The sequence below is a fragment of the Psittacula echo genome (assembly GCF_963264785.1).
Source record: "Psittacula echo genome assembly, chromosome: 7".
Lineage (NCBI taxonomy): Eukaryota > Metazoa > Chordata > Aves > Psittaciformes > Psittacidae > Psittacula > Psittacula echo.
Window position 1 is genome coordinate 51761859 of NC_137740.1, and position 117532 is coordinate 51879390.

General features: G+C 43.4%; 4 protein-coding genes across 4 annotated transcripts; all 4 read right to left on the minus strand.

Moving 5' to 3' along the window:
* Positions 1-2696: 2696 nt before the first annotated feature.
* SYDE2 (synapse defective Rho GTPase homolog 2) lies at positions 2697-28611 on the minus strand (the record flags this gene model as incomplete). Its single annotated transcript, XM_080624304.1, has 7 exons — positions 2697-3199; positions 5751-5982; positions 6868-7049; positions 10450-10576; positions 13212-14305; positions 24182-24910; positions 28506-28611. The coding sequence occupies 7 exons, from the start codon at positions 28609-28611 to the stop codon at positions 2697-2699; spliced, it is 2973 nt and encodes a 990-aa protein (XP_080480430.1).
* An 18871-nt stretch (positions 28612-47482) lies between these two features.
* Positions 47483-50575, minus strand: LOC308223693 (UPF0690 protein C1orf52 homolog). Its single transcript, XM_080623065.1, has 3 exons — positions 50251-50575; positions 49957-50164; positions 47483-48047 (listed from the first exon to the last, which is right to left on the minus strand). The coding sequence occupies exons 1-3, from the start codon at positions 50509-50511 to the stop codon at positions 47962-47964; spliced, it is 555 nt and encodes a 184-aa protein (XP_080479191.1). The 5' UTR covers positions 50512-50575; the 3' UTR covers positions 47483-47961.
* Positions 50576-51709: 1134 nt separating this feature from the next.
* Positions 51710-58740, minus strand: BCL10 (BCL10 immune signaling adaptor). Its single transcript, XM_080623206.1, has 3 exons — positions 58622-58740; positions 55171-55459; positions 51710-54083 (listed from the first exon to the last, which is right to left on the minus strand). Exons 1-3 carry the CDS (start codon positions 58697-58699, stop codon positions 53716-53718), a joined length of 735 nt encoding a protein of 244 aa, XP_080479332.1. The 5' UTR covers positions 58700-58740; the 3' UTR covers positions 51710-53715.
* A 7145-nt stretch (positions 58741-65885) lies between these two features.
* On the minus strand, positions 65886-117086 carry DDAH1 (dimethylarginine dimethylaminohydrolase 1; the record flags this gene model as incomplete). Its single annotated transcript, XM_080623615.1, has 6 exons — positions 65886-66002; positions 66423-66566; positions 78934-79053; positions 79626-79699; positions 80875-80974; positions 116781-117086. 6 exons carry the CDS (start codon positions 117084-117086, stop codon positions 65886-65888), a joined length of 861 nt encoding a protein of 286 aa, XP_080479741.1.
* Between the last annotated feature and the right edge of the window lie 446 nt (positions 117087-117532).

Below are 117532 nucleotides of genomic sequence, written 5' to 3' on the forward strand. Positions count from 1 at the left end.
TGCAAACCACATACAGCTCTTCTGTATACAAAAAGTGTTTATTACTGCTTTGCTAGAAGCAGGTTGTTTCCCTCTCCCAGTTTGGTGTTTTCTGGATTAGGGCAATTCCCATACTAATCCTGTTCCTTAGGCATCTGTAACAATTATAATAATATCTGTGAGAATATATGTAAGGGACAACATAAACCAAAAACACCACTTGGGAAATGTCTCATTAAAACAGGATTTCTAAGATACAAAACATGATCAACAAGTTGTTATAACTAGATTAACAACAAATGTTTCATTTGAATACTGTATTTTAATTAACTAGATTAACATTAATACAGTTTATCAAGTCATTCATTTCCCCGTTACAAAGTTAAAACATGAAAGACGACAGAGCAGGGCACTGCTGCACTGAGTTACAGAACCCTCCTGAAGAAAAGGCTTACACGTATTCAAAAGGTACTCACAACATCTGGATTATCACGACGACAACTTGATATATCCTTTACCAAACAACTTTTAATGCAAACATCTTTCAACCTGTGCTCATACATGTACATGCCCAGTGCAGAAGCCACGCTATGCTCAAAAGCATCAGCATCCTGAACAGAAGAAGAAATGCTACTGCAACACTGGTTTGGCAGGTTCCTTAAGAGTATTATTCCTTTTGGATTTAAATTGAGTAGTAGCTTGGTTTTCCCTTCAATTATGTAACTGCAATGTTGAGTCAATCTAGAAATGACAACAGAACAAAACATCTTTTGAAAAGCCAAATGTCTTCATGGAACTAATTCACATGTGCAGCCAGTGCAAATGGACAGCATCAGCTTCAGCAGGTTTGAATAATCACTAACTAGGCTTAGTCAGATTTTGTTCTTAATTCAAATTTTATTTAGAATTTAAATTTATAATTCAAAAAGTATACACATTCTGTAGGTATAAAAGTTTAAAAAAATACATCGATTTATTGATAAATGCTTCAGGTTAAATTTACATTTTCATACATTATTATTATATTGCAATAATTGTCTCGCATCTTTTAACACTTATAAAAAATAAATTAATGGGATTGGATAAATCATTTGAAATCATGCTAAAATAATTCCTTAGAAAATAGGGGTGAAGTTTGCCATAGTAATTCTGAATTCCTTGCTACTGTAAATAAATAACTCTTCCATTACGCAATACAAGGTTAGCAGAACAGCACTTACCCACGGGGTGAACAGGAAGCCATGGTGGGATGCCAACATCGTACCAAGAACATGAAGGGAATTAACTTCTACCCTGACCTCCCAAAACACAAAACCCTCTTACCCTCACCAACCCAATTCCCCCCTTCCTCACGGGGGGTGATGTGTAAAGGACAAGGAATGACTCTGCATCTCCTTTTGGTTACAGGGACCATCAAAACATCTGTATGTGATCTGGTAACTATTTTTAATTAAACCAAGAATGCGTTTCCTTAACATGAAATGTGTAATTGCTCGCCATAAATAACTAAAGATAAAAAAAAACAGATCTGAGGAGAAGATGGCAACAGCTCAATCTAATCAGGTCACAGTGAACTGCAATCCCACCCGAACTCCCCAGGAGTAACATCACTCAACCCATTCTACCTCACGTAACAACTCAGGTTTCCATTTTGGGGAGAGTCATTAAAATAAAGACTCAGAAAAGAAGTAATTGCCTTTGAACTTGAGTCTTGCATCTCCAGAGCCTTCTCTGAGGGCTCAAACACGTCTAACTACAGCAGCCAAACAAAGGTACCGCAACAGAAACATGTGAAAATCCGGAATAATGTAACAGGTTACAAGGACAAACCAGAAGTGTTTTTTGACAGGTAAATACCTTCCAGACATTCCTTATATATGGAGGGAAATTAAAAAAAAGGTAGGGAAAAAACCTGAACAAAAAAATAAGGAAAAAAAAAAACCAACAGAGAAAGCAGGTGGTGTGTGAGAGAGAACACAAGGTCATTAACGTTAATCATTCCCTTGCCTTCTCCCTGGCCAGATCTCTGTGCATAAAACAAATGCTGTGTTACCCGAGGTGTAACCTCCTCCCGGCATCACTGAATGTGTCCTCCTCAACATGGGGATGCTGCATCATTTTGGGACCTCTCCTCTCCAAACGTGGCTACAGACACATGCACATTTATACACAGATATATACAAACAAGGTTAGAAAAATATTTAATTTTTGCTTGTTTAAATAATTACTGGAAAGTGTTAATACAGGAATACGTTAATATTTGTACAATTAAAACTTTATATATAAATATTATATATATAAAAAGCATTTTTCATAGCAGCCATTGCATATATAGTAGAACAAGTCTGTGAAGTCTATGCTGCAAAATGAGGCCGAGCAGCATCCATCCTCTTCCAAGAGGAACATCTGTACCAGAGCCAGCATTTCATGATTGAGGAGTTCTGCTCCTCCACTAGAGCTGCTGCTTTATCTTGTACCAGGTATTGCCCACACCACCTAAGTGCATAGTGTTTTTAGGGAGAAATGCCACTATGTGGAATCACCTCACGGTCCTTAAGCTTGTCTCCAACAGCTGAATCAGGCCAACACCTTCTAACAAAAAGGCAGAAACATAACGGAATGGCTTAAAGCGTGTTAACGCCAGGCAGCCATGGTGTTGCCACGAGGTGTGAGGGGGCAAGTGAGGAGCAAGGAGGAGGCGTCGTGCAGGGCAGGGTTTAGTAACTCATATTTAGTTTGTTTTTGTTGAGTTCCCTTTCCAGGTTTCCTATCAGAGTATCGATGCTTTCCTGCAGGTCTTTGAGGTTTGCTTTGTGATCCACCGCGGAGTCTATTGCTTGCATTGTCAAATAGCTCTGAAACGTGTGCTCCCTAGGGATGGACTGTGGGTGTCCTGCTGGGGCATCCGGCTCCTCGGTTTTGCTGCTGTCATCCCCACTCTCTGAGTCCTCCGAAGGGACGTCATCGTAGTCTGCTTCAGTCAGGCAGTCTTTTGGGTTTAAGAAGTAGTTCTCCCCACAGCTACTCCAGTCTCCAGCGTAGCGGTTGCTCGATGGGCTGTTTAGACCTGCTGGCCTTGGTCTGAGCACCCCAGACATCTCAGTACTGCTCAGATTCAGCATCTGAGGCCTCTGCCTCTTGGGTCTCAGGTAATTCAGGGAGGATGGGTGCTCAGGAAAGGCATTCAGATGTGTTGGCTCTTTGGCAGGTGAGTGGTGTACTAGAAGAGAGAAGTTACACCAGTTAGGAGTGAAACCATGCTGAAACAAGAAAAGTGGACAATAGATGCCAACTGTCCTCCCTTGATGTCACACGCTAAGAGCATGCATGAATACATGCAAGCTTACAGCCAACACATTCCACTATTACATTTTCCACCACTGAGTGATATGAAATAATTAGAAAAACTACTGTCAAAGCTCAGTTTTGAAGATTCATGCCAGATTCAAATTGCAACAGAGAAAAAAGCCTATCTAAAAAGTAGAAACTCCCAGAGCACCAATTAAATTCATAGCGTGAGTTAATCACTATCGGGCTCTGGGTCAAAGAAAAGCAAACAGCTCAGCTCACACGCTTGGCCCAGGCTACAGGAATAACAGAAAGCAGGCACAGCAAAAGAGGTTAAAATGCAACAAAAACCCCACTGCTGAGGAACACCTAGAGAAGCTGAACAGCCGAACTCTTGTGCTTCTCTTCTCCCTAATGTTCTGCGCTATTAAAGCAGCTCATTTGCATTAATTTGTCTAAGCAGCCACAACCCCATGTCAGATGTACACTCAAACAGATTTGACAGCGGTGTTACCTGAGCTCACGATTCTACACCGTAAGTTACTAACAGTCTCCTCCACTGTTACCGGCTTCCTACGGTAAACAGCACAAATATTTTTACTGACCTATTAAGCCCATTAAGCATCTGAGCTGCAAAACTTCTGCTTTTACACAGACCACCTCTTGGAATTAGCAGCAGAGACTTTCTATTCCCACAGAATAGAAAATGTGGTGCACATAAACCCTTGTGGTTCACAATCTCACCCAATCTTCATTGGACTCTTTGCATACAAGCTCAAAGGCTCAGTCCTGAGATGTGCCCATTGCTTCTCTTTCTAGGTCTGCATTACAGGTCTCTCCAGGGGATTTTAGTCTTACTTTGTGTCCTGAACAGTAACATGCAATAACTATTACTGCTTCCCCCCCCCCCTTACTATAACAAAAGCTCTTCTGTTTAGACTATGCTCCATTAAGAGGAAGGGCTGTGGCTTAACAATAACTTGCTAGTATTATATGGTCTAACTGAACAAGGACTATTTGTTTTCGGTTGGAAAAATACGGAAATTGAAGTATTGCACAACATGCTGATTATCAAGCTGTCTCAATCTACAGAAGATTAAATGTAAGGGACCAGGCTGGGATCCTTCCGTCAGGTCCAACTGTTCTGTTTACACTGTCTGGTGTACACCTGCTCACATGTCTGTGTTCATGTTTTACCACCTTTTTAGCACAATGTTCAGTTCTTGCAATCCAAGGGACAACGTTCAGCTCTCCTCTTCAAGGTGAAGGAAAACTCCACTACTGACCCTACTCCTGTCCCCTTTACAGCAATGCACACTCCTACGGGCAGAGCTGCATCTACCTACTTGTTTTCCACAGCAGCTATGCTGTAAGCCGTCCCCAGGGTTTCATAATTAGCTCCTGCACAGCATCTGCTGCCCAAAAAGCCCTCAGTCTCCCTCTTCCTCCACCCATGTTTCTCTCCTGTGAGGGCTCATAGACTGATAACCTGTTTTCATTTTTGGTGGTCAGCAGCTTTAGGACTGCCCAGCTGCAGCTCACAATGGAGCAGAAGTGTCCTCAACCACCTCAAGCCCATCATGAAGATGCACCATTTGTCAAATTAACTCTCCTCTTGCTCTTATCTTCAGGCAGAGCCAAAAGCCGGCAGCTTCCCTGCTGCGCTGACCCAGAGCATGGTCAGTGTGCACTTGTTACAGCCGCAGGGTTGGCTGTCACAGGAGGTGACTCCAGGACACAGCCACCACCAGGTCACCAGAGTATGGAAATAATGTGAAGAGCATCATCCACAAGCAGCTCTTGCAGTGACATCCTTCCAGCACCCGCACCTGAGCTGCTGGAAAGCCACTCACCCGCTCAGCTGGAAATGGGGCAGAGTGGCTAACACTGCCTAATGCAAGCAAACTGTTATCAATCAGACTGTCAGGATGTTCCCAACTCTGCCAAATTACAAGGGAAGAAATGAAGCAGCCCTTTGGGTTACTTCAGATACCAAACAACTAATGAATTCCATACACAGTTAATCCTGAATGGTCAAAGCAGGAGAGCAGGTGGGTTAAAAAAAAAACAACAATCAAAGCCCCCATTAAAACCCCAAAACAATCAAAAAAACACCCCAAAAAAACCAAACAACAAACAAAATACCATCTCCCAAACTCCCTAAATCAGATGCTGAAGCCTCACTGTTACTAGGTTTGTTTTTTCTCATGTCTTTAATCACATAAATCACTCTCCACCATTTCTGACATTATACTCAAACTCTGCCATCTGACAAGAAAGCAATAAAACCAACAGATTTCCTATTAAACAAAGTACCCAAATACAAATAATAGATTATAAAATTGTCAAGATTTCTTTAGATTACCAGGTGATAACATAGTACCTTGTGTTTTATAGGAACTATGATGCTGCTCAATCATCCTGTGGATTAACATACACTGTTACACAGTACAACCACACAGCAGTGGTTCATGAAACAGTACCTGGCCACAGCTGGAGTAAATAGTGAAGAACCTCTATGTGCTTTTTGAAATCCAGGGCACTAGCAAGCTCCTCTGAGTCAATGAAGACTCTGTTGTTATGGTTGGTGGTCTCCTGCCTCTGGCTCAGTAACACAGGCCCAAAACATACGGCTAAATTCTGACATGTCATCTTATTTACTTCGTGGTAAGAAGCCACTAGTTTCAGGTGATCCAACAGCATCTTCAGGGTAGCCTAAAAGAACAAAATGCTGCTCAGGAAACAAAATACTTTACATTGGTGGTGCTGACATCCTAACATTGCCGCTCCAGAGACTAAGAGCAAGGCTGACAGCTATGTTTTTTCTGCCAACACCCATCAATCGAATATGTAAGTCCTGAATTAGGAAAGCCATATTAAACTACCACAGAGCAGACTAATTAAGACAGACTTTCGGGTAAAATTCAGCTTGTTTCTTACCTGATCTCAGTTTTACATTTATGAGTTTTCTCACAGTTGAAAGGGGACAGGAGGAGAGGGGAGAGAAACTGCAGAAGCAGTACTGATGATCCAGGTACATTAGAAAATAAAGAAATATTCAGTATGACCCCAGCATCAGAACAAGCTTCCAGGTATCTTCCAGGTACTGTGCAGGCCACTCACTCTCTATGTCCCCCCCTAGAAATAGGCTAACTGCGGTTTTCTACATTTGGGAGGTGTCAGCACACACCACTACCACACTGCACAGTGGTAAACAAAGGCTTTATTGCACATACTTAAGAAAGCCAAATGCATTTGCCCTTGTGATTACGACATACAGATCAGAGAGCTCCACAGAAATGGAGCAGGATATCACAGGAGAATAATCTTCAATCTAACAGTGTAAAAGTAGTGGTCACAGCTTTTCATTCAGTTTTACAGAGACAATATAAAACGCAACCCAGAATAAACCCAGTAATTCAGAGCCTCCAATTAATCACAGCATGGAAATATTTTCAAAGATGTGAGGCATCAAAAATCCAAGTGGACTGTTAAGTCAGGAAATGCGTGTACACATTTTGACATGTTTTATTTCCAGTGTGAAAACGTTCCTTATTTTCTGAAGCATGCAATTTACTTGCCCCTGCTAACACCACTCACCTTCTCAACATCTGGCAGGCAATCCAGAAGGGCTGCTGTGTGCTCAGAGTCACTTGGGTCATTCTCACAGCCGCTTGCTGTCATTCTCAAGGGATTTTTCACCATGGCATCCAACACTGCTTCGTAGAGCTGCTTCGTTATCAGGGGAGAGGGTAGCTCTCGCAGGTAATCCTTTAGGACACCTTCACAAGAGACACAAGAACAGTTGCCTTTAACAAGGTGCAGATTCACTTTCCAGCACTTTTTGAGACCACTAAGGGACATCAGCTTCATCTGAACCATGAGAAAATCCTCTGTGCCAGTGACGTTCCTTACACTTGTGAGCCAGAGGTGGGAGGATGACAGCAACATGGCACAGTGAACCATGGACTCAGCTAAGAGGCAGGAGGTATCTCTGCAACCTCCCCATGAGGCTAGGGCCACCAGCACCCCATCCCTGCAATCCCAGCAGCTTCTCCAACTCATGGAAGGCAGCTCATCACACAGAAAGGAGTGAAGCCAGGACAGGAAGGTGCACTGCCTCCAGAGGCGTGTGCAGGAACGGGTACACCAGGCACAGAGTGGGCACCTCTCCTCATCGGGGTGAGGGAGAGGCAAGGAAAGGGCTCTTAGTAGTCCCTCGCCCTGTCCAAGAAAAGGAGCTTTTACAAACACCAAAGTCTTCAGCTCCATGACACCTCCTCCTTTACACGCAACGGCAGTCAATTTGTCTGTTCAGTTTATTTGCAGCTATAAAATGATAAACAAACATCCCAGTGCCAGCGGTATGTTTGGTGAAGCACACACATTTCCTCATCTACCAAAGCAAAGACCACACAGATGTCCTCGAGAGGGAAACACCAGCTCCCGCCTGCCTGCCATATTCCTCTGGAACATGTTTTGGTGTATTTTGTTTGTTTTATAAAGAATATGCCACTTCTGTTACAGCTCCAGTTAAGGGGATAGTTTTTGTTTAACAGCTTAACCATATTCCTCTCTGCCCACCAAATTTTACATCTTCCCTGGATTTTAGAGGTCCACGTTCCATGCATGGATTAGCTGGTTAAAATATTTGAGAGACAAATGTGGCAGAGGCTGGTGCTGTACCGCATGGTTTGGGATACTTTCCTTTTTCCATAAGCAAAACAGTAGCAAAAGATGCTGACTTTTATCAGGATCTTTGCTTCAGCTGTGCTTTTTTTGGAAGGGGAAGCTGACATAAGAATCAGCTTACAGTAGGAACTGGTCTGTTGTAAACAAATCCCTTTATACTACTGAAAAACTCACAACTGCCCATTAAAAATCATTTAGTAGGAAATCCTGTAATAGCATCCACAGTCATAGGACCACCACCTGTCAAAGGACTTTCTCCTGTTCAGCCCTGAATAACAGGAGAGTTTAATGCCCCCTGACCTTTCTAAATCCTTTTGCTATTCACTCAGCTAAATTAGCCCTGTAAGAGGCTGCTGCTATTTTTTTGCCACGAATCTACACTTCCCACTGCTGCCAGCCCACTAGCACATTTGCCTTGACACAACCACACACAACAAATTTAGACAGCAAGCGCAAACTGCCATCCACTTCATTAATTCCTCATTTTTCTGGCCCACTGAGCTGTTAATAGCATTGCATGCTTTATGCAGAGATATGAATTCACGTGTATGCCAACAGACATGGTACAACAACATGACTTCTGGTCAGTTCCAAAACTGGGCTGCATGCTCCAGTTTGAGCCACAACCAGATTTAATTTGTGTGTAAGCCTCTGCCAACCCCAAGAGCATTTCTCGGTCAAGATTTAGTCATTAAATGTTCATTCTTCAGTCTTTGGAGACCTGTCAAAACCAAAAAATCCTTTTAATCTCTTCACAAAGGAGCACTACTCACATTTCAGAGGGACACGAGGCAGCGCTTCTCTCCAAATCAGCCAAGATTTGTGCTGAGGATTCATATTTTATGGAACACATGTTTTGGCTGATAAAAGTATGGATTGTGTGCATCAGCCTCAGCATTGCAAATATAGCAGTAAAACACCAGGGAAAACATTCCCCCGCAATCCAACTCCCTAAGGAAATTCAAGAGAGGTTTTGTGGGCTCTTTCATTGCTAGCACTAAGCGCAGTGGGTACCTATGTCTGTCAGCAGAAATTGCAGGTTCTCCTTTCAATCCAGACCATTTGTCTGCTTACAAGCTAATATCAGGCAGTGCCTGCTGTTTGGCAGAAAGCACCGGAGGGTTTTTATTCCCCCCATTCTGAATTGATTTACAAATATCAGGGAAAAAACAGGGCTTCAATAATTTCATGGAACAATCTGATCTTAGAAGTTATCATCATTTTTTCTCATTAATTTATTTGTAAAGAGAAGAAATTTATCCAGTTTAAAAGATCCTTTACAAAGGGTATATACTATCTGTGTACGCCAACAGAAACACAAGTTTCTGCTGCGAGAATGCTTGTACTTCAGAGCAACACTGAACCCAACAGCAAAAATCTGCCAAGGCAAGTAAGGCGAACAGACTGGACTGTACATTCTGAATCGAAGGGTTTATTTAACCCAGTAAATGTCACCAAGTAGTAGTACAATTATAAAGTAGTGTCAGAAGACTAAAGTGTAATGAACAAAATTCATTCCCAATACACTGAAATGAAATAAACCACTAAACAGGGTAGAACTGTCCCATGCAGCTGGATGCTGTATGCTACAGAAAGGGCTTTGGCACAGGAAATTTATACCCTGGCTATTGTTGTTACATTTTCCATTCCTGGATAGGTAGGAAATTAATGCTTCTGACTAATTTCCCAGAGCAATTGGTTTACCCAGTGGTACCTGATATGCAAGTAACTTTGGCTCACATAACAAGTGTTAATAGTTTTAAAACTGTTCCGCTTTTAGGCAAACAAAAACAACCTCAACAGCCTACTTCAGTTATGCAACTCCTGTGAAGGCACTCATGTAAAGAGCTGATGCAGGCGCAGACCTCCTGTTCCTGTACTCCCAGTCCTTCCCACCTTTGCCAGGAGCTTGCTGCATGACAACAAGCCAATGGCCGCGCCAGTGAGCAGAAAAAAGTTGCTATTTAATTATGCTTTAAAAGAAGCAATGACCAAATGAAGGCTCTTTCCTGCAGTTCTAACCAGCTTAAGCAAGATCATGGGTTTCCAAAAGTCCTGCAATCTACACCATAAAGGGAGGACAAGGGGTTTAGCCGAGAAGACCCTTGGAATCATGTTATAGAGTTGTTAGCACAGCTGACGTGCCTGATCACAGTCAAGTGACCCACTCCAATACAAACCAACAGCAGAGCCTGAACTGGCTCACGGAACCTCGGCTCCTTTCAGACTTTCACTTCCCTCTGTAACTGGTGGAGTAGTTACTGAAAGCAGCTCCTTCCATACCATCCCTCCAAATCACTGCTACTTCATACTTACACATCCCCACTGCTCACTGCACTCATCCTCACCTACTTTTATCAATAGAAAGCAGCAGTTAACAGCTTGTTAAAGGACAACAGAAAACTAGTTCAAAGCAAAACTTCACCTTCTAAAGGTACTTTAGGAACACGGCACAAGTCCATACTATAAAAAAGCAAGTAAATCTATTACCTGTTATGACATTAATATCCGGGTACTGGCTTTCACAGAGGGTAACAGCTTTGCTGTCCTTCTCAAATGCCTCTCGAAGTTCTTTCTTAACTGCTGCTGAGCCACATAACCGATACAGGCCTACTACCTAGAAGCAAAAACAACAGCCTACATCAGTCATTTCCCTGCAGAGGGGACTAATAACTAGCATCATGTGTTGTCTCACCCAGGAAGTGCAACTAAACCAACTGTTTGAAAATTTATATTAAAGAAATTCAATCAGTGCAAATCAAATGGTCATGTATGGTACCAAACATTTCACAAGACACACAGCTGGGTCGGTGAAGTGCTGAATAACACTAATGTTTTCCATAATGGTGAACATCCTGAGCAGTATTTTGTTGACAGGAGTTTTAAATTGGAATAATTTAGTGCTTTACTTCTACGCAAACTCAGGAAACTAAATATTGATGAAACATCTATTCTTGTCCTATTTATTTAGACCACCATTATTTTTCCTAGTTTAATAATACAAGGCAGGAATGGAACTTCAGCAGAAAGAAATTAGGAGAAGAAGTGGTTTGAGCTTTATGTATTTTAAAATCACATAAATTTTATATATATATACCAAAATAAGGTTATTAATCATTAAGCAGAAAAAAGCAGTCATACAACTACCTATTAAAATAAGAAATGTTACAAGCCAATTAAAAAGAAACAAAGAACAAGCAACAAAATTAACCATACTCCATTATTACACCTACAATATGCTGTTTTAAAGATGACAAGATGCTGACCTACATGTGTTACAAATCATATTAAAAGTTTTATGCAAAACAGGGGTTATTTAACTTGCTCAAAGCGATCGGAATGAAACCCATAACACTCTTAGACTGAATTACTGGTTAAATTATGTACTTTCATGCACTCAAATCTTGCATTTTATCATTATTTACTTTTCATCAACACCATTTACACATAGCACTCTTATGATCTTAAGGAACTAAATCTTAAACATATTAATTTTATTTTAATGAACTTCATAGGCAGCTGTACTGAGCAGTAAATGGTTAGTCCAAAACTCCCAGGGACTCAAAAGACAAAAAATACCCAAAGACAAACAAACACCAAAAAAAGCCCCAATAAAACACACACACACAAAAACCCAAACAAAAACCAAACCCTGACTTAGACTGTACTGACTTAGACCACACAAATCTCAGTTTGCAAGCAAGAGTATTTGTCTGGCTATATATTAATTCCTATTTAAATAAATGGAAAGTTACCCAATTGAATTTGTATCCACTCTTCCCAAGACTGATCACAATCTAGTATTTGCCTAAGTCAATTTCTTTCAAACTTTTCTAATGCCAGACCTGAATTCAGGTGCAGGTAACACACCATGACAGCAGTCTGCAGTATATAGTATGTATAAACATCAGGCAAGCACGTGGTTAAAAAAAAGTTCACAGTACATTTCTCATTTTTGGTTCTCCTTGTGCAAACACACAAAACAGATTTCATGCTCAAAAGCACCAGATAAATTCAGACAATTCAGATCCCAATCGCTTCATTACCAGTGTTGCCTTGATTACCCAATGTCATTTGCATGACTAGGTGCTAATAAGCCCAAAATAAAATGCTGAAGCCATGGGACACATACATTGGTAAGACTAAAACTTCTCTTTTCCACTGCTTTGCATAACAATGGAAGCATTCACAATAACAATCATACAGTTGTTATCAGCAGTGACTTTCAGCAAAGTAATTACATAGAAGTAAGATTTCTCTGTATTTTATGACCTAGGTTATAAATAGCAGAGTTAATCTCTCAACACCTGGAACTATATCCAACCTGTCAGCAATTTAAAATAGAAACAGTGGTAGGTGTGACTACTTCTCAATTTCACCTGAGCAAGAACAGGTGTACAAGAAACCAAGGGCTCACACATGCTGTGGAATAGCATGCAAGAGTCCTCCCACCATCCGACCTTAGGACTGTGAATAGTCCTTCCTATTCCTTCTTGTCTAACATCCATAACTGGTTATTTGTTTTCATACGTCATTCCTCAAACATATTTTTGTCCATTACCTTACATCAACCAAAAAACTGTATTAAGATGAAGAGAAGAAACTGGGCACTGCTGCTTTACAGCATTCATCTCTTGTCCTAATTTTGAGAACAACCTAAAGAAAGGCCAGGGGCAGTGGCACCGGGAAACAATTAATTCAGTCCCCTGAGGTCTCCGTTATCACCTGTGTGCCAGAGCCAAGTCTTCGGCACGTTGGCTTGAGACTGAACACATGCAAGTAAAATCTTGTCAAAAGACCTGTCCTCATCACTTTGTGTCACTGCACAGGATGCCTCACTTTTGGGGAGGAGGTAACATTATACTCATTTTTGCATTTAGATACATATCCTTATGGAGTGATCTGTGCCTCAGGAAACAAGCATTTTCAAGTTCCCAACTCTGCTTTCTGAGGGTGACTCTACATGCTGAGGGCTCCAGATTCATTTCACTATCCCAGTCCTAAAGCACTATTTTGAGTACATCTCCCCTAAAAAGGCCAAGTTGGAAGCACTGATTTCACACAGTTCTGTTATTCTTCCCACATTACAGTGACTAGTGCTTACCAAACAGGAGCTGCAAAGCAAAAGAAAACAAAAACTGACATGTAAAGGTGTTTTTCATTTCCCCTTTCCAACTCACTGCATACACTCTGTGACAACAGTTACCCTAACACAGAAGTATTAACAGAACAGATTAAAATATGCACAGTACCTGACAGCCTCTCCTTTCAATCTCCAGGATGCATTTCTGCATCAAAAGTGGCACCATCAAGCCTGCGTTTTCCTTCTCTACAACTTTCCGAGCATCTACCCCAAACATCACAGGCTCCCGATCTGCATCGAGGCCATCAAGAGAGTTCTCCCACTGCTCCATGAGTGTCAGCTTGACATAAATAAGCCCCCTGGGTTCCAGTTTGACAGCCAGCTGATGCGTCTTTGCCACTCGGAAGAGAGTGGGAAGAGCCACGGTTCCATGGCAGCACACACGGTTCTTCCGCGGGGTGGGATCCCAGCTGAACACCACCAGCTTCAAGTGCTGAGCGTTTTCAATTTCTATGTTGAACGTGTGGTCCATATCTAGGAATGTTGTCCTACACGTAAGCAAGGCTGTTCTTGCTTTGTTTACTGAGTCAACCTGTATTGCACAAAAGACATCTTTTGAGTCTATTCTTGGTGGTTTTAAGTCTTCAGCACCATAGAAGTGAATGCTCATGAGTCCAGAGAGGTACTGAGAGCACTTAGGTTGATCAGAAAAGTTGTAGTGTTTGAAGGCATCAATATCTATTTCAGTTTTACCACCATTACTTGGAAGGCTCTCCTTTCCTTTTCCACACTTGGTTTCATGCCCATGTTTACCTGATTTTGTTATAAGTTCGGGAGAGTCACCATCACTGAGGTAACCACCTTTGCTGAAAGATTTGGAGCTCCTTGACCTTTTCTTTTTGGGGGTGTGTTGTGACAACACGCTACTGTCCAGGTGGTAACGACTTATCACATTCCTGCTGGCAGCTGTGGTTGAGTTTCCAGAAGATGGCAAAGACACTGTATGGCTTGTATCCCTGGCTTTCAGCAGGGAAGGAGGATTATCTGAACTCGTATGGCTTGAATTTCCCTTGACACTCAGCTTCCTGCTCAGCTCTGGCAGCTTTTTCATTTTCATGGAAAGCTTCCTCACAGTTCTGGGAGATTTAATTCTATCAGGGAATGGCCAGTTGATTGATCCGCTTTTTTTCAGAGGACTGGGACTTGGAGGAGAAACCTCTGTTGAGGGAATATCAGCCTTGTGTGCAAGTACACCTCCAGACCCTTTAGAAGAAAAGAGAAGGAATAATCATATTCAAACCACTCAGTAACTGCTGTTCTCAGCAATGAAAAAACAAATATTGAGCTAGAGGAAAACACGTTGATTTGTCATAACTTGATACACACAATTCATTCAGACAACCATCAGTCATTCATCAGGCAGATATTCATGAGCATTTGGAAAGTGGTGCTCTGCTGGCTTGCTCAGCCAATTTTGGCCGTTCATAGTCAAAATCCAGATTTGTTCTGCTTTATGGAGATGAAAGGGCCAGAAACTACAAAAAAACAAACGAGCTATCTCACCCATGACATTCAGCTCAAGCTATTTGTGCTGTATCCCCTGTACAAGTAGACGTGGCTGAATTCCTGGGGCACAGGTGTAATGAAACCAGTCTTAAATGGGAAAACACTGGAATATTGCAAACACACCCCTGTCTACAAAGCCAACATTTAGCTACATAGCCAACACATCAGCACTGCCCACTCCTCTTAGATCTAGAGGAAAGACACTCATCTCTAGAACAGATTATGACTGTATTCTTCTGCATGTCCCTCTATTACACCAAAAAGAGCTAAATCCCTCCTGTGTAGACACAGACAGTGAACATCTCACACCTTTTCTTCCGTCATTTCTCTCAGCTCCTCCTTCCCACCACAGGACGAAGGAGAAGGAATACAACAAGGATTTATTCCTTCCTGCACTGCCTCATTCCTTAAGTATTTTCATGAGATACTCAGCAAATCATACTTTACAGAGGTTTCTCTTGCAGATTTCTTAAAGGCTTACCACTATCAATTCTAAACTAATCACCATAAATCCAAATCACCATAGAGCTAGTGACTTTTACAAGTCCCTTGTTCATCCAAATTAATTTTCACCATTTAATTGTAACTCTAAATACTTCATTTAGCTTAAACAGTTAATCAGGTGATCTGGTCTTTGGTCAGGGTGATTTGTTGTAGTTTTGGTTTTCTCCCAGAAAATCCCCTACAAAGACCAGTTGTAGTCCCAACAGAAATTTGGCTTTAATAACTTTTGCAGACAGTTGCTTAAAAGAGTATCTGTACAAAAGTCTCAGTTACGAAAAATAACGCCTAGAATATGTTTTCCAGAGCAACAGAGGAAAATTCATTTGGCCCTGCATCTCATGGAATTAGCCCCCTTGCAGGGGACAGGCTATTTCTAGCACGCCTGCTGTGCTTTTCTGGCAAGCAGCTAGCTAGAAATGTAGTGTTTGATAAAAGTGGACAAAGCCTTCCCTTGTACTGCAAATCACAGCACAGTCCCACTGGTGGGCTGGCCTGGAGTGCTCCATAGCAATCAGTGCCATACTGCAGCCTGCTAACATTAATCTTCCCTTTCTGTCAAGTCTCTGGCACGGGCTTGGAAAAGCAGGCCAGCAAATTAAACTTCCCCCCCTTCCCAGCTCTTTGAAAATGAAGAGTCAATCTAACACCCTGACTTTTATGTGCCCAACTTCTGCTGTGTTCAGCAACAAACAGTTAAAATGAAATATGTGGCTGGAAGAAACTTAACAGTCGAGTATTATGCAGGATGGTATTCCCATCAGCACTGAGCCACATGTTGTTCCACTAAAGCCAGCAATGTGCTGAGGTATGCACGCCATTTTAAAGAGCGTACACGACACAACTCCGAACAAGCTGCAAAAGGAGCTGTGGCATAGTTTGGTAACTCTTCACTTCCCAGCCTTCCCCATCTGATACAGCTTTCCCATAGGGGTGCCAGAGCAAATGAGCTTCTCCTCATTCCTTTACCAAAGTACAAGGCTTGCTGGAAACAGGCTTCTCACTGTCCCTGCCCCTACTCACTTAGCCACTGCACATCCCATCTCAGCAGCTAAGCTTTGAACATACCCTTACAGCAGGATAGTGGAGGAAGGAAGGAAGAAGATGAAACATAAGAGGCACCTGTTGAGTAAATGACTACCAGGGCAGCAAGGGGATGGTCATTTTGCATATGCAGCTGACAATATATTTATGTGTATATATATAAATTGATTTTTTTTTTTTACAGTGAGAACACTCAATCACTGGAACAAGCTCCCCTAGGACACAGTAGGGTCTCCATCACTGCAGGTTTTCAAGACACAACTGGACAGGGTGCTAGGTGATCTCATTGAGGCTCTCCTTCCCACCAAAGGGTGGACCAGATGATCCGAGGTCCTTTCCAACCTGGGCTGTTCTACAATATACTGTCTTTCCTACATACACCTTATGCCTTCTGAAGATTTAGCATTATGAGCAACACAAGAAAAAAGAAAAAAAAAAGCAAACCAGCTTTTGAAGGCCAACACAAGCCAAGTAAAAGTGACTTGACATCATAAGTGACTGCTTCCATCAGCTTGACTAGTAAAGCTGCCTTTTACTTTGCTCAGTGATACAGCTATGTGAAAGGATGAAACCTTTTATACAACCAAAGGGACACAACTGGAGAGACACAACCAGCCCACAGTGCCTTATGAACCCCGATCCCTTCTTTTTGTTCCCATCTGGCCAGATGTCCACAAGGCAATTGCCGCTGTCCCCTTGGTTGAGCAGGCTGGCTCGCACGGACCATACCCCTACACAACACTGACCAAAGGGAAGAGAGAACTCAAACCATCTTAAGCACTTAAAACACAGCCCCTGCAGTGATTTAGCACAGTAAAGATGCTTGTCTGGCCCTGTTTAACATGTTTACATGTGCTTGGGCACATATATCACCATCATACCCACTGCCAGCAAGGCATGTTATTTTACAGGCACATTTGATTATCCTATTATACATGTCACATTCCTCATCGCTTCAGGTAGGGTTTCTGAGTTATTTTAAAGTTCCTCAGAAAACCTGTAATTTATTTTTGGGGCAACAAGCTAAGGTGAATGAGTAAGTGTCAGAAAACTATTAGTTCCTTATTACAGCAAGCTATTGAAGTATCAAATGGCCACTCTCTCAACTAATGGAAATGCTGAGTTCTCACCAAACTAAACCTGAAAGGTAATTTAATTTTTCCTACCATTCTCCAGACGTATTTAATAAGTACACCACAATCTAACACTGAAAGCTTTTCTTTAGAATAATGGCATTAGTATTGAAGATATAAGCCATTTCATTTTGAAAAGAGAAAAAAAAAAAATCCTCAACAACACAGCTTACACAAAGTGGTTGTAACTTTCAAAACCAAAGCTTCCCTTCTGCCTATGTTTTTCATGCCTTTTTAGTAGTTTTATTCACAAAAACAACCCAAGGACTTTTTGGGAAGATGCGTTAAAAATGAAAAAACAGCAAATCAAAACAGAAAAGCTCAAATATCTTAAAATTGTTCTCATAGCAAACAATGGGTGAGTGAAAATGGACTACTGTTCTTCTGTGCTAGAAAGAAGATATACTTTACAAGAAATACTGATCTGGATGCTCAACTGACGCAAATGGCACAGCTCTACTGATGTCAAGGGCTGTTAACTTACACAGCTGCAGGCAACTTAGGTTTTTTTCATCCTCAGATAGTTCCAGACCTGCTCTGATACAAAACTTCAAAACAGAACTGTAAATACCATTGAGAGAAGAATTCATGCTGTATCAAAATCAAGCAATTTCAATTAGGATACAAAGAAAGCATCATTTCTACTCATATCAGCAACTCGGGGTAGGACACATACACACACAAAAAAGAAATTTTAAAAAGTGAAATAGAATGGAATTATTTCTATGTGACATCTCTAATTATCTAAATAAATGGAAGAATCTCCTGGTTTAACCTGTAAAAAAAGTCTTTTTTTACCCCTAGAAAAACTATTACTTTGATCAATGCAGTCTGAGTTCTATCCCACATAACAGTTTTCAGTGTGAAGGAATGGAAAAATTATTAAAAAGGTAAAAAACCCCAAACAAACAAACAGACAAAAACCCCTCTATGAATCCTGTAAAGATAGTCTGCTTTTTTCAAATACTATGCACATGGACATTAATTAAGCTGTAATAAACCCATCAACCCACGGATCACTTGATCCCTGGAGCAAAAGATATAAAATAAATTGCTTCCAATAGCCTATTAATTAAAACAGGAAGTGATTACAGCAGAACCCCCTCAAGGCTCATGCACAGTGAGAGGTGAAGGGGCTAACCACTCACTGCGTGTTCTCCGTCACAGTGGCGACCCTCAGAGCATCCTTGACAGTGGTATCTCATTAGAGAGAGGAACAAGCACATGTAACAGCACTTTAGATCTCTCACCACACTTAAAGAGTTCAGTATCTACAAATAAGCATGAGTTAGTTGCAGATATTTTAAGTATCAATGATTCTGCGATGCACATAAACTGCAGTGGGTTCTGTTCATGTGCTGGCATCACACCAAGGCACAAGCAGCAGCACTGTGCCTGATGCCAAGCACTGCCTGTTTGGGCTGCTCTCACAAAGATTTCCTCCCCTCACTGTGTTTCATGGAATGAAAAGCAGCTTTGCCCCTATTTCCCCAATCAGAGAATATGAACAGTTACTCAGTACAAATCAAACCAGAACAGGTAATGGCGATTTTAAATGAACTGCTCCCACTCCACAGCTGCTACATCCTTTTGCCTCTTCCACCAGCAGGTCTTTATGGCATTGTCACCCCATAGATCAAAGACACATGCATGAATAAACCCTTGATCTTCAAAAGCATGGGCACAAGCTCCCCATAAGCCCACCAAAAAACTGGCTTCAGCTCCGCAGGAGTAAAAGGGAGCAGAGGAACCTTTCTGCCATACGCAAAACCATTCTGTTATCTCAAGCATTATGCAAATATTTCAAATGAATGCTTTTCTGCCTCATGAAACCAAAGCTCCTTGCACTTGGAGAACAGTTAAATCACAAAGCATCTTCCATCTGGAAAAACAAAAATTAAGCAAATAGTATTTGCAACATGTGGAAGGAAACTGGTAGATAGAATTTGCTGCCCAGTATACTCTCTATGTTGCTGGAAGCTTATCTGCAACATCTAAGCACAAAAAATATTTGTATTGGCCCCAAAAGATGTATTTGGAAACCAAGATAGTGGTCATGGTCTAAGTGGTGAAAGAACGCTGTAGCTTTAATGTGATTTAAGGCAACCTCTATGGGGCGTGCACTGGTGTCAAGTGTGAACATGGTACCTCCACAAAAAAAGGACATGGAACTGTTGGAACAAGTCCAGAGGAGGGCCACGAGGACGATCAGGGGACTGGAGCACCTCCCGTATGAAGACAGGCTGAGAAAGTTGGGGCTGTTCAGCCTGGAGAAGAGAAGGCTGCGTGGAGACCTCATAGCAGCCTTCCAGTATCTGAAGGGGGCCTACAAGGATGCTGGGGATGGACTATTCATCAGGGACTGTAGTGACAGGATAAGGGATAACGGGTTCAAACTTAAACAGGGGAAGTTTAGATTGGATATAAGGAAGAAATTCTTTACTGTTAGGGTGGTGAGGCACTGGAATGGGTTGCCCAGGGAGGTTGTGAATGCTCCATCCTTGGCGGTGTTCAAGGCCAGGTTGGATGAGGCCTTGGGTGCCATGGTTTAGTGTGGGGTGTCCCTGCCCATGGCAGGGGGGTTGGAACTAGATGATCTTAAGGTCCTTTCCAACCCTAACTATTCTATGATTCTACCACAGAACACCAGGTTGGAAGGGACCTCAATCTTCACTTCCTGCAATGCTGAAATTAAATCTGCTTATGGTGATTCCTACCAGGATCTTCCACCCAGGCAGCTAACACATATACATTTTCCATGGCAAAAGCACCGTCCAGATCCTGGCAACCTACAATGCACCAAGTCCTACCAGGATGTCTCTGAGATACACCCAGGTGTGAGATGATTCGACTGACTAGGTAGACACTAATCCCAACAGTAATTCTACCCAAAAGAAAAATATTACAAATTCTTTAGAAGGCGCCACAGTGTAAATCTATTGCAGGAGGTGGTATTATAAAGAGGTGTTTTAATTCAACATTTTGGAAGTGATACACACATCTATAAAAACATACACTTAGAATTCAATCCTAAACTGCTGTAAACAAAATTTACTTCAACATTTTATATATAGGCAAAAAACCCCTGTATGTAGAATTCTTCATATTGCATTTATAACAAAAAAAAAAAAAAAAAAATCCAATCATTTTATCTGCACAAGGAGACATTAAATTAAAAACAGCCTCCAGGGTGCTTTCCTCTTTAAACTATTTTCTCACAGACCTAAGAGCACAATTGAGCACTGTTTCTATATTACGAATGCGGAACCAAGTTATCTTCTTACTTCAATCTCTTGCGTACTTGTTACAAACAAACCACATTATTTTCCCAAGTTCTGCTATAGAATCATAGAATGGTTTGGGTTGGAAAGGACCTTAAGATCATCCAGTTCCAACCCTTCTGCCATGGGCAGGTACACCTCACACTATACCATGCAGCCCAAGGCTCCATCCAGCTTGGCCTTGAACACTGCCAGGGATGGAGCATTTACCACTTCTTTGGGCAACCTGTTCCAGTGCCTCACCACCCTCTCAGTAAAGAACTTCTTCCTTATCTAACCTGAACTTCCCTTGATTAAGTATGAACCCATTACCCTTTGTCCTATCACTACAGTCCCTAAGGAAGAGTCCCTCTCTAGCATTCTCGTAGGTCCACTTCAGATACTGGAAGGCTGCTGTGAGGTCTCAACGCAGCCTTCTCTTCTCCAGGCTGAACAGTCTCAACTCTTTCAGCCTGTCTTTGTACAGGAGGTGCTCCAGCACACTTAACCATCCTCGTGGCCCTCCTCTGGACTTGCTCAAACAGCTCCATGTCCTTCTTATGGCAAGGACACCAGAACTGCACACAACACTCCAAGTGGGGTCTCATGAGAACAGAGCAGAGGGGCAGGATCACCTCCTTCGACCTGCTGGTCACGCTCCTTTTGATGCAGCCCAGGATACGGTTGGCTTTCTGGGCTGCGAGCGCACACTGCAGCCAGCTCATGTTCAGTTTCTCATCAACCCTAAGTCCTTCTCCGCAGGGCTGCTCTCAATCTCTTCTCTGCCCAGGCTTTAGCTGCGCCTGGGATTGCCCGGAGTCAAGTGTAGGATCTTGCACTTGGCTTGGCTGAACTTCATGTGGCCCACCTCTCAAGCATGTCTAGGTCCCTCTGGATGACATTCCTTCCCTCCAGTGTATCAACCAAACCACACAGCTTGGTATCATCAGCAAGCTTGCTTAGGGCACACTCAATCCCACTGTCCATGTCACCAACAAAGATGTTGAACCAGACTGGGCCCAACACCAACCCCTGAGGGAAATCACTTGTTACTGAGAACACCAAGGGACACCTTATGTCTAATCAGTTCCTTTTAAAAGCCAGCGTGGCCAGAATTACTCACCAAGGAGTTACACAAATCCTATTAACAAATGGCATTTAGTGTGAAAGTAACCAGATTAACACCAGGAACTAATGGTGCAAATTAAGACTATGGGGCAAATCAGCACTTCTACAACTACGATAATTTTATTGATGACATTTACAAGAAATATCTATCCGCTGTTGTGTTTGGAACGACTCCAAATAACTGAATTCTATAATTTATTTTTTCTTAAACTTCTGTCTAACAAGGTCTCTTTCAAAAAAAAAAAAATATCAAAAAGAACCAAATCCACAACCATTTTCTGTCTACGAAGTTGGAAACCCAAATAATGCAACAATATTTAAAGTTTTAAAGGTAAAATTGATTCCATTATCCACAGAAGAAAGCAGCAAATGACAAAATGAACTGTATATTTTGTTGGCTTTTATTCTGTTGTTGGCCTTTATTCTGCTTGTGCTTCTCAAAATCTTATACTTTAGACTCTAACCAATATTGACATATATTACATAATACCAGTAAGGAAGGTAAGCAGACTTTTCCTCAAAGCTGTAATCACTTATTTGTCAGGAGTTACTGCTGAATGTACCCAGCCTGCTAAGTATATAGACATCTGTTTCATAGCAGTTGTATAATTCAAGTAAGGTCCTAACACAAATAAAGCTAAATTGGCTATGTTGCCCTTCATGCAGTAATTCTGTATGGATGAGCTGTCGTTTTAAATTTCACTGAAAATAACAGTAGATACCTTAACTGGATTAAAAAGAACTACTAAATCACTTCTCCAGAATCAAGCCAATTACTGAGCAGCAGGGATCCACTTCATCATCAATTAATCTATTCAGCGTGATCACTGTTCAATACATGCAAATTGAGAGCTGCATTTAAAGTACCTCAATTAACTCAATGCATAACAAACCAACCAGGTGAAAACTTTTCTCCCAGTTTCGTAAGACATATTTTTAAATGGGCAATTTTGCTCTCAGAAATAAATGTTTCTTCAGTATGAAAACAATTTCAATTTTTTCCTTCTCTCACATTAAGGGATTTATTTTTCTTAAAATTAAATAGTCACTTGTATATTGGGAGATTAACCCCCTAAGTGGGGGTCAACCAGTTTGCAGGACACACATGGCTTTCCTAAATAACCACGCTTACTGACCTCTCCAAAGCACCTAGAGCTCCAATGATTACAAAAATCTACTTAAGAACATGGTATTTCATTTATCTTGCAAGCAAATATAACTGGTCCAAGTATTTAATGCACCTATAAAGTGAATTACTTCTAAATGAATGCTCAGTAACTTTGCCACTAAAAATACGCTTGTGTCTGCAGCATTCCCACAAAAAGAACAAAACGTGAGCGCCCAGAAGACCAAGTGGTTTTTATTTCTGCTGTTTATAGCAGTTGCTCTGGTGTCTCTGAAAACAAGCCCTGTTTCCAGAAGCAGTCTCCACACTGGGAACCCAGGCACAGCAACTCTGGACACGTGTGGTTGCGGAGGCAGAAGCCTGCCAGGATGGCAAGCAGGGCAAGACAGATGGGGGTCCTGCTCTGGAGGACAACACATATGCTCCAATGCCGGTGTTTCAGGTCCTCTCTGCTGAGCCAGGCAGAAATACAAGCTCTTACAAAAAGCAAAAGTGTGCAAAGGAAACGTGAGCCTTCTCTAAAGAGGGGAACCTCGAATTCTCTGTCTCCTAAACTTTACGCTGTTTCTAACTCTCAACAGGATACCAGAATTAATCTCAAGATAATGTAAGATATATCACTAATTAAAATAATACCTTTTGGAAAGGCTTGGGGTTTTTTTTCTACTTACTTTTGTTTGCTGTGGTTTTATTTTTGTTTGGGCTTTTTTAAAAGACTGGGAAAAATATTTAATAAGATGCTGAATTCATGTAGTAATGGTACTATGGAAATGAGACCATCAAACACTCAGCCAAAGATAACAAGGACCAAACAGGCTGGGTTCTGAAAGTGAAAACCATTCCTCTCCAGTCTATTAGATCAGCCTGAGACAGTCAACAAGACAGCAATTATAGAAAACAATGTGATGAATAGCATTTATATGGTCTTCCAAAAAGTCTTTATTAAAAAGACCCAGACAGCAAGTTAAAGAAAGTTCTGCAGACATTAAATAGCTTCAAGGCTGGAATATAAGGCCAGGGTTAGACACTAGCTAACAGAGGAAACCCGACCACTGTGTCCTCGCATAACCAGGCCTTAGCAAGTTTGCTTTGTAAAACCTTTGCCTTCAGCAAGGTGAGGGCCCAAAAGCACAGAGGACTACCACACTTGGACACACCATGGACAAACTGACTGAGAAATGACTGTACAGCTCTACACTTAGTAGACATCACTCTCACAAATTGAGTCATATTTCATGAATTTGACAAACATTTCCACCAGAAATTTGCTTGATTAAGATAAAGGGAGGAGAAAGAAAAAACAGAAATATCAGAAGGGGTTATTATTCCTCTAAAAGAAAACAGAGGACATAAACACTTTTACGTTCCTGAACCCGCTTACCTGCTGAAGGGCACTTAAAGGTAGGATTGTCCTCCGCTGCTGGCACACTGGGAGCCTTGCAGGCAAACCTCTGCCAGTGCTGCGGCATTTGCTCCCCAGGATGTGCAGCATCGGCCTGACTCATTTCACTGGGCTGAGATGTATGACTGTTTCCTGTGCTCTCCATGGAGCATGGGGGAGCATCACGGGGACTCACAGACATCCCAGAGTCATCTCCAGAGAGGGATTTGTATCGAATAGCCAGAGAGCCCACAGCAACAGGGCTATTCACAGCAGAAGGGTGCACCCTCAGCAAGTCAGGCTCATCATCTTCAGGGATTGGGTTGTACCATATTTCTCCTTCATCATCTGCATCATTATCCTCACCCAAGTCCAAAGCAGGGCTCCTTGGCACGGCAGGGCTTGCAGTGTCACCGACAGGAGCGCAGCTTCCTACAGGGCGCTCCCTCCCCACCAGTGACACAGAAGGAGCCCGTGGCACTGCAGGTTCATGCAGCGGGATAGGAGATTTGGGTACCGGGGTAACAGCCCTGTGCATTTCCTTACAGGCATTTTCTTCTTCCAGAGAAGGAGGAAGAGGAGGTCGGTGCGTGCTCTGCTGCAGCCAGCTGCGTTTCTTAGAAACAGTTATGCTGTTCATCGGCAGCCTGTGCTCAGGGACCGCACTGGCCTGCGGGGACTCAGGCTCCTTCCTGCTTTTTGAAGCTATGTAAACATTTTCGATTAGATCTGTTCCCAGAAAGAAAGGGAAAAAAAAAAAAGGAGGGAAACATAAATGTTTAGAATATCGTTTTGCTTTCAACAGATGAACACACAAGCCGCCGTATGACATCTACATCAAACCTCATCCAAAAGGACAAAAGACAAGTTGATGCGATTATAAAATTAGATTTCAGCCTGTCAAAGCAGAATGTGCACATAATTAATAAAGAGTCAGACTTGTTCGGCTGTGTTTTTAGCACCATGTAATTTAGATAAATGGCAGTGAGATAGCTTTGCTGAAAGGTCATGCATACTTACACAGAAATGGCTGGGGTTGTTCTGCCAAGTTCAGGTACAATTGGTTTCAGAAGTTGCTGTGAGATATTTCTCCAGTTTACTTAGCCGATGAAGAAATACACCTTACTTTTGGCATAATGTACTAGTAAAATGGCTACAAGAATCCGCATAGATTCACTTCTAGATTTTTATATAAATAAAGGTGATGGTATCTCGCACAAAAACCTCCAGAAAGGACTGTCTTTATCAGTTTTATCCTATAATTAAGACAGAAGCAACCCTGATTTGTAGGGAATAAAACCATCATGAAAGGAAGGAAGGAGAATGAAGAACTTGTAGAATCACAGAATGGTTTGGGTTGGAAGGGACCTTAAAATCATCCAGTTCCAACCCCCTGCCATGGGCAGGGACACCTTCCATTAGACCAGGTTGCTCTAAGCTCCATCTAACCTTCCATGAACAGATTCTCTGAGCAACCTGTGCTGCTGCTTCACCACCCTCACAGGGAGGAATCATGTCTAATGTCTAATCTAAAAGTAGAAAAGTTTTTAAATATCTAATGACACACCAAAAATTTAATGCAACACCTGAACAGATTCCACCGACTGCTCCCAAGACTCGACACTATTTCCTTAAAGCAGTCGCCAAACATTTAATTATGCACCCAAAAAGTCACCTGCACTCAAGCTCCCTGTCAGAGCACATCCAAGCAGCCCACTCAGCAGCAGTGGCAGGCTGCAGGGCACCAAATGCAGCAGCACATCCCATCCTGGCAAGCACTGGTCCTGTCACTAGGACTGGAAGGAAAGCTGCAAATACATCCAAATGATACACAGGGAACGGAGGCCAGATAACCCTCACACTCCCCTGTGAAGAAAAAACCCAGACAGGGTTTGCTCAGCCACTGAGACTGAATGGGGATAACTGGGTTCTCCTAAAACAGACAACTTGTTTTTCATGGGAAGCCCTCTGCAGTTCAAAATTCCATATGGGAGCAGCTATTTGGTACTGCTTGAACGTTATTCTCAGCAAAAAATTATTTGAACACCAATCACAGATGTTAAAATAGGGACATGTCTCTGGAGAATTCAAGGAGCAGCTCTGCAAATCCAGCTAAGCTCACAGCAGACAAGGAGACAGGAAAAAGACTGTCACTTGAACACCTTCCCTTCCACCCTCTTTTTAGGTTTATACTTTAATGACAGAAGAGATCCTTGATAAAATCTGATACACCATTTGATGAAAGATTCATCAGTTGGTGATTTTTTTTTTAAGGTGAGGTTTACTTGTTTAGCTAAACTGCAATATGAACAGCTTGTGATTTGAAGAATTAACTTGGTTCAAAGAAGTAACAGAATTAACCGTGCTCATTTTGAAGCCTGTGCACACCTCCACTGAAGTGCTTTGCTACACTAGGGTCTAAGTCAGTCCATTAACGGAATCTGAGGAAAATAAGAAAGCAGGGCTGAGGGAGCAGAACTCTGGGCAAAGTTTCAGTGATTTGGCAGCAACTGTATTTCTTCCCCCACCCACAGCCTCAAGATTTCAATGTGCCATTGCAAACATTCCCCTTTACACAAATTTCACTACTATTTCAAGAACTAACCAGAAGGACAGGGAACTAATCTGCAGGCGGCACAGGTCTAGACCTCCATTTCCAAGAAGTCATGTTGGATCAGGTACTTCTCGGGCAGGCATCCTCCTACCTCAAAGCCCTCTACTTCTGCACAGACAGCCCAAGGAGCGGTTTCTGCTCCAGTGACATAAATAGATGGAGCATCCGAGAGCTGTACTTCCACACAAAAAAAGTATCTGCTACTTCCTGCTCCACTGTAGCAACACTGGCCCATCCGCACCAGTTAAGGCAGCCCACAATTCCCAAACCAGCAGGCTTCTATGAAGTACAATGTGCCTAAATATACACCCAGCTACACATCTGGCATCAGCCTCAAGCTGCCCTTCAGTCCCAGCAGCAGCGAGCACACAAAGCAAACTTAGCTTTGTTTCCAGCATCCACCCAGGCATTTCAGTAACAAACCCTGTGCAAAAGCTCACTGCAGAAACCTTATGACTAACCAGGCACCTCCAACAACCCTACTGCTGGCAGAGACACTGCACCTATCACACCTATTCACAGTCACCCCATCTCCGAACAAGCCAGCACACTGCCAGGGGTCATCGATCGCAAATGTTCACTGAATCTCATCCAAATGCACATCTTCCAACTGCAGTTTTTGCAACTGACAGCAGTACCTGCAACCACTGCTTCCCCTTTAATCGAACTTGGCCATGCTCCTGAAAGCCCTTATGCCTGCGTTTATTTTAGAAACAAAGTGTCTCCCATGCAAGTATCTGCACAACCAGTGGTTCAATATCACAGAGCAAGTCTGCAATGTTGCTAACTGTTATAGTAACGAGCTGGTTTTAAATAAATACAAAGCACTCAGACAAAGACAGGCCAGGCACATACTTTTTGTTCCAGAGCAAAGTTCCATTCAGAAGTATGCTGCCTGCTCTCTGTTAGTACTTTCATATACTTAACGTGCGTGCAGTACTTTAATACTTTTAATGTAAAACCAGACCAGGCCTCCAAACAAATGCAGAACATGTCAGTGGTTCCTCTCAAAAGGTGTTTAAGGGAGAAAAAGAAAGTGAAAAAAGACAGGATTTTCCTTCACATTCCACTCTATATACAAGAAAATAAAAAGATCAGTATTTAAAGTTGAGCCAGTATGGTAACAACACATGCTCATATATGAGCAAAGCCAAAGAACTTCAACGTTTCAGCTCAACTGAGGTCAAAACTGATATTCAGCCTACTACGTAGACATATAAATATTTCAACATGATGCTGTGCACTGCTTTTCCAATCGTAACGAAGAGGGGAACAGCTTTTCCAGCCTCTCCATATACGGATCAAACAATCCATAGTTCTCCTGGCTGCTCCTTAAACACGTTTTCTTTCACTACATTTCCTAACACAGCTACAAAATATAATAGCTACGTATTTAAACGAAACAACAGCAAAATTGATTTGTAAGCTTTCACCGCGACCTTAAACAAACCCAAACCACCACAAAGCCAAGCAGCAAACCCAAGCCAAGGAGTGACAGAGACCCGCGCGGTGAAGAAGCGCTCCTCTAAACCCGAGAGCCCCTCACATTAACGAGGAATCTTTATTCCCGATAGGAGCAGCAACCACTGACGGGACGATCCTACCGCGGCGGACTGACTCCAGACCTCAACTCCAGACCGCTCCCCTCCCCTCTCGTCCCGCTCCCCCCTGCCGTCTCAGGTGGAGGAGCCCCGTCCCTCAGACACTCACCCTGCGGAGCGCACACCCCGCCGTGGCGGTGCCCGGAGCCCGCTGTCCCTCGCTGGGACCTCCTGCCCCGCAGCTTGGAGAGCGTCCTGCGGAGCGGGTCAGCCATGCCTGGCTGCTGCGTCCCCGCCGCCTTCAGCGGGCGCTGCGCCCCGGCCCGCGGGACCCGGCAGCCCCGCTGCGGGGCAGGAGCGGGAGCGCTGGGCCGCGCTGCCCCATGGCGGCGTGTCTCCGCGAGCGCGGCCCCGGCTCCACCGCGCACATACCTCGCATAGCTGAGCGGGGTGAGAGGGCGTCCGCAGTGCGCATGCCCGGCCCGCCCCGCCCCGCCCCGCCCGTGAGGGGACACGGCTGACCCCCCTTCCACCGCCCTGGTCTACCTGAGGGGAGCCGCTCCCGCCGGTGCTTGCCGGAGAGGACCGGGGTTCCCGAGGCTATGGCAGGCGGCCCGGAGTCTGCCCTGCCCGGGCACGGACTCGTCAGCAGTACCCCGAGTTCTGCGCGGAGTCTGTCACGCTACAGAGAGGAGTATCATCACCTGCGTTAGCCATGTGCATGGCATTCCTTGCCAAAAGGTCCACAGCGTGTTTCAAATACTTCATAGTATCATAAAAACCTTTAAGATTATCAAGACCAGCCGTCACCTCAGGACGGCCAAGTACACCACTTAGCCCTGTCTCTATGAGCCTTATCTACACAGTTTTTGAACACTTCCAGGGATGGTAATTCCATCACTGCCCTGGGCAGCCTGTTCCAATGCCTGACAACCCTTTTGGTGAAGAAACTTTTCCAAACATCCAATCTAAACCTCCCATTGCTCAGCTTGAAGCCGTTACTTCTTGCCCTATCATTTGTTACCTGGGAGAAGAGACCGACCCCACCTCACTACAACCTCCTGTCAGGCAGCTGTAGAGAGTCAAAAAGTCCCCCCTGAGCCTTCTCTTCTCCAGATTAAACAACTCCAGTTCCCTCAGCCGTTCCCCATCACATTTGTGCTCCAGACCCTTCACCAGCTCCATTGCCCTTCCCCGGACCTGCTGCAGCACCTCAGTGTCTCTCTTGTAATGAGGGGCGCAGAACTGAACACAGGATTCACAGTAGGCTGCAAACTTACTTTTCGCTTCTGTGCATGTGTCAGTTCTCACTCCCTGACAGGTTTTCGGACCATTTACCTGCACTCTCACTCTCTTGAAAAGCCTTTGTGCCCTCCTCAGTGCGGTTAACACCAGCAACACAGGGATGAAGCTGGCCTCGATGTAAGGGGCCTTCAGTATTCCAGCCAAAATGCCACATAGGTATAAGACAAGTGGCATTAGGACAGAGCAAATAATGTACTGAGGCTGTTGAAATGGGCAAAAATCTGGTCCTGGTGTATGTGTTGCTCAGCTACATCATGCAATGTTAATGCAAGCACACAGCTCTTCAAAACCTATCTTGGGAGATGGTGCGGGACTGATTTCTTACCAAGATAAACTACAGGGACAGCTTTCATTGGTTAACATCTACGTCGGCTTATGTCTCCCACATTTCATTTCACTGTAAACAGCTTCAGGAATACATTTTGCAGCTTTTTACATTACATACCTCATGAACGATGCATGACACACCTGTCTTGTGGGTGAGAGCAGAGGAGCTGTCGTCATCTCCTACCCTTTAGCGGTGTGTTGGATGTCACCTCTCTGCAGAAGGCAGTTGGGAGCAGGCGGGCATTCCAGGTGTTCCACGTGTCAAGCACAGCACTGCCTCGAAACATAATGAACGCCCAGACACAGGGCCAAAGGAAAGGCTCATTAAGTTCTGGAGGAACCAACCACAGCCCAAGAACATCACACAGTCACAATTTCCTCTTTTACCAGATTCTGAAAGGAGGAGTAATAATTCGATCATTTGAAACCAAATCTTCCTGAAGAACAAATTTCAAATGTTGAATCTTTAGATTCACCCAACAGCAGTAACACAGTAATACCCATATCTCTACAATGTAAACCAAAACCCAAACCAAAACATTACAGAATAGTTGTGATTTAATCTAAACTGAATCTCAGGATATTTATCATAGGTCATATTGCAACAGCTTGAAATGCCACTTTGACATCATGTCCTTGGAAACCATTTGCATTTCTTTAAATACACGTATTAGGAAATATCTCTGCATGAGTTTCAGAGCAAGATGTAAAACCATTCCAGAATGCCTTTGGTTGAGACAAATCACAGATGAGATGGCGGTAGCTGGGATGGTCTCAATGCTCACTGCTGTGCAGGCAAGGAGGTGTGAGTCCTCAGGCCTCTGTCCCTGCAGGGGTTGAATCCTGCCCCCTCTGATGGCCGTATCACAGCACCCAAGGCCTGGGTTAGAAAAAGCATCTCAGGCAAAGTAGCACGCAAGAAATACATAAGACAAAACCTATCAGTGCTTTTCTGGCAGTGCATTCCTGTGCACAATTAATGAAGCTATCTTCAGCAGATTAATTCACAATTACAGTTTCTTCATTACCTATGGGCTTAAGTAATGCCATCTCCCCTAACCTGCTCTCATCTGTTTGAGTGGTTAAGCTTTCATTCCCAACAAACACTTTGATTTCTAGTCTGGAATCGATAAGCAAAACTTAGACTTTAATGATACCTTCCAGAACTGTGATCCTCATCTGTAAATATACATTCAAAGAAGAAAGGTATAAACATATTTGATGGTGCTTTTTCTGTTGTTGTTATTCATTTCATAGTTGGATGCTGAAACAGGTTGCCCAGAAAAGCTATCAAAACTACATTCTGGGGACACTGAAAATTTGTCTGGCCCTGGCCAAGCAAACCTACATGGCTTCTGACCTCCAGAAGTTCCATCCAACCTAAATTACTCTCCCAGCCCAAAACTTTTCCTCATACAGGAGCTGCCACCCTCCCTAGCTGAGAGATGGCTTGGATAACATGAATGAAGTCCAGCCAAGCAGAACACCAGTGACAAAATCCCCCGTAAAATTCTGCATGGGCACCACAACTCGACTGCACTGACCTTACTGATGCTATCAGGAGATTAGCTGTGCCACCAGCATATGTATGCCTGAGACAAAGGGCATGTGTTTGAAGTCTGGAAGAGGAGATCTACCCTACCAAAACACACTGAAAAGATTCAAAATAGGCAGCAGATGAACTCCAAGCTTTCTCAGCCGGAAATAGTTGTGGCAACCATTCCAAATTGAGCAAACAGAAGAAGGCTACACCTACCTTGGCTGTCGTCTTCACACCTGCAGATTTCCATCCTATTCTAATGAGAAATCAGATTCCTCCTGTCTACCTGTGCCATAGCTTGTCTGAATTAGTTCTCTAATAAGTGACAACTTACTGCACTTCAAAGAACAGTATGCAACTTTTAGCAAATTCCTCTTTATTTAGGTGACATTTTTGGAAATTTTTGTTACTTGGATATTTCCTTTTAGCAATTAGAACAATATTAGTAGAAAGTAGGTACTAGCCAGAGTAAGGACCAAATCCTGCAAAGAACTGGGGCACTGCTGTTTGGTGTGCAGTATTGCCTTCTCCCATGACTATTAGCTATGGAAAGAAAAGAAAATTCAACATCATTGTATTTTCCATGCTGCTTCACACAGTGTTTTCTTCATGTTCCGTGTGGTTTTAAATGTTAGTTTAAGCATTTAGATTATTCCTCTATGCAATAGGCACACAGGAAATAGCCCAGTGAAAAGCTGCCAATAGTTGAGTCTATAAACACAGTTTGATCTGTATCTTGGAAATTTGTTTCCATTCCAACCTGTGGTTACAAGGCACTTTTTCTTGTTGGCAGATGGATTTTTTTAAATCCCTATGCATCCTGTATTTGCCCAACAGAGTTGGCATTGATCACACACACAAAAAACCCAACCTTCAGATAAAATAACATTAAGGATCTGGCTGGAACTAACTTGAGCCAGTGGAGTAAGAGTCAAAGCTGAGCTTTTGTTTTCAGCTCAGCTTGTTTCATTCAGGAGCTGCAAATCACACTGTGCTGAACACAAGTCTTTTTACTCGGCCTTCTACAAAAAGCAGAAGCAACTTTAAGAGGATGGGACTAGAGCTTGTATCAACTTGAAGAGGCTTCTTATTAGGAGACTGGCAAATATTCAGGACTGGTTAAACAGTGTGACTTTAAGCAAATAGAAAGCAGTAGTATTCTTCTGAAGGTACAAAGAGAAATGTTATGAAAGGTTTTTTTTATTAACAGACTGAGATTTGGCCAATTACTTAATCTTTTCTGAGTTGATGACATGAGGATTGTAAATGACCGTGCAAGCAAAGAAGGCAAACTTAAGGGAGGGAAAAAAAAAGCCTTGATAAGAGGACTCTCTCTGGTGAAGAAGCTGATGAACAGGAGACAGTGCTTGGGCAGTGACTGAGCTGAATTACAAAATTACACAGGTAAGTACAGAGATAAATAGATCCTAATAAAAGACTGACAAATGCACTTCACAGCCTTGCTGACAGTGTCAGAGATCAGCTCCACCTCAGCAGATAGCGTCAAAGAAGCCGTGCTTTCCTAAGTACACAGGCTTTCATTTCTGTACACTTTCAAGGACTAGTTCTGAACTGCTCCAGTCTGACCCAGGAAAATTCCATCTGTCACAGCATCAGACAGACGTCCTCAGATGTACCTAAAATATTAATTTATGATGCAACTGTGCAAAGACATACTTTATTTTCCTTCAGTGGGATTAATTTGTGTGAGTAAAACTAAAAGTGTCTGGAAAGGTGAATGAGTCTCCTTTTCATTAAAGCTTAGCAAATTGGTATCTTTCTTCTCTTAAGACCTATCGCAAACAGGAGGATAAAGTGACAATTACATGACCAAAGTGGAGCTGCTGACAGCTGGGAACTGGAAGCACTTGAATGCGGCAATAAAATCTATGAGCACTCTTTTTATTGAAAGTGTCTGCCTTCCTGACATCAAAATGGACTGAAATAAGAGTCGAGTGAAACTTTATCAGCAGCTAATAGCTGTGTGCATTATCTCCAGCCTGCCAAAAGACTGATCTCTCTCAGATGCAGACACCACTACAGTCATCCATACCTTTGTTACCCCCAGACCCTAATTTGAGCTGGCCAGCCAAGGCACCCGAGAGGCCCAGTGAGCCCAGAATACAGCTGCTTATCTTCTTAGGAAGACAAACCTATGGGAGAATGAAACACTTATATGCTAAACCTGAGGAGGTTGCTAGACAACAGGCTGGCCAAAGCTGAAGGTGTTCATTACCAAAATGGCTCCACCATCTGCTTCCCAGTCTCTGGAACCATTTGCAAATGGAGTTGCCCTTTTAAAAAGCAAAACTGAGAAATTCCAAGAGCAGTCAGGTCTTAGACCACTGACTCCCTTCTAGAATGCATCCTTGCCAGGAACCTCCTTAATACAAAACTGCTCCACTGCTATTGAGATGTGATACCCACTGTACCACACCTGCATTGCTCTTGTTTGGCTATGTCCGACCAAACTTGGTGCTTTCTCCGAAGGAGGTACCAGACCCCTGAGAAGCCACTGCCACCATCAGTTCCTCTCTGACTCCTGTGGCACAGGACACCTGGCTCTGGTGATGTGACTTGTAGCATCAGGATGGTGGCTACCCTGCCTGTAGGCAAGCTGCTGAGCCCATTGCTCCTAGTAGCATGGTCTACTTGTCCTGTTAAGGTGTAACTAAAATTAAGTAGGAAAGCATTTTAAGAGCCATGTAAGGTTAACCTAGAAATGAGCAGGGTGATGGAAATACTTCTGTTCATAGCTATCAGCTAAGTTAAGCAGCAGGAGCGTTCACGGCTCTGCCTTTTGTGTTTTATTTGAACAGAAATAAGAAAGTAATTCATGCTGCCTTTAGTATTTGCACTTATATTTTTTAAATTGGCATTTGCCTTTTCAGAGAATGCAAGCTCACATCCCTATGAGCTTTTCAAAACATGACATTGAACTTCAGGGCTGTCATTACCACCTCTGACTGCAATCTTACAGCATGCCAGTGCTATGGTAGGATGCCAGTCTCACTGAAGATATGCTAAAAATACCAAAGTATTTTGGATACAAAGAAGTCAAAGCATTAGCCATGTAGTAAAAATAGTTGGTACCATGACCATCATCACTATTACCTTCCCCTAACATGGAGACAAAACCAGCACATGGGTGACACTCCACCTTTTTTGAAGAAAAAATAAACAAAGGGTGTAGTTTGTTTGGGCAAAACAAAAACAGACTCAGATTTATTCTCAAAACATTAGGAGATCCTCTGAAGGAACTGAAAACACTAAATAAGCATTTCTAAGTCTGTTTTGTCCTATCTCTTTAGGCCAGAACCACATTCGTGGGTAGAGAAGAAGCAGAGCTCTCAGCCACGTCTGCCCATGGTCCGTCTTTCTCCTCCTCAGCACAGCCGGGGGTCTGCCAGACCACACAGCTGAGTCCAGGAGCTGTTGCAAGATACATCTACCATAAATCCCATTATTCAACGGGGTCCTAAAACCCGCTGCCTATGCAAAACTTTTTTATTAAAAACCCCTCAAAACTTAAAAAATATAAGAAGAATATCTTGAATGGCTTCCAGTTACCTACTAACAGCCAAGAAAATGCCAGAACGGGGAACACATTTCAATCATAGAATCACTGGATAGTTTGGATTGGAAGGGACCTTAAAGATCATCCAGTTCCAACCCCTGCTAATGAACCATTCTTACAGGAATCCACTTTGTTAAAGGTCCTTTCTTCCACTCCTACCATTAGAAATAGCTATTTTTTTAACTATTTTTTAAATCATCAGCCTCAAAACTTTTGAGTTTTAAGTTAGAGCAAAGCATAGAGGACTTCTAAATGGTGTAAAATGAAAGGCAGCGTTTAAAAAGAACAGTGGGAAGGTATTTAAATTAGAAGACTGATCCTTTTAAAGAACTGGATACAGTGTGCTGTGCTCAAAGTACTTAAGATAATCACAAGGATGCCTTGAAGATGTGTCCTTATAATGTTAAATTTTAAGCAACAGATGTTGTTTCTGTAGGCCAAATCTGCCAATGACTTTCACATGTTGAAAGAATCTAGTCTATTTTTCTCTTTTATGTAAGCTAAATAATTTTGTTACTCAAACAACTTTATATGTGTGCATATATGATCATTTCATGATAGTCATGCTGTATGTTGCAAAGCCAAAAAAAAAGGGGGGAAGGGAAAGACAGAGAAACCCAGCATATCTCCTTCAGGCTGCTGAGAGATCTGTGGAATTTCATATGTGAAATATTCTCTTTCTTTCTGGTGTGTGTGTGTGTCAAACAGAGCAATCAGAGAAGTTAATGGTAAGAAACTATGACAGTGAATTCTGTGCATGCATTAGCGTGCTCATCCCCAGCTGGTTTGCAGAGTCTGAACAGCACTACTTCAGTGCAGTGGCTGAAAACTAGAAAAGCATTCTTGTAGAGCTACATGGGTGAGCCCTGGAGGGGTTTTTGCATCTCCTGGAGTGCACCTATTAAGCAGAACAGAAAGAAACTGGGTTTCACTAGAGAAAAAATGGTGCTTAGACCAGGCACTATCAAGTGCATGTTTTGACCTGATGAGATTTCCTGACTTGTAAAGAGCAATGCAGCAAGGAGAAGACTAGTACTTGATCCTGCTACAGCAGGGAAAATCCCTCATTTGCAAACTTGCCAGGATTGCTGCCTACCATCTGCTGACAGCTTGCTCCCAACAACTCACTCCTGCGATAACAAGGAGAGATGAAAGTGCAGCAGCTGACAGGAAGGTGGCATGGTCAAGCTTCTTTTAGTTATTAGTGTCCAGCATAACATCAAGTCATCCCTCAGAGACACAACAGAATCCAAGAAAATAGAGGTAAAAACATAGATTTCTAATCTCATTTGCGCTCCTTTAACCACGCATCTCATTCGCTCATATTCAGACCAGTCTCATCTTAAATATCTCAAGTTATATGGTCCTACTGTTATCCCAACAGTCTCACCAGTCATGTGGTTAGGAAGCACATCCAAATATTTAACCCAACTGTTAGTTAGGTGTTCTATCTAGTCACATCCTACATGATGGTTTAGTGTAATGTCATGTTAACCTTCTGAGGCTGCTCAGTCTGTGGCACATGGTCCTAGGTGGCATCTCTTCCTACCCAGCCTAACAGACGACAAAGTCCATAGCAGCCCAACAAGCAGAACTGACACCAAAACCTGGCACAGGGACTGTCCACCAGCCCTGCATGGGTTCTTCTTGAGTTTCCAGGACAATAAAATATATATTTAAATGCAATTGAATCTTTGTAATAATTGAAAATCAATTTACTTTTCATGGTGAAATATTTTCCGAGTGGGAGTGGTGGCAAGTCCATGTGTCTCAGCTGATTCCAAGTAGGCAGGAAAGCCTACAAAGGCTTCTGTGCTTTCTCTAGTGGGCCCTCACAACAAGGGCACCCTTCAGGTGAGACTTGTTATTGAGAAGTGTGAGCTATTGAAAATATTCAAAATATTTACATTCTTTAGTGGATAGAAGCACTACTTTATCCTAATCTCTTCTCTAATTACTTGAGTTTCCAGCCACGCGACAGCATAATCTGAGTGATGCCCACAACAAAGACCCACAGCATTTTAATACAGCAAATTTCAGAGGGATATCACAACAGGGGGATTCTGAAAGACCATGTATATTTATTAGATTACATCCATTTTTCTAAGTAGATTTTTCCCTGTTTAAATATTCAAACCTTCCTTCTCATTGCTAAAACTTCTTACCTAAATGTTATATTCTTCTCCAGAATAAAAAGATTCAACAGTATGTAAAAATGAAGTCTTTAAACTTAAACTACTATTTGGTTTGGGTTTGCTTTGTTTTTTACATTGAGCTTTAAGATCTAAAATTACTGGTTTTTTAAATCTACTTTTGGATGGGTTTAACTTTGTGTGTTTCCAAACATTGGTTTCTGCTCTGAAACGAGGTAATTTTTAGTGTTCTTCCACTTTTGTCTGGCAAAATCCCCTCCTGTCTATATACAAAAGAGACACAGCTAAACCGGATATACTGAGTGTAAAAACAGAATTTGCATGGGAAGGACAAGGGCAAAGGGAAGGCTGAAACTAAAATTACTCCAACTGGCTTTTTCAGACTGTGCTTCCAAGGCAACAGCAACCCCGTTATTGCAAGGTTCCTCATGTATCTTGAACAGCTGCCAGGATTTTGATTTAATTTTTAGTTCTGAAGAACTAAAATTATCCACCTCCTTCTCAAAATAAAACTCCACCAACCAAACACAACAAAACAGATTTTAACTGTGCATTTTAGCTTCTTCCTTTACAACCAGACACAAAGAAAAACCTAGTCAAAAAGCTGCCAGTGTTAATGTTCCTTAATCAGAAGATGTATCCCCAACCAGCCCATTATAATCAAGCATACAGTTATCACGTATTATGGGCTAAATTTTGCACAAAGACCCCGTTACAAGTTTGCAGCCTCTCTGAACTGTTGCTGTGCACTCGTGTGACAGACGGGGCCCTGTCTGAGCAACTTTTTATTGGCAGGTCAAAGCCTGCAGGCTGCGAAAGGAAAACCCTGGGGACAGAGAGACACACATAGAGAATGTGTTTCTGCAGATCTTCATACATGTTCACTTCTAGGTATTTAGGGGAAAGAAAGAAACCAGAGGAAACAGCAAAGATTGTCTCCCGCATTGCTCTACAAACAACCCCAAAATTGGCAACACTACTGCTACAGAAAAGCTGATGCTTTGTTACTTGCAGCATCAAGTCTCAGAGCTTTAATATCTAGATATCATTAACACCTTGCCTTAGGATTCAACAATGTCTTCTACACAGTATGTTTTCCTTCTTTATGGACAAGAACTGTATGTTCCTTTTCCTTCCCCAGTCCTGCCCCTTCCTCCTACCAGCATCCTGCTCTCATAGAAAATGCTTCAAAAAGTTCACTTAGGGTCATCATAGCCCTCTACTTTTCCTGCTTCTGAAACGCAAGAAATTAATTAATACTCTAAGCCAGCATTTTTTTTTTCCTTTCTAAACAGCAAATGGGCTTAATGAAGACCCTTAGGTATTTACCTGCTTTACCTGAACAACCCCAAAGAACAATACCTCCAGTTCTACCTCCTCTCTTCCCCTCATCACTTCCTGATTCTCACTTACTCTGTCACAGCTGACCTTACTGCAAGGTTTTGTGTCAAGTGCCATGACACAGCTCCATAGGCAATTCATTTCCCAAAGTGGGACTTTGCCATCTCTAGACCTCACATCTACTCAGCAGCTCTCACACACCTCTTCCTTTGGTCTTGGAAGAGCTTTGCCTGTATCACCCCCAGAGGCCCTGAGCTTTGCCACATGCAGGAGCAGGGCCCTCTCTAGATAGCTAAAATGTGTTTAATCAGTCTTTTTGATAGTCAGTTACTTAAGACAGTTTTAACAGTCAGCAGCCTCTGAATGGTGACAGGTTTACCGATTATTTCAACAGAACTCCATGAATCCAGGATTCCATGTGCACATGGCTGCTCCACTGACTGCCCCAAGCTCCTCTACCCACCCAGTGAAAAGAACAGCTTGCGACTCACAAAAGCATCCTGATTTCCAGTGGCGCTGCTGGTTCCACACATCATTTGAGAAGGACAACAGTTGTTATGGATGGACGTTGGAAGGACTGCTTCTCAATGAGGAATTTCCTTTGCTGCTGACAGGTTTACTTCCCTTTACCCTGTTTACTTCCCATGCTCAGTGCTGCAGCTCCTGTTGCCTTAGAGATAAGCACCAACTGAAGAAGAATACGCTCTTCCCAGGAAGTAGAGTCTCTGACAGAATAGGTTGATGCTTGGCTTTCACCATTAAGTCCTCACGTTGCAGTCATTATGGCCAGGCAAGACAGCCTATATCAAAGTAAGCACTGATTTCTTCTGCAGAGGCAAAAGTGGTAGTGACCACAGCTCTGAAGCTGGAGTGCTGCTCGTGCTCTGTGGGGAAGCAAGCAGAGCGCATGGTGAGCAGGATGCCAATGCACAGTCGCTTTGTTCAACTGGCTCCTTTCTCAGACAACATGTAAGACATCAGCTCTCCCTGCTTCTCTAATTCGGGGTAGTCCCCAAAAGCCCAGAGTCAAACTACTTGTCATTCACTGTGCCCAAGCCTTGCCAGCACTTAGTGTGCAATGCTTAGGAATCCCACTAGGAAATGCATCCAGCTATCAGAGAGAAGGTGAATGATGTCTCTTTATATGCCTGATTCAGCAAGCACTGTTCAGTCAATTGTCTACTGCGAAGCATCCTGGATGTGGTCTCTGTGTTTCTGTCTGAAAAATACATCCACCTCGTCTGCTTGTCCGTAGGAGATACAGAGAGGGAAGAGCCAAAGGCTTTTAGCTCAGTCAGCAAACATGAGTCCCATCTTACTAATGCAGCTATGACAATGCAAATCTATGCATCTGAGGCACTTTTAAGATGTCTGCTGGACTGGTTTGTGCTCTCCCTGTCATATTTGCATACACAATACATTTTTGATAAATACACTCACAAATGTTAACCCAAAGCAGAATTTTTGTTTGCCTGACAGCAAAGAGCATCTGGAAATTATCAATCTCTCTCTCCGCCTTGCCCAAATGTCCTCAGGGAGAAATTAATCTTTTTAAGACATCTATATTGAAATGAACAAAATGCTTTTGTAAGCTAACTGAATTCAGACACTAGTTAAGTTTTCCTGAGAAGAAAGCACAGAGAAGGGAGAGGGATCCATATTTTCTAGGAGTAAAGAACCACAAATCACTTTCCTTATTCTATTGCTAAGTACACAAGAAGGCTTCAGCCCCTATCAAGAATCAGAGGCCCAATGCTGTGACTCCTGGCAGTGTAAATTCATTTGGGTGGTTACCTTTGTTTCCATTACCTACAGTGGGATTCATACATAGCTAAGTTTCATACACACATAACAGGTTCTTGCAGGAATGGATGCTGCATCTCTAAAGAAAAATGTTACTGGTCTGGGAACAGATAAGCATTGATCGGTGTTGCAATGTACTCTTTCTCTCATTCTCCACCATGAACTTAATATAAGAACCAGTGAATCAATTATTAGAAATAGTCAGTAAACCTGCTTATTCTTACAAAAATAGAAGAGCTGCTTATTTATCAAACAAAAGCCATATTCAATGGAGAAAAACAAAGGTTTTCAAGATGGAACTGACCTTCTGAAGTGGATTATTTCCCAAGCACTGAGAGAACCAATTTCTCAACTGCTTATATTTCTGGTTCTTAATGCTCGAATGTGTATGCACATTCTGGAATATAAACACAAACACAGCTCTGATGGAAAATCCTGTGGAGTTTCCTAGGAATTAGTGCTGTTATAAAATGTGATAGTTTTTCAGGTTAATTTCTGCAGAATGCTATTAAAATCTATGGGACTTTAGCAGAATCAGAAGGAAAAACAAAAATCAAGGTTTTCAAAATATTCCCAACATAAAATGACCACTTTGTTTAAGCCCCTTCACGTTGCTTACTAAACTCTGAATTTTGGAGCAATCCATGAAGACAACTGTGTAGCCCTCAGCATTACTGTTTCACTGTAGCCAAAGCAAGCTGCAAGTGAAATTTCCACCTACCATGGGGCATATTCAGCTCCTGGCAACATTTGCCCTTTAGGTAAAGCACATTAGGCATTCCCACAGCAAAAAAAGACCATTAACTGTCAGCTTTGTATGTTGCCAAAACCCTGTGACACATTAAATGAGGTCTTCTAGTTAAAAGCCTAAACACATACAGTGAGTCAGTTCATCTCTAGGATCTCCATTTCTTCTCTCAAGTATAATGCTAGTTTCTTTTCATTCCTTTTAAAGAATGTTGAGGGAAAAGTTCTTTTTAAGGTCTGATTTAACTTCTGAGTTAACTGCAGGGCCTGACTGTTAAATCCTGTCTGGAGCTACCCCAGTACAGCAGCCACACAATCCTCAGCAGAAGTCTGCTCCAAGGAAATTTGGACACAGTGCACTGAAGCAAGTTCTATGAGCAGACAAACTCCCCTCAGAAATTATGTTTTTTGCTAGAATTCTGTCATTTAGCTTAGAATTAGTTTGTTTTGGTTTGGTTTTTAGTTACATAAAATGCTTTTTTTCCCATGGTTGTGCCACAACCGAAGACTCAAAGCAAAACCTGAGATAGATCACATTTTATAACTCTGAATACATCATTGTGAGCCATTTACACCTGTGCTTACAAAACGTCTGCTCTGTATATGAACACAAACCTACAAAACACAGAGCTGCTCAAGAGGGCTATACACTTCCTCAAAACAGAGAAGAGAGTTACAAACTCTCTTGTTCAGCTGCATGTTTTTGCTGATTGTTACTGATTCATTAATGCACCAATTTGCCCACACTGGAAGAAGGGCTGGCGGTGCTCATTGCATCGCTGTCCTCACTTTGAGCATTGTTTTGAAGCTGAGGGCTCTGCCAGGAATGGCGTGGGTCTGGCTGGCTGGCCTGGGGCAGACAAGGGGCTGGGTCACCTTGGGGAAGGCACATTCCAGCCTTATTTTGGTAGTGTTCTATGAAAGAAGCTTACGAATCTACAGGAAATCAGATAAATGCAACTTTTAAAAGCTAATTCTTCCCCAGTTTCTTATTTTGCAGAAATAACGTGTGTGTGTGAGAGCGTTCTGAAATTCAAATACATTATCCTGTCAATCGCAAGATGACAAACCCCTTGTCCTCAGGCTTTGCTCTACTAAGTTAGAAACTGTAACTAAAAACTTAGTTTGTCTGAAATGGAATTTTAGCATGACATTTAACCATTCATTATTGTTATACTGGTTTTCACTGCTTTGCTGCAGACAAAGGTACTTGACTAAAACTGTGTTTGCCAATAATTTTTTCATTGTGATCCATGGATGTAAGAATTATTTTCAAAGGAGAGAAGATTATGGTAACTCTCTCCAGGCAGTGTTCAAAAATGATGTGAAATTTACAGTGCTGTTTTAGCACTAAGAAAATCTAGAGCAAGATATCAAGAAAGTAACCAAAATAGATGTGTACTGTTTCAAGAGACACTTAATCAAGGAAATTAGAAGAAAATTAGGGTCTATAGTTTAAAGTAGTACTGGAAATTCAAACAGGCGTTTTCCTGTTTGAAAATTCAAAACCAAACCACCCTCCACTGGAGTAGCACAGCTAAAAAGGTAGCAGATATAGAATATAAGAGCTAAATTATTTCAGGGCTTCATATGCCCAGTGGTCTCTTGGATGATTTTGCCAATGAAGCAGTGCATCTTTCTGCCAGCTATGTGATACTTTACTGTTTCAACAGCTCTCCTAATAAGTGTTTCCTCATATTCAGATGGAACTCCCTGTATTTCAGTTTGTGCCTGTTGTCCCTTATCTTGTTGCTGGGCTCAACTGGAGTCTGGCCCCATCCTCTTGATACCTGCCCTTGAGATGCTTGTATGCATTAATAAGATGCCCTTTCAGTCGTCTCCTACAGGTTAAACAAGCCAAGTTGTCTCAGCCTTTCCTCATAAAATGGATGCTCCAGTCCCTTCATAATCTTCACAACCCTCTGTGGGACCCAACTGCTTCCCAACAGAAAGGCTGTTCAATTATTTTTATTGGGAACCCACTGCCTGGGGGCAGATGTTGTTCGATTGGGCTGGTTTGAGGAAAGTATGTTAATTATCTCCTGGTAAGACCTGTGGTTTAGGTTTAATTCCCCATTACACTTTCCTGGGGTTACCCTGTATTAATCCTGTATTTGTTTTCATATCAGTCCACCTACAGCTAGAAACAGATGATGGGAGAAGTGAAGGAATGGGAAATCAATGTTTGCTCCAAAAAAATGTTATGTTGCTGCTCACCCCTACAGCAAAGCCAAGATGTGATTTATCTTTTGAAGCTACCAAGACTAAAAGCATTCTAAAGATGAAGAGGACTTCAACTTCTAAATGAAGAGCACTGATAAAATTATTTGATAAAGACCAAAAATGCTTATCTCCATTCACTGAATTCACTGCATTCTTCTGTCAATCCAGCTCCACAGGTCCTGGCTTCCCTGAAAATTCCTGCTTTTTCAGAAGTGCCCTGAAGAAAATAGTTCAAAGGAACCAGCAGCACAAACCCATTCCAATCTCTGGTGTGACTCTGCCTTCCAGGTCCAACTGATGTTTGTGCATTTCTATCAATGACACAAATTCTGTAGACTCCTCTAAAGACAATGGTGCTCTCTTTTGTCTGTGATAATCTATGCATAAAGAACTAGCTCACAAGAATCTCTGTCCACCTGTTACTCCCATTATTTCCTAGTTTCTAATTATATGACTTAGAAGCTTTTAGAAAGCAGTCCACTACCACCAAAACATTTGTCTCAGGAACAGAACCATTCCCTGAGATTCCTGTGTCCCATGGGAAGCATCCTGTGCAATGAAAACACTGTATTTCTTTCAGTAATTTTCTGTATTTTGCCAGCATTTTACTCTGCAGAAATCGTGCTTTTGTTTCAGTCTGGACATTCTGAGACAACTGCAGACTGCCCAGATAATCACCACCTCCCGTTGCTCTTCACCTTAGTCAATGCATCCAGAAAACGCCTTTGGTGCTAATGGAATCAAATTTCTTAGCAAGGTGCTCCATTTGCCCAAGGGTTTTCTAAACACATCCAATGCTAGTCTTTCTGAGAAGCTTTTTCCTCTGTCACATTTGCCCTCTTGTGAATTAGAGGAGTCGGTGTCTCCTCCTGAGCATGCCTGGGCAGCCATTCCCACTCTGCTGTTGCTACAGCAACCAGCCTGTCAACAAGCTCATCTCCATGGGGCACCAGTACAACCATGTTTTGCCCAGGCCTGATGGTGCTGGGACTTTTCCAGCTATTTGGAAACCAAGCTGTCAGATTTTTCCAGGTTAATGAGTAATTGTGGCTGTTCTTAAACATTTTCTTTCAAAATGGAAATGCTGCACAGATGTAGCCATTGCCAGGGGTCTCTTTCAACTGGTGCAGCCATTTATCCTTTAAAAACTTACACTTCAGATGTAATCAGCTTCCACAGTTTTAAAACAGTCCAGCGTTGTTCTCACATTAACCCCCCACCCACAGCAAACCATCTGTGATCAGCAGTCAAAGGGGTTTGGAAACAGAAGCAAGCTAAGAACGGAAACAGGCACAGGACTCTTTCCAGACTGAAAAGAAAACCCAAATTGTATCATCCTACTGGTGACCGAGAGTTACATCTTTTCACCTACATTCTGCCATGATTTTGCAACATTAGCAAACTGGCAGGTGAGTTTCCTGTCCCCAGAGAAAGTCAGCCAGCATCACACAGCTTTTGCTTCTCTGTGCTGATAAAAAATCCTCCTCTCGGGTGGATTCCAGGTTCACAATAAAATCACTCTGTGTGGAACACACTGCATTTCCCTGGATTCACTTCCAGATTGGCAGCCATCTGTAAATTAACCAGTTCTTCGATAGTGTTAGTATACATCAAGCTGTTGCACAGGAGGGATGCCTTAAAACAACCTCCATTAGCATTTCTGGTAGGAATCGCTGCCTGCCATGAAAGCCATTATCCTCCACAGCTGTACTACTATTCTGATGTGAATACTTTGTTTCCTGATCATCCTGGCTTTCCAGCTTCTGCTGTGCTAGCATCTGGAGGCAACACAAGGAGTTAACTGCAAATTAACTGCCTTCCAGCCACTATTTTTTTAATCTTTAATTTTTAAAGAGAATTTTCTCAAATCAAACCTCTATGTGTTTTTACTGCTTTTTTTTTTCCCCTGTTACACATAATGATGATCATCAGATTTGATTCATCATAAGAACAGTGTGATTATGAGTTAATAGAAGGCTAATTTTCAGGAGCAGTTTTCCCACTTGTCAGTGGGGGTGCACGTTCGCTGTCACTGTCTCCTGAAAGACAACCCAGGATAAACTGATCTTTAGTTAAACAGCTGAGCTATTAGTTTTAAGTTTAGTAAGCGTTCACTCACACATTTCACAGCTCCTGATCCAGTATCCCTATGAAACGGTAGAGCATTTCTACCAAAAACCAACCATCCAGCAGCAGAACCAAGCCACCCGGGTAACCTGGCTTCAGACAGGCTCTCACAGCCTTGTTTGAGATGTCTTACTTAAGAAAAAGCACAGTTGGTTTTGCTATTTCTTCTGAATAGGGAAGTAGCCATGGTCACTGCTTACAAGGAAGATTTCTTCAACCTGTAAATAATACTATTAAGCATTCTTCTCCCAGATTAGCCACACTGGTTTTCTTGTTGGAAATTAAGCATCAGATGGTTTTAACCTTAAGACAACATGCATCATACAATCTGAAAATAAAGGGAGCGGTTGGCATGGTAACTTCCTGGGCTGCCTTGTAGAATAGCAGATTAAACAATACAAGGACAAAAGCCTCCTTCGTCACAGCAGTTGTGTGAACGCATCTATTTCCAGAGTTGGTGACATTAACCTTCAGTTATAACACTCTTCAAGGAGCATTTCAGTAGCAAAGAGAACTATTATAAGACTTACCAGGCAGACCGCTGAACCACGTAGTTCATCTCAAATCCTTCAAATTCCATTAAATTTCACTCATCCCACATAACCCTGGGATGAATTGTGTATCGGATAACAGAGGCAGGTAGGTAAAGTGTCTTCCTAGACATATTGAGATCTGCAACTTGCTGCCTGGATGCAAACCAAACCTTTGGGAAACTGACCAAACATCCCATTTTCATATCTGAGCAGGAGCTCACTGCTATTCCCTACCTTCAGCTCTCTAAGCCAGCTACAGTACAAACACATTTCTGTTAAAAAAAAAAAAAAGAGCATAAGCAGTTTTTTTTCCACCACATTCTCTGAAGATTCGCTCTTTCAGCCTAGCTACATTAGGACCACAGATACTGGGGGAAATAAAAAATCCAACAGATTAGTAAGCCTTTCCATTTAGAGACTTCACTTTCAGCACCTCAAGCAAAACATCCCTCATTTCTTTGTAAGCAAAACTCACAGAAACCATTTGATCTCAGAGGAACAGGACCTACGGATCAGCTACCTGAGTAGTCTGTGACAATCCACATCCTGAAGTGGATGATGTAAGGCTGCATTACCTGCATGGAGACAGCTATTCCTGAAAGAGATCCCGCTGCATTAGATATTTTTTAGTGAAAGTTTCACACACTGTTACTAGAATGAGGGAGAATTTACATGAACATTCTAGATTAAGTGCAGTAAGAGTCATTATACTCACTCAACAAAACGCAACGTCCACAGCTCCTGAATTGATATGCTGTAACGGCTGTCCATCTAGTAAAAGCTCCGTTTCAGCAAGCAGTCGTATTTGACTTGTGAAGGGGTCTTTATCCCAACTGGAATCCAGCAGGGTCATCATTGAGGTTTCTCCTTGCATCTCAGAGGCTCCCTGCTAGCTTAGTCCCTGCTAATTTATATTTACATTAATAGTTTAACTACATAGACTTCTATTAGTATGCTCAATCTCACTGCAGATTTCTTAATACACAAAAGTTTTACTTGAAGATAAACCCAGAGAACCACCTGCACACACAGTTTTGCTGATACTTTTTCATACACAGACCTCAAAATCCATGCAGCAGCCTATCAAAACCACAACATATCCTGACTAGTGCCTGACCAGCTGTTTGTACTGAAATAAATACAATTTGGCAGTAAAAAGACTCTATCACAGCTTTGTCATAATTTTCTTTTTCACATAAATAAATAGGTTCTATTTTCAATTTTAGGAAGAACACATTAACTCCTTCCTACATAACTCAGTCTCACGTTTCATGGATGTAGATCCCATTATCAAATATTAAACTCCATTATTAAGTAATTTCTTTTTTTCAGTTTGCAGCTGTATATTTACTACAAACAAAACCCTGAGGAATCTGTTGAGTCATAAGAAATACATCGCTGAAAAACATATAGAATTCATCCCTCCTATTCACCAAGCATGCAATGCAGTATTTACACATCACAGAGGTCTTCAAATGTAGTTTTATTCCAGTGATCTATTTGCAGTCTTTACACACATTTCAAAACAACGGTATGCAAACATATCACAGGACAATACTTAAAGATTCTTCAGTATAATACTCCTTTATAAAAGGTTTTGACACAATGGAAAAGTCAGTCCAGAAAAAGCTCACATTACCAGGTTTCTTGATAAACAAAATTCCACGAAGCCCTGTAACCTGCATGAGCACAAGTATCCATCACAATGGATCCCTCTTCTAAATCTCTCTTTTAAATAAACAAGTTTACAATGTTGTTCAGTAGACAAGATTCTATCACAACACTGGACATTTGACTTTGTGCTTTCCAAAAGGCAAGCATACTGCAGAAATAAAATTCCCTACCCAATAGGAGAGGGAAGTTCGGTAAACATGGATTTGTTTCCAATTCCAGCAGAGGAATCCTAGTTTACTGAAGTTCTCATTATGGCAAGATCCAATACACCCTGCTCATAACTTCTTCTTCTTCTTTGTCTGTTCCCCAGAGTCCAGTTTACGTTTCTTGGCAGAAGCTGGTTCATCATCTTTTTCACCATCTTTAAATAAAAGACAGAGTTAATCAAGTCAGCAAATGATCCTCGTCTCAGAACAACTGGCTTAGCCACATCTGAGATGCCTGGAAAAAAGACACGGTAGTATTAACTGACAACATCCTCACTTATAGAATGTGGACAGCATGTGGACAGAATAGAATGATTACTTGCTATTCCTACCACAGGCCATTGAGGATAACTAACAAGAGGCTTTGTTATGCTACTGTACAGTACCCGTTCTAAAAAACAACCCTTATTATTTGAACAGGTAAGATAAAATGTTAGAAGATTACATTTTAGAAGTAACGTCCAGGTAAATTAACAGTTTATCTTCTTAGTTTCTGGATGAAGGCTAAGAGAAATGTGTAGCAGAAAACACTAAAAAGCATCCAGAAATGCAGCAAGACAAAGACAGAATAACTGCCCTGGGGAAGGAACACCCCCAACAACAAAAGGAGCAAGACAGCAATAAAACCTTCCTTTGCTGACAACTTTACTGGTGAACCAAAACACTGTCATGTTCTGAAAGCCCAGAATTTCTGCTTCTGGTTTTGCTCTCTTGATTGTTGCTGCCTAGTCTCTTTCTCCAGCAATTAAAAAATTAGAATTAAAAATACCTCCCTCCTGTCAACTATTTCTTTACTTCTGAGATTACCACTATAGCTTGTACCAGGATGAAGAGTGACAAGGATAGTAATCTGTCACATGGACATTTAACTCCACTCTTGGCCCTCAGGTTTTGCAAACATTATAAAAACAATCAGACCTACATCTACACCCAGAGCCAAGGCAGCAGTGCTTAAGGAAGCCCTCGCACCACTTTGTTTTAGCAGTACTATAACTGACCCTATTTCATATAACTACAACTCTAAAGACTCTTGAAGCACAGAATCATTTAGGTTAGAAAAGACCTTAATATTATTGAGTGCAACTGTAAACCTAATGCTGCGAAGTCCATACCACCCTTTCTTTCCAAAACATGCACCCTGCAGTATGCTCTCGTAGACCAACACTGAAGTAAAGCCCTGCACAGCACTGGATTTCCACTGACTCTACCAAGCCTGTGTCCACCATCAGCCCATGTCCACCATCCAGCCCACCATTTGAACTAGATGATCATTGCAGGTCCGTCCCATCAGAACAATTTCATTTTCCTCTAGTTACCATGCCCAGAAAATACTTCCTCCAAGACAGGGAAAGACTCTACAGCTGAGGGGTCCCTGCTGTTCCAGTGATGTTGAGACAGGGAGTCAACATACAGACAAAGACCTGCTTCCGCTAATGACAATGGCCGGGGGACAAGGAGGTTGTGCTCCGGACACACCAGCACACACTCTGCAGTCACCATGCCTATAGCCACTGGAGCAGCCGGCAACACTTATTAGTGTATATAAATATATAAAGGGGGAGTGTCATGAGGATGGAGCCAGGCTCTTCTCAGTGGCAAACAATGATAGGACAAGGGGTAATGGGTACAAACTGGAACACAAGAGGTTCCACTTAAACTTGAGAAGAAACTTCTTCTCAGTGAGGGTGACGGAACACTGGAACAGGCTGCCCAGGGAGGTTGTGGAGTCTCCTTCTCTGGAGACATTCAAAACCCGCCTGGACACATTCCTGTGTAACCTTATTTAGGTGTTCCTGCTCTGGCAGGGGGATTGGACTAGATGATCTTTTGAGGTCCCTTCCAATCTCTAACATACTGTAATACTTCATAGAATCACAGCCTGGTTTGGGTTGGAAAGGACCTTAAAGCTCATCCAGTTCCAACCCCCTGCCACAGGCAGGGACACCTAACACTAGACCATGTCGCCCAAGGATAGCTCCCAGCTCCGTGCAGGGAGGGCTTGGCGCACACAACCGGTAAACACGCGTTCCGCGCCGGCATCTTTGCCCTGCGCCGGGCGCTCACCCGACTCGAGGTGCTCTTGCTCCTCCTCCGGCAGGAACTTGGCCCTGCCCGCCTGCCTTGGCGCGTCCTCGCCATTGTCCTCGTAGATGTTGGACCACTTTATGGCCATGTCCAAGCCAGGGGGCGGCGGGGGCTTCTTCTCGGGCGGGGTGTAGCTCTCGGGCGGAGGCACGGCGTTGTTCTTCCACACCTTGAACTCCTTGGGGGGCTGCAGGAGAGAGCAGAGAGCCGTCCCGTCACACCAGGCCGCGGAGCCGTGGCGGCGGCAGCGCCCGGCCCCACCCGTGCCCTCACCTCCTCGGGTGCCCGCAGAACGCGGCTCTCCCAGTCGATCTGCTTGTTGAGCGGGTTGTAGAGGAAGGCGGGCGGCTGCGACACCCTGCGGAACAGCTCGTCGGGCGATGGCAGCCGCGCCCGCCGCCCCGGGCTGCCCCCCGCCGCCGCCCCGGACCCCGCCTGCCGCTCGTCGGGCTGCGGTTCCTCGGCCTCCGAGTCCGAGCTGGAGCTGCCGTAGGCCGCGAAATAGCCCAGCGGGTCCCCTCCATCCGCCGCCATGGCGGGGCTGCCGCCGCGACACCAACCGCACGGAAACGCAGCCCGCGACGAGGGTTCCGCCTGCCGCCGCCACCACGGCCAGGCCCTCGGGCCCAACCCCACGCGTGTGTCCGTGTGGGAGGGCCCCGGCCTGCACATGGAGAACGGGATCCGGAGGAGGGAAAAGCGGGTCTGTCCACGCCAGCTCCGTGCGCCCGGCACTTTCTCCCCTCCGTGGACAGAGACAGAAAACCAGACGTGAAACAGAGACAACCCCCGTGTCTCCTCTTTTACACCTGCGGGGCGATGTAAACGGAAAAGCACGGTTTCCTTAGTGTTCGAGCACTGGCCAAAACAGAGCAGGTGAAGCCACAACCGTCACCTCCCACTGCTGAACCAGACACGCGGGCTGTCCTTATGCAAAAAAGGCTTCTCAGACGTGATGGAAAAAGCCTGTACCGGACTTCCCTTGTAAACAAGGCCCATATTATCTACATCAGCTAAAATTAACCTACAAGGACCATCAGGTCACCTGGTACCACAAAAGCAGAATAAGGTCCAAAGAATGGGCTTTGGTTCCATAGGATTAATTCCTTTACTGTAAGGATAAACCAGCTGATCTCTCATAGCCTATACTATGATGGTTATTTTGAAAGAAACCCTATACACAGTTTGATGAAAGCTACCACCCAGTAGAGCCTCCACAGTCCCTGCAACATTTGCAGATCCTTTTCAGAATCGTTCTCCTCATCACTCAAATGTTTTCTTTCTCCCCTTCTATTAATAGAACAAATCTTTAAGAATTCAGTCAATATATGCATGGCTGGAAGCAGCACTTCTCACAGCTTCAACAATTGAGGCATTTGAAAAAAGACAAGCAAGACGCTGGTTAGCAATGCTAGTCATGAACCACAGAAAGTGTAGTTAAGCAGCAAGGCCTTAATTTTACACGCATGTTTTCCCTATGCACTGCTCCTGAATGCAGCCCTACAGGCAGGGGCCTTTCACATTAAGGCAGCCTTTGCACCAAAGACAAACTTCTCTAACAAGACAACGAGAACAAAAGCTGCCTGTACACACCAACCCAAACCCACACATCCAGATACTGGCATGAACTGCTCTTACAACATGTGCATGTTGATAATGAGGAGGGCAGACAGGAAAACAGGCAGTTATACAAAAGAATTTATTCCAGAAGTTGTGATAAAAATATTTCCATTTTTTAAAAAGAAAATGGCATGTTAACAACCATTTGGTAAGATAATACATTCATTCAAAGCCCCAGCTTTACAGGCTGCGTGCAGGAGCCATCCCTGCATGGCGCGCTGGTGGTTGGATTTCAGTCTGCAAGGCAGTCTTCACCCCGAGCTAATGCTGTTTCAGTTAAGGCCAAGCTTGCTCACTGTCCTCCACTGACAAGAACTCAAGGAGGGACCCAAACCTGAGCACAGCTCTTCAAGTGGTTACAGTGGGTATTTAGACAAATCAAATTCTAGACATCTCAAGTACATGCAACTACAGTTCAAGTTAATGGGAAAGGGTGATTTAAGCCTTTCCTTAATCTCATGTTAAGAGAGCAAAATTTTGCTTATATATTTAGGCACTTAACTCCCAGAGTACCTTCTGAACCAAGCACTTTTGTTAAAGAGCATTTTTACCATCCACGCAGTCTCATGACTTAGAGGTATAGAAGAAAATCAAGGATTTTTATAAACACTGAGCAGAAGCCCACATCTTTATTGAATGTAAGCTATTCATATACTGAGTATGGAGGGTAGCTGAACATTGCAGTTTATTTTAACCTACTTCCAAAACCAGAGTAAACATTATGAAGAAAAAAAAATAGAGGCTGCACTGGCGTCCTGCAGACGGTCTGTCTCCACGAGAGAACACCACAGCTTAGGAATACCACCTGCGTTTGAATTTGAATAGAATTACACAGCTATAGCCCTGCCTGAGAGCCAAAATAATTTAAAGCCTTAAACAGAAACCTACCCTTTGATATGCTGAAAACATCCCATGACTTTAAAGTGTATTGCAGAACGCAACCGTACCCATTTCCACATATGAGTTTATCTTTGCCAAATAATTTTAAAGTTATTATAGGCCAACTTTGAAACAAGATGACAAGAGTAGAGTGTGAGAGGAATAAAGCATGTTACACTGTGTTAAGAAATGAGAACCTTCCCATGTTGAAATAGTTTAAAATGCATTTGACTCTAAACAATTTGAAATGTAAACCCATCTATCTGCTTTGAAGAGTAGGTATCTGAAGTGCAACATTTCCAAGAGTCCTTCAGGTATGGATATGTTCTTGCTACAGGACTCCTTTACTTACCTACTGGGACAAAACATACAAGCTTTGCTCCTTAATAGCATTATACGATAACATTTTCTTACAGGCCACATGATGCTGTTACAGCAGTTTACATTCCTCTTCCAGTACTAATGAGAATTTATACTTAAAGTGCACGTCAAATCGGAAATCTGTCACTAATACACAAGAATAATATGCTAAGACTTGTGGAAGTGTATTTGCTAACTCAAATCACTGTGATACCGAGTGCCTTTTGATTTACTAGTAGGATAAAGCTGAGACAATTAAAAGACTTCCTGCAAATGTAACTACAGATTTGGGTTTTCAGTTTGGGTTTTGTTTTGCGAATGGAGCTGCACACACCTCCATAGAAGGCAAATGTTTCTCTGTAAGATAAATTTTAATTTAGCACATGAGTTCAAGGTTTTTGGTAAGTAAGCTTAAGCTTTTCGTTCAGGAAGTTATTTTTCAATACTCAATGTCTTTCCTAACCATGTTTCCCAATTCACCTGTCACAAAAACATTAAAAAAAGCATATTTGTTAATTTCTGTAGGAAGAAAAAAAAAACTGCTTACGTTCTGTATCTGCAGCTAACTGAAATATTAAATACACTGGTTAAAAAATAACCCTTTGCTGGTATAATACTAATACCATGATCTTTTGGAAAAAAGCTCCCAGAGAACATTGAATCTAGCAGCTCCAGTCACCAAATTATTAAAAAAAAAATAAAAAAAAAAAAAACAAACCCCAAAACCAAACCAAACCAAAAAATTACTCCTTAAAACCAGTAAATGGATTGCTTCCTCTGATTTTGCTAGTTAACAGTTTGAAAACATTGCTTTAACCTTTACGAGCCATCGCACGGAGTTTCAGAACCATCTGAATGAACAGAAAAAAGTCACTACGTTCACTGTGGCTGAACAGAACGTGATCTTAAAGGCAGAAAGCAATTTTCACTTGAACTACTACACGGCTCTTGCTGCTCTGCCTGGAGATCTGGGGGGAGTGGGGGAGCACCGGGGTCTCCAGGCCCTGGAAGGGTGGCTGAGAAAACAGCACTCTCTGCATTTCCCATCTCTGTGATTGGTAAATTCATTGAATGAAGAGAGACAGCAGACACAAACGCGGCGGTGCTGTAATCTTCTTCCGGGTGATGTATCTGGGTAGATTCTTTGTCTTTTGTTTTATCAAAAAAATTAGATTCATCAGAATATGATCTAGAAAGATTATTTGTTCCTCCGTACAGTGAAGTCATACAGGTGCTGCAGCTTAGACCTATGACAAAAAACAGAGACTGGAGTTAATTACAATGTGGTGCACTTTTAAAACTGTGCTCTGATTTAGTATCAGTAAGGTTGTCAGAGATCAATTGCCTGTAATTTTAACATACAAATCTCTTCACCTCACCTATGACATCCCAATATTATTAACAAATTTAAAACATGCAGGTTATCCAGGATGACCTGAATGATTTCTCTGGATCAGCCGTAACAAAAACACACCATAATTTAAGCTTCATTTTAGGAAGTCACTTTAGACCTTAAACCCATCTTTTGATAGATTTTTCTCACTGTGTTCTTCAAACTTCTAAAAGCTTCAGCTACATGGTTCTACTCCAAAGTGGACTGCATTTAAAAGCTATTTTACCTGAAACTACAGTTAGAATGTACTTCTTCCTTTATTTCTCTTCTGATGGGTGTGGAAGAGGAAGTAAGGGTTTTGGTTTAGAGGGCTTATACTTTATCTGCCTTAAAATATGAGTATATATAGTTACTTCAAGCTTTGTGTGTCAACAAAATCTTTCTGTCTGTTTCAAACAACACCTGCATACACTTAAAGCATCTAATTCTAAGTTCTGGCACTGAAGGCACACAGGGGAATTCCCCTCAGGTTGCATTTGCTGGCTTATCTTCTGATGAGGCACAGAGCTTAACAAAACCAGAGCATCCTGCCACTGCAACAAACGGCTTCAAAAGAAATGCAAGAACCATCTATTTTGAGTTCCTCATAGAAAGCAAAACTGAAATGTGAAGGAAGACATCATAATAACATTCGATAGGTTTTATGGTGTGTTTTTTTTGTTTTGTTTTGTTTTGGTTTTTTTGCAATTTGTTATTTATGATGAGTTCAGATAGTAAAAAGGCAGAGCCAGAACATGTGCACTACGATCTTAAACCCAAACAAACCAGTGATATTTCCAAGACTGTCCCCCCGCAAACATAGAAGGGGGAAAAAAACCCCAAACCAACCAACCAACCCCATCTGTACTAAGAAACATGATCTAAATAACTGTTGGAGATTAATTTTGCAAACCCTCAAAATAAACCTTATGTCTTAGAAAATATTATTATAAACTTCTTACCTTTGAGAGCTTCAAGTTTTTCATTTTTGACCTTCAACACTACATCAGTTATCCTTTGTAACAGGAAGTTTTGTGTTCTTTCCCGTCTGATAGATTCAATCAAAGCATCTAGTCCCTTTGGGTTTTCTGCCAAGTAGTCCAGTAACTTCCCAGTTTTTTTCCTACTGGAAGATCGAGAAGAAATTTCTTCTGTGTCCTCTCTAGTGAGTATTTTCCTTGAACGCAGATAATCAAAGTGTCTCTCAGCTATGATTTTATCACATAGGTAAGGACGCATCCTTTCTAATGCCTGAAAAACAAAACAAACCAGTAGTAGCCAGTCTCTCCATTTATTTAGAAGCCTGTATTTGAAACCTGTATGAGAATCATACAGGTTAACGAAACAATTGTTAAAGCATCCCCTCCTATACTGACCAACTTATTTTTAGTTACCAAAACAAAAATATTCTTCCACCACCTTGTTCAGAGACTGCAGACAAGAACGTCACCAGGATGTAAATTCTACTCATCTTATTTTGAGCTGTACATTAACAAACTTGCTTGATACCAACACTGGAACAGAATTAATGCACGTTCAAAACTCTCTGGTTTCAGTATCTACTATAAAGATAAGAGTCACAAATGACATTTCTGTGCTTAAAAAACAAGCTTGTTTCACAGAATACCACAAAAATCATCAGTTTCTCCTGCCAACATTTTTCACTGTAGAGAATTACACAAGTCAGATACCCACGAGCTGATTATTACCAATGTGAAAATATAAAACAACACCCCCAGTATCACGTGAATAAAAAAACCCCCAAAACCCACAAAAAGCTTGAGCACCAGAAGGAAAAGCACCTTTACATAAAGCCATGCAAAAAGATGGAAAGAAACAAATCTTCTTTCCTGAAGGAAGTATTCAAATAACCTCCTACTTTTTGATATTAGATTCCATAACAGCAGCATTTAAAAATTAACAGTTTTTAAATGACTGCCTTATAGCCATTTACTAGCTCAGTAAATAGAAGCAGAAGAAAAGCTAGATATAGATAAAGACTTACTTTCAGACAAATTATTTCAAACAGCAAAATCCTGCCTGGCATACTGGTGCTAGGGAAAGCACCAATAACTCTTAAAAGAAAAATCTTCCTGTATTGCTCCACTAAGCCTAGCAGAGGTTAAACGTGTTTTTCTAGTTGCTCTTTAGGATCCAACAAATACCAAGCCTGTGGTTCCACAGTTGTTAAAGAAAACATCAGGTGAGCATACATGGAAGATAAAGGAAGACTGCTGGTTGTAGACTATCACCACTAAATTGTAAGCCCAAAAATGAAAGGTGCAGGTCCATGGTGGACCATTTAAGTGCAAGAACTCCCTCCTGCACAGCAGCTTTGTGTTCCCACCCTTTCCCGTGTACTGGTGGATCCAGTCAAGAAACTGAATCTGTGCTTTTTTTACCCTTCCCACAGCCAGATTCATTACCCAATCCACCTGAATGTGCAGTCACACTGGCATTACTGGTGGCTTTGTGTTCCCACCCTTTCCCGTGTACTGGTGGATCCAGTCAAGAAACTGAATCTGTGCTTTTTTTACCCTTCCCACAGCCAGATTCATTACCCAATCCACCTGAATGTGCAGTCACACTGGCATTACTGGTGGCGTAACAACTACAATAAGAGCAGAAGAGTGCAGCAGTACAGCTTGTATCAATTTAGGCAGCTCTGGAAGTGTCCAATTTCAGCAAGCCCATGACTGAATGGTTACCAATGTAAAAGGCAATACAGATTTCTTCAGCTCCCATGGAAATATCATCCTATCACCAGAAAGGTCAGTCAACAAACTACGAAATGCAAGTCAGTCAACGCTTCAACATTAAAAGAACAGAGTTGTCACTGAATAGAAAGACTATTGTGTTCTCACTAACATCTTCTTGTAATGAGTCTTTCACTGTATGAAGTGTGTATGTTCTGAATTCCCCTCTGCACTGTCCTCAAGTCAACAGTTTATGAGGGACAGAAAGAGTAAACAAAACAGAAATGTTAAATGTACTTTGCTCTGTATCGATGATTTTGTATGGCTCACTGCCTCCTTCCCATATAAGACTCCAGCCTTTACAATTCCTCCTCTACACAAGCTTAGCCAGACCAAGTTATCCATGTAAGCCACCTTTCTGAGGTATGCTGTCACAGAATGCACACAGTACTTCTGGTAACGCAGCACTGGTGTTTGAAGTGATGCTACCAGAGGCACATGAACAGCTGTGAAACAGCAAAGTGAGTGTTTACACTGAACCAGCACTTTGTATCATGAAACTGCAACATCTAAAATATGACAGAAGCAGCTCTGAAGCCAGATTCATTGGACTGTATTTTGATGATAAAATTAATGTTATTTACTTTTACAAATGAGGCTTCCATCAAGTTCCAGTTACTTCCAATTACTATGGGATACCCTATAAGATTAAGTATACATGACCTTCTGTGAGATGCAGCTGTGAATTCAGTCACTGACACAGTCAAATATGTATCATGTTCATACATATCATGTTTATATATATGTCTGATTTATCTCGTTCCTATATATGATTTTTTTGGTGTAACTACCAGATGCTAACTATTCCAGTATTACCTTGCGGCTCCACAGAAGCAAGCAGTGACTTGAAAAACATGCCTCACAAATCCATGACAAACCATTTAAAGAAAATTATGTATGGATAAAGCCAGTAAAAAAACTAAACCTGAACTCCAAACATTCTTTATTGTACTTTAAAAAGCACTTAAAACCCCGAATAAGTCAAACATAGGACCCTAAATTTACAGAGAGAAGCATAGCTAGTAATAATTGATAAATTGCCTTTTTATTTCATTATTAAACAATTGCTTTTTGAGGGTGGTTAGCACGTTGCTTGCTTCCCAACACAGATAACTAATTCCAGACTGAATCGGGATGAATTTTTTTCCCAGATTCCGGACATCAGTGAATAAATGTGGAGTGTGGGGTGTGTGCATGATACAGAACAAACAGCCTCACAAAATTATCAATATTGAATCCAAATATTAACGCTTTATGAGACAGACTCTCATTAACACCAAGAGAAGCGTGTGCGTTTGCAGCTGCTGCCCTCCGGACACCACGTCCCTTACCGGCCGCTCTTACTGTGCCCCCGTGCCCATCGCGGCTTACGGGGCCGCCGTGAGGACCAGGCCCCGGCTGTCTCAGCCGCAGGAAGCCGCTGTCCGCCTCCAAACGAGCAGCCCCAGGGCCGCCGCCTCCGGCCATGTTCCACCTCCGGGGAGCGGCGGGGAATCCCGGGCGCCGCAGCTCGGCCCAGCCCGGCCCAGCTGCTGCACTCCCGCCTCCGCGCCGCCCTCCCCCGCTCGGGCTCCCGCTGCCCCCGCCCCGGGCCCTGTCCCACCGCTCCGCGCCCTGGTGCCGGGCACTGCGGCCTCTGGGCGCAGCCACCACTTACATCCTTCTTCACCTCGGCCATCTCGTCCTCCGTCAGCAGCCTCCCCGCAGCACCCGGGCCCAGCCCCGGCACCTCCATAGCGGAACCCTCTACCACCGCTGCGGGAAACCGGTCACAGTCGCGCTTCCGGCCAGAACCCCGCCCCGCGTCCTCCCGCCCACCAATGGGCCGTCAGGGGAGGCACGTAGCCCCGCCCAGCGGCGCGTGCGCGAAAGGGCGGTGTGTCCGCTTCTCGCGGGGGGCTGTGGCGGGCTGGCAACAGCCTGAGCCGAGCGGGGCCGGGGGGAGCCGAGCGCATGAGGCGGGCGGGGTTGCCCCCGTCAAGGGTTCCCTTCCTGTGGGCCAGCCCCACGGTATTGCCTGCTCTTCAGTAAACACATTGGATAGCGAAGGGGCTACGTAGATCTATAAAGTAAAGGACGGCCACCACTGTTCCCCGCTGTTCAAATCTTGCATGGTATTGGTCCTAGAGGATGGTGTAATACTGTCATCACAGCTCGTGAGAAGAGCTTGGTTGGCTTTTCAGAGCAGTGACTGGCTGCAGGATTTCTTCCCCCTCCGCCCTCACTGATCACCCCCTGGCCAGGCAGCCTGTTCTTCCTTTGCAGCAGGGGCCTCCACCTCCGGGCCTCATGTACTTCCATCCCATTCTGCTTCCCGGTCCTTACCCAGGGATCTGGCTCCTGCCTCAGGACCCCCTGACCCGTGTGTGGGCAGCAGTGCTCTGCACCCACAATTACTTAGGGAGGAGGAAGAAAGCTGCCAGGCAGGGAGAAGGGACATCTTGGTTCAATTACAGGTCCAAATCAGGACCTAGGGCCTTGTCCAAACTGAATGGGTATCTACAGCTACCAATGGCAAGTTTTCAACTACAAAGTTACAGCAATTAACCTACAGCTAGTGGATTTTTGGGATGAGGTTGTTGAGAGCATAAGAATGATGCAGAAGACTGTGACTGATGCTTTTTTGGCAAGATGTGCTTACAGTGGAGTGCGAATTTGTACATCCAAGAACAGAAGTCTGTTTGCTGAATTCTACAGCTAAATGTTGCAAAGGGTACTCCTTTTTAAATGATAGCTATACTTCCATTTTTGAAGGTTTTGATATTCTGTTAATGTGGCAAGTTCTATACCATAGCTTTTGTTATTTTTAATTATTGCCATTTAGAAAGAAATTCAAGTAAGTGCCCAGGGAAGTTGTGAATGCTCCATCCCTGGCAGTGTTCAAGGCCAGGTTGGACAGAGCCTTCGGTGGCATGGTTTAGTGTGAGGTGTCCCTGCCCAAGGCAGGGGGTTGGAGCCAGATGATCTTAAGGTCCTTTCCAACCCTAACTATTCTGTGATTCTAAATTGGTACCAGCTCTGTCCTGTAGATATGGGTACAGAAAGAGGCATGTAAACGCAGTAATTTGCTATATTAGTTGCACCAAGCTAAATGTATCCACATTAGATGCAGCACTAATTTAAATATATTAGTATAAAAATCATACTTTTAACCAGTGTAGCTGTGAGGGATGAGGAAAGATTGTGAGGAGACAGGAAGGGTGGCCATGAGGGGTGAAGGGAGATTGTGAGGAGGGAACAGGGGCAGCCATGAGGGAAGATCATGAGGGGACAGGAGGGGTGGCTGTGAGAGGTGAGGGGAGATCATGAGGGGAGAGCAGGGGCAGTCTTGAGGGATGGCCATGATCTGTGAGAGGTAGCAGCTATACAGTGTGGGCCAGTATGAAGGGGCAGATGAGGGGTGGCTGTGACTGGAAATCATGAGGGGCAGCCATGAGGAGAGATCAGTTCGCCCTTGGTGACATGGGTTAGTGGTGGGCTTGACAGTCCTGGGGTAATGGTTGCGCACTATGATCTTAAAGGTCTTTTCCAACCTAGTTTATTCTATGATTCCAAATCAGTACAAAGGCTGCATTTAGATCAGCCCTGACAAAACCTTTCATCGGCCCTGCTTCTCCAGCAAGAAGAGTATTAGATTATGGTTTGTTTAGAGTCCTATTGCTGTCAAAGCTGTACAGTCTGAAAATGATGTCATTCTTTTGCTACAGTACCGTTAATTTAATTTGGGTTTCTTAAAAGGTTGAAGCAACAATAATGAGGCCTTGAACAATCCTGGATTGCCACAAGATGGCACTGGAGGCTCATTAGCACTTCCACACGTGTCCGTGGAGCTTGGAGTAACTGCATTGTCTGCCGAGACCCTTAATCATAATATCATAACCTAATGATATTAGAGCACAAGTGAACAAACACATTAGCCCTACGTGCGCTATTTGTAGCACACAACAAGCAGTACTTAGATATAAAACATGCAACCCTTTGTCATGTTACCACAAAACAATGTCTGAAATGTTGCCACCTCTATTGACATCCTGGGGGAGAAAAGACAAGAGGTACGTGAGTAATTCAACCATAACAGTCATGCCACTAACCCTTTGTAGTTTCACCTTTTGTAACTTACAGTAAATACAGGGACTACAGAGAAAATACCACACTAAGGTAACATCTGTTTAGTTATCTTGGGCAATAATAAAATTGACTCACAGCCATTGTATCTAGGACACATAGGCAATATCCCCTCTCTCTATATATTATTCTTAAATGTAGAGTCTAAAATCATTATTTGTTTTGAACGAGTCAAGAGGTCTTCTAAGAAGCTTAAAGATTTTAGCACTAGTGTCTATAATTGGCTTTATTTCTAGGCATGTAACAAGCTTACACATAAAAAGATGGCATGAAACAGTATTATATTAAATGCATACGCTTTCAGTTTCAAAACAAGAGGCAAAAACTACACAGTGCACAGTACAACTGACACTTTATTCCTTCATGGTGGGGATATATAATACTGAAACTTCAAGAGTCACCAAAAAAAAAAAAAAAAAATCAAAGTGCAAACTTCTATTAGAACAGATTATGGAATGTATTGATGGTTTTGGCACAAAAAGTGGGGGAATATATACTGCAACAAGGTTTTAAGGTTAATGAAATGTAACACTTCTGTGTTCAGTAGTCATATTTGTGCACTGCAGAACAATACAACGTAGAACAGTGACTAACACGATTCACATGCAACTCTATTCAAGTTACATCACACGTCCAGTTAAAACTTCTCTGAAAATACACGTGAGGTCCAACAATACTTTATTCACAATCACTTAACAAATACCATTCTTTAAGCAGTCTTATCTTTTCAGCTTCCTTATTGATAAAAGCAAAAATAGAGAATCTTAAATAGTAAATTATTTTCCTCACACGGTTCCATGTGAATGTTGATGTTGTTTATCAAAGCAATTTGGCTCTGACCTCATTGATATAATATATAAGAAGCTGAATGAAATCAAAAGTCAGTTCATGCCCAGTTTGCTGTGAACAAAGAGCATTCTGTGCACTGACTTTTTGGTTTTAGAACTGGACATAGTGTTGCCTATGAGCTCTGTACCTATCACGTGGAAATCACCAAAAAAAGCGGAGCTTAGCTTCATACAGTGGCATCTATTGAATACCAAATAGGAGTTGTATTAGCATGGAAAAGACAAAAATGCTGAAATGGAAGAATTCAAGTCTACCTTAAAAGGTACAGTATGCATTCACATTTTCATTGCAGAGAGACACACTGTATTCACATTCTGGTGAAGAAACCCATGTATCACAGCTCTCCCTAAACTCTTAGCAAAGACAACACCCATAAAAGATCTATAATGCACACTGTAGCTCTTTCATTTGAACTGAACTAAACTGACTGATCAAAAGAAAAAAAAAAAAAAAACCAAACCAAAACCCCAAAACCAAACCCAGATACCTTTGATGAGTAATTCAAGTCCCATTTCTGAGCTATTAACCACCACAGTAACTTCTGCACTGGCCTGCTCTGTCATACAGCCTGTCAGTTATCATTGAGTGCTTTATGTGGGCAGCTATTAGTGTTCAGTGTCTCATCTCCTTTTTTGGTTTGGGATTTTATTTTATTATTTATGTTAATCAAGGATGATGATTTATATCAGGCATCCGAGAAATGTTCTGGTGACAAGTTGTACAGGATGCCCATTACATGCATATGTACTGCAGCAGAAATATCTTCACAACTGTATTCTTTCTTTGGGCAACAATAAAAATAGTAAACAGCAAGAACAAGAAGCACTTGGCATGATTTTAGTTTTTAGTACCATACTGCAAATACAGAAACTGCAGTGCTCTTAATGTTTTTACTTTATAATGCCAGAAAAGTGTAACACTAAAAGCAGAGAGGTGAGGGCAATCCTACTAAGCAGCTTAGGTAACCTTGGGCATCAGGCTACGATGTAATTCAGAATGTCTATATTAGGAAGCTATGATACCTAATGAGACCAACAGAGAGAAATCTGGTGTGATTTAGAGCACTTAAATTCTGTGCCTGAAGTCAGACAGTTTAAATACAATTTGAAATCAACATCTGAAAGAATTCAGAAATCCCTCAGCCGCTCCCTGGCTTTTTCCGTATACCAAAATGCAGCCTTGAAGGCAAGGAAATCTAAATGGCAATAGGTGAAAGACCAACCTCTCTGTCAATACAGATGTTTCTCATCTCTGAGATCCAGACTCCCCCTCTCCCTCCCATGGGGAGCCAGGGGAATTCTTTATTACCTATTCTATTACTTTCTAGGACAGAAGATAACAACATCCAACACAAATGTTTCTCTTTTCTGGAGTAATCCTCAAGAAGAGGAGTCACCCTTGTCACTCTCTGGATCTATACCTGCTGTTGACAGTCATTCTTCCAGCTCAAAACAAGTCACTTGAAGCCAAAGTGGTCCCCTCAGCTTCTCCCTCCTCTAGGCACCTACACAGGGAGGGAGTGAGTTTAGGGTAGTCCGCTGTGGGTTGAGATACATTGGAGTGAACAGCGAAGAGGGAGGAGTACAGAAAAGGAAGGATAGGATAGAAGTAGGATAACTGAGACAGCAGAAGGCAAAATCACTTGGGGTTAAAAAAGTGCTCATCATGGTATAAACTAAAAATGGGAATCTGAGGAAGAGAGAGACAGATAAAAGGGTGGAAGAAAAAAAACAAAACAAAACAAAAGCACAGCAAAGTCTGAGAGGTAAACTGAATAGAAATCCCATAGCTTAACACGGTCCCAGTGTAGCTGAATGCACTGGCTCCCTAGGGAGAGAAGGGAAGAGGACCGAAGGACATAGAAGGGGATGAGGCCCCAGGAGGTGCATGGAAGGGTCAGGAAGGATTCTGTTCCAGCTTTGTATGACAGCTCCCATGGCTGCATAGGTTTTTAACAGAGTGCAGCTTGTCCCTATAAGGTCACAGTTAAATACTGCAAGGTCAATTTTTGGCACTTTAACATCAAGTAATTCTAAAATGCACTAAGGGAAGGTAAAGAAGAGATTCCCCACTAGACTGTTTACATCACTAGAGCCTGATCACCTGGGTCAGGCATAAATGAGGGTGCTTGGGAAAGGAGAAGAAAAGGAGAAACATTAGGAGAACTCTTTGGAACAGCATGCAGTCATAAAAACAGCACTTGCCCTTTGGCTGGCTAAAGACTTCGTTTTGGACATGCTGTCTTTTCACATACATTATATTGGCTCATCATTCTCTCTCTCTTGTGATATCTGGTGTCATCACAAAACACAGCATACCCACAAAGCATCAGACATATTTGAGCAACTGCCAGGAGGTTTCCTCCTCATTAGACACCAAGATTGAGAGATACACTGAGAAGTACCTACGGATATGAGTACTTGCATTTCCTCCCTTATGACTGCACAGAAAAGCACACAGGTTTCCAAAGGATATCCAAGTGTGTGCTCGGTTTGCTTTCCTGCAGACCGCATTGCCTGAGCCCTCCACGCTCGCTTCCTATGATACCTTAGCAACACACAAGTGGTTCAGGAAAGGTGGAGGAGATATCTAGGAAGCTGATAACATGTTCAGACTATTTGTCAGTCTCTGGAGAATTCCCACCACTGCCTCTGTTTGCGAATTTCTCCATCCTTAGTTTATAAATGATTTAGCAAGAAGCATGTGAATACAATGGTGTACGCTTCACTTTACTGTGGTGAAAATAAAGTATGACTCAGTGGGTAAGACATGTTGTGGAATTTGCTACAAAAAACATATTTGTTTTAACTGAATACCACAGTAAATATTCATGCAATTAAAAAAAATAAGATGGTTATTGTTCCAAGAAAAACTGCCCCAAGGACAGATAAAGTACAAATGCCAATCTTTCAGGAAAAAATAGCTTCCCTTATTCATATGCATAATCCAATAATCATTGTCCTTCAACTCCTTTTATCACCCTTTTCTTTTGAATTTTGCTACTAAGTGCCCTTCAAGAGGAGAAAACAGAGATAGAAATAAAAAAAACAATGAAAGATAATTAAACCCCTTATATTTTAGATTACTTTTTCAGATGTAAGTTTTCCATTAGCATCTCAGTCTTTCATTTTTGTGGTCTGGGTTCTCCCTAGAATCTGGCCCTTTTAAAAACTCCTCTTCCATTCTCACCAAATTGAAAGTCATGGCATTAGCAGCAAACTGGGACCTGAACTCGTGGGATGTATCTGTGTGGCTTCACTACTCTGTTATTCAAGTTTCACAGGCAGACATTGCACTTGAACACTCCCATTGGAGGCAGCTTTTTCCAAAGTTGCTACCTGGCGTCTGAAACAGATTCCAGCCACAACTCTGCCCAGCAGCATTGACATGATATGGCCAAGACAGCGAGCACAGGCCACGGCCCACTGTTCCAGCTAGTGTATGGAAAGCTTCTCTACCACACAAGATACCAAGTTCATGAGCCCACTGAGTTCTCTTCAGTTCCCCCCTGATACCTTGCATCACTGAAAGTAAAGAAGACCAAGGAAGGAATAAAAGCAGCAAGGAAGCAAGAGAAAAAAAGACAGGAGAAGGGAACAGTGTAAAGACAACAGAGGTGCTTGAAATGCTGAGAATTAGTTGGTTTTCATAAAATTTCCACAGATATGTTAAATCACTACAGCTGGGGGTTAGCCACTATAATTGTCTTCTGCTAGCCCATGGGACTAACATGCTTCAGAGTTATGTGCCCCCAACAAACCGTACAGCCACCTTAAATACCATCTGCAAGGACATCATAAAAATACACAAAGCAAAAAATTTGTAAACAAGGGTTAGTAGCACAGTGGTACAGTAGATTGTCAATAAAAACAATAAAAGTGTGGATACAGATTCGTCTACCTTGTGTGTAACATTATTGCAAGTTACAAGGGAGGGACTCTGTAAACTCATAATTCTGGAGATTTGTTAATAAGCACAGAGCAACAGGTAAGTGACCCATCTATTTTCTCCAGTTCCGTGTTGGCTATTGGGATCAGCATGTGGTCCTTCAGTTTTTCAAATACCTGTTCAGGAGAGAAAATGGAACATAAATCATTACACTTTACACCTCTGCTTTCCCTTTTCTCTAAGGATTTACAGAATGAACAGTATTTATCAGCCGGGGCTAAGCCATCTCATCATCTGTAATCAACACTAACATTTACAGTGTACGTGGCGTTCTGGCTATGGGATTCACACACATCCATCCTGCAGTGAAGGGAACTGCTGCTACATCCACTTATGGAGAAAAAGCACCAGGGGCACAGGGGACAAAGTAATTAAATCAGTAGTGGAGATGAGAACAGAGCCCAGGCCTCCCACCTTTTGCCATCTGGTATTTCCATGCCTGGATACAACAGCCCATTCTGGAAAGTACCCGACTTCAATTCCCAACGACTTCCCAGCAAGGCCAGGATGCGGGGGGTCTCCCAGGCACCTCTCACCTTTGCACTCTCTGGGTACTCCTCAGGGGCTCGGTGCAGCAGGACGTGACCTTTGCTGGGAATGTTTAAGTAGATGCAGTTAGCAGCAGCATCATCGGGCACTGTCAACTTGTCATAGCGGTGGTCACTCATCTGTTGCATGGTCTGCCAGAAGACACAAAACACAGCTATTTAGACCAAGCACATCAGCAGCCCTAAACAACTAGGAGAACACAGCCTTCAAAAAATAGCTCACTGTGACTGCTAAGTCAGCCAAGGACCGTTTTACTATGCATCGAGTAAGAAGATCTCTTTTCATCTCTGCCCTTCAAGGAAGAATCTGCTAACCCTAACTGAAATGAGCAGTAGAAAACCTTTGTGAATGGTTCCTGCAAGCAGCAGGATTAAGCAGGGCATGCAGTAAGCATCCTCTGTGGGGTCTTTTCCTCAAGGAATGCACATTAAGCATGCAAAACTCCTGCACACATTGATGGACACTATAGGTACTCAGCACCTTCAAAAAATAAAGCAGCCATCATTCAGTACTTATAAAACTAGCGTGAATTAACACAAACAGGACAGGAACAGTTCCCAGCTTGGATATCAGCCCAATCTTAATTCTTTTCAAGGACCTCCTTTCTGCTTTCCAAGCAGTTACTCTTTCGCTAAGCACCTGTGCTGGGGAGCGAGAAGGCACGTCTCCACTAATCCTCATTCCCAAGGGGACAACACAATAACCTCATAAGAACAGTAGAGCTGGTGGGTTTCAGAGGCTTAGTTTATAAATATAGGGCTCATACACAAATTTGGATCCTGGCTGGAATTCCTGAGACAGAGACTCTCAGCAGATGAGAGGTATAAGGTACCATGTTTTGGATCAGGCTCAGCTTTTTAATATGGATGGGAAAAGTCTTTTCCCCATTGTACCGTTCCAGCTTTACTCCAGCTTTACCCTGACAAAGACTGCGACTAAGACAGAAGTGAACAAAGGTCAAAGTCAGAATTTCAGTCCTACTAAAAGGCTAAGCAAATGCTAGTGTTCCAGTTTCTCTCCTAGACCCGCAATGTCACCACACATATTGCAAAGACGCAAACAGGAAGAAAAGGAGAAAAGGCTTTTTTTTTTTTTTTTTTCCCCCCTCTCTTTTTGGCTTAAAAATACACTAATGTTTTCCTAAAAATAAACTGTTATTCTGTTACCAAAATTTTTCAATTTCCTTCTCAGGGAAACCCCACGGATGTGCAACGCAGAACAGAGAGCAGACTTTAATTTTAGGCACAGCTAAGTTTAGCATTAACCCATTTGAAGGTCATTCATTTGTACTACTTCTCATTCATAAAAAAATACTATATAGAACTGAATTATACTGAGGATCTACAGTATACTGGGAAGCAACAAATCAACTCCAGCCTGCATACACCTACAGTAAGTAATTCCTTTATAGGTCTGGATACATTTTTCATGCTGTAGCCTGAGTCATCCACATCCCACAGAGAACATGAAACTCACAGTGAAGGATGCCAGGCATTCCTGGGGAAGCTTTATCAGATTGTCATTTCTTGTTCCTTCTGAAGTTATGAAACTCTCCTGAGTTCCCAAGGTCACATCTACCTCCATAAAAGGTTAATGTGTTTTTCTGGGGAAAAAGTCCTTGCACCTTTACTTCATCGGATGCGTTTTTATTACTGTGCTTACCGTGGTTGGCTTTCCTATTTAGCATTTTGTTTCAATTACGTTGCCAAGGTGTACTTTATTATGCTTCCCTTAATGCTGCAGACATCTATCAGCAGGGGACATGCCTGCACCCAGTGTGGCTTTTTCTCCCTGGTAATCAGGGCCAGCAGACTCATCCTCTACCTGCAGCTTCTCTTTTCTCCCCTACATAATCTTTTTAAGTCTTGATTAAGGAAACGTATTTACTAAATCTGCACTAAAATACGTGTATCAGTAGAGGAAAAGCCACCCTGCCTGGATCTCCCTCAGCTCCCAAACACTTGAGCTTTCTCCAGTCCCTGTTGGAAACAGAATCCCAATATTGTAAGTTCTCTGTAGGAACAGCTTATTCCTCAGAAATACATTGTGAATCACTGTGAAACATTTCCATATGAAATCATGAATGAATTCTTGAGCAGAAGGGTACAAACACATCTCCCATTCTTTCACTTCCGCAAAATGCTGAAGTGAGAACACCAGCAGCAAGCAGAACTGAAGAACAAGTGACAGGGCTCTAACTGTGCCTCAGGAGCCAACTTTGGGGAGCCTGGGAGAGTGGCAGGGGCACGTTAGGAGGGTTGTTTTCAAGAGTGAAAAGTGCAGAAGTGGTGGCTGAATTATTTCAGAAACAAATGAGGAAAACCATGAGTGGTAAGTTGAGATGAGGCAGCACAGGAGTTTGAGTGCACAGATGCAGGAGTGGGAATGGCGTCTCTGCTAGCTTGAACAACACCGCAAGAAAGCATTATTAGCAACTGGGGGTTTGACAATACAAGATTACCCTCCTCCTTGGTCTTGAGAGGAAAATGTCATTTGCAAGCTTTAATTGCTGTTACAACTATGCCTACATGTTAAAGTACTGTGTTGAGAGAGTACCCAGGCAGTAACACCCCAAGCCTGACCCACAGGCAAGCTCTGGATGCAGCAGAAATACACCAATATGGTGTCATTTTAAAGATCCACGGGGTTTCCTGTATTTCTACTATGTAAAGTCACTGGGCATGTGCACCTGGCCAGATAGGTCTCCAGGGCAGAAAGAAAGATAAAAGCAAGGTCCTTTGATTGCATGTTCTATCAGATACACCCCAAAAATGCATGGTTTTGGGGAAATGACAAGTTTACAAAGACTGTAGCGCTCACACAATGCGCCTGCGGAGTGCTGGCTTTCTGCCCACAAACGCTGTACAACCAGCTACGTGAAAAGCCAGGCATTTCCCGCATGCCTATTTTCTCTGGGAATTTTCTTTTGCCTGAAGAGGGTAATTCTCACTGCGCATTCTCTCAGCCCTTAGTCATGCTTTCCTTGTGTTGAAGTCATTCACATAGCCTAAACTGCCTTTTCTATAGTTTTTTTTAGTGTGTCCTCAGACAACTGAGGTAATGGATAAGCTCAATAATCCTAAATATGAAGCAGCATTATGCATGAAGGAAAAATGCGTGTGCATTTAGGGCCTATTATCACTGACAGAGTTGAGATGACCACATGCACTTTTAAAACAGGCCAAGTCTAGTTACAGATTTTCCCTCTCCATGGGGAAGGACCCTGTCGGAGCCCTGCTGCCACCAAGCATCCACACTGCTGCAGGACAGAGAGCAATCAAACCCACCACACCTGCAATGTGCCTTTATCTCCAACACCCCACAAGCAAACCCAAACATATAGTGAATATTTCTCTGCCAGCATGGCGATGAACACTGCACTTAAAACCACCCATGTCACAGTGACAGAGCTGAACCCAGGACACAGAGGAGCTGAAATGCAGATTTTCAGGGCCTGAGTTTAAGTTTGATTATCCCCTGGCCCCCAACATTTAAAAGAAAAATCAAACCTAAGCCCAAGTCAAACACATGTACCTTTACACCTACAAGATCATTCCCTCACCAGCTTTCAGCTACTCTTTCCTAAATCCTTCAAGTCACAGTATTTTTCAAAGAAAACTATTAACTTAAAAATATTTAAAGTATTCTTTTCATCCAATCCTTTCTCTTTCTTTCCAAGCACATTAAAGTTTGGTCTGTTTTACACAGATGCTTAGGTAGCATTTGTGCCTTGGGTACAGAAAATAGTGCTGGTTACCAAACCTCCCATTTCTTTTAAATGCTTGCAGAACCTGGCAGACCTTCCTCAGTGCTGCATAAATGGGGGTCTTCAGACCCATGTGAGAGGTAATGATATCCCACTTCTGAATCCTAAGATAAAGACTGGAAGTGGCCGAGGTTTGGTATGTGGCTCTCTGGAACCTCAATTCATTAGCTGTCATATAGAGTAATCCTAGCTAGAGCTCGCTTTTGAACCTGTGGCAAGGTAGCTTCAGAGTTCAGACACACACTGTGCAAGGAAGCATTTCTTTTCCTTTTTTTTCTGAACTTGCTCCTTGGCTTTACAGCTGCCCTGCTTCTTGCACTAGAAGAGACAACAAGCAATTGATCCTCGGTTGCCTTTTCCACATCATTCCTTATTTTATAGGCACCTATTATCCCATTAGTTGTTGCTTTTTCAGGTTCTAGTCATAGCTGCCTTAGTCTCCTTAGGCAAGCTGTTCCAGGTATCTATCTTTGTTGCACTTTTCTGAATCCTTCCAGTTCTACTCTACCTATTTTTGGAATGAAGGTACAGTGCATGCCAAGTACACACAACAGCCAACATTCAGATGCACTACAGCTTTAATTAGTGGCATAATGATGTTATTCATTAAAGTTATATGTAACCATTCTATGATTTCATTTTCAGCTGAGCTGGCAATTTCAACAAGCCCAGCATCTTACTTCTGTAGCAATGACAAGTCAGAGCACATTATTTCATATGTGATGTTCACATCATCATTCTCCCTGCCCCTGCTGCACATCACTTTACGCTTATCTACACTGAATTCCATTCATCGTTTTATTGCCCCATCTCTGTCTATTAAGTTCCTTCCTCACTTCTTCATATTTGAAGAAACAATTGGCACTGGAGAAAGAAAGCAGCAGCCTTAGGGTTCAATACAAGAAAGTGCAAGACAGAGTGGGATTGGTAAGCTATGCCACAGTGCTACCTGCCTGGTGGAGGGACTCAGCCTGCCATACAAACCATGCTACTCAACAGCTTCTCAGAGTTCCCATCAAGTGCAACAGTGCCAACAGTGACCATAAACAGTTGGCCAGCCTGACCAGAAGGGACAGAAGAGCAGAGCTGGAAAAGCCAGTGATCTTGCTTGAATGTCAAGATCTATGAGGAGTGTCACCCCCGAAACACAGGCAGGAGAGACAATAGTGGACAAGACAGCCACTTTGAGCAGCATAAATCACAGTAGAATTATCTAAAGCTTGTTGTCAGGTGCTGAAAAGTTACTAGAGACAGAGGATAGGATAGCATAGAGCCTATGGATGCAAACTGCATTTGAGATCTATTTGAAACCAGCAATGCCCCAGCCTGCCGTGGTCAATTTGCTAAGTTTCTTAGCCCATACACAGCCAGAGCATTACTCTAATTTCCATCTACCACCCACACTCTCAGCAGCTGGACTTTGGGCTTTCCTCCCTGCTGCACCCTCTCAGTCATGTTTTCCAGAACACAGAGCTCTTTAAGCAATGTCTCCCACCCTGCTCCTCGTCTTTTCCTGGCGCAGGACACCTTTTGCATCACCGCTGATGTGACCGGTCCCAAGTGCTATTCACGTGCATACCTGTGCTGCTCTGCCCCTCTGAACCACATTATATCATGTCCATGCTGTCACCTGCCTGCCAGCTCTGCCCAAAGAAACCACAAATGGAAACCAAATGGAAACCACAACCTGAGGAGGGGAAAAAGGAAGTGGCTTACATGTGTTGTTGCGTTCAGTCAAGAAGGCGAGAGGACGAACATCCTGTCTTTTGGAACAGGAACCCAGGGAAAGAAGAGTCACAGGAAAAAAAAGCAGCAAAGGAATAGAAACATGAGTCCCCATTTACACAAGTCAAATGACATCTTCTCAATCAGCCTCTGACCCAGCTCCTGTGGCTGACAGCCTTACTGGTGACAACAAATACATATTGAAAGGGATGCTTTCCTTGCCCTTTGAAAAGGAAAATAAACCAAAATAGATTAATCCAACAGCCTCTCTTCTATATATACTTTTGATTCTGTATCTTCCAAAAGACTAATTTCTTCTGCATATATACAACTGAAAAGCGCTGACACTCAAAGTGTATTTATTATAACATCTGACTTTTAATCAAAAGAACTTCTAATTAAAAGAAAACCACAACTAGTTGCCTTTTTAAAGTAGCAAGTCATCTGGTACTCAGTGAAGACTGTGTCCTCTGAGGTGCTGTACAGTCCTGATTAATCAAGTAATGGAAAACCAGAAGGAGCTAAAAGGAAAATGCACAGGATTTCTATATTTTCCTATTGTAATGCTGAGAACAGCAATTTCACGTTTTTTAAATTTGGGTGCAAGTTATCAATTGTTCTCTGGATTTCACTACCCCTTCTTTGTTGCTGCATTACAGGAAAGTCATCAGTCATCTGCACTTGCTGCTAATTCCCTACCTGATGTCATCCTCTTTAGGTTATTAATATTAGTAATCATTTCCACAGCAACCCATTGTGATATCGTAAACAGAGGATTATGACTTCATGTGGGGAATAAGCAGAGGCACAAATGATGAATTTTTAAGGAAGAAGAGACAATGTCTTCACGTAAACTCGTGCATTACTAGAAAAGACAGACACTATGCAGACAATAGGAAGAGCAGATTTAGCTGAGCCTTTCAATGCTGCCTGGAGGTACAGGCTGCTTTCTAAGAACACCAGACAGTTGAAGTTTTCCCTTCGGTGCCCCTTCTGGAGGCAGTTCCGTGGCAAAGCTGGGAACCCCTCAGCTTTATGCAGGCACTATAACCCTGCTCTCATGCAGGGGAACAGTACTTGGCTTTTTAAAGCTGGCACACTGCAGAGACTTCAGTCATAGAAAATGGAACAAGAACAAAAGGCATTTAATCACAGAAATGGGGGCAACTGCCAATGCTAGAACAACTCCTAGCACCCAAGTCTTTAAAAGCACTGCTCTGATCAGAGCTTTGGATACAGACCAAGGGTCTAGTGGCTCAAAAGAGACTCCCTTCTATTTTATCCTTATGATGTGGTTTCTATAAACCTCCCCTGACCTCTGTCAGAACAGCTGCATCTGCAATAGCATCCTTCAGGGAATAATTTAGGGGATGAATGAACAGCTCCACTCCCAATAGAAGATATTGAATGGGAGAGTTAAGAACAAGGCAGTCCAACCTTTTATCAAAAGCGGATGGAGGGGGTGGGTGTATTCACTGAAGTCATGGTACTGCACTACTGCACATATTCCAATACACTGCTGTCCACAATGAAATCCCATTGACTAATGAGGTCAGAGCCTGGGTTACAAAGGTCAAGCTCGGAAGTGCAAATGTCACCACTGCTCCAGAGGACATGAGTGGTTGCAAGCTTAGCTGCATTACCTGCTGTGCCTTGAACTTGCGTGGCAATGCAACTCTGCCCTGACATCTGCCACAGCCATGCTGCCTCTGCAATCAGCATGCGTTCTTCTGAAACCCCAGACATTTCAAATGCAACTCCATTATCCCAGATCCCAGAGGGAATACCGCAGACACAGCTGGCCACAGGGATTAGGCTCAGGCCATATGGTGGGATGAGTGCTCTCCTCGTTGCAGCCCTCACTCCTAGGCACCATGCTGGATTTCCTACCTTCCTCCCAGGCCCTCTGCTCCTTTCTGAGATCCATCAGCAAATACCACGCATCTGGCATTACCCCAGAGAAATGGGCTCACACCAAGACTTTCTCTACCAGTCCCCACGGAAAGACCCTGTTGTTAGTGCTTTGGAAAGTGCCCAACATTAGAGCCGATCCAAAGGACAACATAATTTCCCAATGGGTGAGAATACAACTTCATTAGCAGCCACTTGCTACAAATACAATATGTACTGCTTGCAACGTAATGGTTGAGTTTGCCAAAGCTGGGAACCTGTGTAGCCCTCAGATCCTTTGGGACTGTTATCAAGCTATCCAAAGGGTGACATAGAGTGGTCTGAACATAGACAAAGCTGTGCAAACCAAGGACTGTGTCCACCATCATCTGCTTCTGTCCAAATCTTCACTCGTCACAGAAAGTAGAGGGGATTTGTGCTCTGTTCAACCAACACAGACACCAAAGGACAGAAACATGGCTTTTCAGGATTTAGCATAGAGGAAGTACAGCAATAGATGCTGTGTCACAGTTCCCATTGTCGTCTTGTCTAGCACTTGCCTTTGCTGCTGGAACCTGAACTGGATTACATCCCGGGCCAGTTCCTGCTCTTCTGTTGTCACAGCAAGACCCCAGGGCTGCGTCCTTCATTGTGGTAAGAGCTGTGCAGAGCATTCTCCTGCAGTGCTGCCCCACCACCATCCTACACAGAGGCTGACACTGTCCCAGCCCAAATTCATCCTCACTCATGCTCATGGTTAAGGTCACTGACTCCACCAATGCAGGATCAGAGCCCAAATCTGACATGCTTGGAGGAAATCCTGGCCTCACTGGAGTACCAGAAAAACCCCAGGCTTTACCAGCTCAACAGGCACGGCTAATGTTCAACTATGGAATTGCGCATATGGAATTATGGACAGGTTTAACTACAAAAAGGAATTAAATGGATGCTGAAAACAGCAGAGGGAAGTTAAAATTTCAGCTGTAATAGCCACTACAGGCCCTGGTACTTTCTGCAGTTCATTTGTCTCTCTCTTTTACTCAGTTTCCTCAAGTGCCACTTTTCAGCGGCAGCCCAAATAAATATTCTATACTTGCCAGAGCCTGAAGAGGATTTCGCAGTTAACATGTCACTTCTGATTTATTATCTGCTTCTAGCATGTGCTCTATAATCCTAAACTCTGTGCACTCATTTCCTAGCTCCCTTGCAGTGCTTTACATTACACACACTGCACTAAACGCATGATCAATTGCACTCTGCCATATGTGAGCACCAGATGCAATTTCTTTTTCTATTTTTGAAGTATAGTGAGGACACATGAGTTGCACCAGTGCAAACAACGAAGGAAAATTTCTCTTTCAAACAAGACTGTTAGTAGGAAGATAAATTCTATTTTAAATAAGAAATGTTAGCATTGCATGATGTAGCAGTTCACTTGCTGCCTAACAAGACAAGCTACGGAATGAAAACAACTCAACCAGAGATAGTTAAAGACAGCTTAATCATCTTGCTTGTATGACTGCATTTCCAGACATGAAAAATGGCAACAACAAAGGAGAGGTTTAAAATAACAAGCTATCACAATAAAGGAGTGACATGCTGGGCCGTGCCAGACAAATGACCCAGTGGAAGGTCAGGGAACCGTACTGCCACACAGACTGCAATGGGTAAAGAGAGGAACAGCTGACAGCACTGCTATAGCTCAGCTGCCCCACTAAAATGCAAGGAACAGCTTTTAATTCCGAGTATCAGAGTCTCCCAGAGATCCTCCTGCAATTGCATTCCCACAGGACTGCAAGAAGCTGATTACCAACTGACATTTTTTTCTTCAGAGGCAAGTGAACAAATACAAAGAAATCACTGAGGTCATAAAGCAAGAATTCAGATGTTAGAGAATGTTCCTGATCAGCAGCAACTGCCAACTCCATCGTTTCCAAGATGGATGCTCTACCTATTTGTTTTCCAATAATTTCTCTGAAGAGATTTAGACTGAAGGAACAGCTAGAGGCTCCCCAGGATGACAGTGGAATTGGATCCAATACACTGAGCAAGAAACACACTCTGGGTAACTTCATATGTGGCTCTGACAGGGACATGGTTGCCTGATGTAACCTGCTAGCTCACTAGGAGAAGGACACATGCTGCAGTGCAACTCTGCTGTTCCAGGCCAGAATCCCTAACCTCAACTGGTGTGACCTCAAATGGTGTGGTCCCTAACCTCAAATGGCATGAGCAAACATGACCATCACACACACTGCTGAATGTCTGATGCAGAGAAACACACTGAAAACCGACATAGTTAATCTCTTTTTTTAAAAGATATCCACCAACAGTCGAAGGTTGCTAGGTTATCTTGTTCATTGCCATCTTCTTTTAAAAATGTATCTGCTTTTTACTATACCTTGACTAATGCTGGTGTTTAATTGACACTTAGTTACCACCAACATTTAATCAGCTTATTCAAAATATATTTTTGGCTACGATAGCTGAATTGATGCACTGCAACAGTGAGCAGGGCTGTGCAAAAGGCTTTAATCAAACTGATGAGTTCTCAGATTAGTCCTGGCTCAAGTTCAAATTGCAGCTCTGAGCAACCAGTACTTGAATTTTGCTCATGTTTATAAACATTCTGTACAAGTGTAGGGCTGCCTGGATATCTGCAAAGTTCATCAGGCTGCTGCTCACAACACGTTTAGAGTTTGAGACTCTAACAATTTGGGATTGTGCATATTTCACAGGGAAAGACGCAGGGCACTTTCCATCCCAGACTAAATCAATCTAACATCATCAGGAACATCAGACTTCTACAACCAAAACTATTTGTCATTTCTTACGGAAGATGACATGGGTGATAAGCTGGGAATGTGCTCCCAGAGCTTCATGTAGTGATTTCTAATAAGAGAGCAACTTTGACAGCTTGTTCAAATGAATGAGCAAACTTAAAGCCACTCCAAACTGGGAAGTCAAAGGACCATCCTCTTGTTTAAGACTCAGGCAGAACAATCAGGTTGCTATCCTGATTTACTGTTAATTGCTGCCAGGCTGCAAGTCTAAGCCAGCCAGGAATACACTTTCCTGGCCTCCATAATTCAACCCATCTCCAGCAGGGGAGAAGGAGATTTGAAAGGTTGGGTTTATCTTAGCTGGGGACTGATACATTTTAAATGATAAACTGTCATCAGAGTAAAAAAAATAGATAAAAGAAATAATAAAAAACAAAAACAAAAACAAAACAACTTTGCTGCTGAGCTCTAATAGTAAAAATGATGCTGCTGGGAAATGAAAAGTCCTAGGATTATACCCATGATGAAAATGTTCGAGCTCTGAAAAGCAAATGTGCAATGAATTATCACAGCATGGCAGCAAGGACAAGAAGTCTCCTGGGCCTCCATCTTGCAAATATTTAAGGAAGTTTCATAGTGATAAATATCACTAGCTTATGGAAGCTGAGGAGATGTACAAGACATGCCGGATGGGCTCCTAAGCTCTTTGAGGGCCAGGGATGTTGCTTTCAGAGTTACATATTATTTCTGCTGTAAATGTTCTGCCTGGCACAGATTCAGTTCAGTGGCCCTGGGCACTGATAGCGGAGCTGCTCTAAATTCACACTTTAGAATCAGGGCAAGAGATGCAAGTCAGGTTGCATAAGCTGTATTTAAACTGAGCAGATTTCAGAGGCTTTCTCACTTGTACAGCAGAGCTACCTTCACCACTCCTCATTTATTATAAGGGACACAAAACTGGCTTCCTTCATGAGTTAGCAATCATGTCGCATCATGGAGGCTTCCGCACAGCCGAAGAACAAAGCCTGCACTTAGATTCTTTTTTGGCAAAAGAATTAGCATAATCATAAGCTGAAAATTTAGGTCTTACTGCCACCACCTTAAAGTAAATTTTGGTTTAACCTTTCAAGGCAAGTCCTGAGAAAAATGCATAAGGCAGCAGTAATGCTTTCAGACGTGCTCTGGCTTACCTGCACCTCCAACCAAAGTGGGCAGGATGTTAGGTCCTAACGTAACAAGAGGGACAAACTCCCTCTAGCTTCACTTCAGGTAAATCTCAGTTGCACTTTGCTGATTTGGTGCCCCAGCTAAAGCTTCTGCTGCAAAACATCAGTGCCTGCATTACCATGCAGGAGCAGAGATGCTGATCTCTCCGGTGAGCTGTCTCATTGCCTATATGCCTAACGAGATTCACGGCTTCAGGTGTCTCTGTGCCCACATCTCTAAAAACAGCTTAATTTGGTCTATTTGCTCAGAACACACCCAGCAGGCAGGAAAGCCACTGAGCCCAGTGCAAGCCACAGCAGCAATAAACATTTCCCACTGGGGATGGTGGTGTTAGTACAGTGTTGACCTGCTACACAATGGATTATTGGTTTCCAAGTCTGCTAAGTAAAGAGAGACCCAGACTCATGAGGCCTCTTAGTGTCACAGTTCAAACCCACACCTCCCACTCTAGAGGAAAACATTCAGAGACTCAAATTATTGGTCAGACTGCGATAAGACTACACTTCTTTCTGTTGAAGCCATGCTGTTATGAGACCCTCTTGGGACCAGAGAAGAAAATGCACGACCAGGAAGGAACTCAACTTTGCAGCCAGGTGATGGAGGAAGGAGGGATGGGGAGTCTTGGATGCTGGTCCCTGCGGCTGGAGTTACTTCCTGATTTTTTCCCAGGAAGTCTACGCTGCAAAATGCGTTCAGAGGTCATCAACATCACAACAGCGATCATACCCTTTTCCCTCCTTCTTCATGCCAAAACTTTTACTTCCCTTCTGGCAATTTTAAAAGCCACATGGCAACATCTGGAGTAAATATCGACACCACTCTGATATTTCCTTCCTCCCTCCTATCACCAAACTATAACCTTTTTAGTCAACAAAGCTGTAAGTAATAACCTGTACAATCCATTTATTTCCTGACGATAGCTAAAGCTAAATTAACATCACTGTTCTCTTGCCCGATACAAACATTCTTTACAGTTTGCACATGAGAGACTCTGGGATGTACTGATTTCCTCTTTCACTAATCTACATCTATTTTAAAATTCAGTATTCTTGAGCTGAGATTAAAAAGAAAAGAATCCAACAAGTTTGTCGTTCTGATATGCCTTACCTTAAGGGCTTTCTGTGCAGCTTCACTTGATCCAATAGCAATCAAGTTTGGTCCAGCCATGCTGCAAAAGCCCTTCAGGTGCAAAGAATCATGAACAGGGACTGTGGAGACAGCATAATCCTGTAAGGAAGCAAAGAGCAGTTGCTATACATGTTTTTAAATTGTCCTAGGCCCATCATTATATTGAGACATTCCATGATTAATTTTACTCTCTGCAAATTAACAATAGCCACATATCCCAGGGCAGTGTCAACTGTTTAAGTACGAGATACCCCTCTGGACCAGCTTGCCTTGTCTGGTGCAACGGAGTAAAACCCAGAACATGTTTAAAAGATTACTGTTGTTGCAACTGTGAAGAAATACACTAAAAAGCATAATGAAACAATACGTATGAAAAACCTGTCCAGGGACCAGCAATAAGAACATGTTGGCAATACATGAGAACACTAAGAACATGAATGTTGATAAGAGCCCCCACTATCCAAGTTACTTTTATGCTGTAATCTCACTCTTCATACGCAACTTCAGCATCTCTGACTTTACGGGAGACTCAGACCTTCTCAGTAACTTGTACTTTTCTGTAAGTCCTAAATAAAGCGCTTGAGCCTGACAAACACCTTGGCCAGTATAAATTTACATCTGTTCAGTGGATGATAGCTTTTATTTCCCATGGCATGAATGAATCTACAAACCTTAAATGTGTCAGCCAGAATTTCTGCACCACGTTGATTTGTCCGCCTGGAAAGACCCACAAAAAATTCTCTGCCTGGAATGAAAAAATGAAGGGTAAAACAATTACAGCACTTTATTAAAGCCACCCCCCCAAAAAAAAAAAAAAAAAAAAAAAATCACATCAGCCCCCGCATCAGAGCACACACGCTTTAAAAACAGTGCAGCTTTAGAGACATTCTGAAGCAATCTTTCATGGATTGTCATTTTCCATCTTTCTCTCTCAAGTTGAGCAGCAAAACTGAAAATTCAGCGTAGAAGAATGCAACCTGCAATTCTGAGCTGATAATTTAAAGCAATTATCTTTTTCCAGAAGACACATTTCACCAGAAGCATAAATAGCTTCCTCTTCTAAAGCTCTGCAACAGTCATTGAGTCAGGAAAGAGAACAGCTGGGCTGGATTAGTACAGCACTGATTGACCATTTCTCTCTGCCTCTGAGATTTCCTCTGGTCTCAAAGGCAGCTCTACAGCCACCAGCATCCTCCGGCTCCAAAGAAAATCAGTGCTGGATCTGCACTGTTTTAGAAAGGCCTCCCTTCCTGGTCTGCCTCTTTCAAGACCCTTCTTTCCCCTCGGTTAACAAGCAGCTAGTCTACTGTGATGCTGATCAAAATGAACAGGCTCATTCAGCACAGGTGGGGAGCAAGCGTGTGTGCAGCCAATGTGAGAAAATGCCTAATGGGTTTAATGACACAAAAAACACAAGCAGTATCCTCATCTTTGAAGGCAACCATGCATACAAGTTGTCTAGCAAATGACATCTGGCAGGCAACTCCACCACTTTCCCCAGAAACTGAAAATGCATTTTTCACATTTTATTCATTTACCTAGTGACAATTGTCTGCACCAAGCTTCTACAAGCCCTGAAAATGAGTCTGGTGAACTTGGCTGCTTGTAATAAGGCATATGAAACAACTGCAGCCAGCTGACTACTGAAAGCATTTTTCTTAACAGTACTTTACAAGCTAAAGTAAAATTTGTATGCGCAGTGCTGCTCTTTGGACTGTGTGTACTGCTACTTCATTTATTCAGGTATTAGGCAGGACATTGAGGGTTGTATTGAAAATTCATCTCTGCTGCCTTCGTGACATATAGTAAACAACTGATTTAACAAACCACACAAACGACATTTTACGATGCAGACAACAGAGAACGTATCGTCTTCAAGGCAGTTGGAATAGGTAAGCAGCAAAGTCACTACCGCTATACCTGTAAATAAGACATCTCCACCATCCAAGGTAGCATTTTCATCCACCATCTCTACTATATTGAGGTTGAGACTTTCTAGTGCTCTCTTCATGGATTCAACCTGTTTAAAAGAAAGTTTAACTATATTGTATCACTGAAAAACTTAAAAACAATACCAGAAATACATATCATTAATAAGAATGAAAGTCCTTTAAGTTAGCAAGATGGATGGCAGGGTCCTTTGCGTCCCTGCCCATTGCAGTTTCCCAACTCTTTTCAGAGGCCTTTGTGGTCTGGACAGGATGGTGTATCAGGTAGCTTGTCTGATCTGCTCCCTGGAGGTTCCTCTTTCTCTCTATCACATCCTTGTTCTCCAGCTACTTTACAGAAAAAGCCTTGGACACACTGTTAAAGTAGGTGCCTCAGTTTAAAGTTAAATGAAACAAAGGCAGGTCTTTGTGCAACCTGGAGAACACTGATGGGTTAATGCTGCAATGCAGAACTGTATCCAGGAGCTTCCCGAGACCAAGGGACTCACCCTCCCCATGCAAAATCCCATCTAAGGCTTTGGCACACAGACTGGAGCAAGCCAGCAGCATGCCCTTTACAATTATTAATACTTCTTTTTGCTCCTCTTTCACTTGATGCTAAAATTACTTCAGGCTGAAACCTGGCACTCAGGAGTCTCCAGGCTCAATAGTAACGCTTCATCTTTCTTAATCTTGCTGCTCCTTCTCCAGTGTACTTTAAAATTAGGCTTATAGGGAAGACTAGACCCACGCAGAATTTTAAAAAATAGATAGGAAACAGCTAAATTAATATCGGAGAACTGACTGTTGTACAAATACAGCAACATTTTATAACATCCATGTACTGATAGCACAAAGCTTTCTTTTGCCTGTGAAGCCCAGTGGTTTTCACTGTCCAGGTGCTACGTGCTTAAGAGCCATAAGACCCCAAAGAAGAAAACAATTGCTTAATATTGAGAAATAACATTGAGGCTTTATATAAGGTTCCCAATCCAAGAACACCCAGACTCACTGTTTTGTGCTGACACGAAGCAGGCAAGCAAACTCATGACTGGGACACCCCGATACAGGAGTACATCAGCCACAAACAGTTGGAATAAATAAATAACTCATCTGATGAGTATATTTAAGGCAGAAGGCCAAACCACAGGAAGAAACAGTAACACCCAGCCTCTTGTGTGGTCACCTATCTCCAGTTAATTCACCCCGCCCCCAGCAGGTTCCAAAATCAAAACACCAAGAAGAGAAAGCCCTTTCAGGAGACGTGCTGCTGATCAGATGCTGCCAGCAAAATTGGTTTGGGCTTGAAGAGGAAGCCAAGCCAGTGGCTGCCCTTGCTGAGCACCCATTCCCCATGCTGCTTCTGTCTTCCTCCCCAATACCGTGTTCACACCAGCCAGGAGCAACAACATTGCTGCGGATGCCACAGAGGAGTACCCCTCTTGCTCTCTGTGGGGAGAGCCAAAAGGAAAAGCTTCTCTGGACCACAAAAGAACATCTGAGAGAGTAAAAAGGTGTAACACCCAGGCAGCCTGCAGGGAAGACATGAAAGTGCCTCATGCTGTGCAACAAGCACCACAAGCAGGATAGACACTCTGGCTGGAAAATCTGTGTCTGTTAATGGCCTAATAAACTTAATGGTCAGAAGGCAGCAAATTACTGTGAGAAGAAAAGCAGCATCTCAGCTATGTGTGAGAGGCTGAGGGTACAAAAGCCCAAAGGTAGATCTGCCCATGACCAGAGCAAACAAGCACCAGTCACTAAGGCGGGTGCAGGATCCCTCTAGAAGGTGGAAAACCGCCTTCTTACCTGAGTGTTACAACCATGCAAAATGCTTGCACTGTTGGAGAAGCAACTCCAACACAGCCAGGAAAGGTGCCGCAGAGCTTCTTAGGAGACACAGGCAGAGAAGCAGCAGCACTTCACATCCCCAGGCCAGAATGGTCAATTAATAACACTTGCACTAGAGTGCCAATTAAGCAAAGTGCCTAACTAATAAGAATAGTGGAAGGTAAATGCTGACTTTGGATTTGTGATTCGAGTCATATGGATGTTTTAATCACCAGCTGCTGAGTACCATTTAACCACCAGGCTATGGCAGAGATGCGTCAAATTGTTTATTTAACATACAGGGCTTGATGCAGCTGTAGCACAGACATTAAGGAAAGTTATCAGAACTAAAAGTTGTCCACAGAAAACTAGTTTAATTTGCTCTGTGATTGTTCCAGGCTTTGAAGATATTTATAAGATGCTCAAGATGTTTTCCCCCCAACAGTTGAGCTCATTTTAGCTTATGAAACCAAATTTAAGTAAATAAAATGACTACCATATAAATAGCTGCATCTTTTTTCCATGATGGGTGTTAATGGATTCAAGTCTACAGTTCAATGTTTTGCAGAGTTTTTAAGCAGCCAGTAAAAATTCCTAGAGTTTTAATTGGAAAGTGCTGTTCACACATCTAGTGACATATGCTAGGAATATCTTTCAATATCCTCTGCTTGTGTAAAATAGAAGTCCCAAGTTACAGTTTGGTTTCTATAGGCAACATCAGGAACTTTATTCAGTAGAAGCAGAAATGAAAAATGGACCACAAACTGAAATGGAGATGAGCAGAGGGAAGACTTGATGCTATTAAAAGGCAACTAGAAAGAAAAAAAAAAAAAAAAGAAAATCAAAGAACAAAAGCCCAACTTGTAAGTTCATGATTCAACAAAACCAAAAATGAGCAGTCCATCTGCTTTTGCATATAGCTGAGGTTCCTGCATGGGGATAGCGGTCTTGCATTGCCCCCACCACATCATCTTTAAAGCCATCCTGCAGCAGTCGTGAGTAGGGTTTCCAACATAGCATATCCACAGTACATGTCTGACAGATGATCACCTTGGAAACAGTGTAACTGTGTCATTCAGAGTTTGGGTTAGTATATGGTAAAGTCCACACAAATAGCTTGAGTCTATATCTTATCATTGCAAAAGGAAATAGAGAGCTTGGCTCTACCCTTAAGCCTTCTCACATCAGAAGGATTGTGCCATTTTCCAACAGAGCTCCTACCCCAGAGGGAAAACAAGATAAAATCTTTAGCTAAGGAGGGAGAAGTGATTGTTATCCTCAAGCAAGAAGTTAAAAATAGGGGTGCAGCATTGGATTTTTATGAAGTCCTTTCCCCTCCTCATATTATCCTCCCTAAACAATCTCTTTTTCTGAAGGAAAGTCTGATGAAATTCTATAATGAAAGAAAGAATAATTCACAGCACAAGCTTTGATGTATGAACAAGTAACCACCTCTTTCCTTCTTTTCTTCTCCAGGACAGAAATGAAAAAAGGTAGATGGAGAAAAAAAATCCTCTATGAAGCCACAGTCACCCAGGAGACACCAGTAAAACAGACAAAGCATTTGGACATAACCAGATCACAAGCATATTCACTACGAAGAAGACTTACTGCTTGCTTTTTTTCATAAGCAGCCAAGAGGAAAAGTCACCTTTCCTTGCTTTATCTCCTTTATTTGAAAACTAAAATCCCAGATAGTCACCATTGTAGCACACAAAGAAAACACTCATCAGTATCCTTTTAAGATTTCTGTATCGTATTATCTCAGGTCAGCTTAAGGTTTGTAACATGATATTGGGTTTTATTGTACATGTACCCATTAGTACAGCGGTTGAGTGTTAAAGCTTGTATGCTTTGTGTACTGATATTTTTTCTAATAAGCACATTCCTGGTGTGAGACGGGATGTGTCTAATCCATAGCAAAGCTGATTGAGAGACAATGGGCTCCAGCCAGCTCAGCTCTGTTTCAAGGAAAGAGGACAATAACTACGTTTGACATTTATAAGAATCTAATTTCCTCATGCTTTAAAAATGGAGCTCATTACCCTCCGGACTGGTGCCTTCCACCAATTACTGTAACTGATGTGTGGGAGTTTTTCCTTCTCTATATTAGTATTTGATGCACTCTAAACAGAGGCTGCTTCCTAAATTATTTACTGGCCTTCTGTGTACTAACCGTGTTATGGGATTTATGTTATTGACAGTAAGAATGAAATTATCTTTTCGAAAGACAGTGGAAACAAGGAAACAAGAAAATGATTTTTATGAACCACAGCTCACCCCTGCCAAAAGCAGGGCAGCTTTTCCCCTGAGGTGCCAGGAGTGGGCAGACTTAATATATGCAGAAGTTAAGACTATGATATCTCCGAGGTGACTATTTCTGAAGCCATTAGCTCTGAGTTCACAAAGTGCCACTGTCAATATATAATGCATTTTTCAGCAAGACTCCGAGTGAAGGCTATAAATAGAGAAGGACAAATCCGGAGCCAGGAAAGGATAGACTTCAGTTTTGCAAAACCAGATACCAGTGTTGGTCACGATCCAGGTTCTTGTTTGAATGTGCTCTGTTTGGGGATGAGAAAAATCTGTCTCCTCTTGATGATAAGCATTGCCCTTCTGGGCTTGCAGAAGCTTCAATGAAAATAAAGCAGCACTGTAATGGTTTTGAGAAGAAAAACCCAGTACTAGTTATTTTCTTGCTTTAAGTAGGTCAGATACACACCCTAGTGTATACTGATCTCAGAAATCTGTGGGATGTGGGTTATGGCAGAGTTTTCAACTCTGGCTCCCAGTGTTGATACCAGAAAGGGCCCTGCTTTTAAAGAGGTCAGCAGGAAAATGGTGGAAGAACAAGATGCTCCAGTGCTGCTAAAGCAGATCACACTGTAGGAGTGTGTTACGTGCAAGTCAAGTAAGGTCAGCTCTGTCCCACAAACAGCCACCAGCACAGCCTGATAAGGACACTCCGTTCCTCCATTCCCACCCCTGCAGCTGACAGACCATGGTTTGCTTTGGCAATAGATTCCCCCTTTCCAGCCACACAGGGCCTTTGTGTTCATCCCACCACCTCTTCCAGGAAGGGAATAGAGAAGGTGAAGACTGGCAGCTGCCTGGCCCTGAACAGAATGGCCAGCTGCTCAGCTTTGTGCTCCTGGATACGGGTGGACATGCTGCTCCCAAGGCACCCAGATTGCATCCATACTGCTCAGTTCAGAGTGATCCAATGACTTCAAACTAAGCTGTGCATCGCAACATGTGGAAAACTGTTCTAACATATAGAAAACCCTTTCTGTGACTTTCAGTTGATCCTACCCTGCCACTCTCTGCCAACACATAGCTCCAAGGCCACATCCTCGGCCAAATGGTGGGGCAGTCACACCGTAGCATCAATCAGACTTGTAGTGCCTCAGTGGCTGTGCCAGAGTACCAGCAAACAGCCAGAACCACACTCTGCTGGCAGATGTGGTCCTCTTTCCAATCTGCTCAGACAGATGTGCCATCCAGTGTGCATGCAGCATGTCTCATCCTCAACCATTTTTCATCAAAGGAGGCCACGGGAGGGCTGAGAAACAACACTGAGGTACTCCTAAGCCATATTTTCAAGCTGAAGATAAGTTGTTAGTTGCTCCTGATACACAGATCACACACCTACACTTTCAGGTTGCAGCTCTGAGAAAGTTAGTTTCATCGTTAGGCAAAGCTTGCACCAAGCAGGCATTGCTTTTGGCAAAGTTTGGGTAGTTTATGAACCGTGGTGTTCAGAAAGGGACACATGGATAATTACCCCACTTGTTATTGCCCACACACTGCTAGTTATGGATCCAACTCCACTTACTGCACTACTATTGAAACGGTTGCAACTTGTGTGCCTAGAGCTGATGTCCTTAATGCCCAGTGTCCACTGCCCGGAGAGCGATCCAAGATCATGGCATGGACAGCAACACTAGGGATTAATGGACAAGGGGAAGCATGGGAAGAGCTGACGAGAGGCAGCACAGAGAGGGACTCGCACACAGAGCAGGAGCAGGAAGTGGCATTGGGTGTCCAGAGCTTGTCCCAGAAAAGCTTTTCTGCCCTGCAGGAGCCTGGCAGGTCTCAGGAGGTCATCTCCTCCTCCAGGTCCATGCAGTTAAAAACCACAATTAATCTGGATGTCTTTGGAACATATTGTGTTCTGATAGCTAAACAGAACCAAAGCACATGAGAACAACTTTACACGGCTCACCAGCAGTAAACCGTGCCTGGGTTTCCCCTTCTTCTCTTCCACCACTTAGCCTTTAGGGATGCTGTTTCCCACAGAACAGGAGCCAGCAACCTGCTCACTTGCTGCAAAAAGTTGGGCTGAAATTTCAACCCATAACAAGTGGAAATCGTTTCAATTGGGTATAAAAAACATCACAGAAGAAAAAGGGATGCTTAAAAAGATGGAGATTGAAAGTAGAAAAGAAGGCTCACTAAGATCCACTAAGCATAAAATCAGGTTAGTGGAAAAGTTTAAGTGGCATGAATGCATCGTTACAGAAGAACAGTGGAGATTTTGCCGGATAAAGACGATGACATGAAATTCAAGTCGTACGCAGGCATGCTGAGAAAGTAATGTTCTAAATACTTTCTGCTTACAATTACAAAATGATCAATTGTTAAGTGTTGGACAGAGAAATGTATTCCATTCTGCCTGGACATGCACAGCAGGCCAAGAATGCACCTGGATAAGCCAAGCATTCATTATCTCCCAGACACTCAATATCCCATAATACCCCCAGCGGCTGCCAGCTCCTTGTCCACCCTTGACCACACGCCATGTGCCCCATTTCACAGCTGAAAAGTATTTAAAATTCATGAAGCCTGCTGAAAGCTCGACTGTCACATTCTGCTCATTCCACAGGGTATGGGAAAACCGCACAGAAGGGACATTTCAACCAGGGCTATTATGGCTCTTGAATAACCAATATTCCATTAAATTGCTAATAAACCCACTTGAAGATAAGTTGATCACAATCAAACCATACAGTAGCATTCCTTTCCTTTAACACCAAGTTGTCAGGTTTCACTCTGTACTGTACTACTGTTTCTGTGCCGTTTGTTCGTGCCTTGACACAGAGCATTCAAGATACTCACTTTGTCCCTGGTAATCTAAATGCCCTATTCTAAAGAGGCTGAAAGATCTTTGGCAAGGATAATACTCTGCTTATTTTAAGGTAGGGGACTCTCTTCAAAGGAAAATCTATGCTAAAGAAGTGAAACATAATTATACCTCAACCAGGGTATTTGGAGTTTTGTGACTTCTTGAACAAAATGCTTAGAATTTGAACATGGTGGTAAATCATACGAGCACTCTCTGCTTCCCTAGCACCCCGTCAAGCTTGATCTGGTCTGAATTTTCACTTGAGTTTCCAGTTCAGCAACTCATTTCCTTCTCCCTCCACCAAATCTTAGTTTTATCAACCAAAATAAATATATATAAAAAAAACTTCTGGAAAAAACCTTCAAGAGCATTTGTTTTGTATTAAAATGGATTTTGTTCAGTTCCTCATAGTTAATTGTCAAGCTGCTAGTATGCCTGCTGCTGCCTTCTGATCTTGCTGTGTGCACATGTCATTGTGCCAAGAGGACTCCACATTTTGTAATTTCTAATACTGAAAAGCATGTCAGTCTCCTTTTTGAAAGGGGATTTGAAAGCTTTTATCTTATATTAACTAACCCAATACTGCTGAAAACCATCACCCACCCAGCACCATCCCAGCAGGGAACTATCATCATCACCCAGTTCTGAACTCTCCTCATCACTTCTCCAAGGTGTGTGGAAGCCAACCTGCACAAATGGCCAAGAATCATCATCAGAAAGATTTGGTCCATCTAGTCTGTCTGGTGAGGAGCTACAGACAGGATCCAGTGGTCATCACGAGGCCCGCACTGCTGCATACCAAGGATGAAGGAGAAGCAATCCCTCCAGTGGGCACCTGCCCAGAGCTGCCTGGATCCAACCCAGTTCAAGGAGCAATGACCATCATTACAGGCAGCAAAGAATATTTTCCTTCACATTGAATTCACTCAATAACTGGCCTTTCACTGAGGAACATCCGGTTGCTCCTGTGTTATTTTATAATAAGGGCCCCCTGGGCAGAGGTTATACTAACCCAGCATTTTTTCCCCCTCTAATAATAGGTTTCATTCATGCTCTCAGAGAAGTTGACCTGTCTGTCTTATTTTAGCTATGGTAACACATCCTGTGAGAGTGCCCTGAAGCATCTAGACATATACAACATAAACAATGGCAGAAAATGCAAATTTTGACCATTTTCCATCTCCCGACTAGTTCCAGTGAGCTTCCCACTGCCAGGTAAGAAATCCCAGTAGGATTACAGAAGTTTGCTGATATACACAACATGGGATTAAATCCTTGAAGACACATCAACAGTTTTAAGTAGTTAAAAATACACCCAGATACAAATAAGCAAACTGAGAGTCATCTATTTGATTAAATTGGCCATCACACTGCTAGGTGGAGCATTTGAACCTAAAAATAGCCTTTAGCCATCTAATACTATATTGACAAGTTCTAATAAATTCTTCAACTTTAAAGAAAATCATGCAGTAAGCATAAGCCATTATCCATCTCCGGCTACTGTTTCTTGAACTCAAGCTGACAAAAGCCTCCCTAGGTGACAACAATGAATACTACTGACCAAAAGGGAACCATGACCCAGCAGATGCAGAACCATGCCCTCAGCCCTGATGTGGGAGCACAAAAGCCTCCCCCCAAAGCCACCCCAAAACCCTGTCACCAGAAGTGCTGTGAGAGGCACCTGTCCACCTTGTGACCAAGCACCAACCTTGAATGCACCACCAAAAGTCCTGAAAAATTGTGAATTTCTTGTTTATGACAGAGACCTAAATGCTTAGAGAAAGACAACAGCCACCTGTCCTTCACACAGTGATGTTTCTCCAAAACAAAACCAGTACACATCCAAACTCTAATACACAAACAAGTCTTACACACACATAAATCTGCGCAACAAGTATTAATGAAGTAAGGAACTCCTTTAAGGCCTCCCTCAATGCTTCAAGGCATTTAATTACCTTGAAGGCTACACAGGTTTCAGTGCATTGATATTTACCCAACTTCCCCAAGCCATTTCTGCAACATAGGTGCAAGGACATAGAATTTAAAACCTTTTACAAAGACGCAACACAGCAATACACATCCTTGATTGTATGACTGATGGATGAGAACTCCTCTACTTTAAAACCAAAACCTATATTAAAATACTTTTTTTTAAACCAGGAATTGCTTAGGTGCTTATTGTAAGTTCAAGTCATGGTGGTTTCAGTTCTCAGAAGATACTGTTGCTTTGGTCACCCACAAGCATCATCAACACAGCTTCACACAGATCTGCCAGGAGAGCATTTAGTTTCAGGTCGGAATTAGGAGGGCCAAACCTGAACACAGGACCTGAGCCTGTTCTAGGCAGGTGGCAGAGGATGAAATCCTGACCCAACCAAAATGAGAATCCCCTCCCTCCAGATGTCCCTTTATATTTTACACAACAAATGCAGAAATGCAAATGTCAGCGTGCCTGGAAGAAAAGCATTTTAAGAGCACTAACAGATCCAAGGTGCTTGGTTGTTTTGCACTTTTCCTTGCCAAATAAGCTGCTACACACGTTTACATATCCTGAGACCACATTCTTTCAATAGAGCTACATACTGTGCTCAGCTAGGAATTGAGTCAAATGGGGGGTGTGCTGTTATGTTTTGAAAAGAAATCCATTTTTTTGACATGTTTGCAACTCAGTTACTCTGCACTTCGCTAGTGTATAAATATCTTTCACTTGTACATGTGTTAAGATACCAGTGGATTTAAACAAAGGGAAACCTGTAACACACAGGGATAGGGGGAAAATGAAGGACTGCAAAATAACAGCTAAGCAAAGAGTAACTGTCCAAAGATTCTATTTAACTAAAGCTCTTCTGGTAGAAAGACACTCTAGATGTCAGACTCCTAACCCAATCGTGCACCTTTAGCAAGGTGTGCTGCTTCAGTATCTTCCTGCTTTGCTGTTACCTTGGGAAGGAAACATCTCTCTGCAGGCTTTTAAATATACCTTAGAAATTAGGGTTTCACTTAAGGTATTATTTTATAAGAGCTACTCTGAAGGGACAGTAAATCCAGTAAGAACTCTTCCCAGCTACACTGCTCTGGGCTAATTTAATTCGATGCCCTACATTTCCCAATTACAATTAGGCTTTCTGAACCTGAGGCAGCAAGCACATGCCCATGTTTCACCGCATCCAAGACAGTGCTCTTCACAGAGCAGCAGCGATGCTCCCAAGGGGTTATGCATCAGAGCATCTGAGCTCTGTCCTCATGTACATGAGGCACTGCTTTGGGGGACACAGTGATACCACAACCCTCCCAACAGGTCTCATGCTTGGAGCGATACCTGCCTGGCCCAGACTCACCACTGCACAGAGCAAACAGCAGTGGCATGACTGACAGTCACTTGCCTTGCAAAACAACAGCCCACTTCCAGACTCATGTGGGAATAGAAAGCACTTCTGCTGGAATAACAGCCAAGAGCTGATGATACAGCAGACTCTGGTATTACTTTATAGTCAGCCTAATGACTTTTCCTTTCTCCACACTGTACTACAGAACTCCACTGTCATACAGAAATAACGGGAAATACAGAAATATACTAAATTGTAACTAAATGGAAACTATTACCTCACCAGGTGCTACCAACACCATCAGAGGTGTGGAAGTAGCCTGACAGCTTATAGCTGCAGCACTCCCACACAAAGGTGATGCCAGAGCCTGTAAGCACCTGCAGGACCTACTGCAAACAAAAGGTGAGCTTGGGCAGCAGTCAGTCAGTCATGAAAGTTAATCGAAAACCACTTAATGCATTCCTACTACCAACGAGCTGGACTGTGTGTTTCCTTAGCTGCTCTTTTTGGGTTTGGCTGCTGGGGGCTCCTGCCCCACTGGAGAAGGTGTCACTACTGCATAGGGTGGCTGAGCCCCCTCAAGTACCACAGTCTCAGCCAAGCAAGTTCCAGCTCTACCGAGAGGGCTCAGCTGTGGATGTGCCATGTCATCCAGCCTGGGAGGAGTAAAATGATACCTGCACCATGTGGCAAGCATGAGGGAAATTGCTATGAGCACCTAGTCTATGGAACAACCACCTTTGACTGGCATTGAGCCATTAGTGCATCTCCTGCAAGCATCCTGGAGAAAAGGATGCCCTCAAAACGATGTATCTCATGTAATGAAGATGCTCAAGAGTTTCTCACTCATTCCTCACAATCACTTAGGAACACCAGAGACAAGCATATATTGTACAGTAAGTTTTTTAGCTTCTTCAGTAGGAAGGATCATCTGCTATCTGGCGTAACTTCACATTGCACATGCTTACAGATCTGTGGGTCAAGCAACAAAGTGGAAATCTGGGAAAATAATGACTGCTATATTCTTTGTAGATGTTAGAGACAAGTTTTAAGAACAACACCAAATACTGCTGAACACTTTTGATGCCCTACGAGTGGTAAGTGCTCAAGGGGAAAGATAGAAAGCCTGTTTTTCTACCTGTTCTGGCTGGTGAAAGGAAGTTATAACTAATTACACAACATTGAAGCGACACTGCAGAAACAAATACAACCTGCAAGGTCAGAACAGAAGGAATACGGTATTTTCTTTGGCCCGTGCCACATTCATCTTCCACTTCAGAGTAACAAGTTGAAAAGAGGGAGAGATAGGAAGCAAATCTCCAATGTGCTGGAATACACCAAGTATTTTCAATACTCACTTGTTTCTAAAGGAAGAAATACAGCTGCTTCTTCAGAAACCACTTGTTACAATGATCAGAAAGATGATGCTCCTGAAAAACCTAATGCATGGTTAGCAGATGTTAATTTATAAAGGCATAGCAACTTATTCAGAATACAGATAACACTCCATGCTCTTTCAGTTACAAAGTGGTGAAGCTAAAATGCACCAAACAAGTGACAGATTTCATAGACAAAATGGATGCCCCTAATAAGTAAAAGCAGTTACATAACTAACACAGGATTAATAATTTTCAAGAGCTTTATTTTCACAAAGCTGGAATAGCTGAATCAAATCATTAAGCAGCTAATTTGCCTGCTAAAAATAAGTGATGCCCAGGAGCAGCTTTAAGAAAATGTCATTAAATGTCCAGAAAGCTCACTCTTACATGTGGGAAAGAACGCTGTACTGGATTAAGGATCAAAGATAATGGCTGAGTTAACTGGTATAGAGGGGAAATTAAATCAGATATAGAAGCCAAAACAATTATAACAAGTAAGTTTGGCGCAATATATCAGAAATTAAGAGGACTTATAAAAGCAAGAGAACCTAGTGAAAACCTCTGGATAGAATCAAGATTCATAAGGGCTTTTTTCTTTACTTCCCTACCTTGGGAAAAACAGGAATAGCAACAGTGGTGCCGATTCATTAGTACATGAAAAGGGTGAAAATTACAATATTCACACCAAAAAGGTAAAAGTGCTGAATAAATATTTCTGCTCTGCATAGGGGAAAAAGCCAGTTAAATATTCAGCTTGTATTATGGAGAGTAATTTTCATCCCAGCTGTAACACAGGAGGACATTAAGCAGCAGTTATTAAACAGCACTTAAAGAACAGCAGGTCAGGATGCTTTCCACCTAAGGAGAGTCCTGTAGCATTCATAGTCTTTCACAGCTTAATGGGCATGCCACAAAAATCTGCAGAATGACTACAGGAGTAGTAAGAAATTAAAGGATAAAAGCATAGCAATCAGCATGTGTTTACAGAAAGTCTCATCTAGTTTGATGCAGCTTTCGATGAAAGGATAACTCCAGTCAATAGCAGCGATAGCACTGATGCACCAGGTTAAGATGTGCACAAGTGGACACTGCTGCTGGTATGCAAATGGAATGTTTTCACGTAATGAGAATGTAAATCATTGCTGAATAGGTATGTTTCAAACAGAAACCTATTGATGCAGTCTCTCCAGTTCCACACAAGGTACACAATCAACGGTCAGCAACCAAAGGAGCATTAAACTGCGAGCAAACCAGGTCACAGGCAGGGAGGACAGCACTAGAGGAGCAAGTGACCAGCCCACACAGCCATATGGGCACCATGAAGGCTGAGTAGCTGGCACGAGGACCTCAGGCCACAGCCAGAGGATGGGCCATCTGTTCAGCTTTGTAAACTGAGCCACCACAGAGCATCATCGTCTGCATGTGGGCTCTAACCATGACCCCGTTGACCAAAGAGAGACAAGCAGGGGAATACTGTAGAGACAGAGATCCACCATCCTGGCTCACACACTGCCACAGCTGCTCTCCAGTACACCACATCCACCACATGGAGAACATCCAACAGTCACGAAGGGCTTGGAGAGGAGCCACCAAGAGGAAGGCATCATTTCCAAAACCTCAATCAAAGTAGCATTCACAGAGCTCAATCTGTTCTGCTGATCAAAAGACATGATTATAAAGGCCCACAGTCATGTCTGCAAAGACCTATTCAAGGAATAGAAATTCAGGAACAAACTCTGACAAAACGCAGCACCTAGGAGCTGAATCCAAACCAGGAGCCACGGCTGATGCAGGGATAGTGGTTTGATTTCTGAAAGGAAGAAATTTACCATTTACACAACTCAGCAAGGATTGTGTTAAACACTTTTCCTTCGTTGCAGGCTGAGCGGAAGACACCCATGGCTCCACAGAAAACAGCCCATTCCCAGTGCACACAATATGGATCTGGGAGACGACAGGCAAAAGGCTGAACCTAGGAGACTATTGTTTTAGTCTGGGTACCAGAGAACATGGACAAACTGCAACTTCACAACTTCTCCTTGTTCAGTAAAGGGGAAGAAGATACAGAGCCTGCTGAGAAACTAAGGCACTTCTCAGACAGCAGCTAATGCCAGTGCAAATGATGTAATCTGAGGAACAGATGAGTCTGAAAATCTTGACTACGCTTTTTCATTTTACCTTGTTTCATTGCTGCCACACATCCCCACGCAGGCAGGAGGACGCCCACAGAAACAGATGACTTACTCCGTTTACTACTGACAAATGGATCCATTTTCAGTTTGCAGCTAGTAGTAAAAGGCCTCCCTGCAAAACCTTGCGCCTATTTAGGACAGACAAGGCAGTTAAAGATATCTTACAGCACCGCTTCCTCACCACTTCTGCTGGTGTACTTAGCAATAAGGAACACTAAACGGCATGATCTTGACTGAAAGCACATGGCATCTGCAATACGTATTGCAGCACGTGGAGCAATGTGATAACTGGGGAGGAGCAGTGCGAGCAGCAGAGTTCACTTGGGAAGGGGCGGGGGGCAAGGCAGGTTGAGAAACATTGACATATTGTCTTTCCATTACTAAAAATTACACTTTGTGAAATAACATTAGATCATTTTAAGTGGTTTATATAAGGACACCGAAAAACAAGTCCTTTTGCAAATTCTATTTGTTTAATGTCTCTCTCCCCTTTCTATTTCCACTATGCATCAGGTTGTGAAAACCCAACATGCAATAAGACTAGTGCTCCCAGACAGAAGGGACCAACCTCGACCCACGTTAAATCTTCCAGCTGTTCCCAGCTCCTTCTCTTTCTCTCCATCAGACAGGCTCATAGCAGTGCCTTAATTACTTGTTTAGGAAGGATGTGACATGTTCCAATTTAATACATTTAGCCCTTCTTAGAGCAAATGTAGAATTAAGCCTCAGTATGCACTTGACAGATCTCTTAGCAACTAGGGTGCAATCAGCCAACAATGGATGATTCACAGTTTTAGCAAGAGTGTGCAGAACTGCCTGCCAAAAGTCTGAATAAACTCACATTGCTAGACACTATGGTAAAATGTACCCTGATCTCTTTTAAACTATTATATCATAGAGGAAAGTTAAACTGCATGCATTCCAGCAGCTCGCCCGAGTCTGGAAATACAATTGAACTGCAACATCTCAATTTTATGATAACCGAGACTTTTCGGTGGTTATTTTCACTTAATTAGGATAATCGTACCTTTCAAGGGAAGCTGCTGAGATCCATCAGTTTGTATAAATAAGGGATGACTTCTTCCATTTCCGTTGCTCTGAAATGGGGAAGGAAGAGTCTGGAGGACACTAATGGGGGGAGTCTATCCAGAGTCACATCAATTAACAGATGGGCGTAATCCCAACCTACTGCTGTGGGGCCCAGTGGCATTTAAAATATTTAGATATCTCTGTGCAATCCATGAGTCAGAGGGGAATAGCAGGAAGCAGCATGAGAGAGTGCAAATATACCCCGACACATTGCTATACTCTTTATCACCCCCCAAAGCCCGGTCGAAAGCCAGGCTGTCACAACAGACACAAGATGGCTTTTATTTCTACAGCCGAATTTTCACCTTCATTGAGCAGTTTCACTCCAAGCTTCAGGTTTTGCTTCGGAAGAGTTTCCTCTGTGCTCTCCATGTGGATATCTTCCTGCACTAAACCAGACTCTAGCAAACCCTTTATGAAATACTATTGAAAAATTAAACAAAATTGGAAAAGCAGTGCTGGATCAGTCCCACACAGCAGGAGCACCGAGTGACAGAGGACAAGTCACAGACCATTCACTTTCAGCTACAGCCACGAATCATGACCAAAGCTTTTCTTGTAGCACACTGGACACCAGAGTGAAACCCCTCATGAGTAACAGGGCCTGGTCCAAGGAGACAGGGACAGCCTTTCCCCAGCATCCCAGCCTCATCTTAATGTGATTACAGTGAAGAATCCCTTTGGATCCCCAGCACTAACTTCAGCTCTGAGGGTCTGAAAAGCTTTTCACTCTATATTATAGTGATTTATCCATTGCATCTGCTCGTATCTCACATTTTAGACTGTTTTTCATCATCTCTTCCAAGACATTCATTTTCACAGCAGAAGAGAACTGACACTGTTGTCTTTTCTACTTTAACTGCCTCAAGATGCTGCTCACTTGGTACCCAGTGGAACGAAATCCCATTTAAAAATAGACATCTCACCACCTTTTCAGTAGGTCTTGTCCTCCAGCTCTGTCTGGGGACAACTCAGTGACACTTGGTGCTCCATCCAGGCCCCATGCAAGCACTCTGACCCTGCATTGCTCCCAGGAAAGAATGCCATGGTCCCTAGAGACCAGATGCAGACCCAAGACAATGAAAAGCTGCAGCATGCTAAATTCATTTACCATTTCAGTGATGCATCCCAGACCCCAGCAGCCTGGGAATCACTCCTGTTGCAGGCAGGAGCCTTGCTCCAGCAGCCTCAAGCAGCCCTTTTCCTTGGCTAAATAAGTAGCTTGCTTTGGCATGGGAAAGCAGGGCACCCGAGTTGATTGGCGGACTTTACCTCTGAAAAGAGGGCTGTGGTCAGGGAAAGGAATTTGAACACATTGAGCTCCATGCTGTTTTAATACTAGGATAGTCACAGGTTTCCGCTCGTATGGGCTGACAACCCTTCAAAGCAAAAAGGGCGGCAGGAGGGGAGGCACAGTGAGTGCTGGGAAGATGCATTAAGTGCAAAAATAGCACAGCTGAGTTTCTGTAAATGCACAAAGACAAAAGTTGGGCAGGTAAAAAGAGGAGTGGGTTCAAAGTAGGTGCTCGTACATCTATTGCTTTTGTAAAGAGAAGCTTCCTATTGACAACACTCAATAGACAAAACAGGGCTTAGGAGATTTTTCCATCTATTTCCATAAGGATTAGATCAAAGGGCTGAAAGAATGTGAGCAGCAGGGCTGCAGGGAGCTGGGGCACAGGCGCCTTGGCCAGGGAGGGAGTCCTGGGTGGGAGGGGGATCTGGTGGTTGACTTCAATCCAGCAGCAACGTGTGATCTGTGCCATGTCCTACCAGCATCATCACATTCCACCAGCTAAAAAAAAAAAAAGGGCTGTTCTATCTAGAAACAAAGCACACCGGGGACTGATTTCGCCTCTGCTCCAAGCAAGCTATCCTGTGCCTGGATGGGGGCAGATGTGATGTCATTTTTCCACCCCCAAGTTGCTCTGCTGCAGCTCTTCTGGGAGCACAGCTACTGGCTCGGCCACAGAGCATGTGTGGTGGTATTTCTGCTTTGGGAAACTCGATGTTACTCAGTGGCTGACGTGAATCCCGGCGTTGTACGAGGCAGCAGAGCAGAATTCCCTCGCTCCCTGTTTTACCCTATAAGGGCATTCTATGATGGTGCTGCAAACCTGTGCCTTCACACAGATTTTCTACAGCTGCTGCAGCACAGCAAAGCCAAGCCCGAGTTTGGATTCCTGCGTGTTGTGATAATCAGCTGGGGTTCGGAAAATCCTTCAAGAAATCTAATGTTCTGGCAACTTAACAAAGCTTCTGAAAAAACCAACAGTTTAACATCTGGAACCAAAATATTCCAAAGAAGTCCAAGACAAATACAGCAAAGAACATCCCCCCCCGCCCCCCATAACTATTACTGTACAGCACTTCCTTGTCCCCAGCTCAGTCAAACTGGAACGTCTGCATCAAGATGCTGAAGCACACTGGAAGTCATGGAGGAAGGTGGGAAGATAAAGAGCTATTCATACACTTGAACTTTTTTCTTCATTTTCTGGGTTTTGTTTATTTTTATTCCTGTCCCATGGATTTCCTTGTCTTTTAATGCATCTTAATCTTCATCAATATTTAACTCTGCAGCAGAAATACTGCAGACTTTGTTTTCCCATTTAACTTGAGAGTAGAGCGGGGGGGGGAAAAAAAAAAAACACACCAAAAAAACACATCCATGGGAAGAAAAACAGCCTGTTCTAAAGGAAACTACTTTTCCTTTTTCCACGAGATGTCCTGGAATAGGACATTTTGTGTCCTGGAATAGAGTCAGGAAGAAGGATGAAAGAGAAAGGTGATCAGCAAGAACACCATGCTATTTCAGAGGCTGAGCCAGGGCCATCATTCAGGACACTTCTTCCTACCTCTGGAAGGAAGTAGTAGGAAGACCTACAATGGACTTAACTCTCAGCAGACACTACAGTTCCCTGCAGCATCCTTTACAACCAACAAGCAACCATATAATTACATACACTTTGTATCTATACACTCACATCTACACACATACATAAATATGTACAAGATCCAGCTGGGGATTGTAATGCTTAGCGAACTTCTGAAAGCTAAGAGACATCTGCCATAACTTTCAATATTTCCTGGAATAGCAATTTCCCACCTCACAGAACAGACTGCTCTGCAAGGTCTGCCCAGGACAGAGCGGAACTGATATAACCCTGTGCTGGCAGAGATGCTCCGCATGACACTTACCTGGCTCACTGTACCACACCAGAGCATTCAACAGAAACACACTATTTTTGTGTTTCCCTTGCCTCTTACTGAAACCTCTAAGTTCAGATCATACCCTGAAAAGTCTCAGATGCCAGATTTTCCACCTCCCCACTCTGACAGGGGGTGGCACCCGGAACAGCACTTGTGCTCGGTACACCGGCAGTCTCCGTGCATCTGTTTAGAAATAAGATGAAGAAAATCTCAGTTAAAATGTGTGAAGGGTTGAGCTTTCCAACACACTGTTTTCAGTGTTGTACATCGGCTTTCCTTGAAAAAAAGAGTTGTTACGTTTGGACAAGCTCCTGGTCTCTGCCCTCTATCAGAGTTACTGGAGCTCGTGGTAGAGCAAATCAGACCCCCAATACCAACTTTTGCAGTATTAAAGGTAACATGGAGCTACCTGCAACACTGTCACCCACCAGTCTCCAAAATATGCTAAGGCCCCTGAAGAGCCTGTGCACACTCTCAGCTCAGCCAGAGATGGCAGGTCCAAGAGAGCTGCTCTAGACCTTGGATCCAGCAGGAAGCAAAACCAAAATGCATTTCTATTTCCATGTGTTGCACGATGGTTTGTATACTTTAATCCCAGTGCATCAAGCTCTCCTGCAAAGGGGACTTGGACTCAGAGTGCAAGAGCTCAGCACTTGTATCATCCCTCCACACGATTATTTCTAAGGAATTTTGCTAATGTAACAGGACAACAGAAACAGACTGTCGTATTCAGGTTTGTGAATGTGTTTGGGTGCACTCTGGCTCAGCAGAGGGAGATGATGCCATGCAGAGCCCTGCTGTGCAGGAAGCCATTCAGACTACAGTGCCTTGGGACTCCTCTGGATTTACTGCATAAACAGACAAGTCAACTTAATAAGTTTTGTGTGCAGGTACACCTCCCAAAAGTGTGGAAATACTGAGAAAAGAACTCTGACAGAGCCATGGAAGGCCCATGTTACAGAACCAAGGTGTTATTGCTTCTCCCCATTCCCTGAAATCTAGGTTCACATCCACAAACACGTGGCACACAAAACAACACCTTTCAAGTGCTCTTACAGAAACGAATGACTCCTTCCCACACCTCTGCAGCTCAGGTGGGTCATGATCTGCTGTGGACAAACACAAAGTGGTAAATCCCTGCCCAGCCACTCAGCCAAGGGAAGCTATGGGTGCTCCTTGGAGCTTTGCTTCTGGGTTCCCAGTACATGGCATGGCAGTGCCAGGGCCCAGCTCCCTGGTGGCACAGCTGTGCTTGAGCAAAGCTGGTGAGAGTGAGCCTGGTCACCAACCGGTGGCTGCAGCAGGCAGAGAACCAAAATGCCTCCAAACACTAAGGAATCAAGTGAGAGCCACTAAACTCCTGCTAGAGAAGAACCTGCATGGGTTGTTTTGTCCCTTTGAGCACAGAAAGCCCTACTCATCAGCTAAGCAAAAAGCAAACCTGAACAGATGTGGAAAACTGGGACCAGAAGCAGTTAGTGCTGTTTTCAACAGGCTCCTCGCAGAACAGTGGGTCTGGTCTGCCATGCCAGGCTCTCTGATGGCTTAGTTTTTCATTTAAGATTTTTCCTCTCAATCAGAGTAAACAATACCAACAGGCACTTCAGGAGTACAAACAAGGTTTTTAAATGCAGCCTGGATTTTTTCCAGGCTCATGAGACTTATACTGAAATGTCCCTCTCCATGCAAGTTATTCCTCTTTTCAAAGACAAATATGAGCCACCAAATCTTCTCTTATTTCAAGCAGAACCAACCCTACCCTCCAAATAAAACCCAATACACAGCTCTTCATCCCTGCCTTGAAGCAGAAGTTGGATTTACAACTTAATGGCATGTGTGGATATTCCAGTGGCACCGCTGCACCATCTGGGGGGAATTGTATGAAGCATCTCTCCAGTGCAGACCTGACCACCACTAAGGACCCTGGCACAGAAGGTTTTCAGAGCATCTATGGAAGTGATTGTTAAGGAGCAGCTACTTGAGAACCTATTCCTTCCCTACACAACACAGCTGTGATACAGGGACAAAAACTAAGCCAAGCAGCTGGGGTAAAACCAGTGCTCCCATCTCAAGCTCAGGGCATTGCTTCATGGATTTCCATTCTCCTCCTTCTGTGTTGCTGTTTCCTCATTCCCTAGTGAGGACAGTACAACTGCAAACCATAGTAGCTTTGCAAAAGGCTGCATGAGTCCATCCTGTATCTTTTGTGCTGTCTACAACAAACCTTCTTAGAGGGCAGCAAAGGACAGTGAGAAATCTACCTTCCTACCCACAGGCAGGGTAAATGAACACCACAGATGCACACCTGCCCTTTCTCCAGGGCTGCAAAGCCGCCAGACACACCTGTAATCTATTCTAACACTTTTCCCTCCTTTTTTTTTTTCCCCACTTTTCTCTCTATCCCTCCCCTTTTCCTCTAGTATCAAAACTGTATCCTGCTTGCTGAATTTTAATTCCACAACTTCTTACCCCCTCTCATAGCTAATCCCTCCCTTTCGGCAGCTGGCTGCCCAAGGGACACTTCTGCCTTTTCACTGTTACACTATACAGAATGTAGTGAATCTTTAATTAAATGGGCTTGATGAGGAAAGTCATTCAAACTGGGCTTCTTCAGCAAGACAAAACCCCAGCTGTCTTTCCTAAAGGATATAGTTTTATCCTTTATAAGTTTAAAATGCATATATTTTAAATTGCATATTTAAAATATATCCTTTATATTACAAAGGATATAATGAAGCACGATTTAAAATACCTGGAACCCAATTTTAGCACTACAGAACAACAATTTGCGTTTGTTAGGTAAGCAGGGAACAGCTGAAGGAGAAAAATCTCTGAGATCTTAAACAATCAGGCACAGTTTAAGCCATGCAGCTTTTATGGCAATTCCTTCATAAACCAGGAGCTTCTAACAATCTAACAGGGTTAATGCAACCGCTAACAGGAGCACAACTGGTTTCACAGGGACTGTCATTCGCACATCCAGATTACAGAAGATGTGTGCAAGGGCTCTGGAAAAGGAGCCTCTGGGAAGCTTACTGTAGCTCAACGGAAATGGAGTAAATAAAGCACGCATCATCAGCACATCCTCAACGTGCTTCTCATCCCTTTAGGATAAGAGCAACATTGGGAGCTTCTCTTGTTTAATCTGTACAAGAGGATGCATGTGCTTTGCACTGAATGGCTCTTCACATTGACTTCAGTGGGAATAAGCTACCCTGGATTTCGGAAGAAAGCGTTAACAGAAAGTTAATGAGGTAAAAGCCAGGTTATGAATGGACCAAAGAAAAAATGCTCCTAAAGCTATTTCCTGCCCTGCTGTGATTGAATATATGCCTTTTAAGGCCTCACCTCACTCCCCCCCTCCCCCCCCCCCTTTCTGAGGCAATGCTTTATTGTACCCCAAGACTTTCTCCACTTTTCTAATCAGTTTCCATTATGTCCTTTTCCTTTAAAGTCTCCCACTGTTACAGCTCCACCAGGAGCAATAATGCCGAAAACAGCAGCATAGACTGGTTACAGACTTTTAAACAGTCTTGAAATGGAGCCAAGGTGGAATAAGTCTACTGGACAGGGGGTTGAAGCACCAGGGCTTTGACTGCAGCGCCTGCATCCATGCTCCTGCCAAGGCAGCTCTGCACACAATAACATGGAAAGTTTTAGAGCAGAGTCTAGCCTCGGGCAAGAAAAAACTCCTGACCTACAGCTTTTAAGAAGGATGTTATGAACCAGGGGGCTGGATTTGGACCCCTTCAAACCAGAGGGAGACCCAAAGGCAGAGCATCACATTGCAGCAGAACAGTGCTCAACCCAGAGTCTTCCCTATTACTCCTCCTCTAGGAGGGTGATGCACATTTACCTCATGTACTCACTTCTTGCTTTTATGTTCAAAGCAGAAAACCACCCCCACGCCTCACACATACACTCTGCTGTCATATCCATTGAACTATTTTACCTTATTAATGAATATTTTACATCAAATATTTCTCTCTCCAGCACATTCCCACCTCATCAGCTCACACTTGCAACCGGTAAGGCTCAGAGCTGGCTGGCAATCTCATGAGACAGGCTCTCACAAGAATTTCCTGCTTCTGGTTCAGCCAGACATACTGCAACAACAGACGCTCTCGCAGTAGTTTGGCACCTCCACTCCTCGTTCAGGCCAAGACCCAGGAATGCAAGTGAAAAAAAACCCCACTTTTTAATTTCTAGCATTTTAAAATAGCTCTTCCCTCTGCTGCCGTGGGTGTCTGCTTGGCTTCCATGCTAAAAGACTGCTTCCACCAAGATTAACTGGATTTAGAAAGTACAGTGCTGAAGGTTCCACCAAAAAACTTGCTTCCCAGAAAACCGTTTGGTAAGGCACCACCACAGTAAGGCATTGGAGCAGTTTACTCCAGAGAAGCAAGTGTTATGAAAACAACAAACAACTGATCCTCCAAGTACACTGAACTAGGTTTTCCACAAGTCCCAAGGTACTTCCAGCAAGCATTTCGATCAAGGCAATCTAGCTGGTGAAAACTCTGCATAGGAACCTCAGGCAAGACCTAAGTTCTTCCAGGTATATTCCTAAGAGTGCAATTCATGATGGATGAAGTATTTCCATGTTTTCTGGTCTCATTGATTGAGCTACCATGCAAGCTTGCACTACAGCTGATCTGGACCATTTCTCAGTACAACTAATGTCTCGCAGTAAATACTTCAGATACTTGTAGGATGCTATAGCTCACACCTGTGCTTCATCACAGGGAGCATCTTTCTAGGCATCACTGATGGGTCAATGCAATTTCCACTGACAGATCAGCTTGGGAAAAAGCCTTGCTGGAAATTCAGGATTTAGGCCACATACAGATGCACTCAGACAAATTCCCTCTTCTCATGCCAGGTCTCACCTGAACGCCTGCCCATGCCACTGGCATGAAGGACCGTGCTGGGCGCTGTGCAGAGTCCTAGCTCCTTTCAAGAGGGGTCACCCTCACACCTTGTTCTAGTTGTTCACTGAAATGCAGCCTCCTACAGCCTATGCTGATACAGCAGCAGTTGTAGCTTAAGATACTTTCAAACACACCTTTTCTACCTCCTGCGTGCAATGGCACACTCCTGCCTTATGCCTCATGCTTACAGCACCAAAACTAGGGGAAGTGGGGGCAAGAACACCTTTTGTGAAAAACAAAAGCCTAACTCCCAGCACACAGGCAGCTCAGTTTTCAAGGATGAGTTTAGAAACAGAAGCGCAGACTGCTCAGTGCAAGTGGCCATAGCTGCATTTGGCTCCTAAACCACCAAACCTGGGCTCAGGAAGAAAGCCTGCACTTCCCATTCAGGGCTTTGGCCAGGGGTCAGAGGACACATACCACAGTGTGAACAGTTATTCAGGCATGTTAAAACACTTTGAGAAGATTCTGCTGCTAATCTCATCTACAGGAGTTATCACCTGTGCTGGTGTCTGTGCAGGGATGGGGTTAATACCTTGCACCAGACCGGGTATGCATGACAAAGAAAGCAGGGACTGACAAAGCCACCTCCGCATCCTCTGCTCCTCTGGAGTGCCTTCCCAACAAGCTAAACGAATGCATCTATTTTCCACTAGGTATAAAGGGGCAAACCTACAGAAAATCTCATTACTAGAGCAGTCAATGTATATGGGAGGCTTGTCAGATGCTTTATGAATCAGCAACGAGGAGAGAGCTTTCCCAGCCCTGCAGGAGCATGTAAAAAGCAAGGCACAAAGATTAAGCGTTCTTTAAATATCCATGCTCCACATGGATTTAGCTTGTTCTTAAAACTCATTGTGGGATATATTTAATATTGCTAATTATATTAATAAAATATATTACTGTATTTAATACTATGCATGGAAGTTCTATTGTGCTATTAGCCACACACTTTCACAGGCACCACACTACAGTCTAAAATCTTCTAGTCAATATTAAAGGGTAAGAAACACTTTAAAACTAAAGTCACATCATCTTGATGAATGCTACATTATGTCTGACTTTCCACTATTGAAAAACATGATAATGAGATCAGCTCAGGAAGATGCAGCCCATTCCATGTGTTTAAATATTTAACATGACTGTCAATATGCATTCTGTAAGGATAATAAAACTAAAATGGGTTTTCAGCACTTTTCATATCGCTCCCAAGAAGTCCAGTTTGTTACCACCATAGTGCTTCATGGCAGATGTAGGTATGCGGTGAATCTGCTTTCAGGAATGCAAAACAAGGCACTATTTTTAGACATGGTCCCTGGATTTATATGTCTGAATCAGACCTTACACACTGTTTTATTAGCAGTCACTTGTTTACATTCCACCCTGGAGAAATACAAACCTGTTTCTCACAAAGTTTTAGGAATACTGCTGCGCTTTGGAGGGTTGCTAGACCTCTAGGAGCTCCCATTAGGCTTCTGGCTGTGTGCAGCAGTCTTGTAAAGAGGGTAAGGGAACTAAGCAGAGTGGAAAGTAGGTTAAAAATCGGAGAAGCCTGGTGCAGAATTACAAGCAGTGCCTTCAGTCCTTAAGACGAAGCACAGACAGAGCACATTTCAACCGCACAAAAGCTTTTGGTGGTTTCTGGTGGCTGCTGACATCTGTGCCAACGTTACCCTAAGGATGGAGAAATGAGAAAGATAAAGCCATGCTCGGGAAATATCAAAGCCAGGACATGAAACAGCAAGTCCTGGCAGAGACAGGACATGCTTGCAGCCAGCAAAGGGGACAGCTGCTGGAGTATTTCCCCACCGGTACCAAAAACCCAGCTGCCTTTGTCAGAGCCCTGGATTGCAGTCACCCTTCTTTGTATTAGTTTCACCTCTCTTGGCAGTTACCTTTTCTACTCCCCAGTCATCCTGCATGGCAAGGACACAATGCCACAGCAATCCAGGCAGCAATCCAGGCTTCAGCTACCGGACCAGGCAAACACATTGGGAATGTTACTGCAGCAAAGTGACCAGCACCAATGCAAACAGATGTGGCACAAGAGCCCTCCTTCCCTGCCCAGCAGGACGTAACACCTATGCATCCAGACTCCCACAGCCCGTTTGATCAGGGCATCACTGATGCCATGGGTCCACACCAGGCTTCCATGCAGAGGGCTGATGGCTGGGAAGACTTCTGGAAACATGGCCACCTAAGAGTGCTTCCCATCCAACCCTGGCCAAGCCATTTCTAGTCCTGCTCCTCTAAAAGCTCTCCAGCCAGCCCTGTGTGATGCACAGCTGGTTTGATGTTCTCCTGTCAGAAATAGCTTTCAGGCTGCTCATGGCATTACCTCAGATAAGATGGATGCCACTCCTGGCAGCCTGCCGTTTCAACCCACCCAAAATCACTCCTACTTCTGCCTTTTGCAGTTTAAACAAGACCAGCAGTTCTACTTCACAAGTTTTTAGTGATTCAATTAGCTGTTAAGCAGGGGCATAAGGACAGAAAAGAGAAAGGAGGGGTGCCTTTTCCAAAAGACTCCTTGCACTCTGAAAATGAGCTACTATTTCCTATCACCAATGCTGGTATATTCAGGCTCAATCAATCTCTATCAGGCTATTCAGGAAAAGCCTGTCCATCATCCCCACAGCACAAACTGGCACGTTATCAGCTGCCAACAACTGTCCCACAACATAGACGTCAGGGCTCATGGGAGTCTGTCCTTCCCCTGGCACCATTCTGCAAAGGCTCTTCTAGGACACTCCATTCCATAACATTAAGCCTGGCTCTCAATATATCAAACTACTGTATGCCAAGTATTCATTGCTAGGCCTTTCTATGAATAATTTTGCAAAGCTTGGATGGCAACATGTTTTCACAGCTGATGTGGAAAAGCTAGAAAAAACATTTCCCAAGGAGAAACCTCTGCTTTACAAAGTGTGCACTGTTTCTTCGGGTCAATCTGACTTGCTAAAGGGCAGGGTGGGGGGATGCTTTCATAATATTGACATGAAATATCTCTGACTGTCTTCATGGTGGAATCCTTCTGTTTTCTGCCAACTAAGACAGACCTACTGTGGCAGGGAAGAAAAAAAATAAACCAATATCTGACCTCAGAGCACCTATGTCACATGCTAGTGATGGCCCATCTTATGCTGTCAGACATCTTGATAAAGCCTGAACACAGGTTCCCCTTGCCAGGTGGGATGGAAACACCAGCAAGATCTCTGCAAGGTTCTTTGGGCAACTCGTGACCTTCAGGATCACAGCGACTCACAATGAGTACACTAAACAGCTATCAGTATTACAGCTTATTTATAACACATCAACAGCTTAAGTGGATCTAAGAGACTTGTATATCCAAGCAGCCTGACTCCAACAGCAGTCAGTACTGGCAGCTTAAGAATAACAAAGTGGACTAGTATAGAGTGCTGCTGTCACCAGTGTTTTCCCCAGCTTATTGTAAGAGGCAGTGTACGTATTTCCAAAGCCAGATATTGTGCATCTGCATCAAAGTGTTAAACAACTACTGATGGATCTCTCTTTCATTAGTTGATGCCCAGCTGTACTTTTGGCCCCTGAAACACCCTGGCAATGAATCTGACTGTTCAGTTGTGCACTGCATGACAAAGTATTTCCTTCTGTTTGAATTTGCTGCCTGGTTATTTCTCTGGACGTCATCAAGTTTCACACTAGCGTTCCCAAATCACTTTCTCTGCACCATTTGAGATATTGTAGAGCTCTCCTATTTCTCCACTCCCCAAAATAACGTTGAGCTGAAGGCATTTACCTAATTAGCACCACTACATACAGCAGCAGTCCTATACTGCAGCAAGGTCTTCTCATCTACCTCCACCTTTTCCGCTTACACTGTGTTTCCAGATTGGGTAACCAGAACCTCACACAGTATTTCAGGTCCAGATGAACAATCAGTAAAAAGGGCCTTTCAGCAATAGTGGAGGAATACAACGTTTAGGAGTTCTGGAAATAATCACCTAGAAGGGACTGCCCTAACCCAGAGCCCTATGGCCAAGGCAACCTGGTTGTTTTACAGTGTTACAATAAGGTCACATCCCAGCACAGAGAATTAGCAAACACTTGCCTTAAGGGTCATAAGAGATTGCTGCACAGGCACTAGTATTCCCATCGGAGGCTTATAACAGGTACCAAGCCGTGAAGTATTGCATTAAACTTAAGTGAATACCCAATGACTAGCAATAGCCACACCACCTCTTGTCTGTGCAATCTTCGAAGAACATTAAATACTTGACATTCATCACTTTTACTGTTTTAAGCACAGTGATGACAGGCACATTCAGCTATCTGGGTAAGTGAAACTCTGCAAAGTACTTGTGCTGTTTGCAAAATTAACTCCTGTAGGGCTGGTAAATTACTCTCACCTTTGCAGAGGGGCATGGTCTGAAGTTCACTGCTAAACGTGCCAAGGATTTTAAAACAGGTAGCTTGCTATTTCTAGAGAACAGGCCAAAAACGCTCTCTAAAACACTTGTCTTTCTAGCTTGGGTTTGCATGGAGATGACTATTTCCATGGCCACCAGTCTCTGACTCAAAGGACATCAACCACACTTCAGTGCAGAGACATATGCACAAGCATTATTCTGACTCTGTAGGACTGCCCTTTCTGTGAGCTACGGGATTCAGCTTCCCCGACAGCTCTTACATTAAGCCTTAGAAAAAGAACAGAGAAATGCAAAATCAATTGCAACACTGCCAATAGCATCCAATTATGTGGCAGTCTTCTTTCGGTTTGCTTCTGTGGCCAGCTGGGACTGAGATGAGACAGATGATTTCATCTTGCCAGAGAACTTTGGTTGGCGTCCAAAGCCAGAAATGGATAGCCAGTTCCTATATTGTTAACATACATAAACCTTCCAGAAATGAGTTATCACAATTATTTTTTTAAAGATAGTGCCAAATACTGAGTCTCTACTGAAATGAAAATGAACTCTCCAAGTCTTGAGCATGCTATTTTTTAAGTACTTGTTTAGGTTTATTTTTTACTCAAGATGACGTAAAACTGGCACATTACAGTGTGGTCAACTGACTTGTATGTGATCAGTGGCCTCAGATGACTGCAAAACCCATCTCAGGTACATCTCAGCCGTAAAACATGTAATTTCATTTTTCCTGAAGGAAAAAGCCTGTCTACAGCTAGAGCAGAGACTCACGTTCTTAAATTAGCACCAAAGGAATCCCAATGGTTTTATATGAAATATTAGGAGTTTTACATGAAATAATTAGGACCCTCAAACTGGAGGATGCTTGCCAAGATGCAGCATTAGGGCAACAAGTGAACCCAATGAACTTGGTATCAGAATGTGGAAAGTACTACCCTTATAAAGCCAACTCCTGGTAGGGCCTGCAAAGATTAAGGACTATCTACCCCACTGGCCTATATATATATAGCTACACAAAGAGCAGAGGTATGCTCTGCCACTGGGGATGCCGCCCCAGCTCCCGTTCTTCTTATGGAAAGTACAATACAGCCCAGAGCAGCATTATAGCCTGGGCTTTGCATAGGAGCATGGTAGGCAGGACATGTCAGGACCCTGGCTTGGGAGACCTGTACACAGGGGCTATGGGAGGCCAATCTGGAGACATGGAGGGCAAGGGATTGGCCCAGATGGAGAGACACAGGACTGAAGGAGAGTTTGCAAGTGGAAGCACATGGGAAGCAGAAGAGGGAAAATGAAGATATATGCTTCTGTGTGTGTCCTAGCACAACACTGGGAGCAGCTGCTGTCTGTGCCATCAGTACAGCATGGGAAACCTCGCAGGGGGCTGGGCTCTCCATACCAGAGCATCTCAGAAGCCAACAGGCAGAAGCAGAGCACACAGCTCTTCTGCATCACAATGCTCTGCTCCACCGCCCTCCGGAGATGCTGTCAGATCCCACAATTAGCAAGACAGCACTGAAGTCTACATACCAGCCCTCTCTTCTGTAGAGAGTGTAGGGAGCTGCAGGCTTGTACAAAGCATAGGGTTTAAAAAACACAAATGCAAAAGCCATCAGGCAACCTACACTGGGGATGTTACAAACCCACCTTTGGATCTCAAATCCAAAATTCTAGCAGTGACTGTAGTAAACTAGCATCTACAATGCTACCAAAGATTTAGGTTCAATTTGAAAGCCTGTGCAGAAATCTCTTGGGGAAGTAGCAGGGTAACTCCAAACCATATCTGCCAGAGCAGCCGAAAAGGCTCTTTGCACTTTCTTGAGGAAATGCTTAAGGTTATTTGGAGTCTTTAACCACTTAGCATTTGCACTGAACCATAAGCCCATCAAGGGCTATTTATCACAGCTAACAGAACAGTGATTAACAAGGTACAAAAGCCAACATTAGGCTTGCACAGTAATAATCAATGTCCACAGGAGATTAAAAACAGGCATTTAATTTGGGTTCTGCCTTTTTTTTTAAATCTTCTGGTCAGCAAATTGGATATCCCTGAGAAACTTCACACCACAATTTAATAACAAAGTCTAAATATTGCCTCTGCTAGAAAAGCATGAAATCCAAGTTGCTCCTAGTCTGTCCTTAAAGATCGTTTTGCAGTTCTATAGATAGAAACCAATTACAATGAATACAGTCCGCTTATATTGATCTGACTAGAAGCTACTTCCTAACATTTTCATTAAATCTGTGATCACAGAAACAAAATAGAAAACAAAAAAATACAGCTCTTGGCATAACCAATTCACCCAAAGCAGCAGTCCTATTAATGTAGGGTCAGAGCTATATTAGCAGTGAACCTTAAGACCAAAGAACCACCTACCCAAACCAAGAGGCAGCACTTGAACTGCAAAACAGGTGGAAGGCAGAGCCACAGAAAGAAATCAGACTGCTTCAGAAGGCCAAAACATCCTTCCTCATGTCTACCAATACTACCATTACATAGCTCCTGATATAAGTCTACCTGATAATGCCCAAATGATTGTGGGGTTTTTTTAGACTTCTCAATACTGTTTAAGAGCAAACTTAAGTACTTTTTGAGGAGCGTTGCTCCTCTACTTCATGCTTTTTAGTTAATTTATATACCAATACAAAAACACTGAAAATGAAAGCCAATGAAATATATTATAGAAAACACTGGTGCAGACGCTGACAAGAATTAACTTATTATTAACCCATGATGAGCATCCCCTGTTTGCTCCCGCAGAAAGCCTCCAAGTGACACACGCTTTGTGGAAGATCATTACACCTGGTTCTGCACAGAGACAATCAAAACCCACATTAAAACTCGGATATACATCTTATCTGATGTCTGGCTGGTATTTCTCAGCTTGTTTTCAGTATAACCAAAACCAACACACTGACAATATCTTGCATGCTTTCACTCCAATTCTGAGGTTAGACTGAGAAGATGGTGAAAAGGATGGGCTAAAGGAGCATGCATATGGTGCAGTGTATAACAGGAAACATAAGAAAACACAATCAGGCAAGAAGGTGGAAAGGTACTTAGTGCCATTGCCAATTTTTGGTCAATCTTCATGAAGTTTTTGCTCATGTTTACCCACCCGCTATTTAAGCCCTAAGCAACGACACAGTAGTAACCTCTGTGCTTTACCATGAGCTTTCTAGGCAGAACACCAAATTTAATGGGTAAAGCACAATAAGGACATGCAGAGGGGTCAGTCCAAATGTACAAGACTGACACAATTTGTTGTAACAGTTTTAAGAACTATGAATTACTTAAAAGTGGTATTAAAATGATTACACATTTTAATCTCTTGCCCCTCTAATGATCAGCAAGTGTTAATCCTCCATGGAAATGGGAGATGGTTGCCAGTTGTCCCCAGTGTGTCCTGGGGGAATGGGAAACAACAGTACTCTTGGGTGGAAGTTTCCTCTTGATAACAGAGGAAGAAACTGCATTGATCTCTTCTGCGGCAGTTCCTGAAGCTTCCCCAGCACCAGCTATTCTCCCTTCCTTATGCAGCAGCAGAGAAGAGGCCAGATCACTGTGGGTGCATTTTGCTGAGCTTTTGGGTTTCCATCTATCTGCATAAGCACAAAAGTGGTGGAAATGCTGTTTTGTGCTATCCCAAGCACATAAAGACAACTTCGGCAACAAGAACAATGTGCTGATGAGGGCTCTTCTCAGCAACTAACTCTGTTGTGTTCAGAAGGTGACGTGAAGAGTTTATACTAGAGGAATAAACAATTGAGAACATACTGCTAGAACAAAAGGTGCTGGAACCGGCAATCTTATCAGCGATCACAACATTTCCAACTTGAGCATCAAGCATACTAGTGACTGCACACAGCTCAACAGAACACCAGCTTATCCACATTAGCAATCTACCTCTGGCTTACTTCAAAAGCCTTTAACCTTTCTGCCAAACCCAATACTCAAGAAACTATGAATTTTAAAGTAACTTCACAAGTTGGTAACACAGAAACATAATACCTTGGACTAAATCTGACTCTTGCAAGCAAATCATTAAATGCATGACTAATTGTTCTACTTTACTAAAAAAAAATACTGGGCTTTTTCCCAGTACTGACTGACCATGACCAAATTTAATCCAATTCTCTTTTTTCTCCCTACAATAACTTGGAGCAAGAACAGACAAAACTTCAGGTTTTATTTTGGTTTGTTTCAGACAGACAATCAGTAAAAAAATCCAATAGTACTGGAGGGGTAACAAATAGTATCTACATAAACCCAGAAGCTCAATCAATGCTATTGCAAACTACTGCAGAAATCTGCCTGCTCCATACAGTGCTATAGTAATTGATGACAAGCCTTCTTAACAAGGAGTCTAGTCAGTGAAAGAACACACTGCATCAGTTCTTCAATATTGCATTATGGGTTTTCAGTAGCGTGAAACAGGTGAGATGGAGACAGTTCATGCATGTGGCAGTTTGTAAGGCAGCATAACACACCTGAAACAGCACTGCTCCAGCTGTGCATTTAACCAGTCTGTTGTCTTTGGGATGCATCTTGGCAGTACCTCTGTGCCCTTCAACTTTCACTGTCTGATCAGGCTTCAGAGCCTGACCTACCACATGCCTCGTGACAGGTTTCCTGGACACAATCCCTCCCTCTATTAATTCTCTCCAGAAATGGTACTCTACAACCCTGCTTCCCTCATCCGCTTCCTTCACTGCTCCTGCCTGCTCTGTACAGACATCCATTACGCAGTTGAGATCAGCAAGACAAGCCTGGCTGAGTCCTGCCTTACAAGGAGGCTTAGGTCAGGAGTGCACGCTCAGGAGCTGGGCTTTACATTAAGAGGGTTAATCCAGGCATGCGCCAACTGTGCTGCTAAAATATTCATGGATTTGTACTTACATATTACATAAAACAAGACTTCAGTCTGAGAAACTGTTGCTGTAGGTAGACTGCATCCACCCTCTTTCCCTCTGTTACCCAATTGACCATGCAAGTGACAATGCACTGCAACAGCCTTGGTTTACTTTCATACCAGGCTGACAAAGGCAGTTGAAGTAGGAGTACAGTTTTTCAGAGGTAACATGAAGAAACTGGTTTCACAGAGCTTCATCCTGATTTTCTAGCAGGAGATCCATCAGACCAGGAGCAATCCAGATTTAATACTGTCTGCTCTCTTGACAGTGAAGATTTCATGGCAGTTGAACTGACATATGCCTGACTCCATGTATCCTAACAAACAGTTGCTTTCCTGCTCACAGAATAATTCACACTGGAAGGGACCTCAAGGTATTTCTAGGCCAACCTCTCACTCACAGTATCACAGTATGCTAGAGATTGGAAGGGACCTCAAAAGATCATCTAGTCCAATCCCCCTGCCGGAGCAGGAACACCTAAATAAGGTTACACAGGAATGTCTCCAGAGAAGGAGACTCCACAACCTCCCTGGGCAGCCTGTTCCAGTGTTCTGTCACCCTCACTGAGAAGAAGTTTCTTCTCAAGTTTAAGTGGAACCTCTTGTGTTCCAGTTTGTACCCATTACCCCTTGTCCTATCACTCAAGGCAAGGCCAGCTATAAGAACAGACCAGATTGCTCAGGGCTTTACCTAGCTGGGTCTTGAAAACCTCCAAGGATGCACAGCTTCTCCAGACCCTTGTTCCACTGCTTGGCTGTCCCCACTGAAAAGGCTTCTTATAACCCATTAAAACCTCATACTTCAATCCATGTCTGTAGTCCCTTGCCCTCCTGCCACACAACTGAAGAGCCTGGTTCCACGCTCTTGGTAAGATGCAGCCTGTGAGTGCCAAGTAAAGGGAGTAATCACCTCCCTCAGTCTACTGGTCCTGCTCTCATTAACACAGCCCAGGATCCTATTGGCTTTCTTTACCACAGGGATGCACTGTTGGCTCATGGCCACTGTGCTGCCCACCAGACCTCACCCAGGTTTTTTTTCTGCAGCTCTATCCCTCACCTATTCAGTTCCACCCAGGGAACATTCCTTCCCCGGGGCAGGACTTTGCATTTGTCTCTGTTCGAGTCCACAAGGTCCCAGGGTTCAGCCCCATCCTTCAGCCTGGACCTCATGGGTATAGCATCTCACCCTTGTCCCCCTCACCCCTGTCTGGGGCAGTTCACAGCTTTATACAGATGCCTCCACCTCCACTAAAGGTCACCAATAAAGCTATTTAACAGGGCAGACACTAGGACAGACCCCACAGCAACTTCACTTGCCACTAGACAACAGGAATTATCCCAATAGGGAATTCACAGACTGAACATAAGCCTCAGCAAAGGCTACTGATAGACACCCACCAGGATGAACAGGAGGGTCAGGGGCAGACACTGGACTCCCTCAGCTTAAGTGGCCACAGGCCTAAGTGGTTGGACTGCCTGCAGCTAGTACCTCCAGAACCAGGGCTGGAGGCAGCAAGAGCAGAGAAGCTCTGGCTATAATAGGAAATGCCCTCTTATGAAGCTACAAGAAACACTGCTGCTTCTTGGGGGGCTCCTTCTGACAGCAAAGTCATCATGGATGTCACCAAGAAGCCTAAGAAATGCATCAAGCCCTCCACCAGGGCATGCAGAGCTCTAGACAAAGTAGTCATGTATGTATTTCTGCTTTCTAAAGCCTTGACTATCTTGCTGGTTTCAAAATGACATCCTGGACACTACTCAAACAAAGCAGACTCACAAGCTAAACGCAACTGACTCAGTTACCATGTTGGGGAGGGGATATACCTTGGGATGCCTTGAAGGGGCAAAAGGCTAGGAGCAGACAGGCATCATCCCACACAAATGCACACCTTCTCCCTCTCTCTGCAAGACGCTGCTGTAATGAAGTTCCCAGAAGAACAAATTGTTAATAATTAAGAACTACATGTTCAGACAAGCACTACACTGCAGTGCATTGTTATAGCTTTAAGAGGACGCTTGCTCAATTATTTTTCCTTTTCTACTTCAGAAGACTCATGGGAAGGATTTGCTTCATTATCCAAGAAAACTAACGAGGCTCAAATTACGCTTCAAATCTTTTTCTCTCCTCTTGATTCATGACTGTGCTTGGACAAGTCACCCATGGAAAGAAGTAAATCCACTCTCATAAAGGGGAAACTGTGCAAATGGCAGCAGGAGTCTCAGAGCTATATACCAGTGAGTCATGGGAAGGACCAGTGAAAACTCACTTGGACTCTGGCTGAGAAACAGCTGCTTCTGAGAGTAGCATGTGGCAAACACACTTTCCTCTAATGCCATCACCTTTAAAAGCAATCAGATGTGCTTCAAAGGGTAAACACACATGGGTACACAGAAAGAAATGCACATGTACAGGATGCATGCAGAATCTCAGACTGCTACACTGTTGGGCAAAATTCAAGTAAGGATCGTAATTGCTAAATGAAGGTCACTGTATCAAAAATACCAAGTAGAGCCACTCGCTCATTGCACTCAATGGCCAAGAGCACCTACTGCTATACTACAGCTCGTAGCCCAACTCTGTCTCACAGGTACAGTATGTGCTTGTGGATCACAAGATGAGCTATGGTATCACAGAGAAAATGGGAACTGGAGAGAGTTATGTTAAAGCATGCTTACAAGGAAGGCAGATTGCCAGTGGAGTAGTTTTGCAGCTTCTGAGTAAGGTTTAATTTGCTACTTACAACTCATTGAGCAGATAACTGGGTGACACTTAAACGTCTACACTGCCTGAGCTAGCTTATGAATGGGCTGAGCATGTTAAGGAAGCTCCAAGAACATCTAAAGTAGGACTCCTACGGCTGCGCATCCTTCACACCCTTCTCCAACGAGGCAGCCTGCATCCCCCATACACCCACACCTCTCACCACGGGGCCTGCAGCGGCTGCCCAGGGAAGGCCAGAGCAAATTCAAGGGCACTGATGCTAACACCAAGTCTATCAAAACAAACACCAGCTTTTGCGGACAGGCAAGGTACGCTTAGCTCAGGTACCAGTAATGTGCTGCCTGGAACCCAGCTCATGTAATGAAAACGGGGCTTGAATGGGGCGGTGCTGCAGCAGGGACACACAAACCCGCACAGTCCACCGGCGATCCATCCCCCAGGACTGAGCCAGCCGCCCCGCAGAAAGGATGAGTCACAGCTCACCGTCCACTTGCTCTTAGGAGCACAGCACCGCTCGCCGACAAGCCCCAGCGCCAAGAGGCTCTGCCGGCCGGGACAGCAGCGAGAGGCCGGCAAGAGCCACTGCCCGGGGCCAGCCGCGGAGAGCAGCCGCTCCGCCACCGACCGCTGCCGTCCCCCTACACCGCTCCCGCCGGGGCTCTGGGGCGGGCCCGGGGACACGCCCGACGGCGCGGCCGCCCCGACCCCACCTGCGCGGTGCGGGGACCGCTTCCGCAGCCCCCGCCGGACCGGGCCATACCGGACCGCACCGTACCTCCTTCCTGCGGCTGGGCGCGCCCGGGCGGGTGATGAGCGCCGTCTCCTCGCACACCACGGCCACATCCTCCACGAAGACGCAGTCGGGGAGGCTCTCATCGGCCGGCAGCTCCATCACCTGCAGCCCCAGCTTGCCCCGCAGCACACCCACGTACAGCTGATGCTCCCGTTCTGCACGGGCGAAGTCCACCTCGGGGCCCGCCGCTCTGCGCAGCGCCTGCCGGCACAGCGACTCGGGCAGCGCCCGCACCACGGCGTGCGTGCAGCGCCCGAAGGCGGCAGGGCCGCCGCCCAGCCCGGCCATGGTGCACGGCGGGGCGCGGAGCAAGGAAGGGAGGGATGGCGAAAGGGACAAGCGGCCGCAACCGCCGCCGGCCCTGGCAGCTGATAAAGCGCCGCCCGCGGCCCGGCCGCGCCCCATTGGCTCCCCACCAGGCAGATTTCCATGGGGCCGCCGCCAAGCGCGCTCCCATTGGCTGGCGGCGGCGGCCGGGCAGCTCCATTGGCCGCCCCCCGCAGGGAGCCGCTTACCTGGGCAGCGGGCGGGAGCGGCGGCACCGCTCGTTCAGCCCCGGAGCCCGGGAGAGCCCCGCAGCGGCGGTGGAACCTCGACCTGAAGGTCGAGGCGCTTGTCCCAGGGCAGGGCGTTGGGGCTGCCAGTGCGTGCCCCATGGCTCCGGTCCCACAACGCGGGTTGAGGGGCAGCGCGTTTGCACGTAGTAATTTCACACAGCTGTGTATAAACACCTA

What these genes read in the sequence shown, in the direction of transcription:
- LOC308223693 (XM_080623065.1), bottom strand. Translation starts at nt 50,511, where the DNA reads ATGGCGGCGGATGGAGGGGACCCGCTGGGCTATTTCGCGGCCTACGGC. An exon ending in TTCTGCGGGCACCCGAGGAG is followed by an intron (nt 50,165 to 50,250) that starts GTGAGGGCACGG and finishes TCTCTCCTGCAG; the next exon opens with CCCCCCAAGGAGTTCAAGGT. An exon ending in GCAAGAGCACCTCGAGTCGG is followed by an intron (nt 48,048 to 49,956) that starts GTGAGCGCCCGG and finishes TTTTATTTAAAG; the next exon opens with ATGGTGAAAAAGATGATGAA.
- BCL10 (XM_080623206.1), bottom strand. Translation starts at nt 58,699, where the DNA reads ATGGAGGTGCCGGGGCTGGGCCCGGGTGCTGCGGGGAGGCTGCTGACG. An exon ending in TGGCCGAGGTGAAGAAGGAT is followed by an intron (nt 55,460 to 58,621) that starts GTAAGTGGTGGC and finishes TTTGTTTTTCAG; the next exon opens with GCATTAGAAAGGATGCGTCC. An exon ending in AAAACTTGAAGCTCTCAAAG is followed by an intron (nt 54,084 to 55,170) that starts GTAAGAAGTTTA and finishes TTTTTGTCATAG; the next exon opens with GTCTAAGCTGCAGCACCTGT.